Here is a 128,504-nt window from a genome sequence, read left to right as displayed (position 1 = left end):
CCAATCACATTGTTGTGACGTTATTCCTTTGCCATTCGTGCATTTATGAAATTCCAATGTTGCAAGGACAATATCAATTCTGCTTACTGTTTATTAAAGGGTTACGGTTAGGGTTAGGGTCAGGGTCCGTTGATCGGCGGACAGAGGCGGTTTCACGCAGTTTAAGTACAGTTTTTTGTTTTACGCCGGTTTTCCCCGAAGTCGCAAAAGTATGACGTCACAACATTCTGATTGGTCACTTGCAATGTTGATCCTGGAACAACATTTAGTATGATGATCTGGGAACAACACCAACAGGAGGATATCAGATCAACCAAAATGCTATCCCACCCACACCCCACCTCCTCCCTTATTACGACATGAATTAACTTTTGTGTATCACATCTTTGGAAAGCTGAGTTTAATTTCTTTAGCCACACCCAGGCCTGATAACTGCCACACCTGTTCAAACAAGAAAACATTAAATAGGACCTGCCTGGAAAGTAGAGTTGACCAAAAGATCCTCAAAAGCCAGACACTTGTCAGGAACAAGTGAGAAACAAAGTAACTCAGATCTTTCCCTCTTGAAAAGGTTATAAAGCCATTTCTAAAGCTGGGACTCCAGCGAACCACAGTGAGGGCCATTATCCACACATGGAGAAAACCTGGAACAGCGGTGGACCTTCCCATGACTGGATGGCCAACCAAAATTGCTCCATCAACTACTCATCCAAGAGGTTTTTGACCTCAAGCTGAAGCGCACTTGGGTTCTGCAGAGGGACAATGATCCCAAACACACCAGCAAGGCCACCTCTGAATAGCTTAAGAAAAACAAAATGAAGATGTTGGAGTGGCCTAGCTAAAGTCCTGCACTGAATCAGATTAAGATGCTTTAGCACCGCCTTAAAAAGGTGGCTCATGCTTGAAAACCCTCCAATGTGGCTGAATTACAACAATTCTATAAAGATGAGTGGGCCAAAATTCCTCCACAGCACTATAAAACACTGCCAGAACACTGCCAGATATTGCAAACACTTGATTGCAGGTCTTGCTGCCAAAGGTGGCTCAACCATTTATTAGGTTTATGGGGAAATCATTTTTTCACACAGGGATATTTAGGTTTGGATTTTTTTTCTCCCTAAACATTTTCATTTAGAAACTGCATATTGTGTTTACTTGTGTTATCTTTGTCTAATATTTACATGTTTCTTGATAATCAGAAACATTTAAGTGTGACAAATATAGAAAAAAGGAAATCAGGAAGTGGGCAAACACATTTTCCCACCACTGTGTGCATATAGATCGGGAGAGAGGGAGAAATGTCATACAGCCAAACTGTTTGACAGGCATAAAAATGTATTTTGGTACCAACAAAAGATCGGCTGAAAAATCTGACAACTTGACATGGTGTGCAGTCTGTGCTTAAAAAGAATGAAGAAACTGGACAAGTGGAGGAGAAAGGTGGCAGGTCTAAAAAAAGAAAATCCAGCATCGAGCTGCATCAGGCTGTTCAGTTGATTCATCCACTGTTCACGGAAGCCTCATCAGAAATCTCTCAGTCATCCAGGTCATGGTAATCTAAGGAGCTTGGAAATCAGAACCTTAAGGGAGGGACTGAAAATCAGTTGAATCATATGCATACATACATAGAAATAAGGCAAAAATAGAGTTTGTACAGTTCTAACAAGCTTGAAAGTCAATGTATGGTATGACCACCTCTATCCTTCAGTGTAGCCTGAACTCTATTAGGCAGGCTTTCTTCTACTTCTGATGCCGTGTGCTCACAGATTAGCTGCTTGGGTGATTTTTCCTGATCTCCTGGAGGCCTTAAATCTGACAATTACCCAGCAGGTTTCTGTAGAAAGTGATGTCTCAATGGACTCTCAGCTGCCACAACATAATGGAACTTCACGGGCATCAGAGAGAAAAACCAAAGCACACACTCAAGTAGAAAAAATGGTCTGTGAGAGACTGATTACTGCTGATCCACTGAAACATTTATTCAACACCGATTTCACAGAACAATAACAAAGAACCCAGCCAGCATCCGATGTGTCACTGATAAAGAACATATCTAATCTATTCCCTGTTTGTGTGTGTGTGTGTGTGTGTGTGTGTGTGTGTGTGTGTGTGTGTGTGTGTGTGTGTGTGTGTGTGTGTGTGTGTGTGTGTGTGTGTGTGGAGAAGTCTAAGTTAATATGGTTCAACTGTAATAGCAAATGATGGTAGTGAGGTCTTAAGCCATTATGTGAAGGCGAGATAAAGTCAAGAGAACAAGGACAAAGGGGGATTAGAACCTGGAGAGAAAACCTGGAGCTGAAAGGATGATCTGGTCCAAATTTGAAAGCACAGAAACATTTACACTTCACAACAGAAAACACATTTATGCAACCCAAAACTGTTTGATTACTTTTCACTCTTAATAAAAATGACTCTGACCTTGTAAAATCATTAATCATTTCACGAGGAAAAGGTTACACAAAGCCTTAAATGTCATGTAAATGTCAAGCAAGCAATATTGTGATGCTCTTACAGAGATTCACTGTGTGTAATTTTACAGTGGAGGTAGACAGCTCAATAACCTTTTACCACAGCTCCCTGCCAGTTATGTGATACAGCATGAAACGCTGTGCTGAACTTTATGAAACTGCACATAATTCTGCAGGATTTACAGAAATTCGGTCTACAGGTTTCACAAGAGTCATGGGAAATCTAACTGACGGACAAAAACCTTTAATCCCACAACAGTGTGTATAGTATCTGTAAAGTATTTACTTTTTTCTTTCTTTTTTTTTTCCTTACAATTCTTTATTTACTGGGGAAAGTGTGGGATTCATCAAGTCTGTGACTATATATGTGATGGCACATATAGATACTGATGCTTTATATGGAAGATACTCTTAATTTATGAGATTCATCCATTTCAAGAGGGCACTATATAAAAATTAAACATTTGGTTTACCATGCATATGCTAATATGTCAAAATTTATCATTTTCTTGTTGTTTTCATATAAGGGCTAACTGAAAACATTGAAAATCAGTCACAATTACAGAAATTAACTTATATCTTCTCTGTTTGATCTCCTACTGAACACATGTAGTCATTTGCTGAGTTTATTTTAAAAAGATTTTTCATTTACTAGTTTTTAAGTGTTGCCAATTTGCGGCTCCACCTTATTATGTATATCTTGATATTATTGTGCCACCTAATGGACGTCTGAATTAATAACAGTCACTAGAAACGCAAAGAGAGGAGGTTCTTCAAATGCTGTGCTTTTAGCCTACATTATATGGGACTATTAATGTAGCAAAACTATTTGCGCTTGTGTTTTTCAAACTGCATGCGTGTATCGTGATCTATGATGGATCACAATACACAGATACAGGGAGTGCAGAATTATTAGGCAAGTTGTATTTCTGAGGAATAATTTTATTATTGAACAATAACCATGTTCTCAATGAACCCAAAAAACTCATTAATATCAAAGCTGAATGTTTTTGGAAGTAGTTTTTAGTTTTAGCTATTTTAGGGGGATATCTGTGTGTGCAGGTGACTATTACTGTGCACAATTATTAGGCAACTTAACAAAAAACAAATATATACCCATTTCAATTATTTATTTTTCCCAGTGAAACCAATATAACATCTCCACATTCACAAATATACATTTCTGACATTCAAAAACAAAACAAAAACAAATCAGCGACCAATATAGCCACCTTTCTTTGCAAGGACACTCAAAAGCCTGCCATCCATGGATTCTGTCAGTGTTTTGATCTGTTCACCATCAACATTGCGTGCAGCAGCAACCACAGCCTCCCAGACACTGTTCAGAGAGGTGTACTGTTTTCCCTCCTTGTAAATCTCACATTTGATGATGGACCACAGGTTCTCAATGGGGTTCAGATCAGGTGAACAAGGAGGCCATGTCATTAGTTTTTCTTCTTTTATACCCTTTCTTGCCAGCCACGCTGTGGAGTACTTGGACGCGTGTGATGGAGCATTGTCCTGCATGAAAATCATGTTTTTCTTGAAGGATGCAGACTTCTTCCTGTACCACTGCTTGAAGAAGGTGTCTTCCAGAAACTGGCAGTAGGACTGGGAGTTGAGCTTGACTCCATCCTCAACCCGAAAAGGCCCCACAAGCTCATCTTTGATGATACCAGCCCAAACCAGTACTCCACCTCCACCTTGCTGGCGTCTGAGTGGGACTGGAGCTCTCTGCCCTTTACCAATCCAGCCACGGGCCCATCCATCTGGCCCATCAAGACTCACTCTCATTTCATCAGTCCATAAAACCTTAGAAAAACCAGTCTTGAGATATTTCTTGGCCCAGTCTTGACGTTTCAGCTTGTGTGTCTTGTTCAGTGGTGGTCGTCTTTCAGCCTTTCTTACCTTGGCCATGTCTCTGAGTATTGCACACCTTGTGCTTTTGGGCACTCCAGTGATGTTGCAGCTCTGAAATATGGCCAAACTGGTGGCAAGTGGCATCTTGGCAGCTGCACGCTTGACTTTTCTCAGTTCATGGGCAGTTATTTTGCGCCTTGGTTTTTCCACACGCTTCTTGCGACCCTGTTGACTATTTTGAATGAAACGATTGATTGTTCGATGATCGCGCTTCAGAAGCTTTGCAATTTTGAGACTGCTGCATCCCTCTGCAAGATATCTCACTATTTTTGACTTTTCTGAGCCTGTCAAGTCCTTCTTTTGACCCATTTTGCCAAAGGAAAGGAAGTTGCCTAATAATTATGCACACCTGATATAGGGTGTTGATGTCATTAGACCACACCCCTTCTCATTACAGAGATGCACATCACCTAATATGCTTAATTGGTAGTAGGCTTTCGAGCCTATACAGCTTGGAGTAGGACAACATGCATGAAGAGGATGATGTGGACAAAATACTCATTTGCCTAATAATTCTGCACTCCCTGTATAATCGGGCCATCTGGAAACTCCAGATGGAGTTTTTTTTTTCCTTTCAGATTACACTATCTCTGATGTTATTGTTTTTCTGGTGCTACTTGGTCAGCATGGTGGTGTGGTGGTTGTAGCAGATTGGTGACCTCTTGCTGGGATAGGCTCCAGCTCCTCCATGACCCTGATAAGGGTAAGTGGAATAGAATGGAAGGATTTTTATGTTAAAAGTAATCAACATGTTTTCTTTAGCCTTTTTGCAAAAGGCAAATGTATACCATTCAGACAAAAGACCTTTGTTGATTTGAGAAGGAATAACCCTTGTGGGATATTAGTCATCACATTTAATTTCAGTCAGAAGGTGGGTGGCGTGAATGCATATATTGTGCAATGTTACAATGCCACCATTAATAAAGCTATTAAATCTTACAATTAGCATCAGGTATTATACTGCATAGTGGCTGTGTGGGTGATTACCTTTGTCACTTCAGACTGTGGTCTAAAGTCTTTTAAATCTGCAGAACATTTCAGCCAGTTATTTTAAACTATACTGCCCTCTTGCAAAGTCCAAATGGTCAGTTCTGTGGCATTCAAGGAGACGAGGGATTGAAGATGTTTTTTTAAGCCCTTCAGTCTCAGATGCCGTCTGATGGTTACAGGGCTGCAGTCGGCACCAGTAATGGACTTAATTTGGGTCGAGGATCGTGCAGTGTCTTGACAGACAGCCAACTGGATCCTCTCGCTCAGTGCTGGTGAAATATTTTTGGGTCTTCCACCTGACTTTTTTGTTCCATAACTTTTAGCATCATTTAAGAAATTCCAAATTACTGTTTATGTCTTTCAACAACCTGACCATATTCAAAACGGGAATGCTTTTTGCATTTGCCATCAGAACATCATGGCAGTGTGGCTACCTGACAGAAAATGTCAATGAACCCTCATTTTTGCACACGTTTAGCCTTTTAAATGCATGTGGTCCTAAACCTTTGATCAGCTGTAAAATGGCCTGTTTCAGTTTAAGCATTGTTTTTGATGAATTGCATTCTCAAAAAAATGTTTTGTCTCACTCCCATTTCTTGTTGTTGCATGTTGAAGCTCTACTTGGAAACTTGTTAAGATCCCACCATGCAAAATATGATTTTCTGCCATTTTTCAAATGGCCTTAAACTTTTGATCGGGATTGTATATGAGATCTTGTGCACTTATGTACTAACCAGATGATTTTCCCTGTGGCCTCAAATCTGCCAGTTGCCCAGCAGGTTCCTGCAGAACGCGATGAACTCTCAGCTGCCACACCATAATGGAACCTTACATGCATCAGGGAGAAAAAAGAGCCAATAGATGCAAGCAGTCAGGCAGAAAGTTTAACTGTGAGAGACCAATTATGGTTGATCCACAGAAACATTTATACTACACAGATTTCACAGGTACAAACACAGAAAGAAAAATCAACCAAAACCCTAGCAAGGTGTCACGGATAAAGAACATATCTAATCCAATTCATGTTGCTCTGAAGAACTGCCAGGTAATTTAATATGCTGTAGAGAGGTCTGAAGCCATTATGTGGAGGTGAGATAATAAAGTCAAGAAAACAAGAAAAGGGGCATTAGTAGGAAAAGATGGGGGCATGGACTACCACCGGTGAGGCTCGGGGGTGTGAAATTTATGGTTTTCAGGGTTTTTATCGGGTGTTATCGTTATTTTTTTTTTAAATAGTTTTTATCGTTAACTCTGTTTTTGTTATATTTATCCGTACAGGGTTAGAGCAGAGGACACAGAGGTCACCAACTTCTTGCAGAGTCAGTTACTACAGCTCTCCAAACTTTATGTGGCCTTCAGCTCAAGAACAGTGCACAGAGCACTCCTAGGAAAAGCTTTCAATGGCCAAGCAGCTCGTCACAGCCTTACATCAATGCCTTGCACCAGTGCACAAAGCAAGGTCCATAAAGCCATGGATAAGTGCACAGAGTCCTGATAGAACCCCCTTTTGAGATGAATTAGAGCGGAAACTGCTAGTCAGGCCTTCCAGTCTGGAAAACTTAACTGAAAGACAACCACATGGGTGACTTAACAAAACCTCTAAACCAAGAACACCGACTGTACCCGGATTCCGTTTTTCATGTTCAGAACCACCCAGTGAGTGACAGCACATAAAGAAGCTGATGCAGGTACACTCATGACATGCGCACAGTCTTTTTGAAAGTTAAAAATATATGTTATTATGCTCAGCAGCGTGAGAAAAATGTTTATCTGTTTTAATGTGCTGGGACATAACTGTTGTTGCTCCCTAACAAAGTCAAAAAAGGCACTCCTCACCGAGAGGAAGTGGCAACAGTGCCCTTGTTGTACCACATGCAGATGATAACCATGAAAGTATTCTCACACGATGTGTTACACATACACATACACTTTTATTTTCTCTACTTCCTTGGTTTTGTTTCAGTTTTACGATTGGGTTTTAGGTAGCCTTCTGTTTGAATCAGTTTAGATTTTATTAGCTGTGCCAACTTTCTTTGCAGTGTTGCTGACTGACGCTTGTTTTTTTTTTTTGTTTTTTAATTTACCAACTGGTAATTGCAGTTTTAATTTTTTGGGACAGGATGGTTGGGTAGCAAAAACAACATCAAGGGTAAGTGAAAGGTAGGAAGTCAGCGAGTAGCAGGGAAGGGATAAAAATATGCCATGACCTTTTTTAAATACGACTTAGAAAATATCAGAAGTTATGTTACTGTGAGAAAAATAACATCAAATCAAAATGCTCAAATCTAATTCCCTAATACAGACAGAGCCAGACCAACTATACTGGGAGACTATGACTGGTTATGCACTTAGAAACTCAAACAACCACCTGACAGACCTGAAGGAGAGCGTGGAAAAACACTGTATCCTTACACTGTGATAGAGGAAGTCAGCTGACATGACACAGTCGGTATCAGACTCATGCCTACAAAATATCAGATGACAATGGTGGTGTCATGTCTTTATTTGATTACAGTGCTTACTTACAAGTTTTGGAGACGCACAATTATTTTTATCAGTTTTTATTCAGCTGTAAAGCTACAACTGATGACATTTAGTCAACACAGGAAATCGTCAGCAATATTTTAATTGTGCAGGTTGCACAGTAAAAAGGGATGTGGCTAGGGTTTAGTTCTTGCACGTGTTGCCTTCTGGTAATGGAGTTGGTAACTGAGTTATAGTCATGAAGAACTAAATGCTAAAATCTTAATAATGAAGGCAAACAGGCCACCATTGATGCCCATGCAGCACAGATAACACACTGGCTTCCATCTTTGGGTCAGCCCCATTTTTTCTTTTTGTTCAATTTAGCCATATTTATACATTAAATCATTTGTAAAGGATTATTGGACACAAACACGGAAATTAAGGGTGAGTCCCACACAACCCCAAATATACACAGTCCTATTAATTATTATTTCGAAATCAGCCATTTTAAGAGGACAGCACACTTGGTTTTAGTTTCAGCGTTGCGCCTTTGCGTGTGATGCCTTTGGGCGATAACCCCAGTCAAACCAGTTTGACGGGGAAACAAACAACCGCACCGCCTACTCAGACTGTCGAGTGTTCGTCGTGCTTTTTTTTTAACGCCCTTCGTTTTTCTCACTCTTACAAACTAAAACCAAATGTTCCAAAAAAAAAAAAAAAAAGACAAACAACAAGAAATAATAAAATAAAGGAGATACTTAAAAAGTGAAAGAGTGATTATTTTCATATTTTGTTCTCTCAACAAGACAAACTAAAGATTTCGAGGTCCAACTGTAAAAATTGGGCATGTAATATTTTAGAATTAGGCCTGTGGTGGAAATAAACTTGTTGTCAAATCCTGAGAAGCCGAATCTAAATAATGGAGTATCCCTGAAAAGGCAGGTATGCTGGAGCAAACTACAAGCTAAAACACGTCAGGTGGGCGGAACAAAAATGTCACCTGAACCTCCAAAGGTGACGTGATTGGCAGGGAGCGCTATCAGTCAACCGGAGGCAGCGAGCGCAACATTGTTCGCAGACTGTCGGGTTTCGATGCAAATGTTGTTTTCTCATTTTTCTTATAAAGGAAATAAGTAGATACTGAAGAGTCAGTGGGTTTTAGTTTGAAGCAAGTAAGTGTTTGCCATGGAGAAGAAGAACTTTTCCTTGACGCTTCTGTGTCTGAGTGAGTATCTTTTTAAATAAACGCTTCTTTTTCTGCGCCTCATCTAGCTGCCACACCTGTTTGCGCACCGTCAGGATCGCCGTCTAAAAAGGGAGCAGGCCCGAGAAGCCTGATTAGAAGGCATTCTTATTTTTAAATGGCTTTTAAAGTACCATATTCCAGTGTAAGCAAATGAAGTAGTAATAAAAGTCATGAAAACAATTATTTAATGGCAGGCTTTTTGAAAAGTAAGAACCGATTGTTTTTCGCCGTTTATCTTTTGTGCACGGAACTTGTTCCAAAATTGAGCTGACACTCAGTGGATGGCTGTAACAGACGTTTGTTTGTTTGTTTGTTTGTTTGTTTGTTTGTTTGTTTTTTAAATATAATCAAATAATGATCATAAGTTCCTTTTTCAAGCTTGGTTTATTTAGTAGGTGGGTGTGGGGGTGGAGCAGTGTTACTGGTCAACTTTGATTTTCTGCTGCTGAACCATTATTAGCGAAGAATCCATGAAGACAAATGATTCAATATCAGAATGTTGTGTTTTTATACATACAGGATAGCTGAGAGTGCTTTATATTGATCTGTCTGATTTGTTTGTATGTCCATCACAGTGCTGTCAGGTGTCGGTGCCGTTACTGTTACCATCCCCCAAGGTCAGTATGAGTATGCCAGAGGGGACAACATCACACTGCCCTGCTCCTTTATAACGACAGCTTCGATAACCTCCCAGACACAAGTCGTCATCACTTGGTCTTCTTTGACTCAGGTTGGCATCTACCTATCTTTATGACTCTCTCTAAATAAATATTAAAATCCTGAGATGCAAACATGTCCTTGTGAGTTTTATTATTCCACTAATCATGTCATTTTCTAACAGGCCGTGATCGCCACCTACTATCACAGCGCTATCCCAACTACTGACATAGACACTGACTATGAAGGTCGGTTGTCCCTGGATGTAGATGTCACTCAGGGAAAGGCTAACCTGAAGCTTTCCTCCATCTCACTAGCTGACAATAAAAATTTTGAGTGTCGTGTGCAGATCCCAGGTGACAAGAAGGGCAAACAAACTGCCATCACAAACTTGGTGGTTCTAGGTAATATGTCAGCTGTCGTTTCTTCCTTTATACATTATACGATGTTACACTCTGATGTTTAACCTTTATATGTTCTGATATGTTGGTTATTCCTAATGCAATGAATTATCGAAAAGAGTGTCTGTGCATGTTTCAACACTTACTGTATCCTGTATATGCATATTTTGAAAGGTCATAATGATTGTGGGCTTGCTCCTGCTGTTCAGAGATATCACTGTTAATGGCTGAATCCATCTGCTATACGTCAGCCCTGTTCGGGATGTGGCTTGCCTTGTATTCCATTACTAAAGTAATCGCACTAAATTTATATTTGTCTTCTTTAGTGGCTCCCTCTACACCTGTTTGTAAGCAACAGGGAACAGCACAGTACGGCCAAGATATCACATTAACCTGTGCATCTGCAGAAGGATCTCCAACGCCCACTTATAGCTGGAAACGTTTTAATGTGCAGAATCAGTCTATTCCTCAAGACTCTAGAACCACTGACAGTAAGTGATATTCTGATTCTTTCAAATCTGTCCCATATCAGAACATAAAGTTTTACTAATCTTTACTTGCAAGAACAAATGTGGACATGATCAGAGAGACGCTACGCTTGGTGTACAAGTGAGCTTAACTTTTGCTACACAGCCACTGTTTGGTATTTAATATTGACGCATATTAAACATGATGAAAGTGAGCAGGAGGTGTAACATGAATGACATTCTAAAGATGAAAAACCACAGGAGATTCAGAATTGTCTCAACAATGGCTGGTATTTAGTCTCTGCTGCAGTTTGGTCTCACTAATGAGGTGACACTTAAATATTTGTAAAAATATTAAATTCAGCTCTGCTTTAGTTTGCTAAAAATAGTTTTATTAGTGAATCAATGCTGAGTGTCTATTTTATTTTAAAAAAAAAATTTAAGGAGAAGTGGCAGAGACACAGAGGCCAAGAATGATATCAGTCAGATGTACGGTTTCATTCTTCTCTATCGCATCCTGTATTTATCTATTTACTCGGCATACTTACTTTACTCAGCATACTGTTCAGAATGGCCAAAGATAGAGGTCATATATTTTTCAGTATATGTGACTAATTCTTTGTGTTTCAGAGGACGGCATCCTGTCTCTGTATAATATCTCCAAAGATACATCAGGATACTACGTCTGCACCTCACAGAACAAGATCCGTTCTGCTACTTGCAACCTCTCCCTCTCGGTCATGCCACGTAAGAGAAACATTTTTATTTTTTTTCTTTCAATAAATAAATCTTTACTGAAAATTATTTTGATGCAAACCTCTGTATTGTTCCTGCACTTAACCTGTCTGTTCTCAACCCTGCAGCATCCCTGAACATTGCTTCCACTGCAGGAATAATTGCTGCAGTTGCTGCTGCCTTGGTTATACTCATCATCGTCATCTGTTGCTGCTGTTGCCGAAAGAAGAACAAAGATGAGGAATACGCTATGGGGTAATGTTCCTCTTTATTATAGATACAAGCAGTTAACACAGAGACGCTTGTACTGAGTGAATGGGATGTTTTCTGCGCAGTATTCTTTTGGAATAAATCTTTTTAAGTGATTTAAAAAATGATAAAATTTGTACATATTGTGTTTGAGGTTCCATATGGCTGTAATCAATGGAAGTGGCCATTCCTGCTGAGTATACAAAAGACAAAAAAGGAATTTTGTTGGTTTAAAAAGCAAAGTCACTTTGTTTTTTAAAATCCACTTCATAATAAATTAATGGTGACAGGAACAGATGCTAACAAAGGAGATGGTGCAAAAGAAATCAATCAAAAGAAATCAGCTGAATAAACCACATCGGTTCTCCCAATAATTTCTCCACTCTTGATGTCTGTTGTTTCTACTTTCTAGAGTTCGTGAGGGGGATGAGTACCACGACAATGAGCCGGATAGAAACGGTGAGGGTCGACGTGTTGAAGGGCAGGGGAAGGACAGTTATGAGGACTCCAGTGTAAAGAGGACTGAACGCAATGAGGAAAAGAGTCAACCAGATCGCAGCGACTATGACGACCGCCGCAGCGACTATGACAACCGCCGCAGCGACTATGACGACCGCCGCAGCGACTACAATGATCGGCGGCGCGACGATTATGACGACCGCCGCAGCGACTATGACGACCGCCGCAGCGACTACAATGATCGGCGGCGCGACGATTATGACGACCGCCGCAGCGACTATGACGATCGGCGCCGCGACTACAGTGACCGTCGTGAGCGCTATGATGACGATCGCCATTATCAAGATCGTCGCCGTGATGACAACCGCTATGATGATCGTGACCGTGATAGACCACCAGTGCCCAACAGTAAGCCCCCAAGGAGGGACTACGATGACTAAAACCTCCAACCTGTAGCAAAGCACCAGCTTTGTTACATGAGAGGGGGGGACCTAGCTATATCAAAATGGACCCCCCATGAAACAGCAAAATTAGGGCTGAAAGAGTAATCTGTTCGGAAGGAATAGTTTTAGATCCTTTTGAGTAGGGACAGAGATTTGTGGGGTTAATCTTTAAAAAGTTTGAAAACTGCCCAGGAAAAGATTTGTATGCAAACGTCCTATTCTACGAATATAGAGAACTGGACAAACATTTGACAGAGCGCCTGCTAAATGTATGTTTTAGAGGTTCCGATTTTCTGAATTTTTGTCTTAAGTAACTTATAACGTTAGGATAAAGACTAGATAAGCAGCTTAATCTCCTGATTAAGATTCTGAGCAGGCGTGGTGATTTATGCACACATTCGCTCACAGTATACAAGCGTTGACTAAATTTTTGTTGTACAGTAAGAGAACAGTTAAGTGGCTGTGTCTCTTTGTACTGCTAGTTTTATGTAGGCATTTTTTGTAAATAAATTTTGTTCTATCACAGTTGTTAAAATCTAACATGTTTTAAGTCATTCTCTCTGATAATGAGTGACATGTGTCATGTTTTCCTGTGAATTGTGTGCGAGTGTGACACTGGTCTGGTCACATTCTGAAGTGAATCATGGCTCGACACACAAACACAGAGGCACAACAGATATGTTTTATTGAAGCTGTTTTTTTTACTTTTGGTTTTGGGCATTTTCTCTCTCTTGGTGTTTTCTTTATTTAACATCCTTCTACGTTGGTATTACTGGTAGTAGTCACAGCAAAAACTCTTCAGCTTTTGTTGCATATACATACATACATACATACATACATACATACATACATACATACATATGTATGTGTGTATATGCAACAAAAACTGGCACTAGAAGATTGATGACTTCTTTTTTTTTTTTTTTTTTTTTCTCCATCAAATTCAAATATTGTTTTTGTACACTGAATATATACTTAGATGCTGTTTTGTACATTTTGCATTGATGATGTTATGACTTTTACTGAGAATCATCAAATTCTTATGCAATTTGTTGTATGAAATATGCTGTTTATATACGATAAATAAAGTTGACAAGGCTTGGCTTTCGACATGTGACTCCAGAGCTCAGTTGCTTAATGTTGAGTTCCATATATGCTTTTAACAACTAAACCCCTTAATTATATCTGTGTGGTCATTACATAATTGGCTGATTATGCAACTGCATTACTGAGCAGGTTTTCAAATGATGTGGTCATGCCGCCTATGTCGATTTAAATTTTAGTGTGTTACATTTTACACATGTATTTGATGACTAGTTGAAAAGCATATGGATGTAAATAATGCAACATAGTTTAGACAGCGCCACAGCTGAACTCTAATACTGCGAAAAGGACTAGGAGAAAACACAAGGTGATAACTTAGAAAGCAAAACTCTAGTAACATAAACATTAAAGAAGGTGTATTCATCAACTCAGTGGTGTAAAACAAGTATGGCTGTGTGTTAAGTCTATATGGAAAGCAAGAGATGTAGAAAAACACTAAACCCCGGTGTGATTCATCCAGGTAATCGCATTTAGGTCAGTACCTGCACTGCAACTGAAAAGAAAAACAGAGACATCTAGTGCTTGGATTACTCCGGCAGAGATCACAACAGCGAACGCAGTTTTTCTTTCTATTTACAGTGACAGAGTCACACAGCGAGTCTTCATATTTGAATAGCTGGAGCACAGAATGTGGACAAGTTTGTCTTTGATAAAAGCTTAAGTATGAGGGGCAGGGATAGCTCAGTAGGTAAAGTGGTCGCCCCATGATCGGAAGGTCGGCGGTTCGAATCCACTTAACGGCTACCCTGAGGTACCCCTGAGCAAGGTACCGTCCCTACACACTGCTCCCCGGGCGCCTGCTTAGTGGGCTGCCCACTGCTTCACTGAGTGAATGGGTCAAATGCAGAGAAAAACAAGTAATTTCCCCATGGGGATCAATAAAGTATCCATTATTATTATTATTATTATTATAACTAAAAATGACATGAACTCTCACTGCTGTCACAGAGCAAATGAAGTTGGAGTGTGGGCCACAAAAAACCAGAATAACTCAAGTGTAATTTCTCTCCTTGTAATGCAGGAAGGACAAAGTCAAGTGCCTTTGAATTAGGGTAATCATTTTTGGGGATGGACCCACAAAGGTGTGTACCTGGAAATACTACACCCTGGCACCTTTGCTCAGGAGCTGAATCATCTGCTCTATGTGGAACTGAACAAATTCACTAAATGTGTCTCATATCTCCTTGTTCTCAGAATAACTTTAGACTTTAATAAACACATCGAGGACTCACTTACCACAGCAGATTTATTTTAAATGTATCAATTTTAGTTTAATTAAACCAGCTGAAATGTATTGTTCTATTAAAGCAGCTTATACTGCTTTAATGCTACACACACATACAATGTAAGTGGCACTGATATTGCTTTAATTGTAAAAATCAAGAAGCAAGTTTTTCAGGCAACATTTTGGATCTATTTGACATGTGTCGAAATTCTTTTTTTGAGAGAAGACAAATATGCTCAAATTATATGTTCCCAAAATGTATTATTAGACAATTAGAATTTCTAAATAGTTTTACTCTCTAAAAGCTGTGGGAAGTCCTTAGATCCTATGTCAGTTTCATCTACTGCACCTTTCAGACATCCTCCTGTAATGGGAAATGATTCTTCCCACTTTTGTTGTTGTCAGTGGTACCCTCATCCTATATGTAAGTCTTCATATCTGTAGCTGTGTAACTGGTGTTCGAGACAGTGCATATGTGGTTTGTATTAGAATATGCTTTTAGAAATAGTGACCTTCTGAGCATACTCCAGTTAGTAGTGAGGTCGGAGGACGCCGGGAGCGTGTACCCAAGTGGAGGCTGAAGTGGGTGGAAGCGGAGAAATCTTCTGTGTGTGGTGTGCGTCATTGCTGCAGGGAAGTTGATGGAAGTTATTGATTTACCTGTTCTTTTCCTGATCATATGCCTCTTTTTGTAATATTTAAGAGTTGTAAGTGTGTTGTTTATAGGGTGATGCAGACTACGTATGACACTTTACCCTGTATTTGAGGTTTAGTTCTCTTTATGTAGACTTTATGTAGTCTTTAACCGTTATACCGATTAGATGATAGAAACTTAGTTTAACTTGTCTGTGGCTTGTATGTAATGTTTGTATCAGGTGGAAACTAGTGGCAAACTAGACAACATATTTGTGGAGGGGGCATGTGAGGGCATGTCTATCTCGCTTATGGCCTGTATAGCCACTAGATGGCACTGTTGATTATATTTAAATATGAATGCCTTAATTCCTATATTGCTAGGAAATTTGGTTTGAAGACAAATCTCTAGATTAATACTTATTTAGGACCTGTTAACAGCTTAAGTAACTTAGGATATTATATTCATATTTATCTGTATATTGTGTTCTGTTAATGTAGTTGCTATTTCATTGTTCATTTACTTTCAGACCATACTCACACTGTCATTCCTACTGGTGCTACTGGTACAAATGCAGTCTAATTCTCAGACTGCATTTGAGGGGACAAAATTACACCATTTAAGAGATCCACTTTACATACAGTCCTACCTGCTAACACTGTTCAATCATTTGTGAGCATGTTTAATTTTATTCAGGGAGATTTTAGAAGCAAAATTTTAAATGTTAAACAGATTTCTGTTAGGAGTCAGTTTATTTTTACATTCATAACACTAAATATCATACATAAAGACTAGGGTAGCAGCACAAAACCAGATGTTTATCAGCTGATAAAAGAGCTACACGACCAGTGTTACTGACGTTTTTAACCACGGGTGGAAGAGGTTGGCTTATTACCAACTGGGACTTTTCTCTTTGTTTTTCCTTGCCATGGTTCAGAGTCATGGGGTAGCTAAACACAGCAGAGCAGGGAGGAAAAGTGTGCCTGAATGAGAGGAGCACTAGTCATACTACACCAAATAAATAAAAAATTAGATGATAGTGAAAAAGCTGAAACTTTTCTACTATCTACTACAGAATTTTATCATTTTTATATAGGTAGATAATGTGTAGTTAAAATTCTGTAGACTGAAGGAAAGCTGACTTTATTTGTTCCGGACTACTTAAGATCAAAGTGGGTTGCTAGCGGTTGCCAAACATTAGGAAACAGTTGCGAAATTCACCTTGAGGATTTTGTAATATGTTTTTGCTCCAGAAGTGGTCGCTTGTCTGAAAGGCATGCGTTTCATTACACACAGTTATGTACACAGTGCTGAAACTGTCATGAATCGCTGTGCGGCAGGCAGGAGTTGGACCCAAAATGCAGGACTCACAGACTCGGGGAGGTGAACTCAAAACACAGCTTTATTTGCTGGTAGAACAAACATACAAAACTAGACTAAACTGGGAAACCATAAACTAAGAACTCACAGGGAGATCCACACACACAGCATGAGGGACGACGCGACACTGACTCAGAGAAACACAGGGTTTAAATACACTGGGAAGTAACGAGGGGAATGAGACACAGGAGGGCACAGCTGGGAGAAATCAGGACTGACGAGACAAGCAAAGCAGGACGCATTCACATGAGACACGGACCATCAAAGTAAAACAGGAAGTATCACACAGAGACGCGAACTTGACACAGTGGAGACAGCAACTAAGAAATACAGAGACATAAACCATAAGGCAGAGGTCTAAGAACCAAAATACACAGGGAAATACTCAGCTGGGAACACAAGAGACTAGACTAGAGAGAGTAACAAAAAACCAACCATGAGAACATAATGCACAATGCAGAGTGACAGAAAACAAGAAACTCAAACATGCAAAGACACACAATTACACAGAACAGAGGGGACACAGAGAGACATGAAGGGCAAGGGATCAAAACTAGAAGCCATAGAATAAATCACACACCAGTACAATAATACAAAAATCACAAAGAACTAAAAACGCTGGGTCAGGAGACCCAGGACCGTGACAGAAACAGGTTGTTAAACTGAGATTGTATTAACAGTTATGTTTGTGGAAGCTGCCCTGCTCACCTTTTTGTGTTAATGACTGGGGAGGATGGAAGGAGAGAATATAGCATGGATTCCAAAATGTCTCTCTTTAACAATGATAAACTCTTAACTTGGGTTTTAATGCTTGTTGGTCCACCGAGCTGCAGTCAACTGTTTTTTGCTTTAGTCATGTGTCAAGTACTAACACTTAGACAGACATAAAACAAATACAGAAGCATACAAGCGATGGCAAAACAAGCGTGAAATGATCTTGAAATGTGTGCACATGTGTGCATTTCTGTGCCTGTGTCCATTTGTGTCTGAGTACAAGGGTGAAATGAAAGAGGACTTGTTATTTTTACAAAATCTTGCAGCAGGGTACAACTACACACATAAAATCTTCTGGTGCCACTTTATTTACTGTTACCATCATCATCAATAATGATTACCACCAAATATTAAACAAAATGTGTGTATCACCATCTGAATATAAATACACATGAAGAGTTACAGACTCCTCCAGGTGAATATGCATTCTCTGGAGTAGAATGCATATCCATTCTCTGCATAGGTGTTTTATATGATGCTGTCTTCATTAGATTTTTATTATTTTATTTTTTATGGATGTGAGTTTGGATGTGTGTGAGGAGCAGCTCAGCTTCCACCTTTGGGTTTGCCATGGAAGAGAGGATTTATGCTTTGATGCTTCTTTGTCTGGGTGAGTTATTCTACTGACAAACATTTGCTTTTTTCCACTGCGCCGCACCAAGCTGCCTGAGAAGCCTGTTTAAATGTGAGTCTACCTGAAACTTACAGATTTACTAAATTGATTATTTAAAGTGTGATTTTTCCAAAACAAAATGAGCAAACAAAGACTTGGTTGTGTCAGCCGTTGATAAGAATGTGTTCTGTTTCCCTCAAAGCATAGATGGATTGCTTTACAACATTCATTCAACGCGGGATTGTAACAGATTAATATTTTCGTGTGCAATTTATCTGTGTTACCATATGGCTGTAACTTCTTTTTTTCACAACCCCTCCATTTCCAGCAAAGAATCTGCACATGAAAAATTTCACAAATTACTGTCTTTATAAATGTAAAACAACCACATACCCAATATGGCATAAGTGAATGTTTTTATGTCCATTACAGTGCTGTCAGGTGTCAGTGCCATTGATGTTACCATCCCCCAAAGGCAGTATGAGTATGCCAGAGGTGACAACATCACATTGTCCTGCTCCTTTACAACTACAAGTCCCATAAACTCCCGAACATTAGTCGTCATCACCTGGTCTGTTTTGAGTCTGCAACCTACCATTGAAGAGGTTGGCATCTACCCATCTACCTACATCAAACTACCAGAATAAACATAAAAATGATGAGATGCAAACATGTCTTTGTGTTTTTTATTATTCCTCTAATCGTGTCATTTTCTAACAGACAGTGATCGCCACCTACTATCATTGGCCTACCCCCAGTACCGACATAGACACTGACTATGAAGGTCGGGTGTCCCTGGATCTAGACCTCACTCAGGGAAAGGCTAACCTGAAGCTTTCCTCCATCTCACTAGCTGACAACAAAGATTTTGAGTGCCGTGTGCATACCCCAGGTGACAAGAAGGGCAAAATATCTGCCACCACACGCTTGGTGGTTCTAGGTAGTATTTCATTTGTTTTCAAAGAAATGTTCTTCTGAAGTTAATTGTTTCTGCTTTTCTATATAGCATACCTACTGTACATCATATATTCATATATAACACTTTAAAGGTATTGTTTACCTGTTATCTGTTCTCTAATATGTAAGCGGGTCATTCTTAACCCAAGAAAGGATAAACAAGAATGGGTTTTTCTTTTAGCGGCTCCCTCTAAGCCCATCTGCAAGATCCAGGGAACAGCAGAGTACCATCAGAATATCAGCTTGATATGTGTGTCCGAGGAAGGTTCTCCACCCCCCACCTATAGCTGGGAGCGTCATGACATAAAGAACAACCCTGTTCCCCATGACCCCAGTACCACTGACAGTGAGAAACACATTGATCCTGTAAATCTATGTCACATAACAGGGATTGGCTTACACAGAGTTTTAAGATTTATTTCAATTTATTCAACTCAGTTGACCAAGTTTTTTTTACTGCAAATCTCATTCTGGGAATCACACACATGCAGCACTTTTATCTATGCCTGTGTGATTTCTAACATTTTTTCACAATCTCTCACTCTAACGAATGGATCAAGGGAAAACTCTAGGTTCAGCATCTGCCTAAGAATACGTCACCACTCAGACTGGAGGAGTCACAGATTGAGCCCGATGACCTGCTCAGTGCTCATTTTGGTCACTGAAGAATAACTAAATGACAACTTCATTTAAAAGATTCAAGGACAGAAGGTGGCATAGGCAAGGAGGATTTCCTTGCCTCAGAGGCTTCACTCTGCTGCATTGCACCCTGCATATACTGATTACTGATCACGCTGTTCAGAATACCAAGCTCATGTTTTCCCCAAGCAATAGCACTGTAGAATTCGTTCATAACTAAATCATGATAGCTGTTACACTCACTTATTATTTGTGACTAATTTGTTGTCTTTCGGAGGGAGGCATCCTTTCTCTGTATGATATCGCCATCTGGACATCGGGATACTACATCTGCACCTCAGAGAACAAGATCCACGCTGCTACCTGCAACATCACCCTGTCAGTCAGCCCACCTAAAATAAGCCCTTCTTTAGGTTGGCTTTTGAACTTTTTTAATTAGTACATTTTTGCATAAATAAAACATGTAATACTATTTCTGTATTAGGTCTGTATTTCTGTAGCAAAGATAATGTTGTGTATTATTAAAATTGTGTTATTGTGAATCAAATTGTTGAATGAAATATGGCACCGTATAAAGCTGAAGCTGAAGTGACACCAGAGCTATGTTCCTTCATGTTGAGCCTAAGTCTGCTGTGTTCTCAAATATTTGTTCTGTAATCATCTACAGCTGTAGTTTATCTACTTCAGGATTAACACCAGTTTATGCAACCAGGCTCATGTGACCTGAAATGTTCTCTGAGTTATTTATTTGAGTTATAGTAGCTATTGATGCAACTTTTTACACATGAGAAATATCCACATGATTCTCCAAACATCACATTATCAGCCTCCCTCATGACAGGAGTCTTTGTACTCATTTGGCTCTCCTAACTGTCATGGTCCTGAGTCTGAGGACTCGGTGTTTTGTGTTTCTTTATATTATTCTTTGTTCTCGTTTATTCTGTTTTGTCTTTTGTTTAGGTTTGCTATGTGTTAGTGTTTTTGTTTCATGCCTGCCTGTGTTCCCTCTGTCTGTCCATGGTGTTATTGTGTCTGCTCATGACTCTGCCTGTCAAGTTCAGTGTTCTGTCTGGTTCTCTGTGTCTGTTAGTTTCCTGTTTTATTCTGAAAGTTCATGTCTCATGTCAGTGTGTTCAGTTTTACCTCTCGCCTGCCTCGTTAGCCTAATTTCTCCCTCCTGTGGCCCATTCCCTGATTACTCCCCGTGTATTTAAGCCCTGTGTTTTCCTGTGTTCTCTGTCGCGTCGTCTGTGTTACGCCGTGTCAGTCTTCACTACTCTGTGTGTAAGTGTCACAGAAATGGCTTATGTATAAAGAAGTTTAAGAGATGGTTCCAGCAGTTAAAATGTTCTTGCTTGTACGTTTCTGTGGCCAATATTGTAAGGGTGTGTTTATCTTGTCACAAAGAACAAGTTTTGTTACACCGCTATTATCGCGAGGTTTGGGCGTCATAGTATAGGCTGTGAGCCCACGTTTAATAATCACGCTAAGGAGTTCAGCGAGCTATCTGCAAAGGCCTGGTTAGTCTACCAGCGGTACAAGACTGTAAAGCTATTCTTCTAGGACCTCCGAAGTGGCAGGCGGCCACGAGTTTTCACGGCGTTCAATAAATGCAGCCAAGCGCCCGTCTTGAAGAAGCCGTGCCTGTGTTGTCATTTCGGAGTTACACTGTGTAACCCGGGCCCTATTTCAGGAAGCCGGTTTAGTGCAAACTCTGAGTAAGTATACCCTGAGTTAACGAAAACTCTGGGTTTTCGGTTTCACAAAGCGAGTTTAGATTAATTCTGAGTGAGTTACTATGACGACACACTCCGTGAAGCTAACCTGCCCCCTAGCAGGTTTACTTCAACTAACCCTGACGTTCTCCGCCTCTGTGTCGGAAACCTGACTGTAGGAAGTGTCAGACATGGCGTGCCCCTTCCTTGAAGAGCCAGTAGATGTTGAAGCCCAAATTCTCCGCAGAGCTCTCCGCCGGGAGAGAGTGATTAGAGCGCGTTTGGACATTTTATCATTTCCTGATGATTTCCTGTGTGAACGTTACCGTTTTTCAGCACAATCTATAATTTATTTGAATAACATCCTCAGGCCTAATATTGCTCATGTGACACATCGCGGACATGCTCTCAGTTCTGTACATATTATTTGTATTGCACTTCGGTTTTTTGCAAACGGGAGCTTTCTGTATAATATTGGTGACGCTGAGCACGTTTCCAAGGCTACCGTCTGTCGGGCAGTCAGGAATGTTACAATTGCACTGAAACGTCTCCTGCACTCGTTTGTGGTGTTCCCCGGTCCCACAAGATTTATCAAAGAGAGATTCCACAAAATTGCAGGTAGCAGGATGAACAAAACTTAATCCATGATGTGGTGATACTTGAACTACTACTTAAATTTTACATTTATTTTCACGGTTCCCAGGCGTGATTGGCTGTACAGATGGCACTCACATTCCAATCATTGCTCCTTCAGTAAATGAAGGAGACTATGTGAACAGGAAGTCTTTCCACAGCATTAATGTGCAGGTACATAGTTCCCTGTAGCATTTCAAACTAACAAATTATTTCATTATAGTAATGGATGCTAATTTGCGTTCTCTGCACTGTGAAGATCATATGTGATGCTGCCAACATTATCACAAATGTGGAAGCCAAGTGGCCAGGCTCTGTGAGGGGTGGTGGTGGAGGACCCCCACTTGTTTTTCGGGCCTCCGCTTTTTTTCTGTTGGCTATAACGGGTCACATTTGAGCATACAGAGTAAGCAAATATGTACTTGTAATGTGCTCAGATAATTTCAATAAGTGCTTACAGAAAGAAAATTAATGTAGCCTCTAACTGCAATTGATTTACATGGGACAAACAGACCAAGCACTATGGCTCGTAATACAATTACACCTTACCTGTTTGGACTATATTTTTATATTTCATTTTTACTTGCTGCCAGGAACGTTTGGGGCCTGTTGGGTTGCACCTGCGCTCACATCACATCACGAAATAAAATGTATAAAATATAAAATAAAATAACATATAATAAAATAACGTGTTAAATGGGTGGAAATCCCTAGATCAATGTTTAAATTAACACTCACGCATTGACTCTGTCAGCTATGTTTTGCCATGCATGCTCCCTTTGTTTTGCAGCTGAGGCTGTTACTTTTTTCCGCAAAATTTGCATGTTATCGGCATATGCTGCCATCAGAATTTCGGCCTCAAGCGCTGTAAAATACATTGACCGCGCCTTCTTTCCCTCCGTCTCCATGGTGACTCGCTTAATCTGTGCTCCACTAATCAGGGCTTTATGTATCCTCGTGCGCGCGCTTCACTTGGGGTTAAAGCAACTCCGCGTTGATTGAACTAATTGTTATCAGCCTTTCTGAAACCGAATATTCCGAGTTGGACAGTTCGGGGTTACTCAACCCTGAGTATCGTTTTTCACTCTGAGTTTTCTAAACCGGCTTCCTGAAATAGGGCCCCGGTGTTCATTCTGCGTCTGTCTGCCATCCTTCTCTGTGCATTTTGCCCCTCCTCCCGTGAGTGTTTGGTTTCTGGTTCGTTCTTTAGTTTTCCCCAGTTTAGATTTGTTAACTCCCTGCTCTGCTCGTCCTGTTTTTGTCACTTTGTCACTTCTGTAAATAAACACTCACTCGCACCCTAGCCAGTGCCTGCATTTTGGATCCTTTTCTCAATACACCACACGACTGCTCCTCAGCCGTGACACTAACATTGTGTGGATGCTGTGTCACGCCCTGGGTTAGAGATCTGATTGTTTCTTGCTACAATCACCCTCTTTTACATCTTCTGCTCAATCTCCGCTACACAGATCACGCGAGAGTGAGATCATCTTCACCCCAGTATGTAGGAGACTCACATGCCCACTAGAGGGCATCATGTGTGTCACACTTTACCTAGGCGTGAAGTAATTATGCATGCTTGGGTTGCAGTACCAGCAGTGGGTGCTATCAAACACAAATATATATGGGTGTCTGTTGGACTTGGGGATGATTCTTTGATTTGGATCTGGACTTTGGGATGATTAAGTAATTCACAAAAATGCAATCACAAAACAGTGTACAAGATGCATTGTATGTTGGTGTGCTATCTGATAGTGTTGTATTATAACTAACAAGCTTAAATAAATGCATCAAGTGACAAATAAGTGACTATTTGCAAACTGGAATAACTTAGATCCAACTCTATGAGCTCAGCTTATGTCTCATCATTTTTCCTGCTGCTGCTTCACTCTCCAGTGGTTGTCTCAAATTAAGAACCATGAAGCTCACAGAGCTAAGTTGTGCTGGGTCGTTTTCACAGCTATAGTGTCATCTAACTGTGACTTCACTGCCTTTAACAGCTGCTGGTATTTAAATCATTCTTAACCTGTTAGTTAATACAGGTCACCAGTTTGCTTCCTGTCGCTCGCTTTAGTTATTTTTTTTCTTGACAGATTACATTTGCGTTCTTGGGGAAAAACACAACTCAGTGTGCATAAGCAGACTGAACAGATAGGTAAGCTAAATTAAAGGCAAAGCCAAACTCGTCAAGTGGGCGAAACAAATGTTACCCAAACAGCAGAAAGCACCACCAATCACCCAGAGGAGGCTGGCATACCCATCGTAACTCACAGGGCTATATTTTTGAGCAGTTTCGTTTCGTTTTTATTTTATTTTACACAAAACTAGCAAACAAGGAAGAGTCAGTGGTTTAGCTTAAAAAAAATGTTGCTTGCCATAGAGAAGAAGATTTTTCCATGTATACTTCTTTGTCTGTGTGAACATTCTTCTAAAAATCATTTGATTCTTTCCCCAGAGCCTCACCGAGATCACCGTGTAAAAAAGTCAGATGTTAGTTGCCTTTTCCAACTTCATCATATCATTTTTCATTTATCTTTTGCATTTGTTTTTTTTTTTTTATTAGCAAAATCAACATACAAACAAAATGCACCATATATTACACATTCAGAGAATAGACATTCCTTACATATTAGCAACTTTCATACATAGGAAAAAGAAGATATAAAGATGGGGTCATATAATTTAACAGATTACTAACTCACTAAATCAAAATCTTCCAAAAAGGAAACAAAAAAGCAGCCTTTTTCTTTTTAACTAAAGTCAAAGATTTAACCAACAGGTTTAGGTCGTTTCTCCAGTAAGCTACACTCAGAAAAATAAAGGTGCCAACTGGAACCAAAAGTGGTTCTTTAGACTGATGCCATAGAAGAACCTTTTTTGGTGCCACAAAGAACCTTTCAAACAATGGTTCTTTGAAGAACCATTTCTTTCAGTGGTTCATTGAAGAACCTTTAAAGGTGCCCCAAAGAACCATCAAGAAATGGTTCTTTGGGGCACCTTTAATGGTTTTTCAAAGAACCTTTTTTAAAATGGTTCTTTAAAGAACCATTTTTAAAAAGGTCCTTCAAATGGTTCTTTAAAAGAACCATTTTAAAGAACCTTTTTTGAGTGGTTCTTTAAAAAACCATTTTAAATCTTTCAAAATAAAATGCATCATAAATTGAATTTGAGTAGGGTAAAATAAATACGAGCACAGCAAAGACATATTAATGGTTTGTCATTTTGTAGTTACCAAAAGACAAAAAGGCATTTTAACCCTCAGCACAACATCACTACTAATACATGTCACATATTAGTGTTTTAAACAGTAATAATTAAATATATTTGCTATACTATAAATAAATATATATATATAAATACTATAGCTACAGATAACACAACAAATAATACATGTATTGTTTAATTAATAAAACATCAGAAAGTGATAAAACACATTAGAAATAGCAATAGCTTCATAACAGACCAATAAATCAACACATTTTCATCAGATGTTTGCATGTTCAGTAAAATCATTTCAACAACAAGTTTATGATTAAAATGATCAATGAACTTCAGCCTTACGCTATGTAATGTACGTTTCATGTTGTACTCATGGTCCTTTGTTAGTCCAGTTTAGGATAATGTCTCTGACGTATGTATCATATCAAATATATGTCATATCAAAACAAGCCCACACCTGCAGTTGTTTCAGTTTTTCACTGGTGTTTCCTGTCAGCTGGTCAACCTCACATCCATATCAGCCAACCAAACGACAAGTTCCTCCCTTTGTGCTTCAAATCCCTCCCACTCTGAGACAAGGAGCTGAAAGAGAGAGAAAAGAGTCAATTATAAAGAAGAGAGAAAAGTGAAACCCTCCTCAGAAGGTCTGACTCGCATACCTGCAGTTGACCTGTGATGGACCAGTTTGATGTTCACGTCATCCCTCGTCGATGCCAACAGCCGAGTCTGCAGGGTGCCCTGAAAGAGCTGAGTTAATGTTTGACTCCTCCTGGTCAGGCTCTCCAGCTGGATGAGCCGAGGTCTCCCCTCTCGCCGCTGCCTCTGAACACAGAAACACAAATTGCATCTGAAGCAGAAGGAGCAGATTTTTTTTGCTATTCTTTACTAAATCCAGGCTTGATCACGTGGAGGTATTTGGAAAACTTTTTTGGCCAGCGGACGACTGTTGTCTTGCAGAAAGTCAAATCAAACATATGCGATACACAATCAATTCACAAGAACACATTATAAAAAATAAGTCCAGTTCTTGCCTGATTTCAAGTGAAATCTGCAACAAATCAGGGTGACAGAAGTAAAACGAGTGCACAAAGCCTCACTTTGTACAAGCCTGCTATTACAGTTCTCCTCTATGCAGACGACTTTCCTGTTTTCAAGGCACAACTTGGATCTGCTGTACGAATCTTATGGATACACACTAAATGAAACAATAGTGTGCATGACTCCAGATTCTGATCCCTCATCCTAATATGGTCCCAACATAGCAACAACAATAAAGCAAATGTTGAGGCTTCAAAATACAAAGTCCATAAACCAATGGCTGACGTGGGTTTTATCATAAGGGTGATAAATATACAGATTTCAGTCTGTCTTAGAGATTTGATGTTCATTTACCTGCAGATGCACTATACGTACCTGCTCCATGGTTTTTCACAACATTTTGCACATCACTATTTAATACAGGAAGTAGGTGAACTAAAACAAGTCATCTTTCTTTGTGAGAGGACCATATTAATGAAACAAACCTCAATGACATCATAGGGATCCCTAAAGATGCTCCTGCTGCTTCTCTTCCTCCTCATCCTAAACTTCCTTCTCCTTGTCCTCAACTTCCATCCAATTGTAATTCAATCTAATTGTGTTTCTCCCCCTCCTCTTCCTCATTTTCTTGGAGCTGTGAACACAATGTGAATCTGGATTAATTTGTGCAAACAAGAAAAATCTACAGCCTTTTGGTCAGAGGTGCTCTTGTGATTTAAGCCGGGTAGAGTAGATTTATGTGTTGATGCTACCTGCTTCAGCTCTGGCTGCTGAGTGATATTTACACCCTGGCTGGATTACAAACTTTAACCATGTGCTGAACTTTGGCCCGGCGTTGATACCTCTTGTTAGTATAACGACCTCTTCTTAGCTTGTATGTATGATGGTGGATAAATGAAATATACAAAAAAATTATTAATTAAAAAAATAAATATTACAAAAGAACATCTATCTTGGAAACATCAAATGACCGGAGCATAACTTGTCAACTAGTCCGAAACTAAGTTATGCAGGAACAGTCAAAGACACACCGTCTCATGTCACGTTTCTATTCATTTCTATATAATTCGATTAGACAATAAAGAGTTATCTAATCTAATTATTCATTCAAAACACTTATGCATAGCTGTATTTTATACAGCTCTTACAGAATTAAAAGTACAGGTTCACGTGAGTATTTAATGTACGGCTCAGATCTACAGAATTTCAGAGTTTCTAGAGCAGACACAGAGCTCACGCCACAACAGGCTTCAGGCGCCATGTTAGTGACTTTAACAATATATTAAATTTTAATTTCGGTTTAGCTGACATTAGGTTATGTACGCAGCACGCAATTGAACCACATATTTTAGAAGCCAAAGGTTCAAATTAGCTGGGAGAACCTTCACTTAATTATAACAGTGGTTTTGTTAGGAAAACAGTTGGATACTAAATTGCGCTGACCTCAACGGCTAACGTATCTAGCTAATCGCTACTGTTAGCACAACATTAACAGCAAGCTACAATGACGAGTAACAAAAATAAAACAGTAATAAGGTTTTAATGAAAATGTTTTACCTTTTCTAACAGTCCCAGAATCCAGAGCTTCAAAGTCCAGCAGGTACTGAAGACTGTTATCCGTTTCGCTGTCACCGTCCGTGAGTTTTTTTTTCCCGAAAGGTCAAGGCCCGCCGCTCGCACACTCTGTCTGCGCATGCGCATCCCAACGACTGACCCCCTCCGTCCGCTCCCGGGAGGTTATAGTATGACGTGTTCTGACGTCACTCTCTCTCTCCCTGTCATTTATTTGGCTCGAAACACATATTAACAAATTGCTCAGTGATGAACAACTACTCAGATCATTTACCTAAGCAGTGCGCTTTGTCAAAACGAAGTGTGTTCATTACACTGACATTCTGTTCTGCAATTGTTATTTACTTGTATTTTATAATTTGACTTTACATACTGCTGGGTGGTTTGTAAAGTTTACAATAACTAGTATTATCATTATGCTATATTTTCAAAAATATATAATAATCTCAAAAGTAATGCCTTGGAGTAGAAAATAGTAATGCTTTATTAAAATTTAAAACTAAAGTACAGTATTTGAATGTGTGTATTGTGTCTACTGTTTGTTAACTCACCATATTCATAATGTGTTTGTGGGGTTAGGGGTGTGTGTGTGTGTGTGTGGGGGGGGGGGGGGGGGGGGGGTTAGGGTCTTTAGGCTTTGGCCCCCACCCCTGCCACCAGTATATTTTTAAGCAAATATTTCTAACTTTTATTTGAATATTCAGTTTCCTACCATCTTCTCTTAAAGGGTAATTGCCAGGTATCCCACCCTTCCCCTTCGCACACACATGCACACAAAGAAAACACACAGTATAATTCACAGCCTCGTTATAGTGAGTAAATATGTATGCCATTTACACCATCAAACTTAGATTGCTAAGGATGAAGAACCTTTTGTTCTTTAAAGAACCATGAAGACATCTGAAGAACCATTTAAGAACCATAATTTTTCTGAGTGTAGTGTCATCCGCAGGTTGACTAATTATTAAAAAATTATCCATAATCTCAATACCGGCAACGCTGCTGTTCTTAATTAGAATTGCGAGCATCTCCACAACCATTATGAATAACAACGGAGAGCTTCCACACCCTTGCCTAATTCCTCTTTTGACGCTAAATCTTTTACCAGTGCCATAGCCTAACGACACAGAGCTATTTATATCATTATACAGTATATCTATTATCTTCCTAAATTTATCCCCAAATCCAAATCGAGTTAGTGTTTCTAAAATAAAAGGATGTTCTACTGAATCGAAAGCTTTATAAAAGTCCAAGAAAAGAATAAAACTGTCATCACTAATTAGATCATTGTAGTCCAGTAAGTCTAAAACCAATCTGATATTATTATGAATGTTCCTGTCTTTCAAAAACCCTGATTGTGTCTCACTAATTATACTTGTTTAAGCTTTGTTGCAATTGAGCTAGAGTATATTTTATAATCTGTATTTAATAAAGTTATGGGCCTTAAGTTATCCAATTGTCGTTTATCTTTATTTGGTTTAGGAATTAATGTAATTAATCCTTGTTTCATGCTAGACATCAATTCTCCCTTTTCAATACTTGCCAGTATAGCTTTGAATAAAATTTCCCTTAAGTCTTCCCAAAAAAATTGGAAGAAATTAACTGTAAGCCCATCTGGACCAGGGGATTTATTAAGCGCCATTTTCTTAACAGATGCATCTAACTCTTCAATTCTAAAGTCAGATTCACAAAATTCCTTAAATGATTCATCAATTTTAGGGGTCAGATTATCTATTTGATCAAAAAAGACATCACAATCTGCTTGGGAGAACTGTGAGGAGTATAAATTGGAATAGAATGTATAAATTTCATTCTCCAAAATTTTAGGGTCGTCACATTCAATGCCATCAATTAACAGGGAAGATATAAAATTTCTTTTCTGTCTGCTCTTTTCTAAATTAAAAAAAATATGAGGAATTTCTTTCCCCCTCCTCAATCCACTTGGCCCGTGAACGCACAAAAGCTCCTTCTGCTTTATTTAGGATCTTTTGCATTTGTAGTGAAGCATATTTTGGGTAGGCTTTTACGTGATGTCCGCAAATGCAGCGCGGACACCTTCCCACTCGACTCTATTAGAGATTGACAGGCCACGTGACTTTCGCGCATTGCATTGTAGGTACGAGTGGCAACAAAATCAAAACACTGCATCAAACGCTAGCGGTAATCATTAATTCTGCGGTTTTAATCCCTACTTGCATTTTATTTGCCCCAAAAACACTTATGTACAAAACGACGGTGAACACGGCAGGTACCTACAAAGACAGACTTGACGAAAAAAAAAAAAAAAATTGTACGAGGAAAAAGATCAAAGCAGTGAAAGGGTTAGACCCATGCGAGCATACAGTGTGGAGTTAGGACATTACTGTGCTGCCCGACTTTTATGACGCACATATTTATTATTATATGGTCCTAAGTTTTAGTGCATACACTCACAAAATGTTTAGTAACTTCAGATCCCTTCAACAAGCCCAGGTCCAGTTTACTTTGGTGATTTGGACTATTCCATTTCACAGCGGTTGTTAATTTTTTTCCTCTATCTCCTGTACAGGCCAACACAATCTATTTGTCGTTTCAAGTTGTAGTATTACACAACATTTTCAGATCTAATAGAAATAAAATTAGTGTTTCGTAATTCATTCAATTTATTGTCTTTATTTATAACTGGCATTATTGTTTCATTCTATTATAGAATCTTACAAGAAAGAGGCAAAATTATATTCCATCATGCTTTATTAGCTGCGTCGGTGAAAAACAAATCAACCAAAAAAAAAAAAAAAACACGTTGCAAAACAACATAGTGGAAAACAGTTATTCATCACTTGACTGCTTCAATACAACTCTTGGGCACATATATGCGGGATTTTTCGTAGCTGTTTTGATATCGCTCTCTCTCTGTTAACCCATCAAATCTCGATGTGGTAGCAGCTTTAAACTCGGTATGACCCAGGTTGATAGAGGGTGCCCAGTCTGGATCGCATTCCAGCATTTTGTAGGCTGGTTTTCCTACGAAACACAACAAACATTAGCCCGCAAAGCCACAGTGAACAAAGCAGCATAGCGCAATGAATTCAATTCATATTTGTAACCTACATCAACAATTATGTTATGATAAATTACGTAATAACTACAGCAGAAGACTTACCTTTGTGGAAATGCTTGGAGCAGACTAACATGTGAGCTGGAGTGTTCTGAAACGTTATATTTGGTCTGCAATCCAGGCCATCCGTCGGCTCTTTATTACTTCGGAAACATGGCTTGAACAATTTCTCTTCCACGACGTAATCCGAAAAAGCGATCTCTTTACCTGTCGGCTTCCCGTGGCTGTCATGCGACCGGCTATTGCAGTTAATAATACAACAGCTTCTTGCCATTATTTGTGTTTCTTTTTATCGCTGTGTGACTGTTTTCATGTGAAAGCCTGCGTGTGCTAGTACCGCTTGCCACTCGTTCCCAGAATCCTTTTCGGTTTTACCCCGGAAATGACATCACATTTTCAATCTCTAATAGAGGCCTTATAAGAAACAGCTGCACTTCACTACCACACGGAGGCATTTGGCGTTCCTTTCCCATCCAAGGTGGCCGAGAGCATTAGGTGGCTAAGCACTGCAGAGCAGTCTTATTTCTTCAAGGAAGCTGCACATTTTAGTATTGCCCTTTAGAGAGTGTTAAGTGGGACTATTGCACGTTTTTTATAATGTGGCATGCGGTAGGGTGGACCTTGACGACTGCTTCCCTCTGTTTTGTTACAGGATCGTGCCACACTGCTGCTGCCTTGTTGTACCCTTATTGTTATTTTATGGTCTTGACTGGCTCCTTGTTTTATGGTCTTTTTTCACTCCGATATATTTTAATCATGCTTTGTATAAAGAATTGTATCTTAGTTTGTATTCGTTCTTGTTTTGTTTATATCTATTTTACTGACTTGTTTAATGTTTTTTATGTTTTGTGTTTTTTACTACCGTTGTATATAGTATATTATCTTACTTTTTTTTCCATTGGTTGTACTTATTTGTATTTTTGTATTTCCTTCTGTACCTGAGCTAAGGTAACGCAAAAGAATTCCCTGTCGTGGGATCAATAAAGTCTTATCTTAGGTACAGCCACTTGTTGTGGGGCTAGGCACGTGAGATGGAGTCCCCCCTGATGCATGAGGTTGTACACACTGGGAAATGGGTAGATTGCACCATTTAGATTGCAGTGAGTGTAAATGACCCAGATTATTTGTTTATTTGATATTTTTCAAACAGTTAAATCCCTGAACGAATTATACCTTATAATATAGATTAGACTCTTATTTTGAAATTCGGAACGGGCAACTTCCGGGAAGGAAGATCATACTGCTACTGCTTGCCGCAGAAAAGGTTAATGAGAAGGTTATCGTTTTCCATCCATCTTTAAATTAGCATCTAGCTGGAAGGCGAACAGGTATGTTTGTGTGTTGTACTTGTTGTTTGCATTTCGGACAATTTGTAAATGTATTACTTGATTGTTAATAAGTTTATGAGTGATCTAGCAGGCTGATGCTAGCACCTCCTGTGCCTTTTCTGTGAATTAATTAGCACAACGGAAACGTGGTTATATCAAGTGAATGTTTATTTTGTTTTATGTCATGATTATAGCTCTTACGATGTGTCTATGGTAACTTGTGAATAAATGGGTTGGAATACCCCACCATGGTCCATCCGTAACGATCATTGAGTGCATCGTCTGAATAAAGTCCGGCTGGAATGCTACAGTGAGAGTGACAGTGAGGTTTGCAATGAAACTACATGGGTGAGTAATTGGTGGCACCTTCGGTCACTGCTCTCTGTAGGTTGCCTCCTCACGTGGCCAGTCTCCACCATTTTGTTTAGTTATTTTACCAAGCTGTTATTTTAACTGGGGTAGCACTGTGGCAGCCAGCCTTGTCTTTTTAATTAATGTTTGTTAATTAATGGTCCTGCATTGTCAGCCCTGCTACCTTAAGAGGTTCTCTGATTTTATAGCTCTATGCTTTTAGTAGTTCTTCCTAATAAATTTTGATTTGGAAAATTGACCTGCCTCACCTCTGCTTGCTAATAACGAGCCTGTGGGGCTTTTGTAACTAGTATAACATTTGCATTGGCTATAGAAATCTCTTCTGGGGTGTTTCAAGTGGCGTTGTCAACATCCTTTAGTCACCTTTACTGGTTATCCTCCTTCGCGCCACCACACATTCAAGACTTTCTTCAAAATGTAGCTGGCACACTCACAAACCTGCGTTTGAAACGTTGGCTAATAGAGCAGTATAGTATTGCAACATGGCATTTGGGTCTTCTAACTAAAAGAGGAACATAAACAGTTTCATCATTGCCAGACCTGGCCCACATCTGGTTGACATACACCCTGCCATGACACCAGTCAGTCAGAAGCGCCAGCTTGATGCCGGATCTACGGAATACCTGTTTTCTATGAGCCTGGGCCACATACACCAAACCACAATCGAGCCAGATATGGCATGCCATCACATAAACGGTGCCATCTACGCCAGGCCTGGCCCATATCTGGATGACACCACTTACCATGTCAGAAGTCAGCCAGCAGTGCCGGCTTGACACCAGATCAGGTCCAGACTTGGCTGCTACAGATTCCACTACAGATTACAGAATACATGCCCCAAAATGTATTTTGTAACGTATTCCGTTACGTTACTCAATGAGAGTAACGTATTCTGAATACTTTGGATTACTTAATATATTATCATGCTTTTTACAACTACATGAATGTACTATTGCTGTGTGATTTATTACTATTACTGAAGGTTATTCGCCATACATACACCAACTAGATTTTATAAATCTTAATATAAAATGAGTAACAGTAGGTTGACATTAGGTAAGGCTGCACTTTTTGCAGCGATCTGGTATAGGAAACTATTCCACGGGTATATAAAACAGGTCCGCGGCTCCGAACCGTAAAGGCGTAAAACCGTAATGTGTAATGCGTCGGGCACATAGCTGAAAACTAGCTTTACTTTACTTTGTTGTCTGGGTCAACTTTGCTAGCGAGAGACAGAGAGAGGCGTTGAAAGACTGCTCCAACGGAACTTATTGTTTTGGAGGAAAACACGAACACAGTTTACAGTCGAGTCTTAATAGCGTACTTACAACTGGGCTGGTCAGGCACTCTTTTTTTTGGCTGCAGTGGTGTTAGTGGAAAATGATTCTATGTTTCTTTACCTTCTTTTAAAGGTACAAAGATGCCTTTTGTCTGCCCTTTGCCTATGGTTAGATTAGTTTAGAATTATCCTTTTAGACTTTCCCAGCGAAGACATATTGTTTTGGGACATATTGTTTTAGATTGTTTTATCTCTCTCCCAGCTCTCTGCTGACGAGGCTAGCACCACATATGGAGTTGTTTATTTTATCTGTTTATTATTTTCTTATCCTGTTCTCACTGTCTCTGTGATTTGTGCCTATAAAAATGCCAAGCCTCTGTTCATGGGTGTGAGTTGTTCTTAACAGCTTACCCGTGTACACGTTAAAGCATAAAAAGTAACTTTGTCTCATTGTGTCTTTATTTCTCCTGGGTCTTTTGCAGAGTTTTCCCCCAACAAGTGGTTATAATTATATTTACATGCTTCCAGCTCCCGTTTCTGGTGGGTGACAACACCTACTTTTCCACTCTCCTTTTACTCCCTCCCTCGCTCACAGACACATAACGGGTATGGCAGTCCATTCTCCCTGCAGCATGGCTACACTGCCCATGAGGCTACATGCTTTAGGGCCATGCCTGTAACACTCTGCCTGTTGCCTTCATATTAAATAATTTTTTTTTTAATTTAAAAAAATAATAAATTTTCTTGACATGGGCCGCTAGATTGAGACACAGGCATTAGAGCCTCTTAATACGCGTTTTGTTTGGGTTTCCACCAGCGTGGAATTACCCCCCAAAATAGAGAGAGCATAGCCTAATATATGAAACAGGAAAAGACCGCCTTATAATCCATTTATTTCAACAAAGTAACTGTATTCTGAATACCACCCTTTTAAACGATAACTGTAACGGAATACAGTTACTTATATTTTGTATTTTAAATATGTATCGGCGGTACATGTAATCCGTTACTCCCCAACACTGCTTATAAATACAGTAAGCTAACTTTATTAAAGATCTTTTTTAAAGTTCCCTTGGTGACAGAACAGTGACCTATGCCTGGTGCACTCTTAGCGCAATCTGCTGTTGATTCTGTGTTTGACATCCCACTGTGATCACATAGTAAAGTAATAAACACTAGATGGCAACAGAATACAACCAAAATGAGCTGCACTTCCATTATTATCAATACAGTGATTACTGAGCTTTTAACTGAGTGTGAGAGACCGTGCTTTATTTTCAACTGCAATTTTAATTTAATTTTATTCTTCCTCACCGTGGTTTTGACTTCACTGCTGAGATCCATTGTTGCAGACGCTACAAGGTGCGCCTGGGAGCCTGCTGTGTAAAGCTGCACAACTGATAGTGAGCATGGCAACATTTGAACTTTACTGACTTCACTAACATTTGAAAATCACTGACTGATTACTGGAAGAGGCAATAATTGGTTTTAACTTTGTGTTTTTTCTTTGCTGTCCCTATGCCTTGTTTGCTAATGTTTGCTTTGCTACTGCAGTTTACAGTTGTGCTGTATATGTCTGTACCCCCCCCCCCCCCAACCCCGTTTTAAATCAATAAAATGTTGATCACAAAAAAAAAGAGCTAGTGCCAGCCAAGGCTCAGTTTTTTTGCCGTGGATGAGGCTTGTAAATATTGGCCATACCTGGAGAAAGCTGCCAGTGTGCTTCCTGGGCCCTATTTCAGGAAGCCGGTTTAGAAAACTCAGAGTGAAAAACGATACTCAGGGTTGAGTAACCCCGAACTGTCCAACTCGGAATATTCGGTTTCAGAAAGGCTGATAACAAGTAGTTCAATCAACGCGGAGTTGCTTTAACCCCAAGTTAAGCGCGCGCACGAGGATACATAAAGCCCTGATTAGTGGAGCACAGATTAAGCGAGTCACCATGGAGACGGAGGGAAAGAAGGCGCGGTCAATGTATTTTACAGCGCTTGAGGTCGAAATTCTGATGGCAGCATATGCCGATAACATGCAAATTTTGCAGAAAAAAAGTAACACAACCTCAGCTGCAAAAAAAAGGGAGCATGCATGGCAAAACATAGCTGACAGAGTCAATGCGTGAGTGTTAATTTAAACATTGATCTAGGGATTTCCACCCATTTAACACGTTATTTTATTATATGTTTTTTTTTTTATTTTATACATTTTATTTTGTGATGTGATGTGAGCGCAGGTGCAACCCAACAGGCCCCAAACGTTCCTGGCAGCAAGTAAAAATGAAATATAAAAATATAGTCCAAACAGGTAAGGTGTAATTGTATTACGAGCCATAGTGCTTGGTCTGTTTGTCCCATGTAAATCAATTGCGGTTAGAGGCTACATTAATTTTCTTTCTGTAAGCACTTATTGAAATTATCTGAGCACATTACAAGTACATATTTGCTTACTCTGTATGCTCAAATGTGACCCGTTATAGCCAACAGAAAAAAAGCGGAGGCCCGAAAAACAGGTGGGGGTCCTCCACCACCACCCCTCACAGAGCCTGGCCACTTGGCTTCCACATTTGTGATAATGTTGGCAGCATCACATATGATCTTCACAGTGCAGAGAACGCAAATTAGCATCCATTACTATAATGAAATAATTTGTTAGTTTGAAATGCTACAGGGAGCTATGTACCTGCACATTAATGCTGTGGAAAGACTTCCTGTTCACATAGTCTCCTTCATTTACTGAAGGAGCAATGATTGGAATGTGAGTGCCATCTGTACAGCCAATCACGCCTGGGAACCGTGAAAATAAATGTAAAATTTAAGTAGTAGTTCAAGTATCACCACATCATGAATTAAGTTTTGTTCATCCTGCTACCTGCAATTTTGTGGAATCCCTCTTTGATGAATCTTGTGGGTCTATGACCGGGGAACACCACAAACGAGTGCAGGAGACGTTTCAGTGCAACTGTAACATTCCTGACTGCCCGACAAACGGTAGCCTTGGAAACGTGCTCAGCGTCATCAATATTATACAGAAAGCTCCCGTTTGCAAAAAACCGAAGTGCAATACAAATAATATGTACAGAACTGAGAGCATGTCCGCGATGTGTCACATGAGCAATATTAGGCCTGAGGATGTTATTCAAATAAATTATAGATTGTGCTGAAAAACGGTAACGTTCACACAGAAAATCATCAGGAAATGATAAAATGTCCAAACGCGCTCTAATCACTCTCTCCCGGCGGAGAGCTCTGCGGAGAATTTGGGCTTCAACATCTACTGGCTCTTCAAGGAAGGGGCACGCCATGTCTGACACTTCCTACAGTCAGGTTTCCGACACAGAGGCGGAGAACGTCAGGGTTAGTTGAAGTAAACCTGCTAGGGGGCAGGTTAGCTTCACGGAGTGTATCGTCATAGTGACTCACTCAGGATTAATCTAAACTCGCTTTGTGAAACTGAAAACCCAGAGTTTTCGTTAACTCAGGGTATACTTACTCAGAGTTTGCACTAAACCGGCTTCCTGAAATAGGGCCCTGCTCTTCAAGAGATGATAACAATGAAACCATTCCTGTGTGTATAAGTACACTGTCAATATCAAAGTGAAGTTAATGTGTAAATTGACTATTCAGCATTTACCATCCCTACCGCTTTTGAGTTATCATGTTGACTTTTTTCTCTTCCCTCTCTACAGAAAGGAAAGGTGTGCCTGGGGAGAAAGGTGATGCAGGCTCCAATGTCCAGGGTCCCCCAGGGGTCAAGGGATTAGTAAGTACCTTTGCAGAAGTAACACAATAAAGTACAAACACATTCTATGTTACCAACCCTGAAATGATGTGTGCTAATAATGAATAATTATAAACTCTGGTCTTAAAAAGAGATTAACTAAACCAGCTAAATGACTGAATCACTGGGATTGTGTTCAACTGAGTCATGCACAACGGCAAGCTTCTCATTTTAAGGAATTGGGTAACTTCAACATAATTGTGTGATCTTGTGATCATTACCAGCCTTGAGTGAAGAAAACATGAAGGCAGCAGTAATAAGGTGACTGACATCTGTAGGAAATGACTGCTTCATTTGGAAGTCAGCAAAAGACTGACAGTAGAGCTCAGAAGAGATAAGATAACTCTTTATTGTCATTGCACAGTCATACATAGTACAGTAGTACAATGAAATTGGAAAACTGTCCTACGTCGGCACTACATATAACACAACACGACCCGAAACGACACATCACAACACAACACAAACAACACAGTATAATAACTTAGTAATAAAAAAAGAAGTGTATTTGTGTTGCACACTGTTATTATTGCACATTAATTGTTATTGCACCTTGTTATAAATATAAATATTATTATTGTTACTGTTTTTACCGTTGTTACCTCCCCCCCCCCCCCAAAAAAGTCCAGGTAGGTAGCCAGTCAGGTCAGCTATTTGCATTGATTAGGGCTATTGCCCTGTTGTAAAAGCTGTCCTTGAGTCTATTTGTTCGGGACCTCAGCAGCCTGAACCTCCTGCCAGACGGCAGCAGCTTAAACACCCGGTGTCCTGGGTGTGTGCAGTCCCGTAGGATGCTGCGTGCCCTCTTGAGACAGCGAGTGCTGTACAGGTCCTTCAGGGAGGGAAGAGGATGTCCAATGATTTTTTGGGCCATGTTGATGACCCTCTGGAGTGCCTTTCTGTGTGCTGTGGTGCAGCTGGAGAACCATACACCGATGCAATATGTCAGCACACTTTCAATAGAGCAGCGGTAGAAGACAGTCAGCAGCTCCTTCTTCAGGTCCATTTTTCTGAGGATTCTCAGAAAGTGGAGACGCTGTTGGGCCTTCTTTAAAACCGCAGAGATATTAGAGCTCCATTGGAGGTCTGTGTCTATGTGCACACCCAGAAACTTGAAACCGGAGACCCTTTCCACACACTCGCCATTGATGCTGACAGGCTGCAGCTCAGACTTCCTCCTTCTGAAGTCAACTACCAGTTCTTTTGTCTTGGTGGTATTGAGGTCCAGGTTGTTATCTACACACCAATCTGACAGCCTCTGAACTTCAGCTCTGTATGCTGTCTCATCTCCCCCAGAGATGAGCCCCACCACGGTGGTATCATCTGCAAAGAGCTTTGAACAGGTTTGCTGCATCAAAAAGGAAAATAATAAGGTGAGATTGGCTCTCTCTTCTCTTATTCAAATCTTCACTCATGTTTTAAATCAGCTAAGAAATTATTCACTTAAGAACAATTAGGGAGCTTTCTCACACAAAACTACTACCAGTTGATGGCGCTTAATAAGAGATGTTTTCCCAGTGGGATCAGTAAAGTCTTGCCTTAAACAATGTATTCGCACTGCAACCTTAATTGCCATGTTTCTGTATTCAGTGCCAAATAGTTTAGAAGTATATATTATTTTCTGTCTAGTTCATTTGGCATTGTAACCTTAACTTCCTCAAAGATAATGAAATTGCATAATCAATGGTGGAGAAGCTTCTTTTTCTTCCATGGTATAACATGATGCTGTGAGAATGTTTGTTTCCACATGTATGATAATTCTTATATTGTTTATTGTGCTTACTGTATCTGGATATCCAAGTTTATTTTAAACTGTACAGATATTCATGTTTACATTAAAGATTTTCCAAAGCTTTGACAAGAATTTGTTGCTGTGTAAAAAGAAAATGACAGTGTTGGATATTATTTCTTTTGGTGTATGGTTTCTTTGTTTGTGTTTTTTGTTTTTTTCTTGCTAAAAGCAAAAGCAGTGTAACTGAATCTGATACACTTACTTACATTACCTGCATTAAGGCTTTGGAAAACCTCTCCAGATGTGCAGCAGACTTGAGCGCCACAGAGACAAGCTGTCCTAAGATTTTTAAGTAGCCCAAAAACACATTGAGAACAAAGAGCTTCTGGTCATCAGAGGTCCTCATCAGTCTGGGTAGGGAGGTGGCCAAAGAGTGGAGATTCTCAGATAAGTGATCAGTGAAGGTCTGAGTGCCACTGCTGCCACTGTGTCTCTGATTCCTCTGGGATACCTCTCTGAGAGTGACTTCACACCTAGAGGAGAAAACAGCACTATCAGTAATCTTGTATCCATTAATTATGATTCATTTGTTTCTTTTCTTTATAAAAATATCAATCAAATCAAACCTCTCTGACTCCAGATACCACATCATTAATTGCCCCCACCAGTGCTTCTAGTAGAGATCCTACACACTCAGTCAGTGACCGACCACATCTGGCCAGCAGCTGATCGGCCAACTCCACCATTGCCGGCCTAACCCTACAGTGCTGGTGCACTGAAGTGCGCGACATTATCATCTTGAACAGCACAGACAGCTTCTCTGCCGTGTTCTTCACCCACTCCGGTGTCCGAAGGACTATCAGCTGTCCGATCCTCCCCAGGTCTGCAGAGGGAGTCTGATACGACTCATTGGACTGAAGCTGGACATCCTCCATGATAATCCTCCATGCTGTCAGGTGGACAAAACCTGACAGCAGGTGATCACATAAACCGATCACTGCGGTGCATTTGTCCTATCATATTGACACATTTTCCTTCAGTTCTAGAAAGAGTGGTAACTCGTAATATAGCAGAACACACAGTCGGGGCTCTTATTACAGTGAAATCGCAACTTTTAGATTTGTTTCTGTTGTGTTCCTCAGATTTACCAACATTCGCAAAGCTATGCTTCCTCTTTGTCCTTCCGTTGTCACTCAAATATCTGGAAATTGTTTCTCTTGCTTGAAATAGGTGGCATATAAAGTGTGACTTTCAAAATGATCTTTTTTCCATATCTTATGCATCTTGCATGTGTTTTTTTTGTTTGGTTTTGTTATTGTTGTTGTTTTTTTGTTTTTTTCTCTCCCCCGCAGGGGGTGAAGCTGCCCGTTCCTGCCCTGGCTCATACCTAGGGTCAGCATGGATGAAGAATCCCTTGAGGCAGCCATCACTGCCTATGGTGCACAGTTGCAACAGGTGGAGACAGCCCTGTCTCTTGACCTGGACCCCACCCAGCACTCAGACTTGCTCAAACTGAAAGAAGATCTCTGTCAGCTTATAGACCTCAGGCCAGACCCTGAGGCCAGCCTGGTGTTTGAAAAAGAGGTGACCACTGATGCAAACGGCGGTCTTGATGCTGAGTGTGCTGCTTTCTACTCTGAACTCGGGGAGTCTTATGTAATAGCTCAGATTTCAAAGAGAGGACTAAGGGCGGGGGGGGGGGGGGGATTCCTTCGATTATGAATAAGGACAAGAAGAGGTCGAGGAAGGAGAAGATGCACTTAGTGGTACCAAAATAAGAGCGCTCTATCAGATGACATGGGGAACATTGGAGTATCATAGTGTCATTGTAGTGGGGGCAGAACCACCAGATGCGCACCCCTTAGGATGAAGAGGACAACGCTACTTTCATTTCATTGTTCACTCAGAAAACTAAACTGTTACTCTACGATTGCATAAAACTGCTTGATACACCATGCCAAAGTTTTCAGCCACAGCTTATGATCCAACATCTGTGTTCTCAAATGTATTTCCTCACATTGAAGCTAATTGAAGCGTGAGAAATACCAACAGCTCAGAAGAGGTCGAGAACATGTGGAGGGTGAAGGTAACAGTGGTCGCAGCTTGGGAGTCAATGCACTAGGTGCAGTGGCTGAATGTTGAGAAGTCAAGAATATTAAAAGGCACAATTATGTAAATGTTTTTAAAACTGCAAGTATTTTCCATGCTGTTGGAAAAAAATGGGCTAAAAATAAATTGTTTTTTTGTATGACACAGTATTTGTAATTAAATTACCTGTTACAGTTTCAAGAATAATGTCATGGTCCTGGGTCAGTTTGACCCAGCGTTTTGTGTTTCCTTGAAGTTCATTTTTGTGCCTTGTGTTTATTCTGATTTTGTATTAGTTTAGGGTTGAACCTGAAGTTTAGTGTTTTATCAGCCCTACCCGTGTCTGTCCTTGGTTCTCTGTTCGTGTCCCCGTGTTGTGTTGTTATTCAGTCTGTGTGTTTCCTGCTCTACTTTGAAGGCTTGTGTTCTGGATTTCCTGTTCTATTCTGAAGGTCTGTGTCTGTTGTCATTGTGTTCAGCTTGTGTCCTCCAGTCATCATGTGTATTCAGATCAGCTGTTCTTCCCTCCTGTGTGCGATTACCCGATTACCTTGTGTGTGTGTATATATAGTGGGTGTCGGTCTGTGTCGGCTCGTCTGCGTTCTATGGTGTGTCGTTCCTGTCTCTGCCCCACACCCCTTTTGTATGCTCTCAGGTTTGTCATTTAGTTCTCCCAGTTTAGGTTTCTTCAGTTGTTTTGTCATGCCTCACTGCCTGTTTTTGCCACTCCACCACTTGTAAATAAATGTCACTCGAATCATCAGTCTCTGCCGCATTTTGGGTCCTCCTTTTCCTCCAACACCGCACGGCTCACCCCGCCAGCCGTGACAAATAAAACATTATATTAACAAAAGGGACATACTCCTGTCTAAGAAAAAGTCACTATTGATCAATATTTACATGTTTAACTATTTCTGGTCTATATGTAAATGTCCCTAACAGGGTGGAACACATTCAGAGGCAATGGTTAAGAAAACTACCTGTATACTATTTTATCGAGCCCTATGCTTGACCATAATGGATTTCATATAGTTAAACGTGTCAGTATTGAAAAGAAATTATACAAAATATAAAACATAAATCTTTTTTTTTTTTCTTCAAAAGTTATGAAGCTAAAATGTTGCCGCAAAAAGGGACTCACACAGCTACAGTGTCATCTGACTGTGGCTTCACTGCCTTTAATAGCTGCTGGTAGTTAAATCATCCTTACAACCTGTTAGTTGTGTTCACCAGTTTTCTTCCTGTTGCTCGCCTTTCTTTCGTTTTCTTCCTTGATACGTCAAGGAAAAAAGACACGACTTAGCGTGCATTAGCAGTCGCCTTGATGTAATAAAGCAGAGGGTGCAGGAAGTGAAATCAGACAGCCTCCACTAAATCTGATGGAATCAAAGTTCAGGCACTCAACTGATTTATTTAGTCGATTTCATGATGACACTGTAAATTTAAAAAAATGAAAAACAAACACAAATGTTTCATTCCAGTCTTGAAAGGACCCATCCTCCCTCTGGCCCCTGGGCAGTCTTGTTGGACCTATGCCTATGATGGTAGAGTTGTGATATTGGCAGGTCTGTTGACTTTCACAATCAGCATTTTTTTCCCTTTTCTTTCCTGGCTTCAAAGAAGCCAGTCTTTATTAGTGTCATGTGATTGTTCTTCTGAAAAAAAAAATCATCCCTACAAGTGTTGCCTTCTTCAAACAGAGACATTATCAAATGATGGAGGTTAAATAATCGATTAATCAATTAAAGCTTTAAAAAATAAATTAAAAACAAACATTTTAATTCAAGTGAACTATTTGATGGCTGTGCGCACTCTGAGAGCTCTCAAACCCTAATTCTGATCCAATTAAACATTAAGGCTTACAGCAGATTGCAATCAGATATAAAAAAAAAACATCGTACTGGTAGAACTCTGGGTTAACTAATAAAGCAAAACGATAGGCTTCGTATAATTATCTCACTTCATTGTTAAGGACACATGTTTCAATCAAAGAATAGCCCTGAACAGATAGGTATATTACATTAAAGGAAAAGTCACACTCAAGTGGGACAAACAAATGTTACCCGAACAGCAGAGGGCATACCCAGCAGGTACAACATCACTCACAGGGCAGTTTCGCTTCCCTTTTATTTTACAGAAAACAAAGAAGAGTCAGTGGGGTTCTGCTTAAAAAAAATTTGCTTGCCATGGAGGAGAGGATTTTTCCATGTACGCTTCTGTGTCTATGTAAGTATTCATCTAATAATATTTCAACTCTTTCCTCAGAACCTCACCGACATCACTGTAAAAAAGGAAACTGGCCTAAAAACCCTGCTTAGAAGTGATCCGTCTTACTGGTGGGCTTTAAAGTACTTGTTCAATAGTCAAAAACCAACAAAGTAGAAATAAGACGCCTTTAAACCAATTTTGCCAGACTTCTTGTTATCATTTTTCGTTTATCTTTTGGATTCAAGCCTTGCTTTAAAATTTAGCTAGCACACAGAAGAGGGTTTCAACAGACTGTTATGAGCATCATGATTCAGCAGAGGAGATTTTAATGGGGGTTTTTTCCCCCAAAATCAAAAATAAATAAAGTTTATTCTGAAACTAAAAAACAATAGTTATTTTAGAGCATCGCAACTTTTCAAGCTTGGTTTATAAACTGCAGATGATTATTGTATTTAGTAGGTGGGTGTGAGGGTGGAGTAGTAGGTTTTCAACTTTGATTTTCTGCTGCTGAACCATTATTAGCGAAGAATCCATGAAGACAAATGATTCAATATCAGAATGTTGTGTTTTTATACATACAGGATAGCTGAGAGTGCTTTATATTGATCTGTCTGATTTGTTTGTATGTCCATCACAGTGCTGTCAGGTGTCGGTGCCGTTACTGTTACCATCCCCCAAAGTCAGTATGAGTATGCCAGAGGGGACAACATCACACTGCCCTGCTCCTTTATAACGACAGCTTCGATAACCTCCCAGACACAAGTCGTCATCACTTGGTCTTCTTTGACTCAGCAAACTACCACTGAAGAGGTTGGCATCTACCTATCTTTATGACTCTCTCTAAATAAATATTAAAGTCCTGAGATGCAAACATGTCCTTGTGTTTTTTACTCTTCTTCCTGTCATTTTCTAACAGACAGTGATCGCCACCTACTATCACAGCGCTATCCCAGCTACTGATATAGACACTGACTATGAAGGTCGGTTGTCCCTGGATGTAGATGTCACTCAGGGAAAGGCTAACCTGAAGCTTTCCTCCATCTCACTAGCTGACAATAAAAATTTTGAGTGTCGTGTGCAGATCCCAGGTGACAAGAAGGGCAAACAAACTGCCATCACAAACTTGGTGGTTCTAGGTACAGAGGGGCAAAAAAGTATTTAGTCAGCCACCGATTGTGCAAGTTCCCCCACTTAAAATGATGACAGAGGTCAGTAATTTGCACCAGAGGTACACTTCAACTGTGAGAGACAGAATGTGAAAAAAAAATCCATGAATTCACATGGTAGGATTTGTAAAGAATTTATTCGTAAATCAGGGTGGAAAATAAGTATTTGGTCACCTCAAACATGGAAAATCTCTGGCTCTCACAGACCTGTAACGTCTTCTGTAAGACGCTTTTCTGTCCCCCACTCGTTACCTATATGAATGGCACCTGTTTGAACTCATCATCTGTATAAAAGACACCTGTCCACAGCCTCAAACAGTCAGACTCCAAACTCCGCCATGGCCAAGACCAAAGAGCTTTCGAAGGACACCAGGAAAAGTATTGTAGACCTGCACCAGACTGGGAAGAGTGAATCTACAATAGGCAAGCAGCTTGGTGTGAAAAAATCAACTGTGGGAGCAATCATCAGAAAATGGAAGACATACAAGACCACTGATAATCTCCCTCGATCTGGGGCTCCACGCAAGATCTCATCCCGTGGGGTCAAAATGATCATGAGAACGGTGAGCAAAGATCCCAGAACCACACGGGGGGACCTGGTGAATGACCTGCAGAGAGCTGGGACCAAAGTAACAAAGGTCACCATCAGTAACACACTACAACGGCAGGGAATCAAATCCCGCAGTGCCAGACGTGTTCCGCTGCTGAAGCCAGTGCATGTCCAGGCCCGTCTGAAGTTTGCCAGAGAGCACATGGATGATACAGCAGAGGATTGGGAGAATGTCATGTGGTCAGATGAAACCAAAGTAGAACTTTTTGGTATAAACTCAACTCGTCGTGTTTGGAGGAAGAAGAATACTGAGTTGCATCCCAAGAACACCATACCTACTGTGAAGCATGGGGGTGGAAACATCATGCTATGGGGCTGTTTTTCTGCCAAGGGGACAGGACGACTGATCCGTGTTAAGGACAGAATGAATGGGGCCATGTATCGTGAGATTTTGAGCCAAAACCTCCTTCCATCAGTGAGAACTTTGAAGATGAAACGAGGCTGGGTCTTCCAACATGACAATGATCCAAAACACACCGCCCGGGCAACAAAGGAGTGGCTCCGTAAGAAGCATTTGAAAGTCCTGGAGTGGCCTAGCCAGTCTCCAGACCTCAACCCCATAGAAAATCTGTGGCGGGAGTTGAAAGTCCGTGTTGCTCGGCGACAGCCCCAAAACATCACTGCTCTCGAGAAGATCTGCATGGAGGAATGGGCCAAAATACCAGCTACTGTGTGTGCAAACCTGGTAAAGACCTATAGTAAACGTTTGACCTCTGTTATTGCCAACAAAGGTTATGTTACAAAGTATTGAGTTGTATTTTTGTTATTGACCAAATACTTATTTTCCACCCTGATTTACGAATAAATTCTTTACAAATCCTACCATGTGGATTCATGGATTTTTTTTTTTCACATTCTGTCTCTCACAGTTGAAGTGTACCTCTGGTGCAAATTACTGACCTCTGTCATCATTTTAGGTGGGGGAACTTGCACAATCGGTGGCTGACTAAATACTTTTTTGCCCCACTGTATGCATTTCAAATCGGTGTGTTTGCATGCTGATGAGAAGCTGGTCTACTTGCTGATGCTGAGCTAGCTTTTTTTTTTTTTACATTTATTCTTTTACTTACTTGTTTACTGCTTTAATACCACAGTGTGGGACTAATATGGCTTTAAAATGTAAAATCAAGTGATTGAGATCTCCTGTGTGACATTTTTACTCCGGAGTGTGATTTTTCTTGTTATAGTACTTTGCACTGTAAGAAGTGACAGTCTTATGTAGTCTGTGGTGTGTTGGCTGTGTGTATTTTAGCACATATCTAACCACTTGTTTTCCTGTTAGCGGCACCCACCTTCTATATGCAGGTCTTCACATCTGCAGCTGTGTAACTGCTGGATAGACATGTTGCAGCAGCCAATGGCTATTGAAGTCCCTGATAGTGTCTCCTCTTTTTCCTCCTGTCTGTCCAGAGCTCCTGGGTTTCTAATTATGCTTTTCTAACATACATTTGCACATTATCTGTAAGTCCATGTAAATTTGTGCAATCGCATTGATTTAAGAATCTCATTATGGTCAGCACTAAGGCATCAAAATCCTGCTTTGCAGTTATGCTTAATCTGTATGTTACTGTTACTGTATGTTTTTTAGTTTTGTTTTCGTTTTTTTGTTGTTTTTTTGGGGTTGGGGGGGGGGGGGGGGTTGTACTATATTTTATAAATATTTTGCTCTTTTACATTTTTTTTAATGCACTATACTGCTGAGTGACTGTCTTCATTGCAGTGTTGACCCTAACTTGCATATGACAAATAAAAGTGAAACTGAAACTGAACTGAAATACATTTCTAATCACACATGAATACAAACACATGGCTGTATCTTATATAAAACTATATACAGACTCATAAAAGATAAGCATGCACTTCAGCATCTACTGATCACTTATAAATACAGTAAGCTAACTTTCCCTTGGTGACAGAGCAGTGACCTATGCCTGGTGCACTCGTAGCACAATCTGCTGGTGATCCTGTGTTTGACATGAAGACATCCCACTGTGAGCACATGGAGTGATGTGCTTAACAAATAAAATGCACAACAATGTTGCAGTAAAATATAAAAAAAAAAAAAAAAATACAACAAGTCAAGAAACAAGTATTAAAACAGCAACAAAAACTAAGGTTGTTAAAACCAAAATATTTAGTTTGATGTGTGCTAAAAGGCACACCATAAAAATGTGTCTTTAGTAACAATTTAAAATGTTCGAGCATTTGTGCAGATCTAATATTAAGAGGCAGGCTATTCCAGAATCTGGGACTTGCCACAGAGAAGGTTCTGTCGCCATGAGATTTAAGTTTAGTCTGTGGAATAGATAAGGTTAGTTTTAACCAGAACCTCGTGGTTCTATCTGGAGCGTAAATAAAAAGGAGCTCAGACTGTTTAGTGATTTAAAAACAAAATGAAATTTTTTAAATTGGATCCTGTAAGAAACAGGCAGCCAGTGTAGACAGGCCAAAACTGGGATAATATGCTCCTTCTGTTTTGTACCAGCTAGCAGATGAACAGTTGCATTTTGGACCAACTGGAGACGATAGATAGAAGCCTGGTTCAAACCAAAAATATAGAGAATTGCAGTAGTCCAGTCTGCAAGTAATAAAAAGATGAATAACATGTTCAAAGACATTAGCTGGAAGGTATGGCTTAACCTTGGCTAGCTGTCTCACATGAAAAAAGCTGGATTGGATTACTACGTTCAGCTGCCTACACAGTTTAAGGAACCTTCGAGGTACGCACTGAGGTTTTTTTACATTTGACTTACAGTAGGAAGATAAGGGGCCCAGAGCACTGTCACTGTGTTTATTAACATTGTTGCCAAAAATGACAACTTCTGTTTTGTTTTTAATTCATTTAAAAAATTGTAAAGCCATCCAATGTTTAAAGTCATCAAGGCAACGTAATAACAGCTGAAGTGGGTCTGTCCCTGCTTTTAAAGTCAGATAGATCTGCAAGTCATCTGCAAAACAGTGAAATGAAAGGTTGTACCATGAAAAAACAGAGCCCAGAGGCAACATATACAGCGCAAACAGGGCAGGACCATGATTAAGAGGGGCTATTTTGGAGCTGTGGAAGTCCATGTTGTCATAAAAAGTCCTTCCAGATAAGTAGGGCCGAAACCCCTGGAGAGCAGACCCTTTTAGCCTAGCATACTCCAGCCATGATAGCAGCATATCATGGTCGACCATGTCAGAGGCTGCTGTCAGGTCCAACAACAAGAGGGCAGCAGAGCTGCCAGAATCCAGAGTTAAGAGAAAATAATTAAAAACCCTTAAAAGTGCTGTCTCAGTGCTGTGTAGTGATTTAAAACCGGACTGAAGCTTTTCAGAGATCAAGGTGTGTGGTATCGCAAGAAATTAGTTGGTTATATAAATATATGAGTATGCATAATAGTTATTATTCATAGATACCTACATCCTAAGTTCCCGTTATTCATCTGAAAGAAACAGATAGAATGAGTGTGTCGCTACAATGGTAATGCCAGGAGAGGCAGTATAAGTTCTGTGTTACATTTATGTTGTAAGAAAGTGGGAGAAGAGCGTGTCCTGTAGGAGGCAGTAAAAATGGACACTGATGTTCTGAACATGTACTGACAAGACGGTTCAGTAAACAAGTTGCAACCATACTCCATTGTAAGGCTCAGTTATTTTATTTTTATTTTTTGAAGATGCAAGAAGGTGATTAATCAATCTTGATTAAGATCAAGGTGCCTGCAACTGTAAATAGATCACTTTCTCCAGAACTTTTGAGAGAAAGGGGGGTTTCGAAACTGGCCTGTAATTAGCCAGAACAGTTGGGTCCAGGCTGTGTTTTTAAGAAGAGAAATATAGCCTACTTAAAACATGACAGGACACACCTGTACCAAGGGAGGCGTTAATGAATTTCTTGTTTTTAATTCATTTTAATTAATCTGTTAATTAATTAAAGGATTTAAAAGTACAATATAAACCAGCTGAGTAGTTTATCTCCCTATGTAGTGCTAACAATAATTAAAATATATCAGCGATAACAAAGTTGGGGAGTTTGAAGGGTGAAAGGGGGTTGATTAAGGAATCATGGGCGAGAGAAACACACATGGAGCGCTGTAGTAGGATGAATACATTAATGAATAAAACAATACCTTTGATTTCTAAACACTAGATGGCAACGTAGAACCTCCCAAAAAGCTGTGTTCATCAGCTGATAACCAAAATAACCTGCACTTCCGTTGTTATCATTAAAGTGATTACTGAGCTTTTAACTAAGGGTGGGAAAGGGTGACATATTTTCAACAGCAACTTTAATTTTATTTTACTCACCGTGGTTAAGACTTCACTGCCGCCATCCATTGTTGCAGACGCTGGAAGGTACAACTGGGAGCCCGTGTAAAGCTGCACAGCTGATAGTGAATATGGCAACATTTGAACTTCAGAATAAAATTACAATCGGTCAGTGGTGAAAATCTTCCCTCAGTAACATCTGAGAAGCCATGGAGGTGATCTGCTTTTTTATCTCAACACGTTTTACTTCAAAATCTCACAATATAAAACTGTTACAGGATATTAGATATTAAAAATATTGAGTGATTACAATACAACACCAGAATAATATATTTTGGAAAAAGGTGGTTACTACTGAATATTTTGAATATTTATTATTATTTTTACATAACCTAAATACTGAGTGGAGTTTGGAACTTCGTCTGCAGTCGGTGAATAAATGTATAATGAACTGAAAATCTTGTCTAAAGTTATCATTTATTTAATGTAATGTAAATTTGTATTTATATAGTCATATAGAATGCTCTCCATGACACCCTGAGTAAACTAAAATAAATACACTACCGAAAAATGTTGTCTTATCTGGGTTTTTATTTTTCGAAAGCAGTTTCCGGAAGTCGTCTTATTTTGATAAACTTGCCGGAGGTCTCGCTTTTGTGGAGACGCCGTCCCGTTAAGTGCCAGTTAACTGGAGCCTGGATACGGATCAGGGGCAAGAAGGAGGCGAAGAGAAGGCGGCACTGGTCAGAAAACAGTTACGAAATTCAACTCCAAGAATTGGAATATGTTGTCCTCCCATGAGTGCTGGATTGTTACTGTTTTTCTGGCAGGTAAGAAAGAGGAGCATTAAAAAATTCCAATGTGATTCCCGTGCGTGTACAGCGCTGCAACAGGCTGTTTAACTGAGATTGGAGTAACGGTAACGTAGTCTTTGTGGATAAGTAAGGTGCCCTGCCTACTTTGTGGTATAATGACTCTATGTAGTGGGGGAGAATAAAGCATTTAGATGCAAACATTTCCCCTCACGTTAATAGTCACATCAGTTAACCTTTAACGTGGGTTTTAATGCTTGTAGGTCCGCTGAGCTAGCTGAGCTGCAGTCGACTGTTTGTGGGCTTCAGTCATGTGTGAATGATCCGACCAGAAGCTTTAAAGGAGGCTGTGGATTAGGAGGTCTAACATCAGACACGTTTACTGGGTCTAAATTAGAGAGAGAGAAATCCCTACAATATTAAAAAAAAAAACAACAACTAAAAATGTTTACAAATGACAAGTAAAACTAGAAAACTGCAGTTCATCATTTTTATTTATGTCCTGATCCATGCAAAGTGACTGTAATCAGGAGTGTGTGGAATATTCCATAAAACACCTACATTCTTTGTTACAGTTTATGTAACATGTTTATGAAATTTATAGTGCTATATAGACACACTGGAGCTGCCAGCTATAAGTACATGTTATGTGCTTTAAAGTTGTTTTTTAAAGTGCTATCTTTAATCAAACCGACATATATATTAATTATATTAATTAGGGGTACCAACATTATTGACTATGACTGAAGAACAGCTCTGAAAGAGTAATGGCAAATCATTTAAGAAGCAGATTTACAGATTTTTAAGTGCCACATGTTTTCATCCGATTCTTTTCACATGAAGGCAACACGTTTGACCGACAGCAGGAAAAAACATTTGCTAGCCACTCCCATCTCCTCAGTACTAATATCCAAAACACAGAGCCCCTCCTCTGACTTTTATTTTCTCATCTGGAACAAGAACGGCTCTGAAAACTTAATAAAGCCAGGATGACCCCACAGTCTGTGATCCCGGAAAGAGCTGACTTGTGGGTTTGTTTGTTTTTTTGGGCTCCAGTTCTTAGAAATCAGAGTGAGGTTCCCACCTGAGGAATTTATGTTTCAGCAGACTTTAGTTTGAGTCAATTTATTGCTTCATTTATTTTGAAAACCTAAGACTTTTACCTGAAAATATGAGCTGATGATACTAATAATAAAAATAAATTAGAGGACAACTTCAAATATTCAGCATACAGGTATTTAAAACAAAGAAAATAATCATTTTAAATCTGATAAACCAGAATATCTTTCACATAATTGAATTAATGGTAAATACATGTAAATAATGTGTCATTTGATTTTTGGTTGATCAGCTAACCAAGTGGTCCCCAAGCATTTTGCAGCATGCTGAACTTCCGAATCCAAAAAAGTCCATACCCCCAAAACCACCAGTTTTATCAATCAATAACAAAGTCTAATTGTATTAAATAAAAGTCAGTGCTATATCGTCAGTCTTTTCTTATGTTAGACAAAGAAATTTACAAATATCCTGCTGCTTGCCCCACTATTTGACACTACTGAGCTTATCAGTCAGCTGACTAATTGTTCCTGTTGTACTAAATAATGTAAAGTAATGAAAATAATGTAAATAAATTGTACTAAGCCATTGTTTAACATTAGAAATCTAAAAGTTCTCCAAAACCACAGTAGATAAATCAAATCAATATTTGGTGTGACCTCCCTTTGCCTTTAAAACAGCATCAGTTCTATGTACACTTGCACACAGTTTTTGAAGGAACTTGGCTGGTAGGTTGTTCCAAACATTTTGGAGAACTAACCACAGATCTTCTGTGGATGCAGATACATGAAGAGACATCCTTCTGTCTCTTCATGTAATCCCAGACACACTCAATGATGTTGAGATCAGGGCTCTGAAGGGGCCATACCATCATTTCCAGCACTTCTTGTTCTTCTTGATGCTGAAGATAGTTCTTAATGACTTTGGCTGAATGTTTGAGGTCGTTGTCCTGCTGCAGAATACATTTGGGGCCAATGAACAAAAATGTATATTTCTGAAAGCATTCTTTGTTTACAGCATTTTTTCACACCTGCCTAAAACTTTGCGCAGTCCTAATAGATTATTCTGTTGTATTCTCATCCAAACTGAGCGATCTTTACACACAACAGCTTTCACAAGGGTGGTATGCTTTAATTGAGCTTCAAAAGATATATGTGGGTATGTTGGAACTCTGGTATAATATGAACATTTGTGTAGTGTTTCTGTTGCAGTTGTTACACTGCTAGTAAACACAACACCGTGCTTGCCCTTGCTGTAGCTTGTTGCATTTTGGATAAATTCACTCAGCTCTCTCCCTCAGGAGCGGGCGTGCTTCATTCTCAGTAACAGAATGAAAATAAAAGGGCCTGGTCTTGATTAAGCCAAGTCCCCTCCCTCTTCATTCCTACCTCTGCCCTTCGCTGTTCCAGTCCTCCCACAGCTTGGCTTGACACGTATACACAAATGCGCACATATGTTCCTGGGCGTGTGTGTGTGTGTGTGTGTGTTTTATTTCACATGACTACCTCTCCTGTGTAATGTTGTTAGTGAACTGTCGATCCCAGGCCCACCTTCATCATGTGACCCTGAGTAGCACAGCTTCAGATGCCCCACAGCAACATCAGGTCAGCTCAGAGTCAGATTTCACTGAGCTGAAGCAACTCAAACCAACACACACGCTGCTTCATTTCATTACAGCTAAAGGAGGAAAGAATTCTTGGGAATTCTTTTAAGTCTGCTGGTATATCTAGATGACGTCATTCACCATCCTCTGGTAGCATGTTTTTCAGATATTTTTAAACTCTGCAAACAGGAGCAGGTGTCTCTTCAGGGCTCTATTCAGTATCTGAATCATTGTGTTGCTGTCTGCAGTGGTGTTCCTAAAATAGTGAGGAGGAAAAACTATCTTTTAACAGAAGAATCCTCTAGCAGACCCAGGCTCAGGGTTCCATTTGCCATGGCTGACAGAGTAAATTGGACAAAATGTAACAACATTGTAGTAGCACACTGGTGGAGTGAAACGAGGTGAGTGGAGAAGAAGTGCTTAGTGGTCTCACGTGAATTTCCACATTACAGCCTAACTGTAAGCTTAACCACAAAGGAAAGGTTTCAGTCTAATCTTAAAAGCAGAGGGAGTGTCTTCCTTCTGAATCCAGAGAGCTGTCAGTGGATTGTTTTGAAGAACATCTCTCACACTTTACTAAGCCTTCATCATCTTCTCCCACAGGTGTCTTCCCTCCATCCAGCTCCGGCGTCCAAGTGTTTGTGAGAGACGAGAAGAAGTATGCTGTGCTGTTCCAGTCAGTGGTTCTCCCATGTCAGTACACCACCGTGTCCTACCAAACCGCCGTGGTGCAGTGGGTCTACAAGTCATACTGTCGTGACCGCACCAGGGATTCATTTAGCTTTCCCGACAACTTGGGTGGAGGTCTGGGAGGAGGAGGGCTGACAAGCGGAACGGGAGGAATCAGCGGAGGGTACGAGAAGGGGATGACAGCCAGCTACCTCGACTGCTCTGACAACAGTCGGACCGTCCGAACTGTGGCTTCCATCTCTGGTTCCTCAGTCACATTGTCAGAGTACTACAAGAACAGAGACATCTCCATCATTAACAGTAAGCGTCTGTGGCACTACCTATGGTTGTGTTTTATTTTCTAAGATAAATTCAGGTCATACAGCAGCACTTTTTTGTGGCATAACAGGCTGAAATTGAGCTCACCAGCATTGTAAAAGGAATTACAGCACGCTTGCTTGCAATTGGCAAGGGCTGCAAAGGTAAAATAATGTCTGAACAATATTTTCAGCATCACAGATTTCCCTCAGTGCATTGATTCAGTCTTATGTTCTTCTTTCTTGTTTTGCCAAGCCTGGCAAGGTTCATAAAACCCACAGCTTGGGCACAAGCTCACCTTTCTCCCAGATTCCTTAATACTTAAATATCCAAAAGGAACAAGTCAGATGCTGCAACATGTGGAGTCTATTAACCTGTTGCTAAAATCTGCATACTTTTTAACACTTTCAGTTGTTCTGAGTGTGAATACTTTTTCAAAACCATCTTTTCAGAGATCAGCAGAGATGTAAAATACATATATAAATATCTGAACGCCGTGTATACAGGATTGTGTGTAGTTGTGTGTGTTCTTGTTGAATACAGAGAGGTAGTCTTGTGTGCCAGCCACAGATTTATGAAGCTTCTTGAAGAACTGGCCTTCTCTTCACTAGCCAGGGCTACAGACAAAAGAAATGGTTTTCACGCTGTTCACTTATTCACTCTGACCTCTGACTCCTCCCTCTGATGTACCTCAATGTCCCGCTTTTAGTTTCACTCTCTTGATCACTGGACATCCCACCCTACCAACAGTCACTTCTCTCAGTGTAAGGCTCTTTGAGTTCCTATTTTCTCCTTCTCTTCTTGCCTCTTTCTGTCCCCACTCCACCTCCTATCACGAAACAGGTTAGTGTTGTAAATGGACAAAAAAAGTGAAAAATTTCAACCTTGTTGCCTTTGGAGACGCCCAGTCATCCATTCCCATGTAATCCTATTCAGGGTCCCAGGGAGGTTGGAGTCTGTGCCAGCATGCACTGGGTAGGGGGTGTTCTGCTAACTAAATGGCGTACATGGTACGCACACAGTTTAAGGGAAATTATAACATACTCTGAAGACAGCAAGAATCAAAAGAAAAGAAAAGGAGATGTAGTTTTAAATGAAAAAAGTAGTATTAAGTAGTAAAAGTAGATTGTATTCCAGACTGGTGACAGCTTGTCTCTCCTCCCCTTCCTCAGTTAGCAGGAAAAGGAAGTGAATTATACAATCCATTTCCTGTCTGTATTTATATGTCAACCTCCTCACAATAGAATCATTGGACCAACATTGTCTTTTATTTTGACTCCTGAGCCAAATGAAGCAAAGTCTGCAAGCTAGTCATGTTTATGCACATGGCTCTCCCTCTTTACGTCATATCACCATCATATTACATCTTACACCAAACCCACCCTCTTATTTGGTGTTCTAGCTAAGCTTCGTGATTTTCCTCAACTGTGACAATGGACAATGACATGTTCCTTTTATCACTAGATTTCTATATGTAACATACAATCACTGTTTTTTTTATTAGGTACACCTTGCTGTGCTGGGTTGGACCCACTTTGCCTTAATTCTTTGTGGCATAGATTCAGCAGGTTTCTAGAAACATCTCCCATTCCACTGAATTGAGATCTGGTGACTGTGGAGGCCATTGTCATGTTTAAGAAACCACTTATTATATATTTGAGCTTGTTGACATGGTACATCATCCTGCGGGAAACAGCCATCAGAAGATGGGTACATTGTAGTCATAAATGGTCAGCAGCAATACTCATGTTGGCTGTGGGGTTTAAATAATGCTTGGGTGGTACTGAGGGGCCCAAAGTGTGCCAAGAAAACATCCCCATATCATTATACCATTACCACCAACCTGTACTGTAATATATCTATATATACAGTATTATATATATCTGTATACCTATATTATTGCTAATATATATTTGTGATATATCTATAGTATGGCTAAAGCTTCTGGATGGATGCAAACTGCATTTCATTGCCTTGCACCTGTGACATGTGCAATGACAATAAAGTTGAATTCTATTCTATTCTACTGTTGATGCAATGCAGGATGCAGCCATGCAGCAGTGTTGTTTATGCCAAATTGTGATTGCTACCATCTGAATGTGGTAGAGAAATTGACAATAAGCAATCTTTTTCCAATCTTACTGTTCAACTGAAAACGCTACGTCCAAATGAACAGAATCAACTTTTTGGGATTTCCTTACCTGGATGATTGAACATGCATCGAGACATTAAATCACCTTTCTTTCCCACTGAGTTGTCTTCATACCTAAATGCACTGAGCTGCTGCCGTGTTATTGGCTAATTTCTTAGTTTTGTAACAAGAAGTTTAACAGTTCTTCAAAATAAAGTGGCTAGTGAGTGTAGACGATTAGCTTGGACCTTTAAATCCTAACTGTATTTTGCTCTTTTAATGTGTCAGGGATTTTCAAATATGCTAAATAACATTTTTCTGAATCCTTTCACAGTCATGGAAACATAAAAACAAATAACTTAATACATTATCCTGAGCTCACAGACAATATACTGAAAAACCTAACTAGCCTACACATATCCCTGAACTACTTTGCTACGCAGACTGTGAGACCGGCCTTATTGCCCAACATCAGTGGCCACTTCACTAAGGGACCATTAAGTGACTGAAAGGAAACAAACCTGCTGCCAGGCTCTGAGATCTTATTGAAAGCTTTTCCACAATGGCAGTTAGCCTAATTAATGCTTGTGGTATTCAATGAGATGTTTGGCAGTGTAATGTGTGTAGTACTTTGTATCTGAGTCTTTGAACTTTGTAGAAATGCAAACAAACAGGGAAGATTTATTCAGGGTAATAATTCCAACCATGCATCATTCACGTGTTTTTGAAAGTCATGCTTTTTTTATTATTATTTTGATTCCAGAGTGCCAAAAATTGTAAGACACTTGTTTTTCTTTCAACTCCCCCAATTCAGAGGCTGACCTGAGGATAGGAGAAGTCCAGTGGGGAGACAGTGGAGTATACATCTGCAAAGTGGTCATATCTGATGATCTGGAGGGACAGAACGAAGCGTCTGTGGAGCTTTTGGTTCTTGGTGAGTTGCTTATAATTTACATGGAATTTTTAAATGAAAGATAAGAACTTGCAGTCAAAACTAAGAAGTGTCATAATTATTGATGTAACCTGCAAATATATGTAGCTTGTAAATCAACTGAAACACTGTGTTAAAAGTCATTGATTTCACAGAAATTTGTACAATGTTAGACTTGAAAACTAAGTCCTTCAGCGTCACTGTGTGTCTGCACACGTGTGTATTTTGAATGTATCAGTAAGGTGTTGTGTTACAGTAACAGTGTACTTGTCTTTGTTCACTTACATGTTACCAGAGAAACTGTTGAGAGGCTATGTAGCTCTTGGTGCCTTAAAACACTCAGGCTGAACTTTTGTTAGGCTGGCACTCAAAGACTTATGTGTATGCACAAAAGGACACAGTCTCTCTCACACACACTCACACATACACAGAGGTAATCAGCAGTAAGCTTTTACAGTTTCCTCTTGATAGAGTGAATTCCACTCCATAGTTGTGTTACAGGTTCCATAACTGTGAGTTTTCACCCTGATGTGATAGACCCTAAATCCACCATGGTGCTTAAATGCTATATTTTCTGGTTTTAGTGTAGCTAATATGGCATGTGAAGCGCTTCTTGTGTCTCCATAACAACAGTTGAGGCCACAGTGAATGGCTGAAGGCATCTTTTGTCTTTTGAGCAAATGGGTTCACAGCAAAGAAGACAGGGAAGATTTAATGATGTGGAGGAGGGTCGGCAGAGCACAGTGATAGACAATAGATGAGGGTGATGCTAATGTGGGCCTTTGAGAGCTCAATCCTGTAGCCGAACAGTCTGGTTTTAAATTTACAGTCAGAAACGATATGGTTCTGATACAAAATGCACAGAGAGAAAATAATTCAACAATTTTCTGCTGCTTTTCTGGGTCAGCTAGACTTCCCTCTTTTGGTCAAGCTCTGCTAGTCCACGTTTCTCATGTGGTCTCTTTTGGGACTTTGATATTGGTTTCATTTTTCAGTTCCAGGTGTTATCACTGGGCAAGGACGTGTTAGCTAACATTAGCTAACATCTGAAGTAACATATTGTGTTGATATTTGTAGTTTTCCCCCTTCAGATAAATTTTGACCAGACAGGTTTCATTAGATAATACAGGCTTTTCTGACTAGTGTTGGCTTACCCGCTAACACAGATAAATTCTCTGATACCCGCAGCCGGCTTGCTCACTAACGTTGTTGCTGGCAATCCACTATCTAAAGCCATGCCAGTACTACTTTTGTCATTTTTTCTAAAGAATTTGTGTTGTACTTTGAATCAACCACTTCACTGATTAGTGAACTCTATTTTAAAACTGCTATCAGCTTAAGAGCAGCAGAGAAGGAACGAGGTGAGACACTCGGTATAAAGTATAAGTGTCACATGGTTGGATTTTTACACAAAGTCCGGCCTCCATCCTTAAAAAAGAAATCAGTCCATAGACTATAAAAGGCAACTGAGAGGGTTAGGAAAGGTAGATATACAGTCTATTTGGATATTTACAAAAATAGCATCTAAGAAATTCACAGTGCACATTTACGATGGAGTATTAGGTCACATTAGAAAAAAAAAAAGGAAAATCTACTTTGAGAAAAAAGTCGAGATGTGAAGATTACAGTTGTTGTTTCAAGACAAACTGCTGCGGTTGCTATACCCGCTGAGTTAGTGAAATCGTACTTCAGAATTGGTTTCAGTAAAAGGAAGGAAAGAATTTCTCTTTTACCTCATAAACACAGTGTGATGATCAGTATGAGGACATTGAAAAGATGATCAGTAATATATTTATTTTTCTTAATCTGGTCCTAATACTTATTGATACATATTTAATGGCCTAAAATGCAAAGATTTGAATTATTTTTATTGTATCTAGTTTATACATATTAATGGAAAATTCTAGATACATGGTTAGTGTGATAGACTGATCTCTTGAAACTGTTCAGACAAGTTTGATTTAACCCTGACTATAAGCCTACAGGAAGGAAGGGCTCAATATTGTCTGGTTTTAGTGTGTGAAAACAGCCCCAACATATAGTCTCATTTTCCCCATACATTTAATCTCTGAAGGAGATGTATATATGGCTTTGTTAAACGGCACCTATCAGGATCGCATGTAGGGTCAAGTATGCAATCCCTGCATATCTGAAAGAAAACCTTGGTTTATCACCAGTCTTCGGGCAAATTCAGGATTTAGTAGAAGCTGGACAAGTGCTATGCTTCAACAGCATGAGAATCACAGAAGACAGCAGCAGATAAAAACAAAAATTGCAGCGGTCTGAAGTAAAGCGATATAAATGTCGACATCGTTTTTAAATGCAATAACCTTAATAGGTTTTTTCTGTTTTCAAATCCAGCAAAGAACATGTATAGCCTACTAGAAAGATATTAAATAAGGTATGTGCACTGTCAGCTAGAATCAGGCCAAAGTAGTCCAGCTTGCACCCTTTCCAAACTGTTTTTTTATACTTACCACTCCTTTCCTCTCTTTGCCAGAATGACACACTCAGCAGCAAAATACCAGTGCTTGTTTGTATCACACACTCATATGCTGGCTTTTTCACTTGCGCACCCAAACCAAACACATTCACACACATTTCTGCACCAGCTCGTGACACAGTTCCTCTCATGTAACATGTTGTATTCAGACATTTGTTTGACTTCTTCTTTAAAAATGTGTTAAGGAACATTTGAGAAATTTAAAAAACAACTAGTAAACTAGTATTTATTTTTTATCTTGATATGACTTTGAGTGACTGAATGTAGTGTAAAGCGCTTTGGGGTCCTTAGGGACTGACTAAAGCGCTATACAAATGCAGGCCATTTACCATTTACTTTAATCTGTCTAACCCTAAACTTAGGGTTAGACAGATTAAAATGATCTAAAATCGATTCAGTGCAATTCAATTTTATTTGTATAGCACCAAATCACAGCAATAGACATGTCAAGGTGCTTTACATTGTAAGATCCCTACAATAAATTGAAGAGAAACCCACCTCAAATGACCCCTTATGAGCAAGTACTTGGCGACAGTGGGAAGAAAAAAAAACCCTTTTAACAGGAAGAAAACGCCAGTGGGACCAGGCTCAGGGTAGGCAGCCATCTGCTGTGACTGGTTGGGGGTGAGGGGAGGAAGACAAAAGGCACAAACTCTATATGTAATATTATCGACAACACATCAGCCTTAACATGCATCACCAAGCACACTGCCATTTTAGTGGAAAACATTAAATTAAATAAAGAGTAAAATTGTGCAGTTAGGCATCTAACGTATGTCTTTATTTCACCCCAATAAACAGTGCTAATAAAGCTGGCCTGGGATTAATGTAATTATTAAGTTCTTGGAAGAAAACTTTTGCTTAATAGGTAAATTGTTTCCAAAATGTTACAAACACAGCATAAGAAAAGTAACTGTATAAATAGGAATCAGTAAAAGAAGAGCCATCTGGAGTTCAGATTTTAGATGACATTTTTAGTGTTTTTTTGCTGTAGCAGCGACCTCAACAGCCAATCTTCACCATTTGGTTGACCTGAATAGTTGGAGTAGTTTGGCATTTCAGGAAATACTTCAATATTTCAGGTGCATCTTTCAGCACTATGAATGAAGATATTTATAGTTCTTGAAGCTAAAAGCTACGTGATACACTTGACCTTTCTCTAGTAACTTTTGTCGGCTTCTATAAAAACAAAGTCTCATTGACTTGGCAGCTATAGTGATGAGACTCGTTCAAACTCCAGTCTGTTTTCGTTTTTTTTCAGCAGTCAGACAATCAATCTTCTAATCAGTTGATTTGAAATGTTTCTAGAGCAGGGACCATAAACTGTACGCCGAGGGCCACATACAGCCCACTTTGATCTTAAGTGTGTCAGATCAGTAAAACTTCCATTTCTGTCAGTGTAAAGATGTTTAACTACATATTTAATCCCTGAGATCTAAGAAAAAGACATGTCATTTTAATAGTAAATCTCAGCTTTTCACCGTAACAATAAATGCTGGTGATGTGTAACAAAGTTAAAGCTCTGGTAGCTCTTTTCTGTCATTTAATTGTTTATCTTTGCTACTTTGGTGTGATATGAAAAGCCGTGGGGAAAGTTTATATCACTAATAGAGGCTGTAAAACATTAAAAATACAGTTTAAAGTAAAAGATTTGGATCTTCCTTCCTATTTTCGAAAGTTGTCTTGTGGACTGGATTGTTGTCTCTGCCAGACCAATTCAGACCCCTAGGCCTTATGTTTGACACCCCTGTTCCAGTGAAAAACCACAATGTCCTCTCATGCATGCTGTTTATCTGTCTATTTTCATTCCTTCTTCGTATTTTGCTCTGTCTTTCTCTTAAATCACTTTTAATGCATGCATGCCGCTACTGCAATAACTTTCTTTGAATCAGTCATTTCAGTTTATATCAACTCCATTGCTTCTCCTCTCTCTTTTCCAATCTCCTCTCGTCCACTGTGCTCTCTCTCCAGGTTTCTCAGGTGTTCCTGAAGACCTCCTGCCAGACTTTGATTTGAAGATAATGCCAGGTAGGGGCTTAGTGCATTCCCCCCCTGCACCTGCTTTCTTTCATTCATACTAACACTGCTGACTGCTCAGACTATGAATATAGGAACTATTTAGATGAGTTTAAGAATAAAAAAAGATCACTTTTTACACCATGTTCAGTGGTTCCTGTGCTAATATTGCCTGTAACACTGTCTAACCCAGTGACTGTTTTCTACAGTCAATGGTCTAACCTGTTCTTCACCCACAACATCTAATAATGCAGCAAGTGCTGGTGATTCACCTTCTTTTAACTCAGAGACTCATCCACACCCATCAAGTAATGAGCTGGTCGTTGCTCCCGCTAAGATGAGCTGCTCTGGAAAACAGCTATTATGGTCATTAAAGTTATTTGTGGTTGTGGTCAGCAAGTATTCCCACACCATTCGGATAATATCCAGTCAAAAACACAGTAATCTAAAGGAGAGGAGGGCTTTATGATGCATCGGATTCTTTTGTATAAATGTATAAATGTGCAGATTGTATGGAAGCAACTCCCAGCATGACTTGCTGTCCACGATGACTCCCACAGTGTGCGTGTGTGTATCTGTGCGTGTGTTAAGGAGTCATTACGGTTCCAAACGATATCACATAACAAGCAATTTGGTGGTAGCAGCCAAGCGTTCAGTAAACTGTCCTTTTCCTTCCTGTAGCAAAAACAGGTTTCCTGCACATGAGTGTGTGTTTTCTTCTGGTGTCCTTTAGTTTGTTTGTATGAGAGAAAACATCTTTAGTTTTATATTGTTAAAGACTTCCTTATCTGCGCTCGCCTTCCCTTTCCTTTGCCTTCCCCCCAGACAGATACATGTAGGTTATCTCTTGTACTCACTTTATCCTTCTCTCCAAAGCTGTGGTATTTAATAACAGTTTGTACAATCATTCCTTTTTCCTGTAACTCATATTCCAACTAAGATGTCATTTGTTCCCATTTTCCTATCCAAAAACAACCCGACAAGGTTAATAAGTGCAAGAAAATCTACGAAATCTACGAGGGGACATAAACTTGCAGCTTTCCAGCCTTTTGTTCCTTTGTGATGTCCCAGTGCGCTCCAGTTCACTTTTCCTTTTTCCTGCTTTGACAGGAAATACATCACATTAAAAAATGGTAGAATTAAATCAGGCTACACACAAAGTCATAGATGTCAGTGTTTTACCTTATAGAGAAATGCTGCTTTAGTGATTAAAATAAATCTGTTAGCATGACTCCTTGGCCTGCAGTTGTGATGAATAAAAGTGTTAAATAAAATAAAAGTTCTGAATCTTCTGGTAGCTCACTGGTCAGACTGTCCTGTAATTATAAAACAGAGTTCTGTTAATTCACAACAAATGTTTTTGTCTTACCGAACAAACCTCCCCTGCCATTTCTAGATACAAAGTAAGTAGATACTAAAAAAACAAAACCCTTTCTGTCATTTAATTGTTTTTCTGTTACTTAGTTACTTTGGTGAAGTATGAACAGTGTTGGGTAAGTTACTTTAAAATAGTAACTTAGTTACATTACTAGTTACTTCTCTCAAAAGTAACTCAGTTACTTCAAGTTACTCGTTACTTTCAAAGTAACTAGTTACTAGGGAAAGTAACTTTGGTTTTACTCAGAATTCTCTTGTTAATGTGTTGCTTCCATAACTTTGCCAGTCTTCTAGCTTGCTTACTTGCCACAGTGCACTGTGCCACCTACCAATAGAAAGGAAAAGATAATGTGCATATTTCCACGAGAGAAATCCCACACCTGGACCGTCGTTGACTACTGCCATGATTCTAGCCTACGTCACAGCGTCATGTGCGCCTTTTACATCCAACACAAAAACTGCAGTCGTGGTGCTTTGATTGTACTCAGAACTCAGAAATTCTGCCTTCTGAATAGGAAGATGACACCAGACTGCAGATGAGCTGCATACAGAGCTGGACTGGGACAGAAAATTGGCCCGGACATTTTGACTAGAGACTGGCCCACCATTATAGGAAAAATCTTAAAGCCTTTGAATGAAAACAAACGCTGTTGTGACAGTGATGTTCACTGTTTTGATGGTATATATGCATCAATCTATCAATCGTTTGTTGTAAGATTCAGATAATTATTTTTTTAAAAGCTAGACATTTTAAATGAGAATAAGAAAGAAAAGTATTTCTTTGTGCCCCCCTTTCCCCGTTAATGCCCTATGTGATGGACCGAGCAGTGAAGGAAACTTAGGCACAGGTTAAAGTCCAAAAAAGACCACTAACATGGTGATATTACCACTGTGTGGCTGTAAGTGCAGCCATCACACCCTACATGCCCCCCTGGCCACACTTTGCTAGATCCGCACCTGCACAGTTACCAGCTGTCAGCTACCTAAAAAAGGATCCTGGGGTTATTTGTCTCTCAGAAACAGTTCATAACTTCCCTTCAACTCATTCATGTCACCTAAAAGGTAAACCTGTTTCTCCATCACCTGTTCAACTCTGATGATCCAGTAAGGACATCTCCTGGTTTCATCTTCATGTTTCCCTCTCACCAGATAACCAAGCCATATCATGACCAGCAGCTTTTACAGCTGTGGCTCCAGCAAACATCAGCTGATACTAGAAATTAATATTAAATTCTAACAACAGCTGATCAAGCTTAAACGTGCTGCTGTTGTTTAGCGCGACATCCGCTGGTTTCCTCTTTCGGCGCAAAGTGGGCGATAAACAAACAAGAGAGCCGATCAGCTGATCATTGATCAGTTTTCATGACTGAAGTAGAAACGGGAGAGGGAGGGGGGAGAATGAAAGAAGAATAGGCAGCTGTGCAGCAAAGACACAGAATAACTCCAGCTTTGTGCCTTTTTCATTGTAGCTGAATTACGGGACAAACTGTTCCTTTTCACCTCAATAAGAAACGCGTAATATTTTCTCTGAATACCAGAAGGGACGGTTGGCAACTCTAATAACTTATGAACAAAATAAAGTTCAACATCATTAACATCATAGCACCACCCAGCTGTATAGAAACCCCGTCATGCTAGCTAGCACGCAGTACGGAAAAAGTCAGAATAACGAAAATAAACTCCACCTAAACTTGGTTCATATCTGACCCAGAGAGACTGCAGGTCATAACTTCTTACCTGAAGTTCAGTTCACACTTGGACCGGTGGCCGCCTCGGGTCTCTTTTCCTTCTGCCTCCCTTTTCCTTCATCCACCTGCTGGCCTCCACCACTTGCTAATGTTACTGAATCTGTGGAAGCTCCGCGATAGCCACCACACGAAGTAACGAGTAACGACCCTATCTAAATCCCAGTAACGACTAACGCGTTCCTGATTTTGGCATAATAACTAGTTACCGTGCTCGTTACCACAATAATAACGTAGTTACTGTAACGCGTTACTTAATAACGCGTTAGTCCCAACACTGAGTATGAATGTAGCCAAAGCTGAGCTAAGAAAACAGTTGAAAGTCCAATATGTATGCTCTCTTTCACATTTATCAAAGCCATGCACTGGGGCTGGATTGGAGCCTGTGCTGAGCCAATTTTAGTCCCTACCTTTTTTGACACCCCTGCTTTAGAGATTATATAAACACTAGTGATGGGTCGTTCGCGAACGAAATGGCTCTTAGAGCCGGTTCTTTGACGTGAACGACGCGAGCCGGCTCCTTATCGCGAGCCGTCACGTGGGGTTTTTTTTTTTTTCTTTCTCTCAGCCTCTCTCTCGCACTTTTTTCCCGCTTCACTCTGCACGCGGGCCTTGTGCTTTACGCTGGGCAGAGGGGGGAGGGGCGGTAGTTACACTCAGTAGCACAGGAACAGAGCCAGAGAGAGAGAAAGAGAGGCAGGGACAACAACATTAGAAAGGTATAGTAATCATCCACAACTATTTTCGGTTGCAGATGATAAAGGATTGAGAAAGTTTATTCATGCAGGTCCATATGACAGAGAATATGCATGTTCTTTTAGTTTTCATATTATAATTTATATTTAATTGTGTTGTGGTTTGCAGTGTTTTGTGTTCTTTTCACTTTAAATTTGTGAAAGGAAAAAGCTGAAAATTTAAATAGTTAAAACTTGAAATGTGAATAGTTGATTTTTGTATTATATGATTTATTTATTACATTTTATGTGGAGTGAATAAATAAAAGTATATTTACGGTGGCCCCTAGAGACAAAGCACATACAAACTTCAAATCACGTACGAACTCTGAAGCATGTACAAACTCCAAAACACGTAAAAACTCCAAAACATGTAAAAACACGTACAAACTCCGAAGCACGTAAAAACTCAGAAGCATATAAAAACTCAGAAGCACATAAAAACTCAAAACACGTACAAAAGACAACAGAAGTGCTCCAGGATGCTGGGCACAGTGTTGAGCCTTTGTTATCTTGTGGCTACACAAGCCAGCAAGTACCAACGACCGGATTTGGTGTGTGGTAATAACAGGTAAATGAACTTTTTTTTAAATTATTTGAATATATATATGAGTGCCTGTGTATAAATACACAAACAATACACACATGCTTTCAATTGTGTAATTTAAGTGATCTAGTAGCTCTGCTTTGGAAGTTCAGTTCATGCTAGAAATGTGTTTTGGAGTTTGTACGTGTTTTGTCTCTAGGGGCCACCGCATATATTTATATATAAACATATATAAATAAAACCACTTGTTTTTACGTTAGTAATTCCTTTTGTGCATAATTTTATATTATTGTTAATAATAAATTAATTAAAGCAACAAAACAACCTGAAGAGCCGGTTCGGAGCCGAAAGAGCCGGCTCTTTTTAGTGAGCCGAACCGAAAGAGCCGGATCTCTAAAAAGAGCTGGAAATCCCATCACTAATAAACACGGATGAAGAATAAAGGTTGCTGCTGATAATAACATTTTTAGCCTTCAGTTTCTCTCAGCGTTACATTTTACGGCCATTGTGTTTATGAGCAGGCTGCTTGAACTGTTTTACACTACTTTTTCATTTTTAAAGGTTTTTTGTGTTTTGTTTTTACTCATTATTTTTCACGTGGCATTCTCAGAATACAGTATGGCTCCAGAATGATCAAATGAACCTGATCCTGTATCAGTGTGCTGAGTAGGACATACGTATTTATTTATGTGCAGGATTTTGTGCTGTGTGTGCTTGCAGAGTGGGTGTTTGTGGTGGCAGTGGCACTTGGCAGTGTGTTATTCCTGCTCTTGATTGGAGTTTGTTGGTGTCAGTGTTGCCCTCACTCCTGCTGCTGCTACGTCAGCTGCTGGTGCTGCCCCGACACGTGCTGCTGCCCCAGACACTGTGAGTATGAACACACACTCAGAAATGCACAGGTTTGTGCTCGGAGAACTGACGCATGTCTGAACAAGATTATATTTTGCTTTTTTTTCCCTTCTTCTTCTTTTTTTCTTTAAGTGTATGAGGCAGGAAAAGGTATAAAGACAACCACCTCCTCACCTCAGACACCTCCCTACCCACCGTATTTCGTCTCTGGTGTCCCAACCATGGTCCCAATTGCTCCTCCCTCTCTGGTGGACAAGATATCTTCAGTCCCCGGCTCAGATGGGACCCTACTCACAGCAGGTGGGGACTTACTCGTGATTACCTGATTGCCATGTGTTAACTATATTTTTTGTCATTTGAGCTAGAAAAAAAAGGTTAAAAGAAATGCAGTCAGCCCGAATGTCCCTGTGATAAACTATTTGTTATTTGTTCAGTTTATGGTAAAGTAGAAAAACACCAGTATGGTCCTCAAACTAATAAAACACACATCCAAGTTCCCTTTCTGATGACTCGAGTGTGTATCTGCAGTGCCCGTGCACGCTGTAGGGGTTCCCTACCGCGTGCCTTCACCTCAGGATCAGGATTCTCTCAGGGTGCTGCAGTATGTAGAGAAGCAGCTGGCTCACTTCAACCCTGCCAGGTCCACCAGCCACCAGTGTAAGCCTCATAAACCTGCTCTGTGGCTTTACTGTACTACTAAAGTGTTCTGATGCTGTCTGCAGCTTTGGTAGTGTCTTTTATTTGTTTTTGTCTTCTCTTGGCATGACTCCCTGCACTCAGCAAATCTGCCTTCTGAATTTCCTCTAGTCTGGATGTTATCTAGTTGCCGTTTTGCATGCCTACTTCCCTGAAAGTGTATTTTTTTTAATGACTCTCACTTCACACTTAAGGCAGCTTCTTTAAAACCTTGATGTTCTTCATCTGCAGGGTCTTGTTCTGGGAGAAGGGCGCTTTTAATTCATTTTTTGGCAGGTGTTACTTATTTGATTAATTCATTAATTTTGTTCTATCTAGCCTGTGCCCTGTCTGAACTGAGCTCCCTCCATGAGGGAGAAAGTGGCTTCCGCCAAACATATCGCAACATCCAGAAGAACGCTCTGCCAGCCATCCCCGATCACGACACTCAGCCTGAACCTCAGCGCTACCGTGAAAACCGCAGTCCGGAGCCACAGAGTTACCGCGATAATCCCCCATCTCCCCACCATTATCATGATGACCCTGACCCAGAGCCTCGCCACGTACGGGACGAGCCTCTTCCTCCGCGCCGATACAGCGATGACCCTCCATCTTCGTCTCAGTCGCGCAGGCCCGGACGGAATCAGCGGCAACAAAACCACAACAATGAGGAAAACCACAACAGGTGGAGGACTGTCTGAATACACAGAATGCCTTATGCAGAGATACAGGCGTACACTTAACTCATGTCGTATTTTACAGGTGGAACCCTCGCTCTGAACATCTTCAAAGAAAAACATACCGAACTGCAGGGCGAACCGGCTCACTGGACGAGCTGGAGGAGTTTGCTGCTTGTTACAAGCAGGGAGGAGGCAGAGGGGCAGAGAGGAGGGACGAAGAACAGCGAGAGTATGAGATGGAGCATCTGGAGTACAGCCGATACCCTTCTCACCGAGTTGCCCCACCTCAGCATTATCACAGTAATGAAAATGAGGTTGAGGACATCAGCGACCGCGAAGAGCAACCCAGGCGGATCAAGAAAAACAGACATGACATCAGCCCACTACCTTCACCCAAAAAGAGGAGGGACACGTCAGATAGGGAGCGCACTGTCCCACCTCCTCCCACAGCAGGTCCACCTTCAACTTCTTCTCAAGAGAAGGACTATGATGCTACCTTCCTCAACAGCCTGCTGGAGCGTAAAGCTAAGTTACGAGGGGTTACCCAGGGGAGGACTGGGGCCCGGGGTGATGAAGATTCAGACACACCCTCGAAGAGCAGCCTGAAAAAGAGCAGCGGGGAATCCAGTCGGCACTGCAGTCGCTCACCTAGTAACAGGCCCGACGCAGATTTGCTGCCTCCTCACACGGAGACAGAGCGCGTAAGAACTGACAGGTCGTCACCAGGAAACACTCACTCCCCTCAGCCGCCCGTTCATTCCTTAGCGAGTCACAGAGAAGATCCCAGAAACAAGTCCAGGAAAGTGGTGAGTAACATCGTGAATTACTGGGATTGTATGCAAATTTAAGGATTTAAAGTATAGAGTATATATTCAATATATTTTCTTGGTACTGGTGTGTAATTAATGAATACAGACTAGAAAAATGATAACACTAGGCTAGCTTCAAATCACTAAACACCCAGTGCTGTATTTCCCCATTGTTTGAGGGTGTTTCCAATAACGTGCACTTGGCTAGGAGCCCACAAAACTGTTGAGGAACTCATGAGCTTAGAGATCCTGTACAATAGTTTGAGGACAAAGTGTCACGTTAACAAGGGCAGTCGAACACAGCAGCCACTTCATTCTATAAATAAAGAAATAATTGATCATTCTGGTTTTACGGATTAGGTTAAAGTTCTTTTCAGTTTCTAGAAAAAGTGGGCAGAGCTAAGCAGAGCTTCATTCTATAGCTATAGCTTTAGCTGCTTATCTTTGGTTAGCATCTTTAACATTTTCAGCTTGGTAAAAGTGAGGGTGTCTCATTCGGTTTGTTGTCCCCACGGTTTACTTTGGGAAACTTTGTGTCTTCGCTCACAATGAAGAACTCGCTAATAGCCACAACCCCATGCTAGCAAAGTTTGGCTGCTCATAGCATATGGCTGGGAGTATGCTACCAACTATTTGTTCACCCTGCTGTGCGCCTGTTGCATTTGCAGAAAGTCTTGAAATGAGACACACTGTCTGACTCCGGTCCCTGGCTGGTCGATTTCTGCACCTCAAATAAAGCCAACAGTATCTAAAATATGCAGAAATTGCTAATGTGGACTTGCAACTTTTTAGGCCTCAAAGTTTCCGTGCGACCTGAACTTGAAGAAAGCTCTAGTTGAATTATACACAAAAGCTAATGTATTTTATAATTGAAAATACCTCATATTAAAATGTCTTCTTCAGGGAACTGGCTGGGAAAGAGTTGAAAAAAGGTTTGTAGGCCTGTAGTAAGTGTTGTTGTTGTACCTTTGGCAGGTCAGGTTCAGATGCTACCAGAATGAAAACTAGGTAGAAGATTCTGTTCTATCTCCAACTCCACTATAACAATAATAACTGGTTGTCTCCTTACTCACAAACCTGGGTCAAAATGTTATATTGTGTCAAAGACGTCTTCTACAAAACACATCGATTAAGAAGAGTCAGTGTTTTGACCTCAAGTAAGGTCTTGAAACGAATCTTCAAGTGATCTCACAAAAGAGTTGAAGGCACTTTGTCCCAGGTTCCACTTCACCATAATAACCACGTTTGGCTAATGTCCACTCTCTCTTTACTGCCTCACACTGTTCAATAAGATATGCTATGTTGTTGCTTTGATCATTTACACTTTTTTTTTTTGTCCTCATCAGAGCACTCTCCTCAGCCGAGACTCCCTTATCGTCTGATGGACTTCAGTCTTCAGTACAGACTGAAAGCGTTGTGCAGCCTTGATGCACTACAGGAACTGCTTGTCAGCTGATAAAAGATGACAAACTTGGATTCATAAAGATAACGTCAAGGACAGCAGACTGTGGGAGAGCTGAATCAGTACTGATGAGTGAAGACAAGGACAGCAGAGGCACCCGAGATTGTTACTCAGCTGCTTGTGATGTCATGGTGAAGTCACTGGCTGTGTGTTATGTGGACTAAGACTGAGCTAATGCGCGCAGGGAGTATGACCTGGACCGTTCCTGCGAGCAGTGTGCTGTTGGTCTCCCCTTGTTCCTGTCAGAAAAGGCTCTGAAGCAGAGAGATTTACGTTACACTTTCAGCACAATGCATGCATTCATTTCCATCTGATGAGTTACGTGAATGAAAAAGAACTGCTGTAGCATGACAACGGTATGACAGCACGGTTGTTGTAAAGGACCACTGTGTCATTCTGTAGTATATTCAGGGACTAAGGCACCTTAGTCAGAAAGCTTCTGCAGCAGTAATCAGTATTACCAAATGTTTACGCTTATTTATTTTATGGGACAGTGGACATTAATGAAACGACAGTGTTTATGTGTCAGAGCTCAACAGCTATTGTGGATCCATCATCTGAATACAACTAAAATGACCAAAGGAGGTAAAGCTTTTTCTACTTAAAATAAGGATGAAAATAGGAGAAATAAGACAGTGCTGACAATGTGCAGCAGCAATCTGAAACAACACAAACAATTAAAGACTGTCAACAAGTTGCCCCGTAGTAGATCGAATGCAGAAGTGATACTGACTAACAAATTCTTTAAACGCTTTAGCTTCCCTCTCATCAGAGCTGAGATAAACACACTGTTCAGCACCAAATCACTTAGAGGCACAGTTAGTGATTAGATGGTGGACATAGTGGAGGTTCTCAGAAGTTAGAGAGGAACAAAGCAGAGCTACACGAGAAGAATATCTGACATAAATTCCAAATGAATGGTAACTTGTGGTAACTTCGACTGATATAGTCACTTATACAAATGAGGTTTGTAATATAAGGTTTAATTCCACGTAGCAACATGTATCAGCTAGAAACGTCTGAATTGATTTAGTTTCGTATGTCTATTATTAAAAGTTTATAGCAACAGGATACCTCAGAATGGGCCTCTTGTAGATGGTTACAAATGTGAGCATTAAGCTGTCTGCATATAATCTGTAAATGACCTAATATGACAGAAATCTATGCATTTTAAACATTTTAAAATACCTGTTAAGTCTGGATAAAAAAACTGTATTAAAAAGACAATGATTTTTCATCACTGTGTGAACGAAACACCCTGAAAAGAAGTAGAAGCACCAGAAGAGGCCTAATAATCTGTTCCCAAACAGCAAAAGTATATTTTGACGGTGAGAAATAAGAAATGGTTTTGAAAATCAGTCATAACTGATAAAGCTGCACTGACGCAGCACTAAAGTGATGAAGGTGTGGACTAACCTATACTGACCTCTGACCCAAATATGACCCACATTTGCTGTAGCATTAGCAGCGGTGATGCAGTTAACCCCAGTGCAGTTTTGTAACATTATCACTAATGACGGGTATATATTTACATGATACATGCTAAAACATGATTCCCATCAAAATATTTTAATATACAACAGTACATGACAAACTGAAACTGTATGAAATTAGTGAAAAATTAGGGAATCGTTAATGACCCCCTCCCCTCGCAAAGAAAAACGACAACAACAACTTTTTTTTCCACTATATGAATCCCATTGGAAATTCCCCCCATATTAGTTTTAGAGATTTAATCATAGGTCAAGATTATTATGCGACAGTAACATTACTTTGTGGAGCTTTCCCTCCTCTAATAAAAACATGTTACAATTTATAACTAAAAGTTACATTTTGTATTGTCTGTAAACATTTAAAGGTATTGAACTGCAATTTGCCTTTGAACGATTTTTGTACTACACTTTTGTACGGAACTCTTTGTGCACGTGGTGTGTTTGTGTTTAAAATTTGTAAATGATCTTGTGTGTGTAAGCACTCAAGTGCGTACATAAGATGAAGTCTGTATTTCACCATAATTCAGCCATTGCTTATCAATGTTGAGTGAGCACTTAAACCAACTCAGTGTTATCAGCAGCCACACACTAAGCGTGCTTTATGGAACGGTCATATCAAATATTTTGTTCTAATATTACACTGTCCAGTAATTCATGGCTCCCATGTTGGTGACATCTGTGTAATTATTTTTTTAATGGTTGGTGGAAAAATTCTCCCTTTGTTTTCTCTTGTGTTTGGTACAGACAACTCTGTGTGCGGGAGTTAGCAGGAGCGAGAGAGATGACTCTTTATTTTTCTGTTAAGGAGACAATGTGTGATTGCGTATGACTCATATCTTTGTTCATTGTTTTAATCACAGACTTGTAGTCTTGACTACACAGCTGGCTCGACACTCACATATCGGGTCTTCCAGCTAAGCCGCAGATATTGTCCCTGTTTGTCGCCGACATACCACATTTGTTATAATTGCAGACAATAGGTTGCTAAAGTGCCTAGTTGCAGGGTGGCAAACATTAAGGCCAGCAGTGTTTGACTACGCAGCAAAATAAAGTCCGCAGAAATAAAACTCCAGGGTTTATTGAAAGTTCAGATTATTTGTTTTAAACTGCAGAGACATCAGTGGAATGAGGGTGTTTCTCTATCATGCTGCTTAGTATTTCTGTTGCGTCGGTATGCAGACCTTACTGCCTTTACTGTGTAATTGTAGTTTCTACTTACTTTTGTGGATAAATATTTTAAACCTTAACCAGAACGTTGAGATTATAAAATGTTGTCCATCTAAAAACATGTCTGTGTAAACAAACCAATAATAGCCATTTATTTGTTTCCATACTAATCAACACATCATCAAATCTATAATCCTGCATAAGAAATACTTTAATTGGAAGCTTTTTCTTTCTTTTTTTGGGTTTATTTTTGTTTGCGTGCCAAGCCGACGTCAGTGTGTTGCGATTTCTGTTATCTGGCCACACCTCCAAAGGGAAGGTTTAGCAGGTGAGGAGCAGCCAGTCAAAACAAAGGTGGCTTTTAAGGAGGGGCAGCCTTGGAGATCCAAGACAGGTAGAATCATGCTTAGTTTGCACTATTACACTTGTGTCCGTTTTCATTAGTATTTGCCTACAGAGAGGGGCTTTCAACCACTGCAGATATGTTCCCGTTGAGTCCTCCAAAATCCCAGCTGCACATCGCTCAATCTAGATGAAGCACAAAAAGACCATCAAAGACCAAAAAAATAGAACATGAAGGGTACAAGCAGCGGCTGCTGTAGACACTTTTCACTTGTTGTATAACTTCATTCTTCACCATGGGTGGCTGATGGACCAACAACAGCACAAGCAAGATTAGCCCACTGACTGGTTGTACCACATATTTTTGATGCAGTTTGACTTTCTGCCCACAGACTGCCACCACTGAACCATAATGTTCCCATAACACTGTGATTGCTGCATAAAGGTTCAGTACAAATAAATAAATAAGAACTGAACAGTAGAACTACTCTGGGCCAAAGAATGAAATGTTCCCCTTCATGTCTAATTCTTTCTGATAAAGACTTAAAAAGAAAAAGACTTACTTAAAAGTGGCCGTGTAGCACGTTTACATTACTGTTGCACTTTTACCCAAGTGAAAGATTTGGATACAATTTGTAATTACTTAAGATATTAATAGGAAGGAAATAATTCACTTTTTGAGCTATTATTCTGTGAGTTTATGTGAGCTCCTTCACTGCATGCTTGTGATGGGAGGGTTCAGTGACCACTCACAGCCTGTGAAATGTCAGGAATGCTGTTGAGCAACTCTCATCTGTAATGAAGCATGGCTGCAAAGGAATATGACATCAACATACGCCATAGATGGATCTTAAAGGTTTGGTGTGGATGGAAGTAATTAGCTACCAACTGTTTCTGGTCAAAAATCTTATGGCAATCAGTGGACTGTTTGGTTACTGTCAGTTAATTCTGATTAAACTGCAGATGTAGGTTAAACAAGTGGTAAACACCTAGAAATCTACCTGTTTAATCAATAGCATTTCTGTTATTTAGTCAACAATTTAATTACAAATGTTTAAGTATTCAATGTAAATGATTGCAGGTTTCCATTTGTATGATATAAAATGAAATGCACAAAAATGGTGCAGTTTTCTACGGGTCTCGGCTGCAGCACCAACTTTAGCCGCTGCCGCGGAGACCTGCGCCTTTACAGGTTCCCAGAACTGTTACCATAGAAACGCTACAGAGTCGTGAGTCTTCTGCAGGAAGGAGAGTAAAACTTGGAGACCGTACGGTTTACTCTGGCTGAAATTTGAAAAGACAACACATAAAGTCATGTTCTCGCAGCTAACGCCTGAGGAGTCGGCTTCACGGTGAGTTTGTGTGCTGCTTCTTCCCGTCCGAGCGAGTGAAGCCCAGCCAACATCAATCTGAGCGGTCAGTGCTGCTAACTTTCTGCCGCTGCTTGTGTGTGAACAGGATGTGGACAGCAGCGGGACGCGACAGTAGCTATGTCCTCGTAGAGCTACAAGTATTACAGCGAGAGCAGGAAGAGCTCAAAGCTAAGTACGAGGAAAGCAAACAGGTGCGGAATTATTTCTCGAGACGCGAGGCAGTCACTTCTCGCGATAGCTGAACGATCAGTCTGAAGGGTAGCGTGAACTTTACCAACGCACTGTAACTACTGAATGTTTAAGTATTTCTTATCTTAAAAACGAACAAATGTATTTAAGTTTCATCAAAGAATTAAGAGCACTTTATTGGGAGCATCTATTAATTCCTAAACAATTATCTAAACAGCCAGTTATCTGCCACTTAAAGGCAGTGGCAGGGCTGTCCCATCATTCAGTGTTGTTAACAATAAAATCTAAATAATAAATAAAATCTATTTGCTGTAAAAGTGTATGACTATATTATATGATATATCAGGAACTATTCATATAAATGCCATAATCTTTAAAAGAATTAAGGGATCATTCATTGCAGTACAACACTAATGAATTTAAACGTCTATGCAGCTTGCAGGTGGTGGTCACAGGCCATTGCTCTCTCTTTATTCCTGAGAGATTTTTCTGTACATTTAGTTTTTGCTAGTGTCCTTGTCAGTAGTGGTTGCATGAGACGGTTCCTTCTTCAGCCCACTGGAGGAGCTGTATGTGCCCCCCCCCAAAGAAAAAAAGAAGCCTATTGCCTCCCAGCACAGTCTTAGTAGTAGAGATAATAGGAGATTGGCTATGCCAGAGGGCTGTAGAAGGGCATCAACCCAGCTGGGCACCAGCATCTGCACTTTTAAGTAGGAACAGGAGGAGCACTGCTAAAGCCCTTCAAAATGACCTCCAGTATGCTACTTGTGCATGTTTCTGAACAAACTATCAGAATCAGACTCCATGAGGGAGGCATGAGGGACCCACCTCGTTTAGGGGGACCAACTGGATTGAAATTCACAAATAGTATGAATGCATCTTCACACTATCATGCACCCACTGCCAAACCAGTCATGCTGGTTGATGTTGCAGGCAGCATAACATTTGCCATAGTGTCTCCAGACTCTTTAACGTGTGTAAAATATGCTCAGTGTGAATCAGTGCCAGTTTTGGTGTTTCCTGACAAGAACAGAGGTCTGTGGTCACCACCTGCAAAACCATTCCCTTTTTGGAGACATGTCTTATTTGTGCCTCTCCAGTGTACCTGTTGTCACTTTCATTTGGGCTAAAGCAGGTGAAATTGATTCACATTGGTTTATGCTTCCTAACTGGACAGATGGAGATCGTTAAGTTTGTGTTTTACTCTAATGATCAAATGTTTGTCTTAATTGTTTTAAACAGTGCAACTTAATGTACAGTAACTAATTTTATAAGCACTTGATATGTTTTGTATACAAATATCTTAATTTTGCTACCCATGCTCATAATTTCAGAGGGAAGAAGAAGAGTAGGACAGCATAAGAATTCAGATTTGCAAGTAAAATATAAGTATCTCTAAACTGTACTTTCATTACAGCCCAGAACTGCGACATGCTTGTCTTCTTGTAGCAAAAGTCTCATACAAATTTTGGCATAATTTTTTTTTTAACCCTATTATGTGGGTTTATGTAGGTGTTGGAGAGTTTGCAACAGCGTGAAGAGGAGTTGCACAAGAAGATAAAGGAAATGCAAGACCTGCATTTAAGCTTTGACATGTATCACAAGGTATGACAGGAGATCACGTTACATGCTATAAATGTTATGGGAGGAACAAAAAAGTAAGGCCCTCAATCTGCTTCTAGGATGAAGAAGCTAATCGAGCAATCGAGAAAGCAGAGCAGGAGAGACAAAGGGTGCTTCAAAAAGAGGCGGAGATAGAGAGGCTGAAGGAGCAGTTGGCCAAACTGACTGAGGAGAAACAGGAGCTCGAGCATCAGGTGAAGAGACACTCTGTGTACAGAGATCTCTTGGAGCAGCTGCTCAAAATAACTAAGGTACTGTAGCTTTTGAATACAAGTATTACAATAAATGTGACAAATATTATTCTCAATTCAGTACATCATCTGATGCTTTAATGCCTGTTTTTAACATATATGGATAAAGTGAGATATTTGACTGTCTCATAAAAAATATCAGCTCAATTTGAATGTGATGGATATGGATTTATGGGATTTGCAAATCACGGCATTCAGTTTGTATTTGCATTTTACAGTCCGTCCCATCTTTTTTGGGATTTGGGGTAACGATTGCTGATGATAGCAGTGGATTTGTTTCAGATCGCAGGCAAACTCTGGCATGTTTGAAATAGATGGTAATTTGCTTTTCGGGCTACATCCTTAATGAGAGTGTAATTGTGTTGCAGTTTAAAGATGTGGCAGCGCTCACGGATCATTTAGAGAGTCTCCTCCACTTCAGATGCCAGCTCTCTGAGAGGGAGAGTAAGGCACAGGAGCAGGCTGACGAGCAGAGAAAAGCACTGCTGACACTGGAGCAACAGCACAACCTGCTGTTGCTGCAGAGGAACAACCAGCTGTCTCAGCTCCAGACCAAGCTGGAGAAAACTCACTCTGAAGGTCTAATATGGGTATGACACATAATCCTGGATCAAAATCCCAGCTTCAGTGCTAAGACGGCCTTAGATGTTGGCGTCTTCTGAATGAACTCTGGTTGTCCTGTGTTCATGCAGGAGAAGAAATGGAATAACATACAGGAAACGGCTGCCAGGAAAACACTGAAGCTGGGACAGATTAAGATGGCAATTTTAAATCTGTATGAAATGACTGGTGGCCAGGTAGGAGGAGAGGAAGGTGTGGATGTGAATGACACTGAGAAACAGCTGGAGCAGGTGTGTACCTTCACAGAGCAGAGACGGTGAGCAGCTGACAGTGAAACATTAAAATGAAGATTGTAACACACACCCCCCCACTGTCTTTTCCTTAGGTCAAGCAGTTCTTCGAGGACCAGACGGACATAGTGCAACAATATCAGCCTCACTCACAAAGGCGTAACAATGATCAGGGAAAACAGAAAAGCAAAAAACCCACAAATAAAGAAATATGAACAGACTGTCTTATGAAATTATTTGTACACTGGATCTGTTTAAATATTGTTATTACTATTTTTTATCTAAAGTCTATTTGTGTGTTTATGATTTGAATGAATTAACTGAAGTTGAAATAAGTACTGTAATGTGTAAGTGCTTACGGCTTTAAAATGTAATTCGCTGACTCAACTTCAGAAATGAATTCAGCAAACACTGACGAACATGAACTGCAATCAGCAGCTGCTTTGCGTTTACTGTATATTTATGTACTGTCAGGATTAAAGTAATAAGGGGGCACATAAAACTAGCAGGCCTGTGCCAGAACTGAGCAACTTTCCATCTAACTACAAACGCACAACAAACACTTGTAGTAGGCTACACACATAATGAGTTAATTGGTCAGTACGACAGTCATTTAGCTTCTTATGTGATCTTAATCCAATAAATTAATAACAACAACTTTATTTATATAGCACACTTAAAGACCAAGGGTACACCAAAGTGCTTCACAATAGTACAGCAGATTAAAACATGAATAATTAAAGACCATTAGCAATGTACCGAGTATGCTAGCGGGTCAATGGCACTAATTGGGCAAGAATAAAAGTTAAATAAAGAGTAAATATCACATCATAATCAATAGACACACATGGATATCAAGTGAAGAGATATATATAATGGTAAGCACATAAATGAAGATGGTATAGGAGTATTAACTAACTGGAAAAGCAAGGTTAAATAAGTGAGTTTTTAGTCATGATTTAAATGTTTGGATGGAGTCGGACGCACAAATAGCAATGGGAAGGTTGTTCCACAAATTAGAAGCAACCAGGGCAAATGCACGGTCACCTCTGGTCTTAAGCCGAGATCTAGGCTGTACCAAGAGTAATTGGGTTGATGATCTTAGGGCTCTCCCAGGGGTGTATGGTCTACGGAGTTCAATGAGATAGCTAGGCGCTATATTGTTTATGATTGTAAAGGTAAGCAGCAATATTTTAAATTCAACATGGTATTTGACAGGGAGCCAGTGCAAATCATTAGTTAACTTGTAACTTGGAAATAATGACACTTGTTTAATCCCTGACACCTACTAATAAACATGTCAGTGCACAACTCATGAACCCAGTGAATTGTTCCAGTTTCACTTACTTGGTTAATTAGACCTGTTTCCACTTGGAAGTTGGAATAGAAGAAATTATGATGCTGATCATTCAGAACAGTTAAGCTACAATAGTTTTACACAAGCGCAGTTGGTAAGTATACTTGAATATGAACATACCAAAGAGGTTGGATCTGTGTGTGGTTATATGAGTGTAATTTGTTTTCACTAAAACACAGATTATTATTGTTGAGGTTTTTATGAAAGACTAGAAGACTTTGATTAGTCTAGGAAACAAAGGCATGAAGAGCAAAGCCCAGCTTCAGTTTTTCCCTCCCCTGTATTATTCATTCATGAGTCACACAGCTGTTTTGAAGGGATTTCGAAAAACATTTCCTAACACCTGGAAGAGCAAATATTTGCTTAACAGGAATAAGCTGAACATATTTTTTCCTAATCCAGGGATGGTTTCTCTCCAGCCCAGTCAAAAGATTGAATCTAGAGTTCAGAACACATTTGTCACAGTGTCATACAAACAAAATACTCCTACAGCCAGAGAAAATCAGATAAGATCAGTGAGATGTTACAGGTAGTATCTGTTTATGCGCTTGCAAATGATCGTGGCATTTTCCTGCTTTATACCTGCCTACGCCACAGGAAAGCTCACCTGTTTCGGGGTGGAGCCATAGATGAGCTCAGTCTCAGGGATCAGCTACAAACATTGGCTAATCTTCAGTGGCACTCGTAGGCGGAAACAATGAGCAGTTTTGGTTAGGCCAAAGTGAAGCTAGAAACTCGTGTTTTGTGGAGTTTTTTGTGGTTATTTTTTTTATTTTTTTTTAATCTTGGGAGTGTTGCCTCTCTGTTTGTATTTGGAGCCGAAGGTTTTGGGGTGAGGGGGTTTGTACCCTTTGGTAATCATGGAGAGACTTCCTGTCGCTGTCGTACTGCTGTCGCTTCTGAAAGGTAATTTTTTTTTTTTTACATGTTAGCTTCATGTTTGTGTAAAAACAAGTGTACTAAACCAGTTTATCAAGAAAATGTTAAAAAAAAAACACTTACAAAAATGAACATCAGTTTAAGTATCGGTCACATGACACAGGTGTTTACATGAAGCAATCAAACATGACCGTCTTGTTTCATAGTTGGTTAAGCAAATTATGTGTTACTCGTCTTTATAACCGATTTAAACATTTGTCTGTCGGAGATTATTAATATTTGGGTCACTTTAGAGATACTTGGGACCCTGACCATTGAGTCACTCTTTAAAGTTAAGCCAACGATTTTCTTTATTTCCACTCTGGAAAGAGTCACTGCGCTATGCGCACACTTAGATGAACTCATCGGGTTTCATTCCACCTTTTCAGTGTTTGTTTGGTAGTTTCACAGTAGGCCACTTCCTGTGTCTTTGTCTGTGCCACCTGTTTTTCTGGTCCTGCTACTTTGACATTAACTCCTTGGCTCATAGTAGCTCTCACTCATTGTCTCCTTTCCTCTATTCTTCTTCCTGGACTTTTGCTGATAAATAATGTAACCTAATGGATCATTGTATAATACTATATGTGGTTAACTCTCTGTCTGTTGTCTTTCTGCAGTGTCAGTATGCGTTCAGGTGATCGTTCCCTACACGCAGTACAGCACGCTTATGTTTGCCAAAGTGGTCCTCCGCTGCGACTACTCCACCTCTGCAAACCCCCAAAACGTTATTCTCACATGGACTTTCAAGTCTTTCTGCATGGACCCTGTACTGCAGTATTACTCCACAGGTACAAAAGCAACTGTCACCTGAGGGGTGGGGGGTGCCGCCACAGAGTGGGATTAAAGTGCCAAAAAACTTTCGGCAACGGTGACAAAGATGGAAATCTATGTAGATGTAGATTTAAATGCATATACATTTCTGTGCATTTCTGCCCTCTGCATTAATTTGATCTAATTCTTGGGGTTTCTTTTTTGTTTGTTTGTTTTTTTTCAATCAGTTCTTTATTTTATTTTTTTTACTCTCACCTCACTTGGTGTGGTGCTTCCTACTGCACACATTTCATTTTTGCTATTCCCAAGGCTGCAATGAACAATTTCAATAAGAATAATAATTTCATCTATGATCATTTGTGGGTTGTACCTGATGATCTTGTCTTTTGTGAACCACCAGTTTTATCCCAAACAGCCAGTAACATGTTTTGGCCAGTTGTCAGTCTTTGCACTATCAAGCTTTTACATCTGGTTTTGCAGCATACCAGGCTCAACTACAGTTAGGACAAGATCCATCAAATGACTGTCCAGACCGTGACCGGACAATACGCACTGTGGTCCAGAAAACAGGAAGCAACCAGCCTATACTGGGAACAGAGTACCAGGAACGGAAGATTTCCGTCCAAAACCGTGAGTTCACCCCAAGATGAGCCTAAATGTGATTTGTTTTGTTTTTTTGGGGGTTTTGTTTTTTGTTTTTTAAGCTGAAGCACCTGTATAAATCTTTTAAATAGATGCTTGGTACAATATGAATTGGTAGTTTTGTTCAAATAACTGTGAACTTTTTTTTTTTGGTTGTTCTTCCTTCATTTTCATTATGTGATCATTTTTGCAGAAATAAAGGATTAATAGTATGTTATCCTGATGGCCTTTTAATTTGTAGAGATGGAAGTGAATTGACGAATGCTGTCCAGTTCTTTGAGCTTCTGAAATTAGGGCACAACAGAGGAAGTTGAATTTATTCATGTATGTTTGCATTGTCTGGACAGAGGCAGATCTGGTGATCAATGAGGTGATGTGGTGGGACAACGGGGTGTATATCTGCAATGTTAATGCTCCTGGAGACACCAGTGGGATCACTTCCAAAGAAGTCAAACTCATTGTCTACAGTAAGAAAGAAAATATGAATGCATAAGATTAAACACAGCAGAAGCTGCAGCTTCTGTTAATGTTATTAATGCTGTAACATACGCAAAAACCTAGTCTGCTTCTTAAGACACAGAACACAGAGCGTCTCCCTTTTTCTTCGTCTTCCTACAGACTGGTTGACTGTGTTGCTCATCATCATCGGTGCCCTCCTTCTCATCCTGCTCTTATGCATCTGCTGCTGCCAGTGCTGCCCTCAGATATGCTGCTGCTATGTCCGCTGTCCCTGCTGCCCACAAAGGTGCTGCTGTCCTGAGAAAGGTAAAAGCTTTCATTTAAGGGCGCTTCAACAACAGAAGTCAAGGAATAAGGCAGTTTGGGAGTTGAGGAGGAAAAAACCCAAGCATGAAGGAAGGAAGAATATTTCATTGCCTGTATATCTAGTGAATGTTTGATTGCTGTTTCCATTGCTCCACTCAGTTTGGTCATTAACAGATCCTTTCTGCAGGCCTTCATTTGTGTTTGAAAGTACCTATTGCTAATAGCCTTAGTGAAATCAAACATGTGACCTTATCATGCTGCAAATAAAAAGCCCATATACTTTGAGATAGCCTCACTGAATCTGTACATACTAGAAATTGTTGTTCTCACGTTTTAGCTGTGATGCAGCATCGTATGGTGAAGCAGGCTCAGAAGGCCATGAATCCTTGGTTAGGAGGACAACCAATATATGCACCACTGAGCTCCACCCCCAGCCAGATGAACCCAATGCTCTACGCTGGTACATGCACACATTAATCTGCACATATTAAAGTGTCAGACTTAAATAGGTTATAATTTGCTGTTTCCTTAAATTTTCTAAATGCTTTTTTTTTTCTTTTCTTTTTTGTCTTCAGGGTCTGTTGCAGGAAGCAGCATCCCTTTAAAGACTATGCCTCTCCCTCCTCCTCAGTCTTCAGCTTACAGCATGCCCCCTCCCAGTGTCCAAGGTAACCGCACGCCAGCCAATAACAATCACATGCTCAACTACCTGGAGAACCAAGTGAGGGGGTTGGAAATGACCAGTCCTCTTCTACAGGTATGTTCCCACGACTTTTAATGTAAACAAAAACACATTTGTTGGTTTACAGCAGGGGTGGACAACTCCAGGCCTCGAGGGCCTGGAGTTGTCCTTGAACCAACACAGCTGATTTAAATGGCTAAACTAGCTCCTGCAGTTCTCCAGAGGCCTGGTAACAAACTAATCATGTGATTCAGGTGTGTTGACCCAAGGTGAGATCTAAAACCTGCAGGACACCGGCCCTCGGGGCCTGGAATTGCCCACCCCTGGTTTACAGGCAACAATCTGTGAATTGTAATGGCTCCTATGCTTCATGGCCTACTACGTCATGGGCGTTGCACTTGTTTGAATACTTTTGCTTTCTGTATCGTTTTTTTTTTTAGCTAACACAAGTCAGTTGCGACGACTTTTTATGACTTATGTCTGACTGATGTCATCAGAGAATTAAAGTGTGACCGTTTCAGACGGGCTCATCAAACCCACAGTGAAGAGAGAGCTTTTTGCTTAGTTTTAAACACGTCTTTCACTTTTTATGTCAAGAATGCATATAGTTAGAGACATCCAGACTTGACACAACACGTTAATCACAGCATTGTGTTAGAAAATTAAATATTACACTTTAGAAGGTCACAACTGACTTGGTGTCTTCAGCCTCGCAATTTTAGTTTCCTCAGGAAACAAAAGTTCTTAAAATGGTGGAACATTTTCTGCTTTTCTAAACCTGAAGTTCCCTGTAGTGGTTCACTTCATTTCTGAGGCTTATCATATTGACAATAAGTGTCTGATATATATTTTTTAATTTATTTTAATGATGCAATTACCATAACAGTATATACTCTATTTGTAGCATTGAACCTGGGCACAGTTTTCGTTTTGTTTTTAAGTTTTAGTTATATTTATTTCTTCTTATCTCTCTCTTCTTTCAGTCTCAGCCACCCCCCCCACTTCACACCCAGCACTATGCACCTCCTGCCCAGCACTATGCGCCTCCTTCCCGCCACATGCCCGTCAATGTCCCATTTTCACCAGGCCCCCCCAGCATGATCTCTGCCCTCAACGATGGCCCAGCAGAGCGTCGTGTCATTACGCTTCCGCCAATAAGGGAGTCGCAGTTAGGTAGAGTTCCACCTCCTGCGTCCAAGACCCGGCCACCGAGTTCCAGCGAGAGCAGCCGCAGTGGCTACACTCGTCGCGACGAGCAAGGGGGAGCGGGCAGACGTTACCCGTCACCTACCAGATCTAGAGGTATTCCCCGGAGCTACAGCGAGGAGTCCCTGGATGGGCGGGGTCGCAGCCGGGCACGAGAAGGCATGGACCGCCCTCGATCCCGTTCCAGGGATGACTTGTTTGACAGCAGGTCCAGAGGGAATTACTCTCCCCCAGCAGCACGACACTCGAGGAGAGGGTCCTGGAGCTCAGATGAGGGAAGCAGCAGAAGAGGGGCGGTGGGAGGTGCAAGGAGAGGAGGTGGAGGCTGGTCCGATAAACCTCCCAGTTACACAGAGTACGAGCCGGGACAGAAACCAGGAGCACGAAGAAATGATTATTACTCTGTAAGGAATACTTTGCTTTAGTTTGCAAACTTGCAAGTACACCAATGCACTTGTATCACACATTTCTCAAACATGCAGTCACTATTATAAATAAAACCTCTGTTTGCTAGTGCAGTGAATCTAAAGTTAGTATGTCTCTCTCAGGACAAGGCGTCTCGCAGTGGCAACAGCATCGTCATCTGAGCCCTCCATCTGCGAAACACACTGACCTCTGTTTCAGAGAGCAAGCCAACTCATTAGCCTGTTGTCTGGCTCTGGGTAAACCCTTTATATGCCCATATATATATATATATATATATATATATATATATATATATATTTTTTTTTTTTAATCTGTGAAACGACTAACTCTTTGTACATCTGATGAAGGACATAAACTCTGAGATTGAAAAATCCAGATATTCGTCATGCTTTCCCCTCATACAGGTGGATAGAGGTCAAATGGCTCATGAGAGAAGGGAAACCTTTTAAATTAAATTAAACCAAATGATGATTGTAACTCTGAAGAAATTGTGGTAATACTCCCCTCGGCTGGTTTGTTAGTCTAAAGAAATTATTCAGAAGGAAATTTGGACTAAAAGCTTGTTGCGTTTTTTGTTTTTTTGTGCTGAAGCTCTATTTATTTGGTAGTTAATTCTTATAAGGGATAAAGTCATGAAACAAACGCTACAAGGTGCAAAAGAAAAGTCTCTCAGGGTGAGTAAGCATTTTTGTTTTTGTTACATTATAATTTATAGTTTAAACCACATCAATATGATTACATTTTATGCTTTTGTTAAATCACAAAATATTGCTTTCACATCTCCATAATGTCTTTAGTGTCTTTTGTATTTGCTATATTTTAAAAGAAAATGCATACATTACTTGGCTATGGTTAGAAAATGCATGTGTACATAACTTGTATCTCGTTGATACTAGGAGTAAATTAGTCATACAGTCAGTGGAGTGACGGACCTTTTTGATTCATTCACTGTTATTACAAGCTATTTTTTTCTCTTTTTAAAAAACTGTACAGTTACTTTGTCATAGTACTTCAATAAGTCTTTGACATCTGGGGTACAACGTACCTGTGAGTTGCTCTTCTTCCTGTTTGACCTTTGAGCAACTTGATAGTCGCACATGTTGTGTCGATAATCTTTGCGATATTCCACATGTAGAGAGAAATCATCAAAGTAGGTTGCCATATCTTATCACACTGCCACTGTTTTCTTGACAGCCATAGTTTTTAATATTCTGAACTATTTGCATATCTAAATATAGCCTAAAATGCAAAAGCAATATCAAAGTATGTATCCAAAAACTATAAATTATCAGACATCGACTATACACCCCAAACCCCAAAACGATTCACAGTAGAACTGTAAAATAAAGCCTAAATATGATGCAAATTAAAGCTGATGGCAGGACAGTTTATGTAAAGGTCAAGGTGTTGCAGGAGAATTATAGTTTTGGGGTGGTTTTTTTTTTTTGTTTGTTTTTTTTTTGTTTGGTGGCTTTTCACATACTGGCAAAGCAAGTCAGTTGTTTTTGCGCTTTAATGTAGTTTTTTTTTTTTTTTTTGTCTTAATGTCATTTTCAGCTGGGTTTTTTTTCTTTTTCTGTTATGGTGCTTTTATTTTTTTAATTTTTTTTTTAAATGAAACTGTTTTCTGTAAAGTCATTGTACAAACCTACTTCCCAAAAATTGGGAACCTGTGTAAAATGTAAATAAAAATGAGAATGTAAGAATTTGGAAATCTCAAAAGTTTTTATTTTATTCAAAACAGAACACAGAAAATGTGAAATGTTTAAACTAGGACACTTCACCATTTCATGGAAAACATGAGCTCATTGTCAATTTGATGGCAGCAGTTCATCTCAGAAGTGCTGGGACAGGGGCAACAAAAAACTGAAAGTAACTCGCACTAAAAAGAAACAACTGGAAGAACAGCTAATTAGGTTATTTGGCAAAAAGGACAGTAGCAAAGTTAAATGTAAAATAATATGTATTTTTCTCAGATTTAAAAGTGCATGAGGTTTTGTTTTGTTTTTTTCTTCTTCCGGTTTACACTGTCTTTGTTGAAAGTGCACATGATGGAGCTGAACTGAGAAACCAGACGCTAATTATACCTGCTTCTGTTAATGAGGCAAACACAAACAGCACTTCTGAATGCACTATCATTATCACTGTTTCAGCAGCATGCCCTAATGCAGCCACACAGTGGTTTCTCAAATACTGTTTATCACTTGATGCTCTTGTTGTACACTTACCAGCCAATTTACCAGTTACGTCTGGCTAGTAATGGGTTGAATCCCCTTGTGACTTCAGAGCTGACTTAAATCTTCATAGCATATATTCAGAAAGGAGCTAGAAACATTCCTCTGAGAGTTTGCTCCATACTGACATGACAGGATCACACAGTTGCTGCAGCTTTGTTAGCTGCTCATCTAAGATGAGACTCTTTTGTTCTACCCCCTCCAACAGGTGCTCTACTGGATTGAGATCTTTTGACTGTGAAGGAGTACAGATAACTCATTTTCATGTTCAGTAAACTAATTTCAGATGATTTGAACTTTGTGACATGACACGTTGTCCTGCTGCAAACAGCCATTAGAAGATTGGCATTGTGGGGTCATAAAAGAACGAACATGGTCACAAACAATACTCAGGCAAGCTGTAGTATTTAAACAATGCTGAGTCCAAGAGGTCCAAAGTGTGCCAAGAAAATATCCTACACCACTAGACCATTATTAGCCTGAAGCACTGATGCAAAGAAGAATGGATTTATGTTTCATGTTGTTTATGCTAAATTCTCCTAACATTTAGTTGTCTCTGCAGAAATTCAAAACAAAACAAAAACTTCAGACCAGGCAACAATTTTACAATCTTCTCTTGTCCAGTTTTGGTGAGCCTTAGTGAACTGTAGCCTCAATTACCTGTTCTTAGCTGACAGGGGTGGTACCAGGTGTGATCTTCTACTGCTGTGTACAGGCAGAAGACCACACCTGGTGATGCAGAGATGCTCTTCTGCATACCTTGGTTGGAACAACTGGCTCTTTCAACCATTGTTGTCTCCTCAAAGCAGTCTGGCCATTCTCCTCTGACATCAACAAGGCATTTTCACCCAGAGAACTGCTGGTCACTGGATATTTTCTCTTTTTTGAAACCACTCTCTGTAAACCCTTGAGATGTTTGTGTGGGCAAATCCCAGTAGATAAACAGTTTCTGAAATACTGCGCTAAAGAAATTGCACACACATAATTATGCAAAAAACATTAAAAAGTAATGTGGTGCCAGCAAAAAGACGTATTGTTCAAAGTCACTTAAATTACTTTTATTATGGTGAATATGAATTACATTCTTAGAAAGATATATTTAATCTCGATTTTTTTTCTTTCTTTTTCTCTTTTGAAATTTTATCTTCAATCGCAATTCCATAATTTATTATGATTGTTATTTATGTATTTTACCATTGTAGGGCAGTAGGAGAGACAGCTGAATAGTTTGTCACTACAAACAACAGTATGGGCAGTAAAATCGTGTGCATGCAAAATGTTCTGATAGTACAGTACATGAGTGAAGTGCAGCATTGAGATGATCACTAAGAATAAAAGATGAAAAAACGATGCACTGACTCCAGATCAGCTTTTTTGGTAAGTTTTTTTTTTTTTAATCAAACTGCGACTGTGCAGCTTGCTTTAGTCGCGCGCTGATGACGACACGCGCAGAGGCGGTGCGGGTTTGCCACGTCGGTCTCTGTGCAACGCATTTACACTGTTGCTCTTCCAGCCCAGGGCTAACTTTTTGTGGCGTTTAGTGCTCTCACCCTGAGAAAAGGCGACCCCCCCGGTGTCGCCCTCGCCGCTGTAGCCCGTCGCCACAGCAGCTCAGTCCAGGGAATTGAAGCTGAAAGGCGGAGAAATGCTCGGTACTGCCCGGACTCGCCGCACAACTGACTGATGCATCCTCGTCCAGCTCAGCCGCCCGCATGTTGTCGATGTTTTGTGAGTAACGACGGCTTTTACACAGCTTTTAAACTGTCCACGTTTGCCACCGAGCTAAAAGCTATTGCCTGTGTCCGTTTTAGCGCTCTTTTTAAAGTGCGCTCCCAAGTTTCCGCAGTCTTAAAAAATGACAACGCCGCCTGATGTCATGATCCAGACGAGCAGCTTTCAGTGCACGTCTTAGCAAGTCTAACACCCCCCCCCCCCCCCCCCAAGAAGAACAAAAAAATAAAAACCCAAAACACCGTCTCACAAAATGTTGTGCAGAGTGCAACAAAAGCATTTCACAATTATAAGGAGTCGCGCTTAAAGTAAGAAACACGTTGCACTTCCACAAAATTGCTAAACACCATCCTGCAATCCCTTCATTGTAGTTCATTTCTGTACGCCTCAGTTCCCGTTTTCACTTTTGGCTTCTTTTTTTTCGAGTTGTCATCTTGCGTCCCTGCGCTCTGTTTGAGTCGCGTGTGCGTGAGTTAACGTCGGTTTCCTGTTTGTACAGTCAGCTCCAGTGCTCGATATTGATGCCGCACAGTGGCCTGTGAGCAAGCTGTTTTATCTTTTCCATCATGTTTCACAAGCTCCATCAGCATAAAGGAAATGTTGGTATACATAGAGGCTGCTGCTTATCTGGCTCTGGTTTAATTTTCGTTTAGAAGTCTGTCACTGGTTGATGAGAAACTACGTTCTTGGTGTGTGTGTGTGTGTGTGTGTGTGTGTGTGTGTGTGTTTTAAGTCACTGGGTAATCATAAGAATCTATATAATGAGAGTGACAAGGATTTGAGTTGTAGCTACACTTCCTGGAGGTTTGTATGTTCTGTTGTTTGCAGCCCTGCAACAAGCAAACAAGAAAATAATGGGGGGAAAGTCTCAAGTGTCTCTTTTTATTGTAGGTTATCATTATTTTAGTTTTTAGTATGCGTTTCATGTTTTACGGTATATCTATAATGATGAGTGAACAGGCTCACACATATACCCAGCCTGTTTTCTACTCATAAATGCCACCATACCTTTGACAGAAGAAGGAAAAACAAAACGCTGAAACCCTCAGAATCATATGAATGCTCTCACTGGCCGCTTCATTAGGAACACCTGTTCAACTCCTTGTCGACAGAAATATCTAATCGCTCAGATATTTAATCAAAAAATCTAAGCAGTCCATCACAGGGTGGTAACTCTGCATTTAGTTGTGTAGATATGATCGAGACGACCTGCTGAAGTTCAAACCATCAGAATGAGGAACAAAGATGATGATGAAAGTAGCATGGTTGTGCCAGACAGTTTGGTCTGAGCAATGGAGAAACTGCTAATCTACTGGGATTTTCCCTCATAACCATCTCTATGGTTTACAGAAAATGGTCAGAAGAATAGAAACTTTCTAGTGAGTGGCAGTTTTCTTGTGAAAGATGCCAAGAGTGGAGAATGGCCAAACTGCTCTGAGCTGATAGGAAGGCAACAGTAACTTAAAAAAAATAGCTTGCTCCAACCAAGATGTGCAGAAGAGCATCTCTGAACACCTCCAGCCTTGAAGCAGATGGGCTATGGTGGCAGAATACCACACTAGGTGCTGTTTCTGTCAACTGAAAACAGGAAACTGATGTGTAATGGTGTGTAGGGTATTTGCTTGCTGTACTTCGGGCCTTTTAGAACCAGCTGAGTATTGTTGCTGAACTTGTGTATGCCTTTATGATCACAGTTTGGCCATCTTCTGATCACATTGAGTTCACTGTGCACAAATGATCTCCACAGTCTCCAAATCTCAGTCCAGTTGAGCATCTTTGGAACGTAGTAGAAAGGAAGATTTGCGTTATGGATGTTCAGCAGACAAATCTGCAGCAGCTATGTGATGCTGGCATGTCAGTATGGATCAAAATCTGAATCTCTCATGCACCTTGTTCAATCTGTGCCATGAAGAATTATGTCAGTTGTGAAGGCAAAGGAGTGTCCAACCCAGTGCTAGTAAGGTGTACCTAATAAAGTGACTAGTAATCACGAGATAAAACGGCAGCAAATTCTTAAAAATCTGGAACTGACTACAAATTATTTAAATTATTAAGCTGTTAAAAGTGTCTTACATTGAATTCCCCTTTTCTTTTATAGAATATACGTGATGTTATTGCACTTTACTACATATAAATTGCTACTGTTGGTTAGTGTGAACGTCTCCATTAAGAATAGGTGAGTCTGAAAAGTATGATATGCGATATGACCGAAATCTCATATCCCGATATAAGAATTCTATCGTCCCGATAACAATAAAAATCACAAAAATGTAACATTTTCTGTAAATTCTGTGAATCTCGGGCAGCTCGACTTGCGTGAAGTGTTTCCAGCTGCGCGTCCTTTACCCGGAGTCGAGTGTTTTAACCGATGCATGAAACTATACATTTTTAGACATAAGTTGTAACGGCCACCGTTTTCTTTGTATTTATTACACGGCGTGCTGCGGGGAAAAGCCTGTTCTAACGTTTGAGTCTAAGGTTTATTTTTTAGCACCTGGCGGCTCTTTTTTAATTCTCATCTGTAAATAATCTGCTCTTTCACGTGATTCAGTTTATTTTGAAAAGTCTCAACAGGATCTTGAGCTTTATTGTGAAAGGTTTATGTGGAACATAATTCAAATATTTATTTAATATTTATAAAAATGAACCAGTTACAACTTTTTGTATGTGACCTGTTTACTGTTTTAAATGTGCCATAAACTGAATATCTGTAAGGCTACAACTCTTTGGTTGACATGACTTCAGAGATCTTGGAGATTTGTGGAAAACGGTTGCGAAATTGTTTTTAAAACACACACACTCGCGCACACATGCACTTTAAAAAAAACCAAAACAGACAAACAAAACAAAAAGTGACTCTTGCGTGCTCCCACTTCAGATTTTAATCCTTTAAATATGGAACCGTTTAAACTTTAAATTTAAAATAAGCTGTGTATCTGTGGACTTCTGTTTTATAAATGTGTGCTGCAGAGCATCAGCTAGCTGACCTATTACCACAGCTCATTGGGCACCTTGATAGAAAAAGCTCAGGTGTAATCAGTAACAGTCTGTGAATTAGGCCAGATATGAGTAAGCACGGGGACATTTGTTTGTGTTCTCTAAAGGAGCAGAGAGCAGGTTTTGTCTGACAGGTTGTCATTTTCTGTGTATATCAGTCTCACTAAACACATTTGCACACACCCTCAGAGGTGCGTTAGCATTTGAATTCTTTGGCATGAAGACACTTAAAAATCCCTCTGTAAACGCCTCTGGGCATTTGTTTCCCAAAATCAGCGTAAGCATGCCCAACTGCTTACGTTCAGGTTTTCTTGTCTGTGCAGTCAGAGAGCAATGACGGGTCTTTTTGCCTTGCTTAACAGGGAGTTTGACAGGAGAGTGTAGCCTCTGAAAAGATAAAGGGGATCTCTGTGTCTATTTCTATAGCCGCTTTTACATAGACTGGAGATGAAATGGGCAGCATCTCAAAATTCGAATCGAGAAACTGCCCATGAACTGAGAAAAGTCAAGCGTGCAGCTGCCAAGATGCCACTTGCCACCAGTTTGGCCATATTTCAGAGCTGCAACATCACTGGAGTGCCCAAAAGCACAAGGTGTGCAATACTCAGAGACATGGCCAAGGTAAGAAAGGCTGAAAGACGACCACCACTGAACAAGACACACAAGCTGAAACGTCAAGACTGGGCCAAGAAATATCTCAAGACTGATTTTTCTAAGGTTTTATGGACTGATGAAATGAGAGTGAGTCTTGATGGGCCAGATGGATGGGCCCGTGGCTGGATTGGTAAAGGGCAGAGAGCTCCAGTCCCACTCAGACGCCAGCAAGGTGGAGGTGGAGTACTGGTTTGGGCTGGTATCATCAAAGATGAGCTTGTGGGGCCTTTTCGGGTTGAGGATGGAGTCAAGCTCAACTCCCAGTCCTACTGCCAGTTTCTGGAAGACACCTTCTTCAAGCAGTGGTACAGGAAGAAGTCTGCATCGTTCAAGAAAAACATGATTTTCATGCAGGACAATGCTCCATCACACGCGTCCAAGTACTCCACAGCGTGGCTGGCAAGAAAGGGTATAAAAGAAGAAAAACTAATGACATGGCCTCCTTGTTCACCTGATCTGAACCCCATTGGGAACCTGTGGTCCATCATCAAATGTGAGATTTACAAGGAGGGAAAACAGTACACCTCTCTGAACAGTGTCTGGGAGGCTGTGGTTGCTGCTGCACGCAATGTTGATGGTGAACAGATCAAAACACTGACAGAATCCATGGATGGCAGGCTTTTGAGTGTCCTTGCAAAGAAAGGTGGCTATATTGGTCACTGATTTGTTTTTGTTTTGTTTTTGAATGTCAGAAATGTATATTTGTGAATGTGGAGATGCTATATTGGTTTCACTGGTAAAAATAAATAATTGAAATGGGTATATATTTGTTTTTTGTTAAGTTGCCTAATAATTATGCACAGTAATAGTCACCTGCAGACACAGATATCCCCCTAAAATAGCTAAAACTAAAAACAAACTAAAAACTACTTCCAAAAACATTCAGCTTTGCTGTTAATGAGTTTTTTGGGTTCATTGAGAACATGGTTGTTGTTCAATAATAACATTATTCCTCAAAAATACAACTTGCCTAATAATTCTGCACTCCCTGTAAGTCTTAACCTCTGTTTTACTGTTTGGGTTTTTTTGGTTTTTTTTTATCATTCAATAAAAAAATTGTGAGCTCATTTGAGTGGCTATAGTTTGTGGTGGAACTTTCACTGTGTTGTAATCGAAAGTGTGTCAGATAATTTGTCTGTTCCATTTCTGTCATTGAAATAAGGTTGTGAGTTAAAAGAGCAGCTAGAAACTGTCCTCACAACATTCCAACGAAATTCTGCTTATTGTAGATAAGATGGCTCAGAGGACCTGTAAGTGTTTTATATGTGAATGAAGACAACCTTGTTTATTATCCCTCTTAGGTTTTAACAGATTATTTCAAGTATAGTTCAAATGTGATTGACATTACATAGTAGTGTGCTAGTTGTATCAAACACAGCAGCTTTGACAAGCTTGTAAACTCTTGTTGAAGTTGCCTTTCATTCTGAAAACAGTTACATACAATTAAAACGATTTAACAAAAAAAATGACAAAGCTCCGTTCTCGCTGAGTAGAGGGCTTTGGGTTTTTGTCAGTTCAGTTTGAATGGTGTGCTGCGGGTTTTTCATAATCTGTCTTGTCTTATGAAACGTTGTCTTCTTTTCTGGTTTGGTTCACAGTGGCCTGGCAGTACATGGTGGCTCACTGAGGAGGAAGGGGGAAGTCCCAGTGGCTTTTGGTTGGTGGGCTCTGCCCTTGGTTGCCACAGTAATAGGCGACCATGCCAGGGGGTCGCAGGGGTCCCAGCAGACAGCAGCTAAGTCGCTCCGCTCTGCCGTCCCTGCAGACTCTGGTCGGAGGAAACGTCGGGAATGGTACAGGCCTCAGGAACAGGTATGTACACAGAGAGCCTCTCAGTGCTGTCAAGATGCAGTAATAAAGAGGTTTTGATTCATTAATGCATTTAAAGCAGGAATGGACTGATTGAGAAATTCTGAGCCAATTCACAATATAGAACTTCTTTTTTCTTGTATTATGTCAACTTTCTGTGTGAGGTGAAAGTCAGAAATCTTGATGATACATGATTCATGTGTCATCAAGATTTCTGAATCATTTTCATCTAAATGAGACATTTACTATGAATCATCACACTCTTTTAACCTGTGATGCACATGAACATTGGCCACTGACAGCTTCTTTACAAGACCACTAAAGAATAATTTTGAAGGTCAAATTTCGATTCAGAAATTCACTGCAACTGTTATTTTTGTATGTTTGCTATTATTGTGCTTTGAGCAAAACATTTGTTGTAATGTAGACAAACCAACGATCAACTTATAGGATCTTGGATTGTTGCCCCCCGACTAGGGATGGGTATTGATAAGATTTTCACGATTCCGATTCCATTTATGATTCTATTTAACGATTCGATTCTTTATCGATTCTTTTTAAAAAGGAGAACACTAAAGTCGATTAGCTTAGCGCTTTGTTTTATATCTTCTCTTTGAACAAGATAGAAATTTAGGAGTAACATGGCCTTACAAACCCAACAGTGAGATCTTAAGAGATCCACAGCCTACTGCTCTTCAATGGGGTGTCACAGGGTCCCCAGGAAAAAAAATTGTAAATGTAAAATAATAAAATAAATATTCTTCTGTAGCAATAACAAAGTATAACATAAATTATTTGTAGCAATTATACAAGAATATCCAGTAATGTCCCTGCCTACGATTAAACACATTCACTTACCAAAAATCGGGGCATCTACTGTGGCAAATGGGTTCAAGCGTTTTATCACAAACTTAGTCACTGCTCGGTGACATTCATCTATCCTGGCCTGAAAGGAGACGCTACCGGTAGACTGCAGCGACAACTGCCAGCATCTGAGCCAGCCAGACTCTGTCTCTCTCATCATGGTCACCTAAATGCACAGTAATGGCAGGTTTTGTAATAAGGCAGATCGCGCTAACATAATATGCACTGTTAGTTGATTATTTACCTGCCGCATTAACGGGAGAGGACGTGCAAACGTTACCGCTGCTGCTGGGTTGAGATTCACGAGTCCGGAGCGGAATTAAAAACACGACATTCATTTAAAGTTATCGTGTGTTTTGTGAGCAAATGCTTTTGCATATTCGTCGTGTTTCCTCCCTTAAATGAAATCTCTACTTTTGAAGTATTGCAAGTTGTCCTGTTGTCACCCGTTCTCGTAAAGTATAACCAAACTTTTGAGCGTTTGAGCCGCTTAGGCGCCGTGGTTCCTGCCAGGTAAATGACGCTCCGCAACGGGTGACGTCATTCGGGGCGACTGGAATCGATAAGGGAATCGTTTGCAAAAATGGCAAACAATTCCAAGGAATTGAAACAGTGGGAACCGGTTCTCAACAAGAACCGGTTTTCGATACCCATCCCTACCCCCGACTAGTTGGTGATCACAAGGAGGTTACAAGGAATGAGTTCACCTGGCTGCAGCCAAAAGAAACAACCACTTGTTGCCAGGGTGTTGTAGACTAGTCTCCACATCCCACTTTGTTTGCATACACACCTTGCAGTAGGTGTCACATTTTTAATCACACACCCAGATGTGTTTGAGTATTTATATTTCTCTCTCTCTCCTTGTGTTGCGTGCTTTCTTTTTTCTCTTTTTCCCTCCAGGAGCAGTAACACGCTGGGTCTATCTGCTCCACCCATCTCAGCCCTCATTACTCCGGAGCCAGTGCGTCACTCGAGGATCCCCGAGCTGCCATTGGACAGCAGTCTGCTGTTTGAGTTCCTGCTTTTTCTCTATTTGCTGGTGGCCTTGTTTGTCCAGTACATAAACATCTACAGGACAGTGTGGTGGTACCCATACAGCCACCCTGCTGCCTCTACCTCACTCGTAAGAACACATAACACACTCTTTTCCCACCAGTTCCCTCAGTAGTCCTAAAAAATAGGTCATCATTTCAGTTTTCTGTTATCACAGTTTTAAAACTGTAAGTAAAACTGCATCAATATGTTGCTGTCTTTCCCCAACTCATAACATGCGACTTTCTTATTAAGAGGTTTAATTTAATAAGCAACAATTTCTCTGTGGAGAAACAAACCCCTATCTTTTTATCTTCCCACAACAGAACTTTCATTTAATGGACTACCACCTGGCTATCTTCATCACAGTAATGCTGGCCAGGAGGCTCGTTTGGACAATTGTTTCTGAGGTAAACACAGATTCGATCTCTGTAAGCAGTCAGCAAGCACACTGTAGGGACCTGATCCCTCATGATGTCAGTGTGGCTGCCGTGCTCTCTCTCATAACGGCGTGTTGTTCTGCTTCTGTCTCGCCCAGGTGTCTCAGTGCAGCGGGGGGTCTCTGCTGCGCTACGTGCTTCTAATCGCAGCTCGACTCAGCCTGCTGACCCTGTGCGGCTGGGTGCTGTGCTGGACGCTGGTCAACCTCTACAAGGAAAACTCTGTTCTTAACCTCCTCTTCCTGGGATATCCGTGAGTGTTTGGTCCACTTCACTCTCTAAAGGCCAGTCTACCACTGAATAATTTGTCTCAAAGCAAAGTATTTCTAAGTGTTTTGAATTATCTGGAGTGAAGCAGTCAAAGTCTGCTATCAGAGGCGCAATGCATGCAAATTGTAAAAAATGGGGATAATTTTTATATTTGGAATAAGAGTCAGTAGCTTTATAAGAAATAACAGAAACTGGGCTGTGCAGCTCCTGAATGAAGTATTGTAAAAAATGTGCACAGGTTGTGTGGTGATCTGATAAGCGCTTTATCTGAAGTGCTTCCCACAAATGGTTGCCACAACTGTCAAATGAACCTCTGTCAGCAGGACTTAAATTGTCTTTTTTTCCTGCTTGCTTTGGCATCAAATTCTAAAAGACATTTTTCTGATTGGACTGTGTAAAAGTAAAAACCTTGCTCGCATACACGGTTTATGGCTGCAGCAGTGGGAAAAAAATCCTAAACTTAAAAGCATTGGAAAAGGAATAATTTGGCTACTATACATTTTCTAGCCATTAACCAGATATTTTTTAAAGGAAATGGTTCAGATAGCTGTAAGTTTATGTAGACATTGTATTTAACATCTCATCCTCATCTGAAGGTAAAAAAAAATGCTTTTGTGTCATTTATTTATTTTTCATCCCCAGATTCGGTGTTTATGTCCCACTCTGCTGTTTCCATCAAGAGGGAGGGAAAAGCCAGGTGGCACCAGCCGATTGTGATTACACAGCTGACCACCAGCAGACCGACCTAACAGAAACCCCCTTCTTCCGACCACGCGACTTCCTCTTCCTATTACGAGAGAACCTCAGAGAGCAGTTTTCCAGCCCCCCACACACGCCCACACACACCTGCCCGCCACCCACACACTCTCACACACCAGAGCTGATTCGAGCAGAGGTGGAGGAGCTGAAGAGCGACTTCAACCGGCGAATCAAGGAAGTGCTTTTCAACTCGCTCTTCAGCGCTTACTACGTAGCCTTTCTGCCCCTCTGCTTCGTTGAGGTGGGTGTTTCACTTGCGTCTCTTTCTCTGTCATAAATTCCCGACCTTTCGCGTTGCGTAGGGTTGCTTCTGGTTTCTTACTCGTTCTTCTTACTCCTACAGAGCACCCAGTACTATGACATGCGGTGGTCATGTGAGCATCTCATCATGGTGTGGATCAATGCATTCGTGATGCTGATGAGCCAGCTGCTGCCCCCCAGTTACTGCGACCTGCTTCATCGCTCGGCAGCTCACCTCGGCCGCTGGCAGAAGCTGGAGCACGGCTCATACAGTAACGCACCTCAACACATGTGAGTGGCCCAGTGTGCGCACACTCTGGTGTACTTAGACAAGTTTAGAAATGTCTATTTAATAGGTTATGTATAACTGTGGTGTTAATGTTTTGCAGGTGGTCAGAAAGCACCATTTGGCCTCAGGGCGTGTTAGTACGACATAGTCGAAGTCTGTATAAGGCGGTCGGTCCCTATAATGTGGCTCTCCCCTCTGATGTTTCCCATGCAAGATTTTATGTGAGTACCTGTGAATTTCCCATATTAACTACACTAATGTTCACCATTTTTCAGTTTATAGTTTTGGTCCTTATTCCCTTCTGATCTCTAATAAAATGTTTTTCAAATGTGTTCAGAAATGAGGAAAAAACAAACAAAAAACATCAGCTGTGGTGGAACTGCCTTCCTTATTATGTAGTCACTGCTCTGTGCTGTTCAGCAGTGTCCCTCTTGCAGCAGTATTTGATTACCGTATTTCCCGGACTACAAAGCGCACCTGAATATTAGCCGCACAAGCTAAAATCAGGGGAAAATCCTGTTTTGTACATACATTAGCCGCACTGACTAAAAGCCGCAGGTGTTTCAATGTTGACTCATCATATGTAAGAGAATATGCACAAAGGGAATTGTCAGGAAAGAGATGGCTGTTTGGAGACATCACTTTTATTAATATTTTGAAAAACAAGTTATGGGTACATATTTGCACATGTAGTACATAACAATAACCTACAGCACACCAGAACAATAGATTCGGCCTACCTTTTAGGCTCAGGTGCAGTGACACAGCTTTAACAAGAAGAAAAGTCAGTCATTCACCACCATCTTTCTCTTCTTCCTGTGCACTAAAACCACCAAAGTCCTCTTCTCCAGTGTCGGATACAAACAGGCTCATGATGGCTTCGTCATCCACTCTTCTTCTCTCCTTCGTTGTCACTTTCAAAACCAAAGAAATCCTCATTGTCAGTGTCAGAGTCGAACACCCTCAGAAGGGCCGTGGCGGTGTCCTCCTCTCCATCATGCAGCAGTCCAGCCCTTCAAAATCCGTTGGTGATCGTGGATGTTTTCACACTTTTCCACGCTGTCAGAATCCACCGGTGGAGTTGGGCATAACTTGCTTTTTGGGCATAACTTGCAAGTTTATCGCCGCTCATCATCCACGACTCCCGCTGAACGCGTAGCGCTACTTTGAAGTTTGTTTTTCGCGCTACTTCGTACGGCACTACGTTGCCTGGCGGACGGACATGTGACTAACATACCACTCTTGAACCCCGATCCTTCCGCCAGGCAACGTAGTGCCGTACAACAGCGGAACACACAAAACAAATCGTCTTACGATATCACAAAAATCATGGACAATCCATAGAAAAGCCGCACCTGACTAAAAGCCGCAGGGTTCAAAGCTTGTGCAAAAAGTAGCGGCTTATAGCCCGACATTTACGGTACTTGCAAGCATTAGAAGAGTACTAGCTTATCGCCACTGAAGGCAGGTTTAGGTACAGACACACCCAAGCCTATTCATGATTCCTGGGAAACCTCCTCCCTCCAACTCAGGCGTGTTTACGTTTGATTATGAAAATTCAGTTGCAGAGTGTCACCAAGAGGTGGCGCTTTCCTCACAAAAACTTTGACTTGTGTTGATTTCTTGTACAAAACTTCATGTTATAGATCAAAGAGAAGATCTGAAATTGGTTCAACTCTAATTTTTCAGTTATTGTTTGCTTGGTGATTATTTTTTGCAGTCTTCTGTTTGATCTGTGATTATGATCAACATTCAGCAGGTTAGTCTAGTGTTAACTCGGTCAATGTCTTTTAGGAGAAACTGGTATGTATAACGTTTTCAGCTCCAGTGAATTCAAGCACTTTATTTACATGTTGCCAAGGTAAATTACCGTGTTGGAGCTATTTTCTGTGTATTTGTGTGAGCGTGAACGGACCTTAATTCTGATCAGCTGATTGGGCTTTGTGTTTTTGTGTGGGCAGTGATGATGTGTTTGGAAATAAGAGTACTCATAAACTAAGCACAACCTCATGCTGCCTTTATTGAAACGGGACATTAGAGCTTTACCAATTAAAATGAGATTTTTACTACTTGTTTCTGCCGAGTGGACGAAATTAGAATTGTGTTTGTTTTTGCTGTTGAAACCAACAATTTCTCCTGAGGAGATGCCGTGTTCTCACAATTGTCCTGAATTTAAGAGCGATATTCTAAAAACTGTTTGTTTAATACAGTAGACCTGAATAAATTATAATGACAAACTCTTTTAGTCAATCCATCAGGTAGAAATGACTTGTGCCACATTTTAAGTTGCATAAAACAAACAATAGAGACGGTATTACATGTATTTTTATTTTTGGGGGTTTTAACAGACTTTTGCACTTAGTTGAAAAAAAAAAAAAAAAAAGATCATTAACACAAAATACTGGATTCAAGGACAAAACAGGACGGGAAAACCGGAAAGCAGCAATCTCTCCTCTTTGAAGTCGTCCCACTGTTCCAGAAAATACAAATCACTGCTTTGGAGAAAATCATAAGATGTTATATAAGAGGCCCATATAGCGTGTTGGGATCATGGTATGAATCAGGGGTCAGCAACCTTTAACACCCAAAGAGCCATTTGGACCCGGTTTCCACGCAAAAGAAAACACTGGGAGCCGCAAATACTTTTTGACATCTAAAATGAAGATAACACCGTATATATTGTTTTTTTACCTTTATGCTTTGTGTGAACAACTAAAGTGTGTTGCTTATGAAATCCATGAAGTGCTTCAGAGAAAATGACATCCTATTTATGTAATTAACACATTTTGAACTTTTACAGAAATATAACAAAAGGAAAACTGAACTAAAATGATCCAGCAAAGACGATATATCTGTTGTGAGCCACCACCCTTATATATAAGGGTGGTGGCTCACAACAGATATATCGTCTTTGGGCTTTTCGAGGCTTGACCTGACTTTTAAAAAATAATTGGCAAAAAATGCACCATGCTGCTAAAAAAATGAAAAATAGATATTTGCAAAATTCTGATTAAATATGTATTTTACCTGGTTAATGTGTGTAGCAGGGCGTGGTCTGCAGCGCCGCTGCAGGGGGAGGCGGAAGCACCGGAGTGGCACCCGCAATCACGCCTCGCCGTCTTTACATCTGTGCTGTTGTGTTGGTGTGTGTCGGGCTGTGAGCTGAAAAGCTACAGCCGGCTGTAAGCGTCAGCAACCGTGTGTGAAAAGTGGTCAATAAAGAGATGCTGAAAAGCGTGTTCATGCAAACATCGTCGGGTGTGCCCTGACTTCTGGTCCCGAACCTCTGTGCACAGTGTCTGCAAATCGGGGCTTTCATCTTTACGCAGGACTGTAAGCTGTCATCTGTGAGGCGCGAGCGGTGTTTGTTTTTAACATAGTCCACGGTGGAGAACAGCTGCTGACATAATGTGGATCCGAAGATCCATAATTGGCCTACCTGGGGTTGAAAGTCTCGAAAAATGCATGCCGTTTTGGCGGGTACACCGGCTTCCGCGAGTGTGACGCTTATTTTGAGCGATGAAAAAATAATAGAATGTAATTTTATTATTTTATTTCAATATCACAATAATCTTCGAATTTAGAACTTAAGTTAAAAAAGAACTAACATAAATAAAATACACTTCAGCTAAATACTTCTAATTTATTTTCCCAAACCACGCGGAGCCGCAGTATAAGGACTAAAGAGCCGCAGGTTACCGAGCCCTGGTATGAATGTTTGGGCTGGGGTTTGAAAATCAAGCTGTTTGAATGGTTCAGACAGAAGGGTCCACAGTAACACTAATGATGGTTTGGGCTCTTACCTGTCAGCAAAAACAAGATTTGACATCACTGCTGCGTCCATCATGTAGCTCTTCACTGAGTCTGCACCCCAGATGTTTAGAACAGAGCTCCACGTGGCCCATTTCTAAACACAAACTACTGCAACAAGTGAATAAAGTGAGTAAAGTACGAGTTTCCTCAGAGGCTAATGCACTGTGTTCAGACTGCCGGTACAGAAGCGCTGATGTCTGGCACTTCTCACTCAGTGATAGAGTTGAGCTAGCATCTTTACTTCTCGCTGACTCTGAAGCCGAGCTTCAAAAAATCATCAGCCTGTGGTCAAGCACAGCGGCAAAATTTGTGTGGCTGCTCAACCACAGATATTGTCTTTAAACAGATATTGGAGAAGAAAAACATGCAGTAAGATGTGATCTTTAATGGGATTCCCTGAAACAGCTGGATTCACACATCGGTGAAGTGATTAGGAAGCTGCTCGGCGGCTGGTTGTGCCCAACATTTCTGAGTATTTATTTACCGCCGCCCCCTCTGAGTGTCCTGGCTGTCTCCCACAGTCCACAGCAGGTCAAGTTGTCTGCCACACTAACCTGCTAAGTGTCCATACATGTGTACTCTATTCAGTCTTTTTTGTTTTGTTTTGTTTTTGCTTTCCCACCCCACAAAGCTATAGCCAATCCTGGGCACTTTGACAGAAACCCACACTCTCTCACATTCACATAAGCAGCCAGTTTAAATTTAACAGTTAACCTTCCTGTCTTTGGAGTGTGGGAGGAAACCTGTGCAGGCACGGTGTTAACAGGGGAACTCCAACCAGAAAGGCTCCAGTCCATCAGCAGGTTTCCAGAACTTTCTTGCTGTGAGGCAGCAGCGCTAACCACTGCACATATTGAATTTTTTATTTTATTTTATTTTTTTAATCTATGACACTCTGTCATTTTTTCCCCCCGTTCTTTGTGTCTGTTTGGCTTCCAGTTCCTGTTCCACAAGCCGCTGCGGATCTTGAACCTGCTGATCTGGATCGAGTCCAGCGTGGTTTTGTACCAGTTATACTCTCTGCTGCGCTCTGAGCGCTGGAACCACACATTGTCTCTGGGCCTTATTCTCTTCTGCAACTACTATGTCCTCTTCAAACTACTCCGAGACCGCATCGTGCTGGGCAAAGCCTATTCCTACCCTCTGTCCTCCAACAGTTTGGGGCTCAAGTCACAGTAAAGACTACACGGCGAGACCTCTCCTACAAACTCTGGACGCGGAGGCGAGACAGATGGAGGCCTGATGGAAGTGGAAGGCGCTTGGAGATTAAGGGACAGACTTTGAACTCATAATTGTGTTTTGATACGGTTCAATTTTTAATGCAGTGTTTATATATAGACCTATTTAAAAGAATATTTTTATTTTGTATACTATTTCGAGTTACACCGGGCATTACCACGCTCATGTCATTAGCATGTTGTGTTATGTTGTTGCTAGGTGACAGGGAAGTCAGGGAATGCCAGGAAGTGACTTTTCACCAAAGATATTTTAAGTGCAGGCGGCCAATGACGGCGCAGACTTTGCCTTTGACAGTCTGTTAAAACAGGCGTTCGATTCAGAGCAGAGGGAGGTTTCATGCTTGGGTCCTGATTGTCCTTTATTCTGCTTCAGTCTTAAATCTGGAACCAGTCGTTTCTGGGGGCATCAGCACAATTCCTTCATTTCAGTATTGGTGCAGCTCTTCGTCTCTAAAAGGAATAATTTGGGATTTTTGGGAAATGTGCTTATTGTCTTTTGATCAAAGTTAGACACTCAATCTGTTAACATTAGCAAATGCAAGAAAAATGGCTAGTCTGACAAATGTTTACCGTACCTTTTCATACCTGGGAGTCAAATCCTGCTGTTCTGCTACAAGTCTCTGCCGTCACAAAGATGCACATTAGTAGACTGCTTGTGTTTTGTCCTCCCCCTTTTGTTTTTATTTACTTGGGGATTGGCCATTTTTCATGATTTGGGTTAAATGTCCCTTTGCAAAGTTAGCTCTCTAAAGAAAAGCAACACTTAAAGGTTCCTAGTGTGTTTAAATTTAAACACCAAGGGCTCCTGTACAGGCGTCCGTGTTAGATATATCACTGTTTCCACTGCTGCAACCTCTGTAGTGACCCTAAAGGACTCTTTTTGTTTATATCTCTGAGATGGCTTTAACATAATGGCAGAATCTGATTCCCTGTGTGTGAAACCTTTTTTTTATTTTTTTTATATTTATTTATTTAATTGAAACAAAAGTCAAAGGGTAAAAATAAATCTGTCCAGTCGGTACATGTGAAACATGTTCATATTAATGAGCTTTAGGGGGTCATTGTAGGTAATTTTAGTGATTTTTGGTTTGTGCAGGATTGGCTGTTCCACTGTATAAATACTTAAACCTACGCTAAAAAGTCAGCTGAAGCTACTATCGAGGCAAGAGTGTGATATGAATCTTATTATCTAAATGTAAAAGGATGAGAACATTTCCTAAGAGTAAGTATTCCTTTAAGCAAAGTCTCAGTCTGTTATTTTTTTACTCAAAGTCCAATAAACTGTTCATGCAAACTGACTCGAGAGCAGTCTGGAAGAAAAACACAGTTGGTACTCCAATCCGCGGCCTCCGCAGACAATGCCGTGTTCTTCTCATTCAGCTTCTAACCACGTTTTCACAGTTAGTATCTGCTTGCTTCGTATCACTGGCTAACTGGAGGGTGGAGTAACAGCACCAGTCTCGCAACAACCTCACAAGCGTCAGACAAAATCTTTTGTCTGGCATCGTTAAACTCACTGCGCACTCATGAAAGTCCAAGTACAGTACTTAAAGTGAGAAAGGCTGCTGCTGTGAGAGGGTGATGCCTGAGCACACTTTCACACACTGAAATCTGGCTACAATACACCATGTTACTTAATGTTCATCCAGTCACTTGAATGTTTCAAGTATGATGGGATATAGGACTGTATCACATCAGGTCTGTGTCTGTTGTGGACTGGAACATCCTTCATCCTCACCCTTGACCCACTGCAAATAAGTCACTGTCACCATGCTCTCATTTAGGTTTGAACGCAGAGGGTGTTTAATAGTGACACTTCAGTGGGGACTGAATGCGTAATCGCAGGGTGTGGAAAGACAGCCACTTCATGTATTCTCAGTTACCGGAATGGTGTTACAAACAGGTTGCCTTGTTGCATTGTTGTTGCCTTTCTGTGTAGCTACACTTTGCGATCATCACCTTACCCGTCAGTAGTTTTGCCTTTATGTTCCTCCACCTCTCCATCACCAGCGTCCGTCTGCAGCCAGTGCGTAACTTCAGGCAGTATTAAACTTTAGTTTGACAAAGTGGATTTTTTTTCCCACATTGCTACCTTTGAGATGAACCAGTGTACATGTGGAGCACACAGGTTTGACAGATCCTCTAATTCACATGTCATACATGTTCTAGTTTGTCTGCAAACGTCTCTCCTTTCTTTGGTGCTTATACTTTGTGGTCACTTTACACTTGAATGTAGCAAAGTCTTGCAGCTGAATTGTGCTGTTGATGTGAATCGGTATTTTTTTATTTTTTTTTCTTTCTTTCTCCGTGCTGTTGCCTTCAGTTGAGCGCCATTGCTGAAATGAGTTTTGAATGGCTCTCATCTTTTAATTTGCCCAGGGCAATTCTGAAATGACACAATTTAACTCTAACTCCCGCTTCTGTGGAGAGTCTGCTTTGAATAAAAGCTGAAGAATTGAGATATGAATAGATTCTAAATTTATTACTGCTCTACCCTCTCGATTTTAGTCAACTTGTTGCTCATTTACTTCAAATGGTTTTAAAAAAACATGACATATCCACGTTTCCACATTCAGAGTCAGTGATGAACCCGTTGAGTATGTCAGTGCTGGAGAAGTCAAAGGAGCTGGTCCTCATATTTCGGCTTTTTACAGTGTTCAGGTTCCCCACAGCATTTCTGATTTTTTTTTTTTTTTTTTTTTTTTTTTTTTTTTTTTTTTTTTTGAAATTGGAAATAAAAACTTGTCGAACCAACGTTGTGTTTGTTTTAATTTGTCTTGTGAGCAGACTGGGAAAAAAATAGAAGACACTTGCCTTATTTCAAAGCATATATTTCATTAAATCTGACAGATTTCTGGTTTCTTCAGAAACGTCACAAATAAGTAAAAAGTGCTTATGTAGGCCTAAACTAACTTGGGATGCCATCATGTTCATGTGGACACCTGCAGTGTTCTTATGTGGCCAGCAGATGGCGCTTGGCAATAAACAACACTCCACAAACTGCTTCATTTACCAAGTAATCTGCAGACTTGCAAAAGTCCTGAAATATCAACACCTGCAAAACGCTTCCACCCCGCCTCCCACTGTAAATAAAGCATGCTATGCTTGTAGATAACTACTGTTTCCACTGAGAGGTTTGGAAGGAAACAGTTGGCAACTTTGGTAGCTGACTTGTACATTCATTCACAAATATAAATTTCAGTAGAGAAAACAGTGCAATCTTTAGTATTAGCTCAGTTAAAATGCTGCAGTGTCTAGATAAACAGTTTCTCTGGTCCCACCCCATCAGTCCATGTTTCAGATTAAATGAGTCCAAATAAAACTTGGTTATCCTGATAAATGTTCTAAAAGGGAGAAAAATACTTTCTTGATATCAAAAACTAAGCAAAGGCACAAATTAAAGTGGCCCATTTGTCATGTCATTACTGGATCTGAGTCTCGTCTGCGTGTAGATATTGGCATATTTATGTTAACATATCAGTGCTGTGGGCAGTGGGGTTGAAAAGTGTGGCTCCTGTTATGCCAAAGGGATTTGTGGCTGTGGTTTTACACCCCTTGTGTGGTCCTCATGTTTTTGTTTTCACCCCTCCCTACAGTCCATGAAGTTTCCTTTTATCCAGTAGCAGATCTGAGCATATTTCAGAGGCGTGATTCTCACTGCTACATTAAATTCCTGGGACGCACCTTGTCGCTCCACCCACTGATGCCCGGAAAACACACCTATCACCTTCCGCTCCCAGCGTCGACCAGCCCACATCCGCGCGTAGACTCCCGAGCCGCTAGCCCCGGGTTGAGCGTCGCAGTGCTGGTACAACAGGTCTGAAGTCTCCTCGCCGGCACGACAGAACCGATACACCAGCTGTCCTGGCCGGTCGTTATCGAATCCTGAGAAGTGGACTCGGCGACCAGGCAGTCCCTGAGCGGGGGGGCTGACTCCCAGCTTCATGTGGTGCCGTTTGTGGGGTTTCTTGAGTTCAAGCAAAGCATAGTCATAGTCCATTCCTATGTCATTAGCATTCCCTTTTATCCAGCCTTTGGGAACATGGGTGCGCTTGGCTCTGATCCACTGGAACTTCATTATGTCACTGGTAGGTGGTGCGTAGGGACTCGGACCTCCTTCAACATGGTTGGTGAAGTTGGAGAGAAGGTGGAAGGAAGACTGTTGTGTGTCTCGTTGCTTAGGTTTTAAAAAGCCAACCCGGAGCCTCTGAGCTCCTTTCACATAGTTTTTACCATCGTGAACACAATGAGCAGCTGTGAGAACATGACGGTCTCCCACCAGTGTACCAGAACACCCAGTGGACAGTTTGACAGCCACTGAGAATGGATATTTAAGCAAGAAGTCCTGCCCAGCAATGCTAAATCGCCCATCGTGGCCAAAGATCTGGCGCTTTCTTCTGACATGTGACCTCTCAGCCTTGCCTGAGGACCCAGTTAAGTAGGCTGGGGTCGTGTTAGAGTTGGGGTTGTAGCCATAGATCCTAATGGCAGTCTCAGTGAGCCGACCATTAGAGTGGAGAGTCTCATATGCCAGGAGACTCCGCAGGTCCCAGTAGCTTGGATGAGGGGCCTTCTTGTGGCATTCGGGGTCACAGGTTGAGGTGACGTCCAAGCGGGCCTGAGACAGAAAATGAGGGGCCGGCCGAGCCTCCGTGTGCTGGGGGATGACCACAGGGATACGCTGGAGGACCCACTGAGGGTGAGAGGAGGAGGAGGAGGATGATGAGGAAAACGGGAAAACAGGTAGAAGAAAAAGGAGAACGAGGAGGCCGGTCAACCTGCGGAGAAGAGGCAGGAGAGGTGAGTGAACAGCAGCACTGAAAAGATCAGTGACCGGACGTTCGGACCCCTCAGCAAACATAACTAAAAAACAACATCTAGAATGCATTTCACTACAGCCGGGAGAGTTTCTTTTTTTTCAACTTGAAGAATTTTTAACTTCACTGAAATCTGGCAGCCACAATCTTCCACTTTAAAAAATGCAGCCGATACCACGAACAAGGGCAAAGATCAGGCGTACTATGCTCGGATGGAAAATTCCCAAAGTGGCCTGAGGGATTGGCTTAAGCCTGCCAGAGTGGTGGAATAACAATAACAGTGTTACTGCACTAAATACAAGCTCTGTTACTTGTAAATAGGTTAGGGTGACAAAAGCCTTAATTTTGTATTTTAAACACGCTCAGACTTTTCTCTGCCCCCCGTCAGATCAACTACTTGATACACTGCTGTCAGGAACGGTAATAGAAAAAAAATTCCATATCTGACTCTTGGATTAAAAAAAATCTTATTTTTTTAACTCATAAAATCAGAAGGCTAAATATCTATTTTCAGCACTGGTTTTCTAATTGCCGGCGGTAATTCTTCTTTACAGGTTTATTTCGTTATTTTACAACCTCGCCCTAAGGAGATTTTTCACGGTTCACACCCAGCCCCCCTACCCTCCTATAAACTGGGTGAAACCTGCCATAGAGGTTGCTTACCGGGGGAGCTCCGCCCGGGAGCGAGGCATTGTCAGGAGTCTCTGCAGGTGAGCTGTTGGCTGAACACCGACAGAGGGGCAAAACGCCTCAAACTAGAGCAGACTGCGCCCTCGATGGAAGCTGTGAAGCGGTGAAGAACTCCTGCTGCGAAAGCAAACCAGCTCTTCTCTCAGCTCTTCACTCAGGGACTGCAGACCTCAGCTGCTGAGCCGTGAATCCAAAAAGGAGTCGACAGCGGACGCGTTGAATCATCGCTGCTGCTGATGCTATAGGAGGAGGGGCAGGTCTCCTGCCTGCCTGTCTGGAGTCAAGCAGTCACATCCGATGCGGATGGAGTGTAACCACCCGGTCACGTGACTTTTTCTATAACAGGTGCTGGTTACCGTTACGAACTTTCTGCTGCGCGTATAATCAAATCCAAAAAAGCGTGTGTGCTGTATTTTTGTATCACACGCCGTTTCTGCATCTGGATTCAATATAATCAATAGTTCGATTTTATTCTGTAGAATTTCTGGCAGCGATGATCAAACAGAGAAAAAGACAGACAGTCTGTGACACAATGACATTTTCAGAAAGAAACCCACCAACATGAAACACGCACGTGCTCCGAAAGAGAAAATCGTGGACCCTTTAAAACAAGATGCAAAGAATTAGCAATTAAAATGTTTCTGATCAATAACTGCTTATGAGGAAAACTATCTGGCAAATAAGTGCAATGCTGTTGAAATGATAAAGATCTCAAAATGCAAACTGCTGCTGAAGATGGTCTGCTAAAGAGACTGTAGAGTTTTGCCTACTTCAGCAGGTGTGCAGTTGAGATCACCTCAAGAGTTTGAACTTTAATCACACTAAAGATTTTTTTATTACACTTTATTACACATTTTATTAAAAATGAATCTATCTATTCCCCTCATTCACTTATATTTTTTTGCTTTTGGTGTTGAGACCATCTGTCGTGCAACATCTATCGTGGTGCCTACAGAGTAATGTCTGATATCTAAATGTAAAGTCATGTGCATGGTTGCAATTCTATCACGTCGGTAAAATCTGGCCACAGGCAAACTCACTACACTTAGGTTTATAATTTGCTGAACAAAGACACCGTTTCTTTTTTTAGTTTTGATGCAGACGTTGATTCAAAGTACTGAATTTAGAGCTTTTCGCTGTCATTTTAAATTTGAGCTCCAAAGTGATGAGTGAGGCCAAAATAAATCTGTAAGATAGCAGAAACTTTAGGAGTGGCTGGATCAACAATCTGGTGCATTGTTAAAAAGAAGGAATGCACTGACCAGCTCAGCAACACCAAAAATGCCTGAAAAGACACAGAAGACATCTGAAGTGCATCATGATAGAATTACTTCCTTGGCTAAGAAAAGCAACTTCAAAACATCTAACAAAGCCAAGAGCACTCTGTGGGAGGAAGGTGTGATTGTGAAGGTGAAGAGATGCCTTTATGAGTGGAAATGTGCAAAACCATTTAGAGTTTACCAGAAAGCGTCTAAAAGAGCCAGTGCAGTTCTGGAAAAGAAAAATAAACTTCCCCACAGATGAAACCAAGATGAAACTATCACATTACCTGTCAAACATGTGGAGGTAATTTCACAGCTGCCAGTGGACGTGAGTCAGTGGTTAATGATGATGTGGCCGCTGCTTCAACCAGCAGATTGAATTGTGTGATGCAGTTGTTTAATCTCTGCTCTGATTCAGCCACATGATGAAAACCTGATCACAGTGAAAATGGATAATGAACCAAATATATACCACAAAAGCAACCCAAGAGTTTCTTAAGGGGAAGAAATGATATTCTTCTCTTATTGACTGAAAATTACTTTCATCCAACTATCAAAAAATCCCACATTTTAAATGATGTTACATTAGCTCATTAATTGAACCTCTAAAAAAGTATAAATGTATAAAAATGGCTTTAATTTTTAAACACTTAATGCAAAAGATTTGTGAAATCTCTTAAAATCAAAACTGAAAGCCTGCACTTTCAATAAAAACACATTGATTGTTTGGTTTAAAAGCAATCTGGGTGATGTACAGGGGCAAAACTACCCCCCCCAATTAAGCAATTATGCAAACTTATCCACTTTGTAGAAGAAGTAGAACTTATATTTGTGCTAATACTCATCAAATACTACTAATGAAAACATTAAACTTGGCCCACCTGAACCAAGTCGCATGTCATAAAGAGACAGAGAGATGGAAAACTTGCAGAGAGGACTATGACAGAGGAAACTGAAGAGTGTATGTTTGTTGGTGTTTGAGAGAAAAAACTGAGATACTGCGCATACCTCAACAGACTCACACAAACACTGACCCACATCCATTGTTTAGCTAGGACAACACGACCAGATTCCTCCCCCCTCTTCTTTCCTGTATCAAACTCAAGTACATCCACAAACACTTGTCAAAAGCCTCATTAGATAACTATGTAACACGCATACATCAGTGTTTTGCCTAAACAAACTCTCCGACATGTTGAACTGCGGCGATCAATCTCGTGACTCTTGGCAACAGCCAGCTTCGGGGAAAGGTGTTTATTTCACAATAAAAGTCACGTTTCACATCTTGCAGCTGTGATTTTTTTATTCTTTTTTTTCTCCGTGAAAAGCTTACATTTACTGTATGTTTATAAGCCTCCTTCCATTGTCACTGATGACTCAGAGGAATGAATCTAGTGGGAAGAAACTGCTCCTGATGCAAATGTTGGAAGCCTGCTTGACATTTAAACCACCCATGCTGAATGTGCAAGCTGTTAGTACATGTTATGACTTCATTTGGAGTGAGAGCCACCAGAAAGACTTGGAGAAAGAAAGAACATAACTAGAGGGTAAATGGTGGGATTAGTGCTTCTCTAACCAACCTCCACCCATCCCTGTCTGTTGTGCAGAGCCTTCACAGATAAACTTTGTAATTAAAATCAGTCAGAACTCATTTGTGTTAGTCATGAGAGTGAGGTTAGTTTCTGTTTCTGGAGCCACAGGGGCAAAAAAAAAAATGTGAACAACAAAAAAAGACCTCAGAACCTCACCTTTTATTTTCCATATAAACTCATCCTCTTTTTCTTCTTCCTCTTGGTCTGAATTAGGAGGTTTATAATGAAAAGTAAAGAAGGCAGATTGTATTGAAGCCTGTGGTAAAAAAAAAAAAAAAAGCTGCTCACTTGATCTATGACCTCAATAAATACTTTTCCCTTGAGTTTATGTTTCAACTCGACAGTTTCAGGGCTTATTGAATACAGAATGTCTTTGATTTGCAAACTGTGTCTGAATGAGTTTTTAAAAAGTGAGAATAAAGCAGGTTATACTTTGAGGGTTTACCTTATACCACGTGCTACCATATGTTCAGCTGTTGACTGTAGTTGTGTGTTTGCTTTGCAGTTTGTGTTCACTTCTTACCCAATGCAAGAAAGGAAAGAAAATGCTGAGCCATTGTTGAAGATATCCTGCAGCTGATTAAAGCGCATCACCTTTGCCAAGAAACAGGGCGTACTGGCTGGCTCATCATAAAACTTCTCTGAGTAACAATAACCGCGCCCATCCAACAACACAAATATGCAAAGAAAAGGCACACACATATAAACGAGGCAACAAGTTCAAGGGGGAAAAAAAATCCAAAAGGGGGTCTTAGAAAGGCTGTTGGGCAACTATGTGGTATTAGACCAGCTTCAGAGAGTGTTGGCATCGATCTTCCAACTCTCTGAAACTCTAAAAACAGCATTCCTCCTTTGGTGATGAAAGCACGGTCTAACACACCAGTGCAAACCTCCCCTGTAGGAGTTTCAGTGGTCTGAGATCTGGTGACTGTGGCATAGAATCACATTATCATACTTGACCCATAGTGCACTATGGATGCGGATTCTTCTCATTAAGACAGAAAAGGCTATCACTCCAGACCAGATCCAGGCCAAGTCAGGGAAATGCATTACGGACACACAGAATCCCCTCACTGTATGGATCAAGGGTTCAGGTTTTTCATTTTGGTTTCTCACCCTGCTGTAGGTCTCCCTCCCTCTCTCCGTCTCTCTGTGGAACACTGTCTGGAACAGCGGGGTCTCATCCTCCTCCCACTTACCTCTAATCAGCTCCATAGCCTTTCTAGGCTCGGCTTGTTTCTCACACTTTCAAGACTACATTTTCAAAACTGTGCAAATCCACATTAAATGACTTGAAATGAGGAGCACGGGAGCTGAATTCAATTTGGCAAAATGTATGAATTCCGTCTCCAGGATGACAGAAAGGGACGCCTCTTTTTAAAAAAAAAAAAAACTAATGCAAGGTTGCTAATAAAGTTTCTGTTTGTTTTGAATGGTTATGAAAGGGCCCGTTTGTTTGGCTGTGCCTGCTGTTGTCAAGGAAACGAACATTCCCCAGAGTACTGTTCATATTAATTGTTTTATTCCTCCCACTGTCCTCTCGCTTCTGACAGACACAATCAAGCAAGTGTGGACAGACTCGCAAGTCTGAATTCTGTCCCTTCATGTCCTCGTGTCTCTTTCTGTTTGCTCTGTACGCTCTTTGTATTTTCCCACTCCGAGCCTCTCGAGTTTGAATAATCTCTCCCTTCCTGGACCTCTTCTCTCACTCATCCCTCGTGGCCATGGAACAGCTGTTTGGCAAAATGAGATAACCACAGAGGTTCTTTGAGAAATTATTCGCTGTGAAATCTTGGGGGTGAGTTTAAGACACATATAAAACTCAAGGCAAAGCCAAAAAGGAGATAATGTGACTGTTGGCATGAAACATAATTTATAATTCCTTCTTATAAAAGATGATAAAAACTGGCTTGCTCAGCTGCAGCTAATAGACATCTCCACTGTTCACACCAAGTGCATTCCAGTTATTTTCTGATGAAGACTTCTGATTTCCTGTTTGGAGTCTTTGCTTTCAGAAAAACCACAATTATTGTGTTTGAAAAGCAGTGCCAATAGAGCAACTTTATTCCTAAAGTGGTCGCAGCCTGCTGGCCCTGAAATCATGGTGAACATTCCACATACTGAAAGCAAACTATATAAACTAGTGAACTCGCTCTCATGCACTTTAATGTCGACACTGGGAAATCAACTGTGTAGAAACAGCTGGGTTGATGGGATCCTGCCTGTAAGTAATTTAAAGGGGCCCTATATCCCCTTTTCTTGGACATTGCAATAATAGTTTTATATGTTTCCCAGTCACAGTCTTACTTGCTGTATACTGAGCTTTAGTGCAGCTCCCCAGTTCATCCATTCCAGTTCCTGTCCCACTCTCTTTAAGCCAGCTTTCTTCTGATTGGTTACCCCTCACAAACAAAAGCTTTCCACAGTACAGAGTGTGGAGCTGCTGTGTTCCTAAGGTGACAAAATTAAGGATATCTGCTCTCAGTGACATCACATAGAGCCAATAATAGGAAAAAAAGCAGTTTGAAAGTATTGCTCATCGTGATCACTGGTTCATACAGGGAGTGCAGAATTATTAGGCAAGTTGTATTTTTGAGGAATAATTTTATTATTGAACAACAACCATGTTCTCAATGAACCCAAAAAACTCATTAATATCAAAGCTGAATGTTTTTGGAAGTAGTTTTTAGTTTGTTTTTAGTTTTAGCTATTTTAGGGGGATATCTGTGTGTGCAGGTGACTATTACTGTGCATAATTATTAGGCAACTTAACAAAAAACAAATATATACCCATTTCAATTATTGATTTTTACCAGTGAAACCAATATAACATCTCCACATTCACAAATATACATTTCTGACATTCAAAAACAAAACAAAAACAAATCAGCGACCAATATAGCCACCTTTCTTTGCAAGGACACTCAAAAGCCTGCCATCCATGGATTCTGTCAGTGTTTTGATCTGTTCACCATCAACATTGCGTGCAGCAGCAACCACAGCCTCCCAGACACTGTTCAGAGAGGTGTACTGTTTTCCCTCCTTGTATATCTCACATTTGATGATGGACCACAGGTTCTCAATGGGGTTCAGATCAGGTGAACAAGGAGGCCATGTCATTAGTTTTTCTTCTTTTATACCCTTTCTTGCCAGCCACGCTGTGGAGTACTTGGACGCGTGTGATGGAGCATTGTCCTGCATGGAAATCATGTTTTTCTTGAAGGATGCAGACTTCTTCCTGTACCACTGCTTGAAGAAGGTGTCTTCCAGAAACTGGCAGTAGGACTGGGAGTTGAGCTTGACTCCATCCTCAACCCGAAAAGGCCCCACAAGCTCATCTTTGATGATACCAGCCCAAACCAGTACTCCACCTCCACCTTGCTGGCGTCTGAGTGGGACTGGAGCTCTCTGCCCTTTACCAATCCAGCCACGGGCCCATCCATCTGGCCCATCAAGACTCACTCTCATTTCATCAGTCCATAAAACCTTAGAAAAACCAGTCTTGAGATATTTCTTGGCCCAGTCTTGACGTTTCAGCTTGTGTGTCTTGTTCAGTGGTGGTCGTCTTTCAGCCTTTCTTACCTTGGCCATGTCTCTGAGTATTGCACACCTTGTGCTTTTGGGCACTCCAGTGATGTTGCAGCTCTGAAATATGGCCAAACTGGTGGCAAGTGACATCTTGGCAGCTGCACGCTTGACTTTTCTCAGTTCATGGGCAGTTATTTTGTGCCTTGGTTTTTCCACACGCTTCTTGCGACCCTGTTGACTATTTTGAATGAAACGCTTGATTGTTCGATGATCACGCTTCAGAAGCTTTGCAATTTTGAGACTGCTGCATCCCTCTGCAAGATATCTCACTATTTTTGACTTTTCTGAGCCTGTCAAGTCCTTCTTTTGACCCATTTTGCCAAAGGAAAGGAAGTTGCCTAATAATTATGCACACCTGATATAGGGTGTTGATGTCATTAGACCACACCCCTTCTCATTACAGAGATGCACATCACCTAATATGCTTAATTGGTAGTAGGCTTTCGAGCCTGTACAGCTTGGAGTAAGACAACATGCATGGAGAGGATGATGTGGACAAAATACTCATTTGCCTAATAATTCTGCACTCCCTGTATATAATCATGATGCATCCACCACTGTAACAGGACATATATGAGAAAAAGTAAGGATGAACATAATAGGTTAAGTTAAAAATTAAATTTGTTCATAAAACACGGTGATGAAGTGATACTATAGTGGAAAAGTGCTGGTGCTATTATTTCTCACTTCAAAACATATATTAGTAAATATAACTAGTGACCATGTGGGTGTATTGTTTGGTCTATTTTTGCTTCGGCAAAAAGATTTAATCACACTGAAAACAATAAAAAGATGTTTTTTAGTGCAAAAAATGGGAATTTGAATCTACTGCTAGTTGATTGCTAGACAACACAATCATGCTGTAATAGTACATTATGCATAATTCAGATTTTGTGAAGATAGATGAGATGTTATTATTGTGAAATCAAGAAAAGGATACATTTATAAAGTGCTATAGGTGCATACATTTAAAAAAAGAGTGAGTTGGTGCATAACTTCCACCAACAACATAACAAATAATTGTGCAGAATGCAGAGCACAAACTACAAATAATCTGGAGAGATGTGCTACAAAGTGAAATTAATGGCTCCCTTTTTACCTGGCTGAATCACTGTGACTTATACTGAATACATAGCCTGAGGGGTAAAATAAGAAACGAAGTTCAACACACTCAGGCTTTCTTTGGACAAGCTGGCTCAAGAAAACCTAAAACCTCAAGTGTGGCTAACGGGTATCTTTCTCTGTTAAACTAGGTTCTCAGGATCTCTGTGTGCTCACAAGAATATGGGTATTTTATGGATCATGTGACTCTTCTTCCACATAAAATGATTCCTATGAGCGCCACCAACTCCAGCCAGAGATGTTATCAGACAATAAAAAATATAGCTGCAAAATCTATCATTTTTACAGATAAGACAAGTGATCGGTGCAGCAGAAATGAACATTAACATGGCACAGAGTAGTTTCAGTTAATTCAAATTAATTTGATTGCTGAGGACACTCTCTGTGCTCATGTTTATTTCGAAGATGCAGCTGCACATCAGAGCTCTGAAACTTTAAACTGGCTACATTTTAAACATGAAACATTTTTGCTCCATGTGGCAAAAAACAGGAGACATGAAATTGTTTTGGGTTTTTCTTTGGATCAGATTAAAGTGGAATGGATTATAAATGATTGACTGAACAGGTATGCCAGTGACAATGCAGTGGTTTATTCAGCTATGCCTTAACAAATTGTCCATGAAGCCTAGAACGTATTCCACCACTATAGAATCTATTTTGCATTTTAAGCATGCTGTGAATTAAATAATCAGTGAAAATGTGGTGCTTCCACATGATTTTAAACTAAAACTAGGAAAATATTTTGATCGTGACCAGAAACTGGTTCTTATATCAGTAACTTATACTGAACACAGGTTATCATTACCACAATGATTTAACCAGGTAAGAAAAAGCCATTTGCATGACACAGAAAACTCTGACTTTAAGCTTGCAAACTCATCAGTCTGACTTCACAGCGCACCCCTCTGGTCAGGAGCCAGTTATAATCACAGTTTTCATTTATAATCATCTGGAAATGGAAAGATTTCACTTTTTTTTAATTGAAGCATGTTTTAAGTGTAATCCACATAGCGTGTCTGTTGGGGGATACATTTTCTATGTGAATGTTGTTTTCTTTTACACTGCTGGAACTGCAGCTACTAGAACACAGAGCATACACGAATAGCTGTTTAATCAGTCAAATTCATTATTACAAGCTGAAGTGATTTCTCCATCTCTTTTATCAGGCTGTGGCACATAGTAGCATTTTATATTTAAATGTCTTCTGTTCACCTTAGAAATGAACAGCAGCACAGCAATAAAACGATTAACTAATTTTTATAAAGATTTATTTTAGTGCTCTGTACATTAAATTCCAAGAGCTATGATTCTCTGCAGCATTAATCATCTCATTTGCAGCCATGTTGCATTTTACTTCTTTTTACTTATAGATTTTTGTCAACTTTTTATCATCATCATCAGATAAGTCTCCGATTGGAGAAGAGGCACTCATAATGGCATCACTTTGTGCAAAAGTCATGAATCAGAGCTGGACTTTTTTAATTTTAGTGAAGTTCCCCGTCTCATCCATGAGGCTTCTTTAGTTTAGAACTGAAGAAGCCTCATGGATGAGTCTTTATGAAACTTAGAGCAGTCCAGTGGCTTTCTTTCTTAGACTACTATAACCTGGATGACTGATGATCTGCATAGACAACTTTTTATGTGAGCACACATAGAACCTAAAGCAGAGCCGGTGTGACACCGATGTCATACCTGTTAAAACTGACTGTTTTTTTCAGTTTCATAGAGGCAACTAACACACAGAAAGCCTGGCTTCCTTTGTGTCATCTCTCTCAGGTATCCTCCCATCAAAGCTGTGCTTCCAAACAGCTGTTAGCAGTCAAAATGTAAACCTTTATTTTCACACTAAACTTTTTAAAGAGTTTCTTAACACCGGGCTGAAAATCAGTGCTTACTACCTCTCCTACAGATATTTGTACCTGTAACCACACCTTAACACTGCGCAGTTCTGAAGTACAGCTGTGTATTACTGCAACATGGGCGTGTCTTCATTTTCTCATGTTCTCTCAAGGGTCTGTCTACAGATAGCATGCTTACTTCAGCCGACTTCTCTACAGCACAGTACGCAGTACTCCTTTAGTACTCCACAGTACTCCTTTAAATAATGTGAAAACTGTAATTTATATCTTTTTTTGAGTTACTTTGTTGTAAATAATACATATAATAAAAATTGCAAGTCAGAATTTAAGAATGCAGAATTTGAGATTTTATGGGAGTGGGTCATGCCCTGTTTCCACATTCAATGCAACAGAGGACATTTCTGAACACAGCAAACTCGTTCTTTCTTGAGATTTGACCATAGAGGGCAGTGATCATCCTCCACAGGATTTTGAGTGTGGCTCACCTCACCGTGCTTTCAGCCTATAAGCTAAACAGAATACTAACTGGGAAATGTGACGTGCCAGAAATGTGATGCAAGGGATTCTTTTTTTTTTTTTCCCAATAACAGCTTTTAAAGGGACACATTCAGTTTTGCACCGTCACTATGGATGAGCACAGTTATCTGGCAAGGCATGTGATATTCTAGCTTTAGGAAAATGACTCATATCCTTGTGATAGGTATTTCAAACCATGTATGACATCCTTCAGGAGTTGTGGTTTTGTTTCTGGTTCTTCAGTTTTGTGTTTGATATGATTTGATGTCCTTGCAAACTTGATTTGGTTCATGTGGTAGGTAAAGTCTATGTTGAACTCTCCTTTCCTCTGAAGTCATTTTCGCTCACAAGGCCAATGCTTGTAATCAGATCACAGGGTAACTTGATCAAAACATCCATTATATCCACATAATGCAAAAGATCGGTGGTATTTACCCTTCGGAAACAGGAACGCTGGTCATGGGTGCAGTTTAATCACTCGTCATCTGACAGCACAGATGCCGAAGGAATCACGAGAAGGAGCCGCTCAATGTTTTATTTTTCTAAATATATTGCCCTCTCCTGAGATTGCTTTGATCTCCCTTCTTTGCTGAGGTTTCATGCTCTTTCTCCTTTCCAGCCTTGTCATCTTGCTATCTGTAAAATCTCTGTAAGCTTTCTAGGAAATACAAATGTGAGGGCAAAAGTTGGATTTTGTTGCGATAGTTTCCCGCTTTGGACTAGTTCATTTCCAAGTTAATTATTTCATACCGTCATGTTTTATGCAATATACTTGATTCCAACTAAATCATGAAGGATGCAGTTTTAGGAGGACACCTAAGGAGCTGCGGTGCGAGGTTACAGATGTGTTTAGAAAAACTCATATGAAAAGATTTTTCATCGTGACTCAGTCATATACCTGTCAGTATTAATCAAGGTTCAGTCAAATACAACCTGGATTAACTGAGTGAAAAAGGTGAGTAAACAAGAAACACTTCATTGTGGAAAGCCTAAAGTAGCCTAGGCTTATTGCAGCACAACTAAAGGAGGATTCAGGGTCTCCTGATTCAGCCCTATAAGTTTTATCATAAAGGAAAGTTTTAAGCCTAATATTAAAACCAGAGAGCATCTCTGTCTCCCAAACCACAAGCAAGCCAGCAGCTTAAGAGCAAAGTGCTCCACTTGGTTGATATGGTACTTTGAGATCTTTAAGATAAAATGGAGCCTAATGCAAATCCTCTGTTCCACCACATCCCACAGCTGCTGTATTGGAATAAGATCTGGTGACTGTGGAGGTCATTTGAGTACAATGAACACATTGCCATGTTTGAGATTATCCGAGTTTTGCGAAATGGTGTGTTATCCTGCTGGAAGCAGCCATCAGAAGACGTGTAGGCTGTGGTCATAACTGATTTTATATTGTTTACACCAAATTCTGACCAAATTGTCAAATATTGAGATTCATCAGAGCAGGCAACATTTTTCTGATCTTCTGTTGTCCAAATCTGATCTCATCTGTAAATTGTAGCCTTGGTTTCCTGTTCTTAGCTGACAGGAATAGCAGACGGTGAAGTCTTCATTTTGTCACTGTGCATGCATTTAAATCGAACACACCGTCTCTCTATTGTTCTGTGTACCTGACCTGTCCTGCTGTCTTTGGTTGTTCTGCCCCCTCCTTCTTTCACTCGGATCCATGGTATGGATCCGAGTCTGACTAGGATCTCATGCTAACTCTGTAGTGACGTCACTTCCGAGTTCAGAGGTATCTGGAATGCAGCAGAACGTTTCTGCAGGGCTGAGCAAGAGTGGCTGAAGATTCGACTCTCCCCAAGAGGAGTCTGCTCTTGGGGAGCGACACATCATCAACACTGACACAAAACTGAAGAAGTAACTAGAAAAACACTAGAAGCAAGAGAAAATATAAAAATACCACCACAGCAGAAACAGAAAACATGTAATATCAATAATAATGTATACTTTATTGATTCCCGTGGGGAAATTCCTCTCTCCATTTAACCCATTCTCTCAGTGAAGCAGTGGGCAGCCTTTGGGCGCCTGGGGAGCAGTGTGTAGGGATGGTACCTTGCTCAGGGGTACCTCAGAGTAGGATGATTAAAACCCCTGGTGGGGCCCCTTCCCCATTATAGGGAACTAAAACTAATAACCAGAGTAAGCAAGAAGCCAATACAGGAACCAAAACTCTGGCAGTTAGACTCCGATGGCCCAGCACAGGAAAAGAGAACCCAGCGGTGACAGCGATTTGAGCAGGATTTGTAAAGCTTAGATTTGCCACAAACACATTGGAAGCAAACAGATGTGCGACTACAGATCTTCCTCACTGAATTTATGCATCATGCTTCATTTTGAAAAGCAGTTAAAAAATGGTTGGATGGATGAGTGCAGTGGTGCACCACATATAATACCCCATTCTGTGGTGGAGTAGAGGTCCAGATGGAAGTGAGTACACTGCTGAGATGCTGGAGCGTCAGGCTATTGACACCCCTTCCACTTCCACTTCCTAATAGCAAGTGGACAACTGGCCAACCTTAATGTGACTGTTCATCGCTTTAAAATGTATTTATGTTTTTTGTTGGCTCTCTGGCACAAAATATTATTTAGTGGTGATCAGATCTTCTGAGTCACACTGAGTATCCACCCATCCCTGAGAGAGAAATCCCATACTGAGGAAAAGTGGCAGCATGTAAACCATATGGACCCCCGCATATCAGGAATGCCTGTGAATCAAATCCTTCTTGGAACTCAAAATACTTTCCAAGGCTTTTAACCAGAAAGTGTCTCATTCTCAGAGCACCTAAATCTGCACATGTGTGAGCACGTGGACCTTTTTAAAGAGCAACAAGTGGTAGAGAATGAGGTACAATGCAAAATGAGGATCTGCTGTGCAGGAGGTGCTGTTAATCCCTGCAGAGCTGCAGGAACCGTTCATGTAAGTCACATAAACCTTTTACAGTGTGACTCAGATAACCCAAATACCATCAGAACAATAACATTTTCAGCATTAGCTTTCCTGTTATTCTAAAACCTTGTTTCCCTCAGGTCACTACTCTTTATTTCTGATTAAATGAGTGCTGAAGGTCAGAGGGTAAACTCCTCCAGCCATGAGACATAATGTGAGCACATAACACAAGTTATTATTTCAGTCAGCCTCCCAGTAAAGTCACTGCTGACCATAGAAAACATTCAGGAGACTGCGATCGGCTCCTTTTGCACTTTTGATGATGAAATAATCTCTATTTCTCTGCTCCAGACCCAGTTGTCCTCTCTGTGCTTCCATGTGGGAGGCCTTAGGAATGCTGATGATGGGGTTAGTGACTTCTCAGTCAGTTCCAGATCCTTGACCTGTAAACTCTTCTGCTCTTTTGGTAAACTGACTGTGTACAAGGATGTGTTCATGTTTAAGTGGGCTTTTAGACTTGACGCAAAGCGTACAGTTAGAGCTGAGCAGGTGACCCTGAATGCTTGCTTTACCTTGATGTGACTATTATTGTCATTTGTCGCTATATAAATAAAACTGAATTGAATTATTGCTGCTTTCTCTTGACCTTTGTTTTCCCGAAAAAACTGAAGTTAGAAGAAAGGCAGTCACTTGTTAAACTCTGGTCCAAATTATTAGTTGAATTTTCTTCTCCCTGCAGCCTCACAAAGCTCATTCTTTATGAAATCAATCAAATCTGAGAAGAGCTCCCATCTGACCTCCTCAGAATGAGCAGATTATTATTACTTTTTACAACAGCTTTAGTATATTTGAAGGAGTGCAATATTTTGGCTTTATGCTATGAAAGCTAGTTAACCAAGGACATGGGCCAAAATCAACAAACAGATCCCTTAAAAGTTTACATTTTTGCCAAAAGAAAATTGTCACAAGCTGAACAAGCAATGAAGCAACAAATTCAGGCCCCTTCTGCATGCTTAGATGGCAGATTTAAAAAAAACATATTTAGTGCCTAAAGTTGGTAATTGATGTGATGTGTCCAAACTATTATATGAAGCACGTAAACACTAATCTCAAGCAACTTAAAGAAGTCCAGACGCTTTTCTTTCCAGGCTCCTTAGACTAAACACTAATCTAGTTTCTCCACTTGCAAGGTTATGATCCTCGTATAAAAATATAGGTAAGCTTTGGCATTAAAACCTAGCACACCTGACAACACTGATGCTCAAACACTTGAGTGTGAGTTAAATGTATTAACTGTACTTTTAGGGCCTTTAACTTGGACCCATGATGGTCAAGTAATAAATACGTTAAGCTAATGTATAAAAAATAACTGATTCTGAGGGTCTGAGGTCATCATTGAGTCACTGTTTCCCTGGAGTGACCCAAAAGCAGGCGTGCAAGTTTAGTGCGAGAGGCCCCAGAACAATATTGGGCCTGAGGGCTAGAAAACTACCACCACTCCCACAAACACTCTACAGCCTCTTACAAGAGTGTGGAAAGAAAGCCTTCTCTTACAGGGTTTGTTGAGTTGTAATAAGCATCATTTGACTGTTTTGTTATTCATTTATTTTTAAAAATGTTTTATTGTAAATAAACCACTTAAAGAGCAAATAAAAAAAAATAAAAATAAAAACAACAACAACAAAACAGGAAAAAGAAATACTGGATGCATGCTACATGAAGTGTCTGGTCCTTAAGAGTAGAAACGGTTATATAAGTGTAGTCCATGATGAGCTTAAATTCTTATATTTCATGCTTTGTACTTGGTAAACAGCAGAAGTGCGATGCGTTTTTAACGACAGCTGTTTTCTACGGTGTTGCAGAAACCTGCTATACCCATCAGTACACTCATTTTTGTCCAGCAGAAAGCTTCCTGTTATGTTCCTGCGCATTACAAGTAGGCACATTATGTCTGTTTTTACAGATTTTCTTTTTTTTACTGCAGCTTTTTTTAGAATTTGTTAGAGGAACAGGTCAGTTACCTCACTGCACTTCAGTCTTTGTTTCTGCAGCCATCATTAAACCTCGCTCATTTGTCTCCGCAAAAATAAGAAGAGTTTCCATAGTGAGCTGTTACCCAGGTCACAATTGCTAACCAGCAGGAAGAGCGGTGCATTTTGGGTTAATGAGAGCTTCCGTGCACTCACAGCAGGAGGGAGTCCTCTGCGTCATTCCGCCAACAAAGGGGTTTTCCTTGTTTTTATGACAATGGGAATATTGTTCCAGTGTTACTCTGTTAGTTCCTACAGCCGGTTCACTCCATCCGGCCCATTTTATTCCGTCCATTGTGTGCGATAGCTGTGAAATATTTCCGCATATCAAAATGAGTCAGAACGAACTAAGTGTAATTTTCCCAGAGTTATTAGGAAATGGGTGACTGCAGCCCTATTTTATGGTCCTAACTTTACTTATTCACGCGATCGTTACCTGTCATGTCATCTGTATTTTGACATCTTCATTCTGTTAAAAAAGAACTTCGTAAAAATAACTAGCTTGTAAAACTAATCCAGTTTTAAACAGACGATCTGAACAAGACGTTTTTGATTAAGATGGATGGACGTGTTTCAGTTTGTCTCAGTAGAATTTACGTGACCTCCAGCAGCTCCTCCTGGGATCCCTTCCTGTAATGTTTATGAAACTGATTGCAGTTCTCTTGTTTTTCACTGTAATCTATCAAGCTGTAGTTCAAGTGTTGTAACACTGGACACACGCACACACAGAGTGAAATTTCACAGTAAAGTCAATATTACTCAGTCTGTTTCATTTCTGAGCTGGCAGTGAAACAATGTCTCTGATATGATAGGAGGCCAATGAGTCCACAGTGGAGGAAGCTGTTGCAGCTTATTACAATAAGTGTCTTACTTCATCCACTGTCATTATTGTAAACTGCTAGTGTATGCTTACTCCTTCATCACACAAAACCATGTATTTGAAAGATCCGATTGTCATGGTCCTGGGTCTAACGACATGACGTTTTGTGTTTAATGTTCTGTTATTCCTACCTATATCCTCTTCCAGTGCTCTGTTCGTGTCTCTGTGCTGGTAAAACAGTCTGTGAATTTCCTATTTTACATTGAATGTCTGTGTCTCGTCTTGCTCATTAGTTTCAGCTGTGTTTTCCTCCTGCGTGTTATTTCCTGATTGCCTTGTGTGTGTGTGTGTATTTATAGTGTGCGTCTACCCCTGCTCCTTGTCGGTTCGTCTGCGTTTCATGATGTACTCTTCATTCATCCTGCATCTCTCTGCTCTACATTCCGCTTTTTTATTATTTCAGGTCTCCTCATTACTGTTCCCAGTTTAGGTTTTTAGTGGTTTCTTGTGCCTCATTTCCTGTTTTCCACTTTGTAAATAAACGCTCACCTTGGAGAGGCAACTATGACTATTTCTTCTATTTTATTTTATTTTATTTTATTTTTGTTAGTTGTTCAAATTCTGTAGTTTTTGTTTTAATTTTCTGTGAGTCCACTTTTACTGTATATACTGCAAATATATAAACATAGTACATTGTTACACGTTTGTACATAGTCTCTAGGCTTTTGCCAGGCTAACTGCATTATGGTGAGAGGCCTGGCCTCTTTACAATACAAAACAACCAATACTCCTTACAGTTGCATAAATGACATAGAACATAAACATAAAGATACTGTGATTCTCAGTCTTAATTGACAGTAACTACAGACAGGTACGTGTATAAATACAGCCTCATGAGGTCTGCAAGCAGCCTAGTCAATTAGCTCTAGCTGCTAATTGCTAGCTTCAAGGCTAATCTACACCGCTAACCGCTAAATACACAATAAACATACACAACGAGGATTAACAGCCAACTTTCCCACATTGTCTGCAAACCTGTGGACTATCCTTAGGGCAAAGTCAACTTATTTACTATTTTTTATCTGCTTACCTGCAAATATATAGACATAGTAACCATTACACACTTGTACACAGTCACTAGGCTTTTGCTAGGCACACTGCTAGAGTGAGTGGCCTGGCAGGTTTACTCCCACTACAGCTGCTCATTTTAGGAGATGCTCCCTCTTGCGGTGTAATGGAGGAAGGATAAGTACTCTTCCAGTACTATATCTCTGTATCTTAGATAATGAGGCACACATTATTTTAAAACAACCACACATAGAGAATTACACTGAATTCTCTGAAGGCTTCTTTTCTGCTGAAGTGATGCATTAAGGATTATTGTGTCAGACACTGCCTGTAACTGCAGCTCACTGGGAGCGTTTACATCTAAATGTCAGGAGACGCCTGGTTATTGAAGAATACAGAGCAAGTGCAGAGAGACATGAGGACACGAACTGCAGCAGATTAACAGGTGATGACATGCAGTACCCGCATGCAGTACCATGAAGTGTTTGTGTATGCAAGAAGGAGGGGTTAGGACATTATTTATCAGATCTAATATTACAGAGTCCCTTTTTTCAGGAAACGTGAGGAATAGCTACTGGAAAATTCTGTCACATTGCAACCAGTCATCCCAGTAGAAAAGAATCACATTTTTTAGTGGACTACCCAATTTCTTCACTTATAGGGTTTTTTTTTTTATGATGGGTTGATATTCATTTTGTCTTCATGTGCTCAGCGATGTGCCAGGTCACTTAACACAAGGTGTGAATGTGCTTACATTTATCAAAGTAATATATCTGTCATGGTTATGGGTTATTTTTACGCAGCCGTCTGAGTTTCTGGTATTTTGATGTCATTTTGTATTATGGTTTATTATTTAAGGTTCATTTACTAGTCCTGAGTTTATTCTATGTTGGTTTCTTGTAAATTTAGGCTCCCCTTGTGTCTTTGCCCTCTGTGTTCCTCTCTGTGTGTCTCTGTTTATTTACGTGGGGTTTTCCCCATTTAGGAATGTTCCTCTCCTCGCATTTATTCCATGCCTCCCCGGTCTGTCATGTTTGCCCATGTTCCCCCAGCCTGTTATGCTTCTCTCTCCTGCTCTTTCATGTTCTCTCTCGCCCTCGCCTTCGTGTTCCCCTCTCGCTCGCCGTGTGCGCCGCTTTCTCCGGGAAGAGGCAGCAGGCGGGGTACACAGCCGAGCCTCTGGCACGGGAGCCTCCATTGAGCCGAGGTGGTAGGCGGAGCCGCTGTGCCATGGCGAGGTTGAAGGTCCGGTGAGTAAAACGGCTGGCGGGCGAGCGAGGAGCGGAGCGGCGGGAGAGCCAAGGCTGGACTGGGACAAAAAATCGGCCCGGGCATTTTGACTAGAGACCGGCCCACCAGGATAAAGATTGAAAATGTGACGTCATTCAGGGATAAAACCGCAAAGGATTCTGGGAACTTGTGGCAAGAGGTACTAGCGCACGCAGGCTTTCAATTGAACTCAGTTACACAGCGATAAAAAGAAACCCAAAAAAATGGCAAGAAGCTGTTGTATTATTAACTGCAATAACCGGTCGCATGACAGCCACGGGAAGCCGACGGGTAAAGAGATCGTTTTTTTTTTTTTATCGGATTATGTCGTTGAAGTGAAATTTTTTAAGCCATGTTTCCGAAGTAAGAGCCGACGGATGGTCTGGATATACCAAATATAACATCTCAGAACACTCCAGCTCACATGTTAGTCTGCTCCAAGCATTCCCACAAAGGTCAGAGTTTTGTAGTAGTTAATACGTCATTTTTCTTAACATAATTGGTGATATAGGTTACAAGCAAGTCTGGCGCTGAACAGAAATTGTCGCGCTATGCTCCTTTGTTTATTGTGCATAAATAGTGAATTGTCCTGACACAATATTGCGTTTCGCTTCTGTTATAACCATGGTACATTGACAAAAACATACACTTTTATTCACAGGATAAAACAGTTGTTTTGTATCACTAATTGTCCATTGCGATTACCAGTGTTGGGGAGTAACGGAATACATGTACCGCCGTTACGTATTTAGAATACAAAATATGAGTAACTGTATTCCGTTACAGTTACCGTTTAAAAAGGTGGTATTCAGAATACAGTTACTTTGTTGAAATAAATGGATTACACTGCGGTACTTTCCTGTTTCATTTTGTCGCGGGTCAGGACTGTTTGGGTTTTGTTTGACAGCTACGTGCTGTTGTTCCAGGCGGCAGCGTTATGGTTGCCATGGTTACAGGGCGACGCTCTCTCTCTCTCTCTGCGACTGTGTGTTTCCTGGGTGAGAGAGCGCCTTTTCGTTGTTGTTGTTGTGCTAAGCTAACAGGCAGAATGCTACAAGCATAGCTCTAAAGAATGTAGCATCATGGGCAGTATAGTCCGTGTTGCAGGGAGAATGCACTGCCATACACGTTATGTGTCTGTGAGCGCGAGGAGGGAGAAAAAGGCGAGTGGAAAGGTACGAGTTGTCGTCGAGGAAAAACGGGAGCTGGAAGCATGTAAATATAATAATAACCACTGCAGCCAAGAAGAGTGCCTGACGAGCCCAGTTGTAAGTAAGCTATTAAGACTCGACTGTACACCGTGTTCGTGTTTTCCTCCGAAAACAATAAGTTCCGTTGGAGCAGTCTTTCAACGCCTCTCTCTGTCTCTCGCAAGAAAAATTGACCCACACAACAAAGTAAAGCTATTTTTCGGCTATGAGCCGACAGGGACCCCGCCGTATTAGTCAGAGGTCCCTTTACTACAGTTCGGAGTCGCGGACCTTCAGTAATAGTAATAAATCACACAGCAATAGTACATTCACGTTGTTGTAAAAAGCACGATAATATATTAAGTAATCCAAAGTATTCAGAATACGTTACTCTCATTGAGTAACGTAACGGAATACGTTACAGAATACATTTTGGGGCATGTATTCTGTATTCTGTAACGGAATACATTTTAAAAGTAACCTTCCCAACACTGGCGATTACAACATACAATATTATTGTCACTGCTACATTTCTG

The 128,504-nt window shown here is 40.5% G+C and overlaps 7 protein-coding genes and 2 long non-coding RNA genes across 12 annotated transcripts; 7 read left to right on the top strand and 2 right to left on the bottom strand.

Moving 5' to 3' along the window:
• The first annotated feature begins 8,880 nt into the window (after positions 1 to 8,880).
• Positions 8,881 to 13,611, top strand: LOC146678888 (cell surface A33 antigen-like). The gene is made up of 7 exons (XM_085404388.1): positions 8,881 to 9,069; positions 9,666 to 9,820; positions 9,932 to 10,151; positions 10,475 to 10,639; positions 11,246 to 11,362; positions 11,479 to 11,605; positions 12,012 to 13,611. The coding sequence occupies exons 1-7, from the start codon at positions 9,030 to 9,032 to the stop codon at positions 12,496 to 12,498; spliced, it is 1,311 nt and encodes a 436-aa protein (XP_085260514.1). The 5' UTR covers positions 8,881 to 9,029; the 3' UTR covers positions 12,499 to 13,611.
• Positions 13,612 to 18,185: 4,574 nt separating this feature from the next.
• Positions 18,186 to 20,266, top strand: LOC146678887 (cell surface A33 antigen-like). Its single transcript, XM_085406555.1, has 5 exons — positions 18,186 to 18,228; positions 18,664 to 18,836; positions 18,952 to 19,171; positions 19,370 to 19,554; positions 20,105 to 20,266. Exons 1-5 carry the CDS (start codon positions 18,189 to 18,191, stop codon positions 20,264 to 20,266), a joined length of 780 nt encoding a protein of 259 aa, XP_085262681.1. The 5' UTR covers positions 18,186 to 18,188.
• Positions 20,267 to 25,751: 5,485 nt separating this feature from the next.
• LOC146678886 (uncharacterized) lies at positions 25,752 to 28,234 on the bottom strand. The gene is made up of 4 exons (XR_014912478.1): positions 27,990 to 28,234; positions 26,918 to 27,066; positions 26,054 to 26,216; positions 25,752 to 25,976 (listed from the first exon to the last, which is right to left on the bottom strand). It is a non-coding gene; the product is annotated as an uncharacterized LOC146678886 (long non-coding RNA).
• A 3,976-nt stretch (positions 28,235 to 32,210) lies between these two features.
• LOC146678885 (uncharacterized) lies at positions 32,211 to 44,503 on the top strand. 2 transcript variants are annotated; one of them, XR_014911520.1, is made up of 4 exons: positions 32,211 to 32,429; positions 32,624 to 35,483; positions 37,763 to 37,836; positions 43,812 to 44,503. It is a non-coding gene; the product is annotated as an uncharacterized LOC146678885 (long non-coding RNA). The 2 variants fall into 2 exon arrangements; XR_014911519.1 differs by lacking the exon at positions 43,812 to 44,503 and adding an exon at positions 40,939 to 43,784.
• A 6,080-nt stretch (positions 44,504 to 50,583) lies between these two features.
• LOC146678884 (uncharacterized) lies at positions 50,584 to 74,314 on the top strand. Of its 3 annotated transcripts, XM_085404347.1 has the most exons (10): positions 50,584 to 50,736; positions 53,981 to 54,367; positions 57,310 to 57,429; positions 61,901 to 61,957; positions 67,069 to 67,215; positions 67,330 to 67,497; positions 67,726 to 67,854; positions 68,212 to 68,557; positions 68,635 to 69,358; positions 70,708 to 74,314. In XM_085404347.1, exons 1-10 carry the CDS (start codon positions 50,691 to 50,693, stop codon positions 70,741 to 70,743), a joined length of 2,160 nt encoding a protein of 719 aa, XP_085260473.1. In that variant the 5' UTR covers positions 50,584 to 50,690; the 3' UTR covers positions 70,744 to 74,314. The 3 variants fall into 3 exon arrangements, with proteins under 3 accessions (XP_085260473.1, XP_085260481.1, XP_085260487.1); XM_085404355.1 differs by lacking the exon at positions 61,901 to 61,957; XM_085404361.1 differs by lacking the exon at positions 67,726 to 67,854.
• Positions 74,315 to 74,408: 94 nt separating this feature from the next.
• Positions 74,409 to 79,322, top strand: LOC146678883 (coiled-coil domain-containing protein 42 homolog). Its single transcript, XM_085411576.1, has 7 exons — positions 74,409 to 75,177; positions 75,284 to 75,389; positions 76,900 to 76,992; positions 77,070 to 77,261; positions 77,630 to 77,851; positions 77,954 to 78,112; positions 78,208 to 79,322. The coding sequence occupies exons 1-7, from the start codon at positions 75,140 to 75,142 to the stop codon at positions 78,325 to 78,327; spliced, it is 930 nt and encodes a 309-aa protein (XP_085267702.1). The 5' UTR covers positions 74,409 to 75,139; the 3' UTR covers positions 78,328 to 79,322.
• Positions 79,323 to 80,110: 788 nt separating this feature from the next.
• Positions 80,111 to 86,583, top strand: ildr1a (immunoglobulin-like domain containing receptor 1a). Its single transcript, XM_085404375.1, has 10 exons — positions 80,111 to 80,375; positions 81,005 to 81,175; positions 81,639 to 81,788; positions 82,148 to 82,267; positions 82,419 to 82,565; positions 82,903 to 83,025; positions 83,141 to 83,322; positions 84,231 to 84,857; positions 85,002 to 85,142; positions 85,179 to 86,583. Exons 1-9 carry the CDS (start codon positions 80,330 to 80,332, stop codon positions 85,038 to 85,040), a joined length of 1,605 nt encoding a protein of 534 aa, XP_085260501.1. The 5' UTR covers positions 80,111 to 80,329; the 3' UTR covers positions 85,041 to 85,142; positions 85,179 to 86,583.
• A 1,808-nt stretch (positions 86,584 to 88,391) lies between these two features.
• On the top strand, positions 88,392 to 105,238 carry tmem39a (transmembrane protein 39A). The gene is made up of 9 exons (XM_085404540.1): positions 88,392 to 88,841; positions 94,094 to 94,307; positions 96,069 to 96,291; positions 96,527 to 96,610; positions 96,739 to 96,893; positions 97,553 to 97,910; positions 98,013 to 98,200; positions 98,299 to 98,419; positions 102,951 to 105,238. Exons 2-9 carry the CDS (start codon positions 94,195 to 94,197, stop codon positions 103,188 to 103,190), a joined length of 1,482 nt encoding a protein of 493 aa, XP_085260666.1. The 5' UTR covers positions 88,392 to 88,841; positions 94,094 to 94,194; the 3' UTR covers positions 103,191 to 105,238.
• Positions 105,239 to 106,039: 801 nt separating this feature from the next.
• LOC146678880 (serine protease 23-like) lies at positions 106,040 to 108,975 on the bottom strand. Its single transcript, XM_085411562.1, has 2 exons — positions 108,730 to 108,975; positions 106,040 to 108,027 (listed from the first exon to the last, which is right to left on the bottom strand). Exons 1-2 carry the CDS (start codon positions 108,756 to 108,758, stop codon positions 106,830 to 106,832), a joined length of 1,227 nt encoding a protein of 408 aa, XP_085267688.1. The 5' UTR covers positions 108,759 to 108,975; the 3' UTR covers positions 106,040 to 106,829.
• Between the last annotated feature and the right edge of the window lie 19,529 nt (positions 108,976 to 128,504).

This window comes from Rhamphochromis longiceps, linkage group LG1 (genome assembly GCF_057381845.1).
Source record: "Rhamphochromis longiceps isolate RC_006_pf linkage group LG1, R_longiceps_female_GT1.1, whole genome shotgun sequence".
Classification (NCBI taxonomy): Eukaryota; Metazoa; Chordata; class Actinopteri; order Cichliformes; family Cichlidae; genus Rhamphochromis; species Rhamphochromis longiceps.
This window is presented reverse-complemented; position numbering and strand designations above follow the sequence as displayed.

Coding starts and splice junctions, on each gene's coding strand:
- LOC146678888 (XM_085404388.1), top strand. CDS start 9,030: ATGGAGAAGAAGAACTTTTCCTTGACGCTTCTGTGTCTGA. Junction 10,152..10,474: donor CACAAACTTGGTGGTTCTAG/GTAATATGTCAG, acceptor TGTCTTCTTTAG/TGGCTCCCTCTACACCTGTT. Junction 11,606..12,011: donor GATGAGGAATACGCTATGGG/GTAATGTTCCTC, acceptor TCTACTTTCTAG/AGTTCGTGAGGGGGATGAGT.
- LOC146678887 (XM_085406555.1), top strand. CDS start 18,189: ATGGAAGAGAGGATTTATGCTTTGATGCTTCTTTGTCTGG. Junction 19,172..19,369: donor CACACGCTTGGTGGTTCTAG/GTAGTATTTCAT, acceptor TTTTTCTTTTAG/CGGCTCCCTCTAAGCCCATC. Junction 19,555..20,104: donor GTGAGAAACACATTGATCCT/GTAAATCTATGT, acceptor TGTCTTTCGGAG/GGAGGCATCCTTTCTCTGTA.
- LOC146678884 (XM_085404347.1), top strand. CDS start 50,691: ATGTTGTCCTCCCATGAGTGCTGGATTGTTACTGTTTTTCTGGCAG. Junction 68,558..68,634: donor AATGAGGAAAACCACAACAG/GTGGAGGACTGT, acceptor CGTATTTTACAG/GTGGAACCCTCGCTCTGAAC. Junction 69,359..70,707: donor GAAACAAGTCCAGGAAAGTG/GTGAGTAACATC, acceptor TGTCCTCATCAG/AGCACTCTCCTCAGCCGAGA.
- LOC146678883 (XM_085411576.1), top strand. CDS start 75,140: ATGTTCTCGCAGCTAACGCCTGAGGAGTCGGCTTCACG. Junction 75,178..75,283: donor CCTGAGGAGTCGGCTTCACG/GTGAGTTTGTGT, acceptor GTGTGTGAACAG/GATGTGGACAGCAGCGGGAC. Junction 76,993..77,069: donor GCTTTGACATGTATCACAAG/GTATGACAGGAG, acceptor ATCTGCTTCTAG/GATGAAGAAGCTAATCGAGC.
- ildr1a (XM_085404375.1), top strand. CDS start 80,330: ATGGAGAGACTTCCTGTCGCTGTCGTACTGCTGTCGCTTCTGAAAG. Junction 82,268..82,418: donor AGTCAAACTCATTGTCTACA/GTAAGAAAGAAA, acceptor GTCTTCCTACAG/ACTGGTTGACTGTGTTGCTC. Junction 84,858..85,001: donor GAAGAAATGATTATTACTCT/GTAAGGAATACT, acceptor TGTCTCTCTCAG/GACAAGGCGTCTCGCAGTGG.
- tmem39a (XM_085404540.1), top strand. CDS start 94,195: ATGCCAGGGGGTCGCAGGGGTCCCAGCAGACAGCAGCTAAGTCGCTCC. Junction 96,611..96,738: donor TTTGGACAATTGTTTCTGAG/GTAAACACAGAT, acceptor TGTCTCGCCCAG/GTGTCTCAGTGCAGCGGGGG. Junction 96,894..97,552: donor CTCCTCTTCCTGGGATATCC/GTGAGTGTTTGG, acceptor TTTCATCCCCAG/ATTCGGTGTTTATGTCCCAC.
- LOC146678880 (XM_085411562.1), bottom strand. CDS start 108,758: ATGCCTCGCTCCCGGGCGGAGCTCCCCCG. Junction 108,028..108,729: donor TCCCGGGCGGAGCTCCCCCG/GTAAGCAACCTC, acceptor TCTTCTCCGCAG/GTTGACCGGCCTCCTCGTTC.